A 144,179-nucleotide genomic window follows, 5' to 3' on the forward strand; every position below is an offset into this window, starting at 1 on the left:
TCTAGAAATGCTAGTTTTGAAAAGAAGCAATCAATAAATTATAGATTCAATAACATCTATCGAGATATGGAAGTAGTAGATTTGCCTTCCTAATCTAAATTTATTGGGTGTAAATGGGTATTCAAAAGAAAACATAATAGTAATAGTACTATACAATTTTTTAAATCTAAACTTGTAGCCAAAGTTTGATGCTTATGTTCTTATTGCTAGAATCATATCTACTAGAGTTTTAATAGCTTTGGCATCTATTTTTCATCTTTACACCCATCAAATAAATGTCAAAACTATATTTCTAAATGGTGACCTTAAAGAGAAGGTGTATGTAGAACAACCCATGAGTTTTGTTTTACATGGTAATGGAAAAAATGTATGTAAATTGATTAAATCTCTATATGACCTTAAGCAAGCACCAAAATAATAGCTTGCGAAATTTAATTCTATTACTTTTAAATGGCTTTGGTCATAATGATGCTTATAAATGCATATATGCTAAAATTGTTAGTGATTTTTATTGTTATCAGTCATTTATTTGTTGATATCTATTAATTTTCGGAACTAACATGCTTGTCTAAATGAAATGAAGAAGTAGTTATCTTCCATGTTTAAAAAATAAAAAACTTAGGAGAAGTAGGTAGGTAATGTATTAGGCATTAAAATTATGAAACATACTAGACGATATGCATTATGAAAATCATATTATATCGAAGAAATGCTTTCAAAATTAGAGAGACAATTACTCTCTATGATTCAAGTACTAAATTAGTTAAAAATTTTAGGTAGATTGATTGCTTAAATGAAGTATTTTACTAATATTGGTAGTTAAATATATATAGTGTATTGTACTAAATTAGATATTATTTTTGTAGTACATAAAACAAATAAATATATTTGTAATCTAATGATAATCATTGAAAGGATATTAATAAAGTCCTTGGATATCTTAAAAGAACTACCGAACTTGGATTATTTTATAATGAGTTTTGAGCTAGAATGATACATAGATGCTAGTTGGATTACGAGCGTAGAAATAGTAGTTTCACAAGTGATAAATTTTTATTTTGGGGGAGCATTTTGTATGAGGTGATTCACCTAAGATAAAAGTTGATGTGGGTGGAGGTGATGAGATCATCATATTTGATTACACCATGGTGATTCTACGTGACGGTGATTTTAAATCATCCATATTTCTCAAATCATCATCAAACGTGATGATAAAAAAAATCTACTCTTGAGGATGGATATCTAACATTATTGTATTACGGTAATCTTATATTAAAATATGTTAACCAAAATATCCTTATGATTGAGAGACTTTCGAGAAGAGAAAATTATTTTTTTTGCTACAATATTTTTTTCACGTGCATAGGGTGGGTAGTTGAGGCATCTTCTCCATACGTGTGGGTATTTGGGACATCATCTCTATGGAAGAGAAGGAAGTCTTTTCTTCTCTCGTCGTGCTGATTAGAAAGAGAAAAAATCTATTTGATTTTGTTCTAAGATTTTTTCTATCCTAATTCTCAATCCCAACTCCTAAACAAGTTGTTAGGGATATTTTTGATATTATATGATCTGTGAATTTGAATTTTCATAGCATACCAAATAAGTAGCTTATACATACCTAGGGATCTTTAATCATTACACTGTGGCAAACCAAACATAGTGATCTTAGATCACTAGAGATTAGATCACCCCAAGATTTGGTTCACCAGTGATCTTAGATCACCATGGTGATCCAAGTTGGGTCACCAAATGCCCCATAGGAGGTTGAGCAATTTCTTGGTCATCTAAGAAATAATTTCATATAGCAACACTTTAAAATATATTTACTATTTTGGTTATTGCTAGCAAAGAGATAGAATGGTTGAGATTTATTATTAGATAGTATTATGCCCTTAACCTATGCCATTTGCATATATTCATTGCTATACTACTACCATGTTGTCAAGAGCTTATATTAAAATGTATAATCTTAAGTCTAGCCATATGTCTAAGACATAATTGTATGAGATAATTAATTAAAGATGGAGTTGTTATAATAGCAAGTCTAGACATATAAGTCTAAGACATAATTATGTAAGATAATTAATCAAAGATGGAGTTATTATCATTATATATATGAAGTCGAGTAAAAGCTTGGTAGATCCTTTTACTAAAGGATACTTAAGAGAGTTTGTGAAAAAAGATATCAAATGAAATGGAATTAAAATCTGTGCTGCATAGCTATCGGTATTAGAAAACAAATCTATGGCTAAAAAATATTGAGTCCTTGGTTTAATATATAAAAATAAACTATTAATAAATGAGTAATATTGCATGAATATTTTTATACAAGTCTTATATAAAATTAATATATGCTAGCTATTATAGAAATGAGATTGAGCAATGCTCTCAATGAAGTTCAAATTTTAAAATTACACATAATAGGAATACAACATTTAGGACATCATCTATATGAATATAGAAGTGGTGATGCTTCTCATTAAAATTTAGGGTTTCATCTTGAGATCAAGTTAAAGTAGAATCTTCCCTAAAAGCTATTTGTATGTATTGTAAAAATTTATTAGATGAATGCTAGGGGTGGCAATACTTAGCTGTTTATTTTGTTGAACTTACTTCAACTTGTCATGGGGTGGCTTGGATGACCTATTTAATAAAATGGTTAGATTCGAGTTTGAACTTTTGATTCATTTAATAAATAGATTGGATTCAAGTTGATAAATTTTTGACTAATCCGACATTTGATCCAACTTGTATCTTATTCGATCTAATTACCTGATTGCCACTCTTAATTAATGCATGGATTTTTTTCGTTATCCTGGTCGCATAAAGTGTAGGGTATGGGTCACACATTGGCCATAGAGCCAAAAATGAGTATATGGGTATTATGAATGTTATCCAAGTGGACAAGATCTATAGGAAGGATTAGATGGATAGACTAAGTAGTCAAAATTTATTCACAATTATAGATAAATTTGGGCATTGCACCTGTAAGATTATAATGATATAAGATTGCAATGGTGAATGGTGCTGGCATGGAGCTCCTCCTTCACTAAAGTCAAATCTTATCCTAATACTCAGATGTACCATCATATTGAGTGATTAATACTAGAAATTCATCTCATAAAGTACTATCAAAGGTAGATGTGCAAACAAGATGTACGAGTTTACAGATAGTTCCTTCACTAGAAGGGTAGGACATCTTGTAGTAATCAAAGATATGATAAATTTATAGCCAAATGTACAGTCTACTATAATACCTCAAATATTGATCCTTGATAGGAGGCAGAGTGGTTTACTGAATTCAGATACGAGTGAGGATCAAGCTATCCTATATGGAAACTATCATAATAGCATAATGTCCATATTAGAACAAAGATACGATAAAAAATATAAGTCTTGGGGCTTAAACTGTATCTTCAAAATTTTTTTAAAAAATTACTTTACGAAATAATTCACATGAGTAGTTTTCACAAAAGATATCCAATATGATCTAAAATTTTAATTTGGCATAAAACTGTATGAATCAAAGTTTGATAGTACTATACTCAATGGTCAAATGGACGTAATAGAATGATGAGGATTTGAATAGCAATATATAGTTTATACCAGAATAAGAAAATTGACATATTTCATCTTACTTATCATGAGGTCCAATATTATATTATGAGCTTCATATCCATATGCTAAATTATGTAATTGATGTGTACTAAGCAAAGCTAAAAGGGTAAGTCTTTGATGAATGCGAACTTGAGTTAACCTATCTTAATTATAACATATCTAATATGTGCCATTTATCTTTAGTTTAACTAGGGTTGGATTCCAATTGACGTCACTATTATTATTTGGACCAAGCAAGATTTGGATTATATTGGATAAGAGATGTGTTGGAAATAAGCCTTAGGTACAAGGATAAGACTAGATTGGGTCTAGAAGAACTTGTTGCTAACTAGCTACTTGGATTGAACTGAAGAATAGATTGGGTCTAGAAGAACTTGTTGCTAACTAGCTACTTGGATTGAACTGAAGTAAAAATCAGTCATCAAGATGATGCCCCTCGAATATGGAGCATCTTATTAAGATGCACTTTATAAAAAAATATAGTAGCCAACTAAAGAGGCCACCAATCCTTCTCCCTCTCCATGTTATAGTCTACATGACACTTTCAAGAGGGATAGCAAACTAGGACGCTACCCTCTCCCTTTCCTCTTAAGGACATCGAGTCGGACTCTGTTAGGAGAGATATCTCTCCTTAAAAAGGAGGCATCCCGTCTCCTTGGGATGTGCAATACACGAGAGAGAGATAAAAAAGAAGAGAAAGAGAGAGAGACTCTAGGGGCCTTCTTCACGATCAAAAAGAGGGAGACAAAAAGAAAAAGAAAGCTCACAATATAAATTTTTCTAGAGGTTGTATACTTAGAAACTCAGAATATATTGGTGCTCTAAAAGATAGATGTGTGGATTGAAGCCACTGTGAAAAGTGATTCTCAAGGATTGTATGCTTTTGTTGCCTCTACATTTCTCAGGAATGCAAAAATCTACTTTGGATTGATCATCATGGGTGGGCATAATTTAATTTAACCCATATATATATATATATATACATACATACTACACACACACACACACACACACACACATATATACATACATACATACATACATACATACATACATACATACATACATATATACACATATATATATATATATATATATATATATATATATATATATATATATATATATATATATATATATATATATATATATATATATATATTATGTGGTAATATTATAAACAAGATCCTAATATTTCACTTCTAGTACTTTGATAATTCCTAAAGTTCTATTAGATATTTTATGAAATTAGGACAAGCACATGATTGTCAAAAATACTAAGTGAGATATGGATAATATTTTGATCCAACTTTAGTAAGTCTAGTAAAGAAATGGCAATATACTAAACTTTGAAATAAAATATCAATAAATCAGGATTAGAGCATCTGTTAGAAATTGGGATGTCAAGACCACTTAATTAAGAGAATTTTTATGAGATTAAAATCTTAAAAAAATTTAATAAGATTTTTATACGTATAAAATAACTAAAAGAAAATCTATAAAAATCTCTATTGAGAGAATCTATCTCATAAGAAATCTAAGGTAAAAAAGTCTACTTCTTTTTCTTTCTATCTAATTTTATGTCTTAATTTTCCTATATTAATCAAAAAAATAATCATAATATTCTAAGGATTTAAATATGTAAAAATCTGCATTCCTTGGTCTAAAAAAATATATGTATATGCATGCATCATACGTGCTTGCACGCATAGCCATGGAGGCTATGCATGTATGCACATACAAACTTTGATGGCCAACTCTATCAATAATTTAAACCAAATTATCATAATAACCTAAACTCCATAAACAAGAAAAAAAAATAATTACAACATAATACATTTCAGTCTATACATAATCTTGCTAAACAATTAAACATGGATCAATCAACATGTAATGGTGGAGATAATTACTGGTTATATGTCAAAATTTATGTTGACATTTAACCATATAAAGATAATAGATATTTAATGAATTTATAGTTTCACCACATGAGCCCCCTCAAAATAGAATAAAATAAAATCTATCCGTGTAGAAATTTAAAATAACAAAATCTAGTACTTTACATGACAAAATGATCTAAACCTCAAAGATACACATGCTATCAATAATAAGTTTTAGTAGTAGCTAATGTATAATTAGGTTTAGAAATGTATTTAGGTTGAATGCAATGGTAAAATCTAAGATACTTAAATTTACATCATTTTCACTCATTTGTTCATTTTCTAGAGGAGTGACATTTAGTTTTGTTCTAAAAATTGAGTTATACACATACACACACACAAAACAAGATACATAGTTAAATCATCTGAATTTAATTACTAATGTAGATCATTGAGTTCTATGATATTGGACTATGATTCAAAATATTAAGTTGCCTCCAAGAGCATCATCTCTTCGATGGTAAGCAGAACTGATTTTTAATTATTATTTTTTTGAAGAATTATGGATGAAATATGGCACCTGTATATATTTATCCATTAAAATTGATTATTAGATCCAAAAAAGTTAAATCTATTACCCCTTGAGTTTTTTATATTAGTATCCAAATAATGATACGATTAGAAATACTAACTAGTAGTGATTTTATAGAAGTTAACCTACCCATGATATTTTTTTTTGATAAATCCATCAATGATAATTTAAATTGACCTCTTCATCCATTAATTCTAGGCTAAAGCAATTATTTAGAATGGTTTAAATGCTAATTTAATGAGCTATACTTATAAGAAGATTTTAAATTCTATAGGATAAAACTATTTTAATTTCTCCATGGAATAGAATACCTTACTTTCTTACTCTATCTCAATAGCTATCCCTATCTAGTGTCTCAATAGAAATCTTCTATGTCTCTCCTCTTCTTTACTTTATTTCTTACTTTTTTTGTTTATTTCTTTTTCTTATTCTTTGCTTTTTTCCTTCTTTATTTTCTTCTTTCCTTTCTTTATATCTTTCTCTTCTACCATTTATTTCCTTCTTTCTTTCCTCTCTTCCTTCTTTCTTTTTTTTTCACTTTTTTTCCTTCTTTTCTTTTGTCATTTAAGTTTTCTTTTCTTCTTTTATTTCTTTCATCTTTCTTTTTCTTTCACCATGTAGATGGGTCATAGAATTCCACCCATATCCCAATTTTCATATTCTTATAAGAATAGGATGGGATGACTAGGATACTACCAGCCATCCCTCCTAGTTTAAAACTATAGAAAGGAGTATGATATAAAATAAATTTTTAATAATTTTTTAAACTATTATAAATCTTTTATAGAACTATGATTTTTTTTTAAAAGTCATTTGTATATTTAACCATAAGAATAGTAGAAAAATTATAGCTATCTTTTTCATATATAGTTATTTACAATGTATAATATATGTTATACATCATTCATAGAGATAGAAAAGAGTTTATGGGTGCTCCAGAGATTTATCCAATAGGCTGAGTATTTTCTATAAGGATGATTAAATATTTCTAAGTACTCAAAATACATTCATAGCTATAGATGAGGATGGGCATTACATCTATAAGGATGTTGAGATAGATAGTGACTTCATAGATTTTTCTTTTTATCAAGTTAGGAATTTGTATTGGCACTTGAATATGTGTTGATCTTAGGTTTGATTTTAATGAATAGTAAAATATTTGAGTATATGATTATTACTAATGAGTTGTTTAAGTATTTGAGGAGAGATTTTAAGAAGTTAAGATCATATTTCAAAGATGCTTAAGACTTCCACCTTAAAGACTCAAAGAAGCAAGATCGAAGAGGTCAAGTCATATAAATTTCAAGTGAAGAAGGTCTAGAGTCGACTCTTAAAGGTTCTAAATCGATTGTAATATATTTTTAGTCTTTGGTATAGGCCTCAGTTGACTCAAAATTTTTTAGAATCAATTCTGGTATGTAGGATTCAACTAGCACAGATCTCGAGTCGACTCTCTTAGGAAAGATAGAAAAATAATTTTTAGTGAATAGTTCTCAAGTCGACTCTTACAAATCTCAAGTTGACTCGAGAAGTCGACTCAAAGAAGGCTCGAGTCAACTCCAGGTCTGCTAAAGTCAACTTTATTGCCGCTGACAACTCCGATGACTAATTTTTCAAAAGCTACATAATTGCATAGAATTTCATCAATGGCTATTTTTTAACTTTTAATAGCTAGAAACTCATTTTTAGTAATATTAATAAGAATTTGTGGGTGTCTAAGCTATTATTGAAGTAAGAAAACTAAAGGGATCAAAAAAGAACATCTAAAAATTTCAAAAATTTTGTTGTATATTAAGTGAGCAATCAAAAAGAGAGCAACGATTCTAATCATTCACTTCTCATGCATTCAGAAGATTCTCAAGAGGAAGAAGAGTACTTTCATTGCAAGAGCTTTCTGACTTCTCAGATTGTGCTTCAACGATATTTTATTTGTTCTTTAAAGAGCTTAAGTTTATGTTAAATTTTTTGTATTCAATTTTTTTGTATGCAACAAGTTTCAATTGATATTAAAACTTGAAAAATAGGCTCATCCAAATCTAGAATTAGATTTGTACAAGCCTAGAAGTGGCTTGATGAAAAATGATTTTAGTTGGTAAACCCTCAAAACCAATTGGATGAAGATTGTAAATTCAAAAAATAATCTTGTTGTAATCTTGATGATTATAGTAGAATTTCTAAAAGAGTTGCTTGGAGAGTAGATATAGGTGTTGTGCTTAATACTGACCACTATAAACTTTATTGTTTGTGTGTGTGTGGACTTGTCATCTATTTATCTACTTTATTGCTTTATATTTCTGCTCATTCATTCATTACTTCCACAGTATTCACACTTAATTCAATTAAGTAGTGCACATATCTAATCTAAGTTTAAATTTTTTTAAAAAAATCTAATTGACCTCTCCTCTTAGGTTATATATCTGAGCAACAATATGCCATCACACTAAAAATCAATACTAGTAATCCACCTCACAATGCAATATCAAGGGTAGAGATATAAACGATATGTATAAGCTCATAAATGATCTCTTGATTTGAAAAATAGGATATCCTATTGTATTTTAGATGTCAGTAAATTTACAGCCTAATCCATGTATCACCAATAACATCCTAGACTATATCCTTGATAGAAAGCATAGTGATTTATTGAGTCCAGATGTGAATGAGGGTTATGCTGTGCAACATGTTAATCATCATAATTATATAGTGTCTATATTATGAAAGGACATGATTAGAAATCAAATCGTAACTTGAAAGATTTTGCAAATAATTATTTTCATAAGTTATTATATTTAATTATTAATTATTTTCAAAAAGATTTCATATGAATATTTTTTATTGAAGGATGTCCAATGCAATCTAGAATTCTAATAGGCTATGAAATTATATAACTCTAAGTTTGATTGTATGATACTCACTCATCATATAAGGATACTGAAATGATCAGGGACTGAATTGCTAGATGTAGCTTGTGCAGAAATAAAAAGATCAACTAGTTTCATTTTACTCACCAAAAGGTATAACCATTCATGATGGATTCCATAACCCCATGCTAGACCATATTTTTAATGTGTCATTAAGTGAATCTGAAGAGGTAGATTATTGGTGAGTGGGAACTTGAGTTAACCTATCCTAGTAATGCATATAATATATATTATCTATCTCTAAGTCAATTGAAATGAGATATTAAATTGGATAATTCTATTATAGAGTGGATCAAGAAAGACTTGAATTTTGTTGGAAAAGATGCTGGACTAAAAAAATAGTTTGAATATAGAAGTTGAGCTAGGTTGGGCAAAGTGAGACTAGATACTGGTCAACCCTAAGCTATTTGAATAGGATCCAAATAAGAGTTAACCAACCAGGATAGATGGGTAGTGCCCTTATCTAGTGAGCTTGATCTAGATAGTATATTTTTATCAAGAGTGTGAATATTTAGAAGATAGGGGCAGCTACCCTAGCAATCGGCCCCCCTTCCTTTCACACTTAAAGTCCAAGGAGGGTTCTAAAAGGACATCTAAGTAAGGATGCCACCTCCTCTTCCTTATCCTCTTTATTAGAGCCTGATTAGGACTCAAAACTCATAGTTTGGGCATTCGAGGAAGGCTTGATGCCTTCCTTCTCTATATAAAGAAGAGGCATCTTCTACGTGCTAGGCATCTTAATCTAATTCCGCACTATGGAGAGAGAGAGATGCACAAAAGGTAAGAGTTCTTCTCTCTCTAAAAGTTAGAAAGAGAAAGGCATGCTAAGAGCAAGAATTCTTCTTTCTCCAAGAGCTAGAGAGAGAAAGAGAGCTTACAATGCGTCCTATTAGTCTGCAATTGCTGGGGGCTTAAAGCTAGGCAAAGGTTTAGATAGACATATGGACTGAAATAGCTAAGGCTAGTAATTTCGACGAATCACATGCTTTGTAGTCTCAATGTTTTCTAACAAATATGCATTTCTCTCATTATATATGTAATTATGTATTTATGGTGATTTATTGAAAAAATAATTTGATCCCATGCTTATTATTTTGTTCCACTGCAAAACTTTCTATTAGACGACCCACATGTCCTTAAAAGTAGCAAGGGATCTAGGTGATGAGACATATATTTAACTATCATCTAGATGAATACATTTATGTATTCTCTTTAGATTTTCAAAGAACCAGTATGCACTTTTCATGCATATCAAATGATATATAACTTTTAAATTGTCATACTAAGTTAAATGTATCATGTGGTTCAAAGAACATAAACCTTCAAAATAGCTGACGTTCAAAAATCTCTAACATAATCATGGATCATCCAATACTCATGTAGCATGTAAATGATCCAAGCACATGCTTGACATGTTAAATTATCCCCCCTACAAAAAGGACTTATTAAATTATCAACTAAAATCAACATTAGATCTTTCATGAGATAGGCATAGAAATAATAGAGGGTTTGAAAAACATTCCATGATCATTCCTTGACAAGCGAGTGATGGATTTGTGTTCTTGCTCTAGAAATAAATATTTTTTTTCAATCAAATTAAAAAAATATATAAATTTTGAGGTGGATTCACAAGCAGGAACCCTCCTAAGAATTGAACATTTGTTAGCTTGATGATAGAAAGATAATAGACAGCCCTCTCTTAAGGGATGGTTCTTTTGTAGATAAAAGATTTATCTAAAAAACTGTATTTTTTTGAGTAAATATTTTTCAGACAACATTTAGATCGAAAAATAATTTATCTATGTTCTTTTGTGCATTGGAAAATAGCTTGAAAATCTGTTAGCCATATTCTTTTGTATTACTATTTTCCTAGGTAAGTTGCTACGATCTATTCATATTTTTCATAATATCTTTTATTATATAAATACTATTATATATAATAGTATAATATAATATAATATATCATATTATTATATATTATTATATTACTATTATAATATAGTATAATATAATATAATATATTAATATTTTATATTAATATAGCATCATATATTATATAATATTATTATATATAATAATATAGTATAATATAATATATTATATTGGTATATTTGATTATATATAAACATATTATATTATTACATTATATAATATTATTATATATAATAATATAGTATAATATATTATAGTATATTATATTATGTTATTTTAATATCTTATATTAATATAATATAATATTATTATAATAATATATTATTTTATTATTATAGTAAGATATTATTATGATGTATTATAATAATATATTATATTATATTATATTATATTATATTATAAGATTAAGAGTATATTAGGAATGAATTAGAAATGCTATTTTTTCGATTGATGGAAAAATAATTTAGACACCTTTTAGGTGGATCAAATTTTTTTTCATTTTATGAACAAATGCTATCTATAGAAAAATAATTTATTTATTTTAAAAAAATATAAAAATATAAATAAATAAAAATATAAATAAATTAATTAATAAAAAAATTAATTAATTTTTTTATAATATTTATTTTAAAAAATAAGTCTTAAATGACTTCAACACATTACTACGTTACAAAAGATATGACTTCCATGAGGCATGACTAGGAAGATCAAAGTGGGAATCCGCGAGCCAGAGTTCCACCCGATGTCCCACGTCATTTCTTTTCTTCCCATGTAAGCAAAACCTCAGTGCGTCTTGTGTGCATGCTTTATACTATTACATTGACGTTGACTCTGCCGTCGACTCGCATGCATCCTACGGTCATCTTAAAGCCTTCCTTTTATTTAATTATTACAAACAACTTACTTTATGGCATCCAAGTGCTACCTAAAAAAAGGAACATCAAATAAACACCACAAAATATCTGATCTCGGTGTTCTTGAGATACGAAAGCTGACATTTACTTAACTTATTGGGCCAGGGGCTTTTAGATTTGTCCCACTCTTTTCTATTCAAGATGGTGACCATAAGATCTTGTGGTCATATGCTTTTGATTCAGGAATAAGTCATGCCTCTTGAAATAGTTTGTACTCCTTTTTGGTTTTGACCTTAATCAGGAATATTTCTTATTCATTAGAAAAGGAGGAGATAGGCATAAATAATGGCTTCTTCTTCGTATACTAACTTGGCATTAGTATAAGCAAATTTGGATGATATAACGATTTCCAGTTCATATCTTCTTTACTTTGGATAATAGAAAGGAGGAACCACAATCTCCAATCATCTTGTTGACATCGGCTTCCTCGACAACTTCTACAAAAAACTATTCTATCACAAATAATATCTCCCAAGGAGGAGTGGCAATGCTTAACTATTTAACTTATTTAACTTATTACAATCCATTGTAAATCGATCTAAATTATCTACTTAATAAAATAGTCATGTTTTGATTTAGAATTTTAATCTGTTTAATAAACAAATTGAGTTCAGATTGATAGGTTTTTGATCTATTATCTTTCCGACTTGATCTCTATCTTTTTTCGAACTGATCCAGCTGCCGCCTCTTCTCTCACTTCAAGCTTTATACCTGCTTTATTCCCAATCAAATGCTGCCCAGATTTATGGATTAACGGCCTCACAAGTTGGCAAATCATGAAGAAGTTGAGTCCATTTGATCAATGATTGTAATCAATAAAAACTTCATATGGAACAATTTAGAACAATTGAACGTGGCCCAGAGCCCAGGCCCATCAGTAAGCCCATTTAGAAGAGTAGTTCATTTCCTTCTCTTCTACTTCATATGATATAAATATAAATAACCTTCTATTTTTCCCTTTGTATTTGTACTCTCCAACAAAACCCTTTCGAATCCTCGCTTCTCTCTGTCTTCCCCCACACTCGCTTCACCAACCTATTCGACCGTTTTTCCTCGCGATAGCGACGAGGGAGAAACCCTAATCTTTCCCGCAATTCGCGATTCTATCTCCTCGCAGGCTTCAGGTGAGTGATTGATCTCAAAACCCTCGAAATCGAGTTTGCCAATGCTTTAAAGTTGGGTTTTTTAAACTTTTTTTCGGGGATATTTTTTGAATCTTTGGCACTGTTTTGTTTTATTTTTTCTGGATTTGGGGATGGCAAAATCTAGGGTTATCTCTTCGGTTTTGATCGGTTGATGGGATCTTTTTTTTTATATTTTATATTATATATTTTTTGTTGTTTGAGATTGATTTTTGGTGTTCTAGGTCGGTTGAAGAAAGACGGATTTATGTCCTTCAATCAATCCAGGGTAGATAGGAGTGACGGCCAGCAGCTGAGGAAGAGCGGTCGTTCCGGCAGCTCCGGCCAGCACAGGGGATATTCCGGCGGCGGCGCGAAGGGCGGTGGCGGCTCCGCCCCTCCTCCCCAGCTCTCTTCTTCCTCCTCTTTCCCCCATGCTTCATCGAGCCACCCGCCGCTCTCAACGAATCGGAGGTAAAGAAAGACTTCATCTAGCTTGCGCCTGTGATGCCGACCTTTCTTGATGGAATCCCTCTTTTTTGTTGATTTGGGCAGATAGACATGCGAAAGTTAGGGTTTTTATTGGTTTTTTGTTGTTGCTTTTCTAGTTTCAAGAAGTCTGGAAATGGACAAGGAGGGCCATCCAGGGGGAATACATCGAGTTCGGGGCCGAGTTTTGCCGCTGCCGCTGCAGCTCCGGTTGCTCCACGGCCTGTGCAGAATGGTGCCCATGTCTAGCCATCCTTGCTTGGTTCTTGGAATATCTTCTTCATTTATGATTATCTTATATCTTGATATTTATCGATTTTGCTTGATTCTTCTGTTGGAAAAGGGAAAAAGTATCTATCCTTGTCTTTATGTTGCTCAGGATCAACTGATGCACCAGCACCAAGTACTGCAAAACCTGTGGATGCACCCATCCCGAGAAGTTCGCGAGCCCACCCAAGTGCTCCGATTCCTCGATCTGCTGCAGGAGCTTCAGATTCTGCGGCTCCTGTGACTCCGGCCAAAGGTAATTCTTGTGCATTTATTAACTTTATTATTTGAATGTTTTCTCTCCAGTGGGTTTTGTATGTTTAGATTCCTTTTCTCCTAATCTATTCTCCTTTCTATACTGACTGTTTTTTGGAGCATGGTTTGCTGCAAATAGTGATAACGTCTCTGCAGGACGTTATCTTCAAATGTGAAAACTATTTTTTTTAATTTATTGCGGTGAAAAAAGTTGTTGCAATTAGGCTTGTTTGTTAAATGTTTCTTTCCTTCAGGTGATGGACCATTTATTCTCCAGTTTGGGTCTATAAGTCCTGGTCTCATGGATGGAATGCAGGTAAGTTGTCTTGCTTTATGCTTCAAGTTGAATTTTTTGCTATTAGTTTTGGCTGTTGTTGATTTTATTTGATTTTATTTTATGCAATGTACCTTCTGATTTGGCAAATTGATGAATGTAGATTCCTGCTCGGACTACGTCAGCTCCACCTAATCTGGATGAGCAGAAGCAGGACCAGGTTTGTTGATACTGTACTGTTACTTTTCACACAAAAAAAAATTGGGCTGTATGTGAATTAATTTTGCTTTGATGATTGATGAACCAACATTATATATTCCTGTGGCTGTTCTTATTCCATATAACTTGTATCACTTGGCAGCTTTATAAGTTTGGATGAATCAGACACTTTGATTTTTGATGCATGTCAAACAGATGCATAACTGCTCTGGCTTGGGTCAGGTCATTTTATCCAAATGTTGAGTCTCCATTATGAGGAAGTTTTGATCACTGTCAAATGGACACATAATAGCCATTGTTGTTACCCTTCTTTCTTTCTTTTTTTTAAATTTCCTATTTTTATTATTTTATGATCTTGAATTCCATCATGCAGGCTCGCCATGGGTCATTCGGGATGATGCCGAAAGTGCCTGTACCCTCTAGATCACAGCATCCACAACTACCAAAGAAGGATACAAGTGGTCTTAACCAATCAAATACAGGAGAATCTCAACCTCCTCCCCATGTAAAGCAGGATGGGCACACACAAATTTCAGCTCCCCCTGCTGTACCACTACCGAAATCTTCTGTTCTTCCTATAGCTGGGTTACCTGTCCCGGTGGCCTTTCAACATCCACAAGTTCCCCTGCAATTTGGTGGCCCCAGCCCTCAGATGCAGTCACAGGGTGCTGCAGCCAGTTCACTGCAAATGCCAATGACATTACCTGTTGGAAGTATCCCCCAAGTACCACAACAGATGTTTCTCCATGGTCTCCAGTCTCATCCTCTGCAGCCTCAGGCCATAATGCACCAGGCACAAGGCTTGGGCTTTGCACCTCCAATGGGTCATCCGCTGCCTCCTCAGATAGGAAGCATGGGAATGGGCATTGCCACCCCACAATTTTCACAACATCAGCCTGGAAAATTTGGTGCTCCTCGCAAGACCACTGTAAAGATAACTCATCCAGAGACCCATGAGGAGCTGAGACTTGACAAAAGGACAGATTCATATGCAGATGGTGGTTCTGCAGGGCAAAGACCCCTTCCTAATGTAACATCTCAATCCCAACCAGTTGCATCACTTAGTCCCTCACATTACTATCCTCCATTGCAGCCTAATGCTTATAACTCATCACAGATGTTCTTCCCTAGCTCAACTTCTCTCCCTTTGACAAGCACCCAGTTGCCTTCTGGTTCACAGGTACCAAGATATAGCTATTCAGTTGGCCAGAGTGGCCAAGGCGTTCCATTTATGAATCCGTCTGTCCTTAAGCCCATGGCTGGCAGCAATTCTGGACTTTCTTTGCATAGTCTCTCTGAACCACTGAAAGTAGAAGCTGTGCCAGTCTCTGATCCAACATCTTCAGTTCAGGGGACGGTGAAGCCAGTTATTGGTTTGCATGGCAATAAGGTTGGGACAACTTTATTAACAGTCAGCATGCCCATAAGCAATGCTGAAGCACCTAGGATATTAAAGCTACCTGCAGAAGCCACTTCTTCTCATCCACAAAATGACATTAAAATCAGACCAGAATGTTCTGTTCAGCAGCCCAAATCATCTTCTCAGCCATTGGAAACCACAGAGGCTGCAGCCTCAACAGTTATTGTTGCTCCTCATGGAGATTCTGGATCTGTTGAGACAGGAACTGATGGCAGAAGAACAGAACCTATTCGAAGATCGGACTCATTGATGGATCACCTGAAAAAGCCCAGTAAGAAGGATCCCAGACACTTGCAACACTGGCAACAGGTGTGACAAATGTTTCTTATTTCTTTTTCTTATCTTCTCCCTCTCATTGTAATTTTTATGTGTAACTTTTGGACATGATTGGATGGTGCAGGCAGATACATCTGATTCTGCAGGTAGTGTGAACTTGTCTTCATTTAGCCAGGGTGATCCTGGAGATGTAGCAACTAGGCAAATGTCCAGAAATTCTGAGAAAGTTAAGGAATCTTCTGGAGCAGGTATGCCAAACATTACCTCTGGCTTGTCTTCACCTGGTTTAGAACAGAGTAGTTCCACTGAAGTCAGAATTTCGAAAGCTATTGGAAGCCAATTCGCACCTACCGAATCAGGATCAGGTGAAATTATTTGGGGGCAGGAAATACTACAAGATGTTTCTGGGAGAGCTGATAGCATAACTCTAGTTAAAAAGAAAGGTTCTTCTGAGACATCAACTTCTACTGGTCTTGAGATGGATGAAACTGCACTGGAGAATTTATATCCAACTTTTAGTCAGGAAAATTCTATCTTGTTGGATGTTGAACCAGGACAAGAAACAGTGGCAAAGAAGAAAAATGGTGAAACTGAAGTATTCGGTGATTCCTCAAGAGAGGCTGGCAATTCTGAAGAGTATCCAGTACCTGCTATTACTGAATGTGTTGAAGGTGGAAAGCCAGTTGAACTGGTTGAGCAAGACGGGGCTGGGGGAGAAAATTCAGAAAGTTCAACTGTCTGTGAGTCTCATGATGCTGAAAGGCAACAGTCTGGTTCCCACAATGAAGCAGTGGAGCAAAGCTCAGTGGTTGGGAAGACATCCGAGGAAATAGACATATCTGCTAGGACAACTTCAGACTTCACAGAAGCTGATGTGGTTCCTTCATGTCATCTTTCATCTGTAAATGTTGAAGAAGAAAAGCCTTCCTCTCCAGATGCCATCACAAATACAAGTAAAGCATTACACAGCCATGATGCTGGCTTGAGCGAACCTGATGCCTCACAACCAGAGGTAGCTGCTATTTCAGCCTCTGTTACTTCTAAAGTGACCGAAAAGCTGGAAGGAAAAGCTACAGAGCTGTCTAGTGAGGATCTGGTTTCTGCTTTGTCATCTGGACCCAAGGATAAGCCTTCTTTGGAGCCTCCCCGTGCTAGGCCTGCTTCTGGAAAAAGGAGGAAGAAGAGAGAAATTCTTTCAAAGGCTGAAGCGGCGGGAACTTCTGATCTTTACACTGCATACAAGTGTCCTGAAGAAAAACATGAAAATACTAATAGCTCAGAAAGTGTGGATAGTTCTGTGGTAGTGGATGGAAAACATGTGTCTGCAGATACTGATAACGACATTGTTGCTGTTGAGGGAGATGAGCAGAGCAAAGTTGAAGTGGATGATTGGGAAGATGCAGCTGATATCTCCACTCCAAAATTGAGAATATCAGAGGATGGACAGCAAGCAAGTCAAGCAAAGAATGATAACAGAAATGAGACTATGAGGAGGAAGTATTCCAGGGATTTTCTGTTAACCTTTTCTGAGCAATGTGCTGATCTTCCTGTAGGGTTTGAGATTAGATCTGATATAGCTGATGCTTTGATGAGTGTCTCAGTTGGTGCTTCCCGTATTGTTGATCGGGAACCCTACCCAAGTCCTGGAAGGATTACAGATAGATCTCCAGGGGCTTCCCGGGTGGATCGCCGTCTGGTTGGCATTGTGGATGATGATAAGTGGACAAAAGCATCTAGTTCTTTTGCTTCTGTACGTGATCTTCGGCCTGAGATGGCTCATGGATCATCTATTATGAACTTTCGTCTGGGACAAGGAGTTAATCAAGGAGTTTTGAGACATCCACGTGGGCAGTCATCTAGTCAGTTTGCTGGAGGGATTCCCTCTGGGCCGGTGCAGTCACTGGCAACTCAGGGAGGAATACCACGAAATGGTGCTGATGCAGACAGGTGGCAGCGTTCTGGCACTCAAAGAGGGTTAATTCCTTCTCCTCAAACACCTGCACAAGTAATGCACAAAGCTCAGAATAGATATTTAGTGGGTAAGGTGAATGACGATGAAGAGGCAAAGCAAAGGCAATTGAAGGGCATACTGAACAAGCTGACGCCTCAGAATTTTGAGAAGCTATTTCAGCAAGTCAAAGAGGTTAATATTGACAATGCTGGTACTCTTACTGGTGTTATTGCTCAGATTTTTGACAAAGCTTTGATGGAGCCAACTTTTTGTGAGATGTATGCTGATTTCTGTCATCATCTTGCTCGTGAATTACCTGATTTCACAGAGGGCAATGAAAAGATTACCTTTAAAAGATTGCTCTTAAACAAGTGCCAAGAGGAATTTGAAAGGGGGGAGAGAGAGCAAGCTGAGGCTAGTAAAGCTGAAGAGGAAGGTGAGACTGAACAATCTGAAGAGGAAAAGGAGGAGAAAAGAATCAAGGCACGGAGGCGTATGCTGGGAAATATCAGGTTAATTGGAGAATTGTACAAGAAAAGAATGTTGACAGAGAGAATTATGCATGAATGCATCCAGAAGTTGCTTGGGCAGTATCAGAATCCTGATGAGGAAGATATTGAAGCTTTGTGCAAGTTGATGAGTACAATAGGTGAGATGATAGACCACCCCAAGGCCAAGGAACACATGGATGCATATTTTGACATGATGGCAAAACTATCAATAAATCAGAAGCTATCATCTCGGGTTAGGTTCATGCTGAAGGATGCAATTGATCTGAGAAAGAATAAATGGCAACAAAGAAGGAAAATTGAAGGCCCAAAGAAAATTGAAGAGGTGCATAGAGATGCAGCTCAGGAGCGGCAGGCTCAAGCAAGCAGATCAGCTCGTGGTTCTGGTATTTCCATCTCAAGAAGAGGACCACCTGTTGATTATGGTCAAAGGGGGTCCACTATATTACCTTCTCCAAGCTCACAGATAGGTAGCGTACGCAATTTACCTCCTCAGGTCCGTGGGTATGGAGCTCAAGATGTTCGATTAGAGGATAGACATCCGTTTGAAAGTAGAACATTGTCAGTTCCCCTTCCTCAAAGACTTACTGATGATGATTCAATTACTCTGGGCCCACAAGGTGGTCTTGCTAGGGGTATGTCTGTTCGAGCACAGTCTTTGATGCCAGGTGCTACCATGGCTGATATTTCTCCAAATGTTGGTGACAATCGTAGAATGCCATCAGGTCCAAATGGCTACAGCCCGTCACCTGATCGGACACCTTATAGCTTAAAAGAAGAAATGGTGCCAAAATATATGCCAGATAGGCTCTCTGGAGCAACCCATGATCAGCTGAATCCTCAAGATCGTAATACTTATTTAGGAAGCGGGGACAAGCTTGCAGATCATTCTTTTGAACGATCTGCAGCAACTACCATTCCTGCTGGTCATGCGCAGGGATCTTTAAGTGGCAGTACAGGTGCATCTTCTGAAGCAAAACCATTGTCTGAAGAGGCTTTGCAAGAAAAGTCATTATCAGCGATAAGGGAATTCTATAGGTAACATATTTTTCTGTTTTACTATTTCTTTTCTGAGTACTGTTGGAAGATCTTTATGTTATCATGGAGATGCATGCCATGGTTTTTTTGCCTGATGGTAAAGATTACCATAGAAGTCAGATTAAACAGTAATAAGGTTACATGGCGGTTGTAGGTTTATTGCCTGTTTAGGAGCAACACATAATTTAGTTGATCTGATATAACTATTCCAACTATGTAGATAATTTCACATGGTTATGTGATATTAAAACACTCATTTGGCAGCTAAGCTCTCATCTTTCTGGAAGGGGATATTTACATATTTACTTTGTCTTTAACATGATTCAATTTGCCATGTATTTTGCTTGTCCTTATTGATTGCTTCGAACTATATGTAGTTTGCTTGTCTGTATAGATTGCTTCAAACTATATCATCCATGATATGCGTGCTTCTCATAAAGTGATATGTCTTGTTATTCTATTTCATAAATTCACATGGCTATGACTCTATGTTGGAAATTTTGCTTTGGGCTTGAAGCATTGATTAGTATGTGATTTCCTGACATTTTGGTTTATTTGTACTTAAACTAGCCAGTAATCTTGTCTGGAAATAAGAGTTCATGATCATTTTTTCTCGATGTTAATTTTTACCTGTTGAGGACATAAATCTGTATGTGGTCTTTATTTTTTTTTTTTTTGACCTTTTTCTTGTCTTTTATCTTAGTTCATAGTTTTCACTCTCTATCTGACAGATGACATTCTTCCATATTTTTGCACCATCAGAATAACACTTTCCAACCACTTCTCTTTTATTATCGTCTGCTAATCTTTTGGACATTCCCTTGTTTCATATTTAAACTGGCTGCTTGATTGCTTAAACAGTCATGTGAACAGCTATGCAATGCCTGTCAACCTATATGGTACCCATTTAAACATTCAAGGATCTGTTCAGTTTTTGTAGTCGTTTAACTGTTTTTGAATGTCTTATACTGACTAGACTATATCATCAGGCAGACTAGAAGATCAAATGTTCTATCAGCCATTTAGTTTGCATAGTTGTCCTAATCATTATCTAGCAGTTGGTATTGGAAAATTCTGTCCTAACTTATTAATCAGCTAGTCACAGTATAATATCTGATATACTTGTTAAATGATGCAATGTTTTAACCGCACAGTTATTTCATTTGATGTTGCTTATATTCAGGAAGTCAGAACATTACATAACTAGGAATATGTTATGCTGCAAGTTCATAAAAGTAGGCCAGACAGAGGAGAAACTTGTCTTTTGTCCTAAGTGCACTCACCAATTGATTTATCATCTATACCTGTTTGTGAAGCATGGAGATGGAATGAGATAAATTGATCAGGATATAGCATTATACGAACATGCTGCATGCCACAAATTTTGAAAAACAAGGGATAATGAGACAAGGATACTGCAACAAATAAACAAATATTTTTAAAATAAACCTAGTTATTACGCATTTATTTTTGTTATTTTTTCAATAACCCTAAACGTTGTAGATTATGACAATTAGTAAGAATTCCAGTATGTCTAATTCATCTTTCAATCAAAAAATGTCTGTCTATTCAAAAAAATCTATCAATAGCAAGGGCTAAAATTCACACAAGAAAATACATTTATAATCTAACATGTTTGAAGAACTAAGATAGCAGGCATCCAGTGGTTATAATGGTTGTCATGAAAATCAGCTCTATCGCTTAACAATAATTCCTTAATTTACTTGCTGCTGTGCACTTTTGACACGACAATCATTTTAGGATATCATTGGTGGATGGCTTTCTTCAATGTAATGCAACAAGTCAGCAAGTTATGGCAATATTTTGAAAGAGAATGAAACAGGAGGGGAAGGAGCTCTGGTGCTCAACGGTGGGACTATGAGCAGCCATCATACACTCTTTCCCTCCAAGATGCTCACATGCATAGAAGCAAAGGTTTCTAGTGGTGATAATAGGAAAAAGGAAATCAAATGACATGGAGGTGAGGTGGAATAGAAGGAAGAGGAAAGGAGGGGGAAGAGACAAACACCTACAAACACTTTACTATTGCCACTTGAAGCCCCTAGATCCCATGTCTGTTGAATACAGTTATTGTTGGTCCTCTCTCTCTCCCTCTCTCCCTCCCTCCCCATCTCTCTCTCTTTTGATGCATAATGGTGGGGTTTCTTGTTAGGTTTAATGGATTCACAAATATGACAAGCTGTATTACATTAAAGGGGGGCCATGGCCCCTTCTCAACTGTTCTAATGCCCCTTAGGTGCTCAATTCGTGTGCCCAGTGGCCCCACCAAGTTCCACTTTTGTCCTCCCCCTAAAAGCAGTCAAATCCTAATTATGGCCCCCTTCCCTCTTGGCCATGTTCCCCATTCATAGTCCATGCGATACCCATTAATGCTCAAATTAGGAATTCAAATAAACCAAAAAGAACTTTCCTCGCAATCACCTCTCCAGTCGGCACTTTCTAATCTATAAATTATACTAGGACCGTGTTTGGATGTTGGTTAAATGGTAGATAATATAAAGTTATCCAGCTGACCAGCCAAACACCACTTTTTAAGTGGTGAATAATCTTATTTGGCCAATGCGTGAAAATGGTACTTAACCAGTTTCTAGTTATTTCAAGGGAGAGAGGGCGAAATAACTTTAACCACCCATAACTCTCCTGCTCCCTCTTTGCTTTTTCCACTATGTTATCCCACTAACCATGGGAGCACCATCCAAATAGTGAATGAAGTTATTTGTTGTTTAGCTGATTAGGGGATGAGTACCAAAGTTTAAAGTTATGCAGGTGATGGTTAGCTATTCGGCATCTAAATGCAGCCTGGGGTGCAAAACATAGGAACATGAGAATGGCGTGTGAGGGTACACTTGGTATTAAACTGCTCAGGCTACCATGATACTAAATTTCTTGCAGATTAGGTCAGGGCTCTTTTCTCTTATAGAGTTCTTAGTTGCTATCATAGTAGTAAATGCTTTCAAAAAGGGCTCTCAACTAAATTAGAATAAATTTGAAGTTGCAAACAAATCTCCTTATCATAATCATGATGAATGATATCCCAACTTAATTCCCCTTTCTTTGTCTCTTTGTTCCTCCATCGATGGTAGTCAGTGACCAGATGCCTGGAAAGTGATAGAAATCTTTACCGCAGTTCACCAGCAATGCTTGCTTCGATTGTAACATCTTGCTATTTTGAATTTTTCTTTACTTACTAACAGCTGGCAGCATTTTTTTGCCGGTATGCTATTTTTCATTGTTTCCAATTATAATATTTTTAAAGTTTTAAAATTTAATTTAATTATAATTGTTTAAATATTTCAAAACATTTTTTTATCTTTATAATATATATTTAATGGTTTTTTATCTTCATTTAATTAATTTTTTTACAATTTTTAGTAGTGAGCCAATGTTAGCATAATCTCACAACGTAGCCCCCCCTACTCAGAAATCATGGCTCTATCCCTGAATATAATTCTTGACTTCCCCAGCCTGCTCAATCCAACCTGCAGCCTTTCTAGTCTTAGAAGTGGCAGTTGTATTTCCTATAATTGAAAAATACATCTTACTTGAAAGCAAGCTCATTGAAGGTGCTAGTAATTTGGTAATCCAAATCTAATCCAACTCTTCACCAACCTGTTCCTCATCAAAATCTGAGTTTGAGGATCAGGTGCAAGTCCTTGATTCAGCCCTAAGCCTCCTCTTAGGTCAAATGAAGTTTTGCAAAATTTTGTCCTTGAGATAGAATACATTGTATTCTAACTCAAACTTATAGACTGAAACTCACTCTCTATCTAAGTTGGACTTGCATGATTTGTTCCAAGTGGGTGGTTCCATGTCTAAATCTCAAATCCTATTTCTGATTAGGTTAACACTAGTTCTCATTAGACATGAGCTTGTTATCTCATTATCTTTTTCTTCTTACTGAACTGTTTCCCTGCATTGAAAGTTTACCAAGAACTTGTGGAGTTCTTCTCGGCTCTCGTTAAAACACTTAAATCAAAGTCCTTGAAAACCGCTATTATAGAAGTAGAAGAAACATCAAAAACACCCTAAGCAAAGTTTTAGGTTCATGATCCCTTAATGCATATATTTCCTAAGGGTTTGAAGTACACTTTTTTAAAGATAATCTGTTGTAAAAGAATTTTTCACATCTTAATCACCATATCTTTCGAAGTGTGCCAAAACTCAAGTAGACAACCAGAAAGAAACCATACAAATGCTCCATCTAGCAAACAAGTGCCTTTGCTTCCTTGTCAGACTCCCTGAATCTTTTCCCTCTCCTTGTACTTTCAAACACTACCTTCTCAAGACGGATGAAAAGGACATTTTAACTAGGTATTCAAATCAAAAATTAGTTTACCTAATGGTTCTTTTGAAAAGAGACTGCTTGCAACCCTTTGTTACTCTTAAGATACAAAAATTGGGATAACTTATATGGTCCAGATGTGATGAGATGCTTGCCACAAGTGCAGGTACGTCTTCCACTAATGGCACAGAAGCCTCTTTTTGGTTGTGGATTTGATGATAGAACTTATGCTTCATGGTCTTAGTTAAAGCCAAGGCTACCATAACCTTCTAGAAGGAAGAAGATAAGATTACCAAACCAATGTGGATCCAGTTTAAATATTGAATCCATTGGAGAGGCTAAATCTATGTTTTTGGATAAGATTTGATTTTCTGGATGCATCAGAATTACCTTTCCAATCTTTCTTGCTAAAAGAAAAAAGCCCGCAGGAAATTATATCCATTTATCCATGATTTGGGGTGAATTTCTGAGCCCAAAGAGAAAAAGAAGGAAATAGAAAATCATGAATATGTAATTTGTTTGGTTCATTATGTTGCTTTTTTACATTGTATCCTTCTTTTTATACCGTAAGAAAAATCCTAGTCTAGATCCAATAGGCCCTAGGACAAGTATATGATCCAAAAGGTGGAAATAAAGGAGAACAAAATTAGGAAAAGTGACGGAAAGGGTGGTGGATAGCCTATGTAACAATCTCCTTTTCTTTCATTTCTTTCCTTCTTTCCTCTCTTTTCCTTTTCCTCCCTCTCTCTCTTTTCCTGTCACACTTCTATTTTTTTAAATTTTCCTACAGTCCTTTTCATGTATCTAAGTGGAAATAGGCATCCCTTTATCTTGTCTACGAGATGATAGGGGTGCATGATGTCTGAAGCCTTCTTATGTGATATGGGCTTCATTAGGTTGGTTTCCCTTGTTTGGTGCCTGGGATGAGCCATTTGCTGAACTATGCTAAAATTTTGTATCAAATGTTGCATGCTGAAATTCCTAAAACTTTGAGAAACCCAGGTGCCTGCTTAGGTAATCCGGCAGGAACAACCAAATCAATCCCACTGGATTTGTGGATTGGACAGACCATCTGGGCATGACCCACATCAACCAACCCCTCTGGCCCATAACCTGCAAGGGAAAAGAAAAGATGCATGGTGGGGGAGGGTCAGGTTGATGTGGGCCGTACCCAAATGAGCTGTCCAATCCACGCCCAGCAGGATTACCCAGCTTTTCCTGATGGATTACCACTGTACAGGCCATAAGATTAGCCAAAAACTTTTAAATCTCATACAAAGTAGCAACTAACCAAAAATAAAACTTGTAAGATGTATAAATCAACCTACTCTGAATCTTAGATAACTACGACTACTAGGCTTGGGTCCATGCTATTGCATTAGCTAGGTCCAAACATATTCATATCAAATAATCTAACCTGGCTGTGGCAGACTTGGGGATTTTGGCTAAATCCTTATTTTTTCAGAGCCTAAGCCCAATTCTAGACTGATTGTTTGTCAGCATGTTTCTTCAATCCAAGCCTAACCTGCAGGTCTGGCTTTTGAGCTTGAGGCCCATGAAAATTGGGTTAGGCCTTCGTGCTGTTTGGGTTGGCCCAACCTATAAATGCCCCTATTGCCAAGGGAATTGTAAATCCTTGTTTCTGTTGTCTTCATCATGCCAAGTCTTCATAGAGAAAAATTTCCTCTCGTCACTGTGATAGAAGATGTTCTGATGCAGAGACAGGCACCTCTGGCAACCATGTTGTTCCCAGTCTGTTTATAGATCTAAGATCCAAATTGTTTGAAGCCATTTTAATCCAGATCATAAGATTCAGATTGTGGATTCTAGGATTTTAACAACAATGCTCTGCAACATTTCTTCCAATCAAGATCTTCTTACTGCACTGCTGAAGTAGTGTCTTTATTGGCTTATGGTTGACCAAACTTTAACAGAAACATTTCTTTCCCAGAAAATTTCTGGTAGTCTATTGATTTATGTTCTACATTAGGTAACTAGCCTTTTTTTTTTTGCATGGTGCTTGAACTTGATGCAAGATCCAATGATAGCACACCTCATGATTTCCTTGTTTTAAAAGTTCTTGACAAGGGACTATTGAGGTACTTGGTGTATGTACCCCATGGGATAGGACCCAGATTTTCATCCCATGAGATGATGCTTGACATCCCGAGAGAGAAAAATCCTTCAAGTTAGTAAGCCTAACCTATGTTCAAGTACACAAATGAAAAGGTCTCCTGGGAGGTGGTAGAGTGGTGTTGGGGCTTCGGTACTGGAGGGTGGGTAGCGATGATGAGAAGGGTGGAAGGGATGTTGGCCATACTTGGCCAGGATGTGTGGTGGCTAGGGACAAGGCTGTGCTTGTAAGGAGCCTATACCTTAGCTCTTTTCCGCAAGCTTTCTTATGAGTACTGCTTTCTGAGAAAAATTGCAGGAAAGAAAGAGGAGGTCAAGAGGTCTTTTCTCTATGAACTGTGGATCGGGCATGCCAGTTAGGCTTTGAACCTCATAATCAGGCATCCAATCACATGATGGGTTCAGTATGGGCCTTCTCTCCAAATCATGTTAAGATGCTCAATCCAGACTTGGGAGAAATGGCTTGCACTGGATCACATGATGTCTTAGCCTCAGTTTTTCTAGACTTCTAGTGCTATTTAAAATAGTAAATGATTGTGTGGTTTGAAGGAAACCTTATGTAGAAAGGTTCCCTAATCCCATGTCTATTTGTTAGAATCACAATTTTACTGCTTAATGTGAAGTTTTTTTCCCCCTGTTGGTAGTTTAAGTCACAAGAATGTTTAGGAATGATTTGCATGTCGATTTAGTTTATCCATTCATTATATTTTTTATTATCAAATGACCTGAACTTTACATCATGGAGTATTGACAGTCTTAACTGGACTCAAGTAAGCCTTAGTCCCAAACGTGTTGGGTCACCTACATGAATCCTTGTTCTCCATTCCACTCAGTTTAGGGCTATAATTTCTATGAGATTTTGAGATGATAGAATATTGACAGTCTGATTATCTAAATCAATATGACAGTTTTTCTACTTTGATTAGTGGAACTTATTTAGCATCCTTTCTGTTTGTTTGCTGTTTCTTTACCTATGCTTGTTTTAAGAAAATATCACTCATCAATCTTCATGCTAGGAACATTCCGTAGTGTCTTCTCATTTTTTTTTTTTTTGTTTTTGTAAAGGAGTGTAGATGCACAATCTTCCACCACCAAATGATATAATGTTCAACCTTTATGTGGTTCTCTTGGGTTTAGTCAAAATCTAAATCAGTTTCCATTACCTTTGATAATTTAGAGCTCACACCTTGGTGTCATGGTAGCCCCCTAATGCCTTAAAGGAATATCTTAGGAATCTTACTGGTTGACTCTTCGTTGACTTGGAAAAATAGGTTTTTTTGGTTATGGAACCATTCCATGGGATCCCCTTCTCTTCCTAGCCCTTGGATCTTAATTCTTTCTTGCCAACCTGCCATGGCAGCCCCCATAAATCTTCAGTACGCCACTTTGTCCATGGCACTTTTTTCTTTGCTGCTTGGAGATTTGATTCGATTTTTCTGTTTGGTTCTTTGTACCATCATCGATTGTTTTTGCTTGACTTATTTTATGATCTCTTTTGGACATTAGCTTCCTGCAACTTTAGGGTTTCTTAGAGTGTTTTCACTCAATTTGGTCCACACATCCCTACTTGAGCCCTTGCTTTCTCATTCTCTAATCAGCATATACATTATCTTTTTGTGCCATTTTTTTGCCTTCATTTACCTTTTTTCTTCTCATTGTTTATGCCCTTGACTTCTCTTGATTTTCCACCCTTGAGTTTGAAATTTTTCTTTCTTTAAGATGGTCTCAATATAGCTCTTATGCCTGTTTATTTGACTTTCATATGCTGACTTACCATCATCATGGCTAGGTCCATTGAATCCACTTATTGTCACCATACAATTTTGTTAACCCTCTGCACAAGACCACATAATAGATGAATACTTACATCAATAGCTATGTCTTAGCTGCAATATTACTTGGACACATGACACTACTGTCTGATGTTAGGTGTCCAAGTGTCCAAAAGAATGTGATATTGGAATCTTCAGAAAAACAAATATGGTAGCATGTCTATGTCTTATATATGTATGTGTGGATGTGTACTGATATATGCACATGCCCTAAGCTAGATCTACCCTCAATTTCATAAATTGTTGCTAACTAAAAACTTTGAAATAGAAGTGCTAAAACTAGAAATGTAATAATATATGGCATCATAAATTTGATGGTACGAAGCATCAAGGAGTGTCAAATTTTCCAACTCCCAAGTGTCCAACGTGTCAAGAGACCCAAATGTCTAGCATCTAGGTAACATGCTTGGGTGCTTATCTTGCATATATCTTGATAGAAGCTTCAACTATTCACCACTTGTGCTGCATGAGACTTATCTTTCTTCTTAGCTAAGTTTTTAGCATCTATTGCAGGCATATCTCTTGTTTGGTCATGCTACATGGGACTTTTTCGCCTCTTTTCCTTGCATTGACAATTATTGTCTGTCCTTAATGATCAAGAGAAAACCCCAGCACATTCTGGCATCTTCTGCATGTTAGGTTGTAGTGCCTTTATTAACCAGTCTAGACTAGTACCTGTTGACCTTGCCAGGCAATCAGCCAATTATGTTGCCGGTAGTGCTTTGTTAGCCGGCATCCCCTTTCTCGAGCCTATGATTCCAGACTTGTTTGCTTATGGTTCTCATTATTGAAGTCATCAGTTTGGCTTGTCTCTGGCAGAAGCACTGTGATGAGGAGAAAAGACACTTTGCTTTTATCTTATATGTTTTCCATCTTTTTAACATTAGTCATCCTATCATATAAATTAATTTAGATTTACACCAACAAGTAGAACATAGATTAATTCCATGGTTGGATCAACAAATTTCAAGGATGTTTACTCTGGTCTTTTAACCTTATTCCTAAACATATCTCTTCTCTTCTATGTTTTATAATATTTGGCACTCTATGTAGCATTCATGATTAGGGTGCAAGAGAAATTTGCAGCTGGTTGCCTCCTTTTTCTACCTTTTCCCCATCTCATTCATTATCTTCTGTTATATGGGGCTGTTTAATCTCTCCACTATTTGTTCAAATGCATGGGAAAATGACTTGATAGACTGCACCAGTCTGCCTTCCAGTTTTCGCTTCCTTTCCCATTGTTTGTACAACATGACCTTGGAGCTTTATTGTTGCTTTATTTCTTTATACTGTGATTGCATTCTTTTGCCTGTTGTCATGCTGGTTTATCTATATTTCATGATTAGGTATATAAATTTCCTTCTTTGATTACGTCAATATGCTTCAAGAATAACTAATCATTTAGCCTCCTTATTTCCCTATATCTCTTTCAGACTTTGTGAAATAAGTGTTTTTTTTTTTTTTTTAATTTTTGATGAGATGAGGGTTTTCCCATGTTTAAGTCTTTAAAATTATCATTTCCTTATTAAGTATATTTTGAGTTACTTGTGATTTTGATATATTTTCCGGAATTTATTAGTTTAAACATTGCTAACTTCACGTGGATTTTACCAAAGAGTTGAACTTGATGCATAAGCAACCATAGATTCCATTCCAACCTCACCCCTCTTTCCCTATGTTTTCCTCTTCTTTTGTCCCAAACCTAGTTCCTAAATCTCATACAGTCTATACAGAAGCAAACTCTAGTTTTTTGGTCGGAAATTTGTGATTACTACAGGCAAACTACAAGCAAGCTTGTGTTGTTATGTTGGTTATGAATTCTTCCACATTGATGCAGATATTGGAATACACTTCCTTGTTTTATGGTCTGGATGCAGAAGCTATGGTCTATTCATTCCCCATTGTTGGGGGCATGACTTTCCCCGAGTAATAGGGATTTGTGTGGAGGGCATGGTGGAAGGCTGAGAGCTATCTTCCCGAATGCATGCTTGTGTAGTGGATTCTTTGTTATGGATTTGTTTCCTTTTGTATTAGTTTCGTTTGATTTATGAGCTTGAGTATCTTCTTTTTAGAAATCCTGGGTCTATACTTTTTTTTACCCCTGAGTGAATTTTACTTCTCAAACCTTGTGTTTTGGCTTATGCTTCTCAAAGTCCCCTGGTGCATTGTGTATTACGTGCCATGCATGTTAAGTTGAAGTGGTGGGGTTGTATTTTCCTCTCTACTTTTTCCTAAATTGTTGTTCCTTTATTGGACTGTGGTTGCTGATAATTTTCCTTTTCCTCTTCATCTCATCAGTGCCAGGGACGAGAAGGAGGTATCTTTGTGCATCAAAGAGCTGAATTGTCCAAATTTTTATCCAGATATGATATCACTCTGGGTGACCGACTCCTTTGAGCGGAAAGACATGGAGAGGGATCTCTTGGCTAGACTTCTTGTCAACCTATGCAAATCTCGAGATAGTTTGTTTAGTGAAGTACAGCTTATCCAGGGGTATGAATGCCAGTCGTTAAAACCCAATAAAGTTACAAAAGGAACATCTACTTGTTTGTTTCAATGAAAGAAATCTTACAAACTTCAAAATTTTTGCCAGATTTGAATCTGTTCTCACCTTGCTGGAGGATGCTGTAAATGATGCTCCCAGAGCAGCAGAGTTTCTCGGCCGCATGTTCGCAATAGTAATATTGGAAAATGTGGTTCCACTCAGAGATGCAGGAAAATTAATCTATGAAGGTGGAGAGGAGCCCGGGCGCTTATTGGAAATTGGGCTTGCAGCTGAGGTCCTTGGCAGCATCCTGGAAGTAATCAAAATAGACAAAGGGGATACTTTTTTGAATGAATTATGTCTGAGCTCCAATCTTTGTTTGGAAAATTTCAGACCTCCGCATCCGATCAAGGCAAAGAAACTGGATGCATTTCTTTAGGTGAAGATGCTTTATATTTTGTTAGATTATCGTGTTAGGCCTTATAAGGTACTTCTGCGGAAATGCTTGTCCTTTAAGGTTCTTTATTATATATTATTTTTTATTTTCTAATATTCCAACACCTTCATAGAACATGTTTGTCGGCGGAAATAGGTCATTATTAGAGCAGCTTGGTAGAAAGCATCAACCGGCAATTGTCTATCAACTTTGCCCCGTGCTTTGTCTCAACATGAGTTCCCTTTTTTTGTTGTTACTTGTGATAGAAAGGGTTGAAGACCCATACCCATACTCTAGCATCTGCAACAAAAAGAAAAACAAAACCAGTAGCAAAGGAAGAATTAAATGGCAAGAGACTGGAGAAATGTTCCTTTAACTGGCTGTCTCTCTCTTTGATGAAAAGACATTGAGGAGACATGACTCTGTTCAAGGAGCTTTTAAAAAAGAAGAAGAAGAAAAAGGAGTTAAGGGGTTCCCGGACCCCATCCAATGTGTTGAGGTATTTAATGTAAATGGCACAGGCAAGACAACAAACTGTCACAAACTGAACCGCTTTGCACCCTCAATACGTCTGGATCCCTTTATATTCAAATGTGCATGGATATGTATGTAGATATTAACATTTGACTAATATCTACATTTGCATATATCAGAAAAAAATTGGAAATGCATGCGGATTCATGATACGCTAGTATCCTGTTTGCATCCTGATATCAAAATGTGTTTGCAATCCTTTTATTTTTTTTGTTAAAGTAACATCTTATGTAGCTCTTAAACTCTAAAATGGTATTAGTTTCATCATCAGTATGTCTTTATTTTTTTTTTTTTTCTTTAGTTACATTTTGATTTAATGGATTGTATACTTAATAATTAATTGAAAGTGTTCAACATGGCAGAAGGATGAGGATGTGTGAGAGAGGTGAGCCTTGGTGCAGCATTGAGGTTGCTTCATTATGATCTAAATGTCATGGTTTGAAATCCAAAAAAGCTCATGCATGTATGAGGATAAGACCTCAAAGTGATGGGATCGTCGTGCATTGTTCCACCTTTATTTTTTTTTTTAGTTAAACAGTCTGTTAATTAAGTCAAAATAGCTATACCTTTGTTGTTTCTGGTACCATTTTTTTGTTGTAAAAAAATGAGGATAATGAAAAGAGAGGGATGCTTACAATATTTATTTGAGTTGAAAAACATAAAATAATATTTACCTATAAAGTTTAATATACATTTTATATTTGCAATCGTATTCAATATCCTGTTTGCATTCTTATTTGTGTGAAGCAGATAAGAATGAATGAGTTATCCTCCATTGCCAGGGGTCTGGTTTAGTCATCCATAGTTGTTTGATGCATAGATAATGGTCAATGTTTGAAGCAGACCTTCTAGGAACACAAACCTAAAATCTCAACTTACACAGGATATCACTTCATCAAAGCAAGACCAGTTCCTCCAGAAGCATCATTAAAGTATGACCTATGCAAGATTTACTAATATGCTACTGAAAAAAGTGAAAATCTCACAAAATTTGATGGAAATTTGTGTAGCTCGACCGTTGCTTTACTATAATTTTATTTATTTATATGTAAAATTCTGTAGAAGAAGTGGTTCAGGGTTGTCCCATGAAAATTAGGAGTGGATTGTGAGTTGAGTGGTCGCCTCCTTCCCCAAGCAGCGGGTATGGTTCAAGTCCTGAGTGGTGTTATTCCTCAAGATTTCAACATAGAGTACTCTATTCCAGGATTTTCCGAAGTACAAATCCTTGTTTCATGTCTTAGACCAGCCCATGCACTTCCTCTTCTCCTATGGGTTGGGGTGATAATAGGTTGGTTCAAGTTGGGGTCAGCTTAAGGACTACAATATTTTAAAGACTTCTCAACCCATGCCCATTACAGGTCATTTCAGATAACCCATTTGATCACAGCCTAATTTATTTTGTAAGAATCAAATTATTAATAAACCTAACTCAACCTACTAAATTAAGTCTTTACGGTTCTGACAGAATAATTTCTAAAATGATTTAGATACCTAGTATCGAGAAAAGACTGATCACTCAATTCTTATCTAAAATTATGACTCAATCTTTTGTCAATTGTTCGACTCAAATAGAACTCTACCCTTATGACCATAGTTGGGTGAAAACTAGGACCGATATTTGATTCGGATCAGAAAACTTGACCCATACACAATACTACTTCAGACCTTTGTGCCAAACAAGACATAAATGGGACCAGGAGGTCTATTTTTGTCACCCCTACCTACAGATGGGACTTCCCTCCTAATCTCAGAGAACATGGGACCCAAAAAAAAAGAAGAAAACAAAGAAAGAAAGAAAACCGAGTCTCCATCAGACTTTCTGAGTCCCTATTTTTGGATTGCTTGTATCTAACATATCCAGTAATTTCTTTCTTAATACTTTGTTATACTATTTCACAAATCCCAACAAAAACAACAGAACAATCCCAATGTGTATTTCTGTACAAGAAATTTTTTTTTTAAAAAAAAATGCATTTGTCAAAAGTAAGTGCATGTCACGTTCTGATCTCTATGGAACTGGCCCACTTAACTCATTTAGAAAATGCTTTGGTCTGCCATTAGCGCATAGGAAAGTTCATTAGGTGGATTATTTTGCTAGTTTGGTAACTCAATTAGCACATAGCAAAAGTTCATTACTCAATTCATTCATTTTAACTAACTTCCTTTTTCAGTAAATATACATGCAATTTCTAGTATCTAATAAGTTTTGAAATAAAGAAATTTATAAACCAAATGAAAACATATATTTATTAATTTAACTCTAAACAAGCAAACTAAAAAAAAGCTCCCAGATAGTTACTGAAATCACTATTATTCATGAAATGCTCCTTTTGAATAAATGACAAGGCTAACACCCACATAGCACTGGTGAAGATAGCATGACAAAAGTTGCTTGGTACAGTTTGTGTTACAATAGGAGACTAGGATATTTAACATAAGCTAGGTGATTGGTGCTAGCTCCACAACTATTGAGGAGAAGCACCAATTTACAAGTTTGTGACAAGCTGACTCCATGAGCCTGTGAGGAGATTTTCATCAGACTATAGCTGTTTAAACACTTAGTGCACTCCAAGCACAGAGTTTAGTGTCTAGATGTCGTAGTCGAAGTCAAATTCAAACCCTTTTCCTACGTTCTAATGGAGCTAAATTTATACCTTAACTATTGAAAGGAATACAACTGAAGTTAATGGGATGGGCCAGTGAAAAGTTGTCCATGTAGAGGAGTTGCATCACAGAGCCACAGGCTTCAGAATAAGTCATTGTGAGTCCTGATCATATGATATTTTCTCTACCTTACTGAAATTGGAGCTTAAGTTAATAAATCGGTTATCTTTGAATTTGAAGTGGCTTAGATTAGCCACCTAACCTATGAATCAATGAATCCTAGTAGTTGTGTTTCAAAGAGAAGAATACTTTTTCCATGAAATCATTGTAAAGTCGGGAGGGAAAGGGATCCAAATTCCTCTAAATAAAGTGCTGTCCAATGATGACATATAATAGTAATGCTTGGTCCTTTACTCTTTTTGGTACGTTGACAATTCGTGGAGTTAGAGCTATGTTTTTCAGACTTTGTTTCTTGTTTGGAGGGAACAATTGATTGACCTTGGTCTGAGCCTTTTTGGTCTTGGAGAGAACGCTAAGACTTGTGCTTATCTGGCATCACTATAAGTGAGAGGATAGCTATTGTAATACTTTTATTTCATCATAGAAGTTTATATTTTCTTTCTCCAAATTTCTGATCTTCATGTATACTCTCTTCTTGCAAGTTTGCTTCTGTATCTCATTGGCGTTTGTTCATGTGGCTCTAGGCTTCGAATGGTCCTCTACGTAAGATTGTATGTTGAGAAAAATGTCTCAAATTCGATCCACAAAAAAACCACAGTGCAAAGAAGAGTCCATGGCCATGTTCACAGCACAGAACAACCCAGGAAGTAGCCCACGGTCAGGAGGGTCTGCAGCAGCTCGCGGCCCGACCCAGCCAGGCGTGCAGCCCAGCCAAGCGCGCAGCCCAGCATGCGGGCGCATGCAGGCGAGTGTGGCCCAACGTGCAGGCAGGCCCAGCACGGGCGCATGCGGCCGGCCATAGGCGTGGCCCAGCGGGCACGCGCGGGAGGCCCAGCGGGCGCACGGGCGAGGAGCCTGTTTCCCCAACGATTTGTGTGGTCCATTATGGACCAACGCCATTTCCTACTGCATTTATCACGGCTCACGATTGTTCTTGTGGACTAAATAGTGCACAGGTACGATTGAGCGTGATCTGACGGCCAAAACGCATTGTGGCTTTGATCAAATGACTGTCAGGGGTTTTAGAGTTATAATCGAAGTTTAGTCTCCGATCCAGACTCGATCTGAGGCCATTAAAAGATCTTGTGGGCAAGAGACCTGTGGCAGACGGTAGCAACAGAGAACCTGGTGGCATGGAGTTCGGCAGAGACCTGAACAGCAGCAGATCCTGGAGAGACACCAGCAGAGAGTAGAAGTAGGAACTTCAGGCAGATTGTCAGGCAGTGGACAGCGATCGTTTCAAGGGGTCTCCTAAAGAGAGCGCTTTGTGAGAAAGTACTTTTTATTGATAGAGAGAGATTGATGTACGAAGATTGAGGGTGTGATCTCTTCTTATAAATTTTTTCTTTTCTCATAATGAAGCTTGCATATCCCGTAGATGCGAGCCTTTGGCTGATCTATGTATTTGATTGTGTTTCTTATTTTGTTTCTTCTTTCTTTCTTTCTACCGCAATAAGATGGTATCATATCAACAATAATTGGTATCAGAGTCAAGTGGTACCAGGGTGCAGATTGTGGCAGTAGTGATCAAGATTGTAGAAGATGGAGAAATCTGGCTCAATCAAGATGGAGATTAACTGATATGAAGGAAAGAGCAATTTTTCTTTATGGCAAGCGAGGGTGAAGGATGTGCTCGTCCAACAGGAGTTGATCGATGCTCTCTTATACGAGAAAAAGTTGGCTATCATGAAAGTGACGGATTAGAGGTGGCTCCAGATGCAGAGGGTGAGTACGATCAGTTTGTACCTAGCGGATGATGTGGTGATCCATGTGCTTGATAAGACTTTTTCGAGGATGATATGGTCGAAGTTCTAGGAGATGTACATGACGAAGTCACTCATCAATGTGCTCTTCTTCTGAAAGTAGTTCTATCAGCTGTGGATGAGTGAGGGATAGAGCGTGTAGACGCATCTCAGTAACTTTCAGAAGATCCTCACCGATCTCTTCAATATTGGCAAGAAGGTTAAGGAGAAGACTAGGGCATTGGTCTTGCTTTCATCGCTTTTTCCTTCTTTTGAGTTTTTGGTAACTGTTCTTCTAGTGAAAAAGAGCACCATCAAGATGGAAGAGGTAACTTTTGCTCTACTTCAAAATGAGATTTTCAGACAGGAGAATCGAGCCTCGAGTTCAGGTGGCGGCTCGACTATAACGGTATTTTGAGGTGATCGTGGCAGAAGATAGAGCGACAGGAGATCGCAAGGTGGGCGGTCCAAGTCTAGGATGAGGAACTCGAGCAAAATTAGATGCTACCAGTGCGACGAGTTGGAGCATCATGTCAAAGATTGTCCATAACTTAGAGATCGGATAAAGGCTACTGTGGTGATGGTGAGTAGCAATACAGAAGATAGCAACGATGTTCTTCTGATGTCAGACGAAATCTACTTTTTTCCATTAGTGGATTATGGATTCTGCATATTCGCATCATGTATATTGCAGAGAGGAGCTGTTTGACTCTCTGAAGAATAGTAAGGGTACTGTTCACTTACTGGATGGATCGAGCTGTGCAATCGAAAGCACTGGGACCGTCAGCATGAAGGTACATGATGAAATGTCAAAAAATTAGATGAGGTCCGATATATATCCAGTTTCAGATGGAATCTGATCTCACTGAGTAGATTGGATTCGACAGACTACAAATGGAGAGCTAATGGAGGAATTGTAGCGAAAATTTAGTGTAGGGACAAAATGATAATTTTAAAACTTTTTCAAAATTACTATTTTACAGCGAAATTATTAATTAATCTCATTAATTAATACTAATTAACCCTACACTAGGATCTAAATATGATACAACAGCATGCATTTAAATTTGAAATTCAAATTTGAATCAGTAAACCTTTTACAGTACTGTGTTCAGAACACATCACCTTTTGCGGGTAGTCGATCATCGCAATCTGATCACCGTCGGGGGGCTCTGATCGTCACGTCACAGCCACACAAATATCTAGCCTCTGCAGATCGTCCACACGAAGCTCCCATCTGATCAGCTCCTCACGAATGCTAGTTCGTGATTTCACCCTTTTGATGGCAGATGTTGATCGAATCCTTCGATCAATATGTGCTGACTCCTCGGATGCTTCGGATCATTTGCACGGTTGCTTGAGAGGCTGATGGATCTCTCCCTAAAATTTGGTGGACTCACGACACTCGTGGCACACCAATCTCACTTCCCAAACCCTAGGTAGAAACCCTAGGGTACACACTAGAAACCCTGCGCTCAATTTTCTTTCTTTTCTTTCTTTTTCTTTCGAAAGGTTTTGGACCTTCACCTTGCGCACAAACTTTCCTCACGCTCCAAAGTTTCTCTCCTAAAATTTCTACGTACGTCCCACCTTTCTCCTCTTTTTAAAACAACGTCGAACGTGTCTTATTCGCGTGAGAGGATAAAGATAAGTGGTTGCACATTTGAATTCAAATCAAATTTGAATTCAAATGCAAAACCAACTCATCCCTATCCACTTGTGCATGAGAAGAGAAGGGGCGTGAGTCGATTTGTGTGTGGAGAGTTTACACGAGAAATATTTTCTCGTGTAAAATATGGGGCGCACAAGATAAGACCATGGCGCATAGATTAGTTGGTTGCTCATTCAAATTCAAACATTCTTTTGAATTTGAATGGCCAACCAACTTATTTTTATCCAGATATTTGGCGCACAAGGGTGGGTGTGGGATGGCTTCTGCGTGAAGAAAATTCATGAGAAGTTGCTTCTCGTGAATTTAAATATGCATAGAAGAAGTGAGGTGGCGCAGGGAGAAAAGTCAAGGTGGTTTGAACCTAATTGAGCCAACCTAATCTAAATAGGTTAAGCACAATTAGAATAAATTAAATCTAACTTAATTAGGCTTAATCAGGCTCAATAAAATCCTAATCAAATCAAGAATTAACTAAACCTAACCCCTGATCAAATCAGGGACTAAACCACCCTAGCGATTAGGTCAACATTTAACCTAATCGGGTCAATCCAAACTGAATCCAATTCAATTGGACTTGATCCAAAAATAATTACTCAATCAAATTGAGTTAATTAGCGATCAAATCACTAATTAAATCTCTCATAAATATTGAGTCCAAATCTGATGGGCAATCAGGCATCAGAGACCATCGATATTAAACCCTGATCAAAGAGTTCAAATTTCAAATTTAAAATTTAAAATTCAAAATTTTGACCCCGGTACCCAAAATGTGTGGAACTCATGATCAGAGAATCCTAATTCTCAATCATAGAGTCCCAGACACATAAGACTCATAATCAGCCATCTGATCAGAAAGGAACCACTAATGTGTGTGACCCTGCAGGTTCGAACCTAAGCCGGTAGCACAGGAATCAATTCCTATACTAATCGAAGTGACTATCTAGCAATGGTACCCGACGATCAGATAGGTCGAATAATCGCAATCACAACATTCAGAACCTACGTGAATATGGTTACCGTATAATTCATCCCTTTTGACCCCTGTGTTTAGGATGACTCAAGGTTAAACTGTCAACCCTGATGATATCATCCGAATCGTGCTCAACTCAATTAGTCCTGTGACTCCTCACTAAGACTACCCTGGCCAAGGTTTTGCTAAATTGAAACACGACTGTACACAGCTCCTAAACTGAAGTGGTCAATCCCATCTTGACACACGCACCGACAAGTCAAGTACTTGACTACACCCAGCAGCCTTCCGTCATTGAATTAGAAATTCAGGTAGTCCAGTGCCTAAGTGCAGTGAGTTGCTTGCAAGTCACCGTGGCGGTCTCAGGTCGGAGGGATATTTATACCCATATCCCATCGGAGCAAATCTTGACAGCAGAAATAGCTCCGAAGTTGGTCACGTTCAGTGTAGATGTACCATTACATCTCACCTGTATGCCATACCAATGTCTCCACACTCTTTGGTTATGAGGACAACCAACCCATATGGCACACAACGACCTATGCTCGATAAATGTTGTCGTCCTTGGTAACAACGTATCATTTGGTCGCGAACATGTTTAAGGACTAAGCGACAAATCCTCCTTTGTCGAGTCTAAATAGTCCTAAGGACTTCACCACAACACAGAAGTTCATTAGAAGATGAAACATTTGTGATGAAAAAATATCAAAATAACTTTTATTTATTTATAATTCATGTACTAATACAAAAGGAGCACAACCGTCAACAGGCTGACGATTGACTTTGGGATACTATTCCCAACAATCTCCCACTTGGCCTAAAGCCTATCGGTGAAGTATCTAATACCCATCTTGGACTTGTAGTCGTTGAACTCCTTCACCGCAATGGCTTTAGTGAATGGGTCGGTCAGGTTCTCCTTCTCGTCGATCTTCTGAAGGTTGACGTCACCTCGATCCACGATCTCCCGGATGAGATGGTAGCGGCGCAGAATATGCTTCGTCCGCTGGTGTGCCTTTGGTTCCTTTGCCTGAGCAATGGCTCCAGAGCTGTCGCAGTAGAGCAGAACTGGACCAACAAGGGAGGGTGCTACTCTGAGCTCGGTGATGAATTTTCTCAGCCACACCGCTTCTTTGGCAGCATCTGATGCAGCAATATACTCCGCCTCGCATACTGAATCAGCCACAGTGTGCTGCTTGGAACTCTTCCAGCAGACAGCCCCACCATTAAGGGTAAAAATAAATCCTGACACACTCTTGCTATCATCGCGATCAGACTGGAAACTAAAGTCTATAAATCCTATAAGTCTCAAGTCGATTCATCATATATAAGCCACTAGTCCTTAGTATTTCTTAAATACTTCAGGATGGTTTTAATAACCTTCCAGTGATTCTCTCCTGGATCAGATTGGTATCTACTCACTACCCCTAGTGAGTATGCCACATCTGGTCGTGTATATGTCATGGCGTACATGATAGATTCCACTGTCGAAGCATATGAAATCCTACCCATACGCTCTCTCTCTTGAGGTGTTGTCGGACAATCCCTCTTCGAGAGAGAAATTCCATGGCCTATCAGTAGATAGCCTTTCTTGGAATTTTCCATGCTGAACCTTTTCAGCATAGTATCAATGTACGTGGACTAGGATAAGCCAAGCAACATTTTGGATCTATCCCTATAGATCCTCATCCCTAGGATGTAGGAAGCTTCTCCCAGATCCTTTATGGAGAACTGTGACAATAGCCAAATCTTTATTCCCTGTAATGCAGGGACATCATTCCCGATTAAGAGAATGTGGTCCACATACAATACAAGAAATACTACTACTGGACCATTAGCCCACTTATAAATACAGGGCTCTTCTCCGTTCTTAACGAAGCCATACGTTTTGATCGTCCTATCAAAACGTATGTTCCAACTCCGAGATGCCTGCTTAAGTCCATAAATGGACCTCTGTAGCTTGCACACCTTAGACTCATCTGTGGATGTGAACCCTTCAGGTTGTATCATATACACCTCTTCGTCCAGCTCTCCGTTTAGGAAAGCTGTCTTCACATCCATCTGTCAGATTTCATAGTCCAGATGGGCAGCTATCGCAAGCATAATCCGAATGGATTTGAGCATTACCACAGGAGAAAACATCTCGTCATAGTCTATACCATAACGTTGACGATATCCCTTGGCAACCAGACGGACTTTATAGGTCTCCACCTTTCCGTCTGCGCCCCTCTTCCTTTTGAAGACCCACTTACACCCTATGGGTTTTACTCCTTCGGGTGGGTCAACCAATGTCCACACATCGTTGACCTTCATGGACTCCATTTCGGATTTCATGGCCTCTAGCCATTTCTCAGAGTCAGGTCTCTGCATTGCATCCATGTAGGTGATCGGATCCTCATCGTTTTCATCAAGTTCGACAGGATCACCATCCCGGACCAAGAAATCATAGTATCTGTCCGGTTGATGTGGTACTCTACCAGACCGCCTTAAGGGTGCATAATCAATGGGCTCCGGATCTGATCTAATCAAATTCGGTTCAGGTTCAGTAACATGTGTCGGTTTTTCCACCTGTCGAACTTCGTCAAGTTCGACCTTAGAGGTAACAGTTTTTTTCACTAAAGAACTCCTTTTCTAAAAAAATTGCCTTAAGGCTGACAAACACCTTTTGCTCATCAGCAAGGTAGAAATAATATCCTTTGGTCTCTTTTGGGTACCCAATAAAATTACACTTGTCAGATCTAGATCCAAGCTTGTCTGTAATTAAACGTTTAACATAAGCCGGACACCCCCAAACCCTAAGGTGCGAGAGTACTGGCTTATGTCCTATCCATATCTCATATGGCATTTTGGCTACAAACTTACTCGAAACTCTATTTAGAAGGTAACAAGCCGATTCGAGCGCATATCCCCAGAGGAAGATCGGCAGACCAGTAAACCCCATCATGGATCGAACCATGTCTAACAGGATCCGATTCCTCCTTTCAGACACACCATTATGCTGTGGTATTCCAGAAGGAGTCCACTGAGAGAGAATCCCATTCTCCCCTAGATACGTCAGAAACTCATTGGAAAGGTATTCACCTCCTCGATCAGATCGAAGAGTTTTAATACACTTCCCAGTTTGTTTTTCTACCTCATTTCGGAATAGTTTGAACATTTCAAATGATTCCGACTTATGCTTCATTAAATAGACATACCCATACCTAGATAGGTCGTCTGTGAAGGTTATGAAGTAGAAAAATCCACCTCTTGCACTTGAGCTCATGGGTCCACATACATCAGAATGTACCAGACCTAAGAGTTCACTGGCTCGCTCACCTTTTCCAGTAAAAGATGACTTGGTCATCTTCCCAAGAAGACAGGACTCACAGGTTGGAAGTGATTCACAATCACTAACTTCAAGAATTCCTTCTTGAGCCAACCTGTTTATCCTGTTCTTATTGATATGACCTAGCCTACAGTGCCAAAGGTAGACTTCTGACACATTATCTATTCTAGAGCGTTTACCGAAGTTTTGAACCACATTAACAGACTGTGATAGTAAGTAAATTTCATTATTTAATTGTCCAACAAATATTGTAACACCATTCAAAATGATATTGCAAATATTTTTTTTTATTAAAAAATCATAACCGTACATGGCCAAAAGGCCTACAGAAATAATATTTAATAAAAAACTTGGACAATAGTGACATTCACTCAGAATTACATTACGAGAATTGATTACAAGACTCATGATTTCTAAAGCTAGAACTGGAACTTTGCTTCCATCTCCAACGTTCAGGAACCTCTCGCCTTCATCAAATCTCCTACTGACCTGCAGACCCTGCATCGAATTACAAATATGATAAGGGCTTCCGGTATCCAATACCCAGGAAGTAGTATCACAAATCGAAAAGTTGCAAGAAGTTATCATATAATTACCTTGCTTCTTCTTTGGCTTGTTCGGGTCCAGGGAGGCAATGTATTGAGGACAGTTTCTCTTCCAATGCCCCTGCTTCTTGCAAAAGAAGCACTCCGCCTGGCTCTGGTCGTGCTTGCGCTTCTTGGTCTGACCCTGTGCTACTGTCCCAACATGAGATTGCACCTTCTTATTTTCCTTTTTCTTGTTCTTCTTTCCCTTCCCAAAGGGTTGACGACGAGAAGAAGACCCTCCCACTACATTCACCGACTCCTTATGGAGTTGGTGATCCTTCTCAAAGTTCTGCAGCAACCCCAACAATCCGTGGTAGTTTACTGCAGGCTTTGTCATTCAAAAATGAGTAAGGAATGGGAGGAAGGACTTGGGCAAGAAATTAAGGATCGCATCCTTACCGAGCTATTCGTGCAGAGGAAAGCCCAATTTGCTTAGGCGCTCAATCATCTCGATCATGTACAGTACATGATCAGTGACTGAGGCCCCATCCCTCATCCGAGCATTAAAAATGGCACAACTAGTTTTGTGCCTTTCAACATCGTCAGGCATGCCAAAGGAGTCGTTCAACATTTGAAGCATCTCCTGTGGCTGGGCGTTCTCAAACCTTCGACTGAACTCGTCATTCATTGCTACCAGCATAATACATCGAATAGTGGTGCGGTCATTGAGCCACTTCAAGTAAGTGTCTCAGATCACCTTACTAGCGTTCGGAGCTGGCTCCTCAGATACTGGATCCGTTACTACATAAAGGATCCGCTCATGCTCAAGGATGATTTTCAATTTTCGATACCAGCTATCGAAATTGGGTCCCATGAGCTTGTCATTATCTAATAATGACCGGAGCGACAGGGTAGTGGCCATAGCTGCATAAAGGAAAATGAGACCTCTATTAGTACATAAATTAATACTAAAGACTTGGACTTTAGTCTAAAGTTTTTCCTAATATTTTTACGAACTGGTAGCCTCATCCTCCAATTCGAGGAATTACTTTAATTCCTTAATGGATACTAGAATCCACACAGACTACACACGAGCCCAACTTTGGTTGATCAACCCATGTGCATCTATGGGTAGGTTCTTAACCGGTTGTTTCTCTAAACAACTTCTAGTAATTGATTTTGCCCCAGAACCTAATCAGTAGGCTTTGGCCTCCACTGAAAAGATCTGGTTAGGTCCAACCATTAACATGACTTAATTTAGTGAATCGGACCAATAAATGATCAGGCCCGACTTTGGCCGGCCAACCTAACCACCATCAGAAAGACTCAATCAAATTATCATATTATGAATAATAATTCCATTAGCCAATGAGCACCAGGCCTTTGGGCCTCCAATGATCATTGAACTAATGGACCCATTATCACTCACTTAATGGGAGGCTATGACTTAGTTACCATTATAACTTAATCATTTTAGGGACCTAATAATTTTGAGGATTTTATTAAAGAATAGTAGAGAAGAAATCATCCAGCCAATTTCAATCCTCCCACTGACTTCACCAAGTCAGATTAAAAAAGGATTTAATTAAAGCTGGCATTAGGAGCACCTAAATCAGTCACACTGATTTACCTAATGACATGGGTGAGCTCTAATCACCAAGTGATCTAATCAAAATCTAACTTACCAGATTGGCCAGGTAAGTGAGATCAATGGTGGGGATTTGCCATTAACTCGTCAATGATCGAATCAATGCGAGTAGCTCCCGCTTAAGAACCACTGGTCAAAACTGCCGAACTTATCTTAGACACCAACCGGTTCATTAGTTTTAATTTTGATCAACTTAGTAAATAGGGCTCCACCGCGTAGCCATGAATTAAGTCCATCTTGGTCTAGTTAAAGACATGGACCTATTCAACTACAACTATTGAAGTTGAGTCTAGAGTATCCTTGACCTAATCTAATTCAACTTTTGATTAGATTTGACCAATTACTCCATTTAGTCCATTTTTTAAGCTAACCTTAGGTCTAACCCAATTATGGACCTAATTCATCTAACCCATTGACCCACAAGTTTATGCAATTGTCTTAGGTCTTAATTCACAATTCTAGACCTACTAGACAACACTTAATTCTTTTAATTAAGTACTTGGGCTGATGGGTCAGGGTTTGGTATTTCGAAAATAATTTTCAAATTTTGAAAGATTTTAATTTTTGTTCACTAAATGTGTTGACTCATTTCACAAACGGATCAGCACAATTCATAAACAGCAATCCTATTGCTCATTTCATAACAAAAAATAACTCAAAATAAATCATAAATTTTCTTTTAGATCTAATCTAACACATTCATGATAAATTTTATAATTAAGTCCTTTCGCTGCTTCATCGGCATGGGATATAGTTGCATCGGCACCCCTACCGCCATAGGAGACCCCATCGAATAGGAAGAGAGGGCCTTTAAACCCTACTTTTCTCCTATGACCGGACGGTCATGGCAACCAACCCAATTAGATTACTTGCTACTTGGATCAAGTATATCTAAATATACCAATTTCAAAATTTAAATTTTGAATTTTAAATTTTAAATTTCAAATTTTAAATTTCAAATTTGAGATTTCAACCAAATTTCAAATTTCGAATTTTCAATCTTTGAATTTTAAATTTTAAATTTTGAATTTTAAATTTTAAATTTTGAATTTCAAATTTTAAATTTCAAATTTGAGATTTCAACCAAATTTTAAATTTCAAATTTTGAATTTCAAATTTGAAACTTCTAACAAATTTCAAATTTCAAATTTTTTTGAATTTTGAATTTTAAATTTTGAATTTTAAATTTAAACTTATAGATTACACCTTAATCTACGCATGCATATGTATATCATATTCTAGAACCATGCTCTGATACCATTTGTAGAGAAAATTTAGTGCAGGGGCAAAATGGTAATTTTAAAACTTTTTCAAAATTACTATTTTACAGTGAAATTATTAATTAATCTCATTAATTAATACTAATTAACCCTACACTAGGATCTAAATATGATACAACAGCATGTATTTAAATTTGAAATTCAAATTTGAATCAGTAAACCTTTTACAGTACTGTGTTCAGAACACATCATCTTTTGCGGGTAGTCGATCACAGCAATCTGATCACCGTTGGGGGGCTCTGATCATCACGTCGCAGCCACACAAATGTCTGACCTCTGCGGATCATCCACACGAAGCTCCCGTCTGATCAGCTCCTCACGAATGCTAGTTCGTGATTTCACCCTTTTGATGGCAGATGTTGATCGAACTCCTTCGATCAATGTGTGCCGACTCCTCGGATGTTCTGGATCATTTGCATGGTTGCTTGAGAGGCTGATGGATCTCTTCCTGAAATTTGGTGGACTCACGACACTCGTGGCATACCAATCTCACTTCCCAAACCCTAGGTAGAAACCCTAGGGTATACACTAGAAACCCTGTGCTTAATTTTCTTTCTTTTCTTTCTTTTTCTCTCGGAAGGTTTTGGACCTTCACCTTATGCACAAACTTTCCTCACGCCCCAAAGTTTCTCTCCTAAAATTTCTACGCATGTCCCACCTTTCTCCTCTTTTTAAAACAACGTCGAACGTGTCTTATCCGCGTGAGAGGATAAAGATAAGTGGTTGCACATTTGAATTCAAATCAAATTTGAATTCAAATGCAAAACAACTCATCCCTATCCACTTGTGCATGAGAAGAGAAGGGGCGTGAGTTGATTCGTGCATGGAGAGTTTACATGAGAAATATTTTTTTCGTGTAAAATATGGGGCGCACAAGATAAGACCATGGCACATGGAATAGTTGGTTGCTCATTCAAATTCAAACTTTCTTTTGAATTTGAATGGCCAACCAACTTATTTTTATCCAGATATTTGGCACACAAGGGTGGGCGTGGGATGGCTTCTGTGTGGAGAAAATTCACGAAAAGTTGCTTCTCGTGAATTTAAATATGCACAGAAGAAGTGAGGTGGTGCAGGGAGAAAAGTCAAGGTGGTTTGAACCTAATTGAGCCAACCTAATCTAAATAGGTTAAGCACAATTAGAATAAATTAAATCTGACTTAATTAGGCTTAATTAGGCTCAATAAAATCCTAATCAAATCAGAAATTAACTAAACCTAACCCCTGATCAAATCAGAGACTAAACCACCTTAGCAATTAGATCAACATTTAACCTAATCGGGTCAATCCAAACTGAATCCAATTCAATTGGACTTGATCCAAAAATAATTACTTAATCAAATTGAGTTAATTAGCGATCAAATCACTAATTAAATCTCTCATAAATATTGAGTCCAAATTCAATGGGCAATCAGGCATCAGAGACCATCGATATGAAACCCTGATCAAAGAGTTCAAATTTCAAATTCAAAATTTAAAATTCAAAATTTTGACCCCGGTACCCAAAATGTGTGGAACTCATGATCAGAGAATCCTAATTCTCAATCATAGAGTCCCAGACACATAAGACTCATAATCAGCCATCTGATCAGAAAGGAACCACTAATGTGTGTGACCCCGCAGGTTCGAACCTAAGCCGGTAGCACAGGAACCAATTCCTATACTAATCGAAGTGACCATCTAGCAATGGTACCCGACGACCGGATAGGTCGAATAATCGCAATCGCAACATTCAGAACCTACGTGAATATGGTTACCGTATAATTCATTTCTTTTGACCCCTGTGTTTAGGACGACTCAGGGTTAAACTGTCAACCCTGATGATATCATCCGAATCGTGCTCAACTCAATTAGTCCTGTGACTGCTCACTAGGACTACCCTGGCCAAGGTTTTGCTAAATTGAAACACGACTATACACAGCTCCTAAACTGGAGTGGTCAATCCCATCTTGACACATGCACCGACAAGTCAAGTACTTGACTACACCCAGCAGCCTTCCGTCATTGAATTAGAAATTCAGGTAGTCCAGTGCCTAAATGCAGTGAGTTGCTTGCAAGTCACCGTAGCGGTCTCAGGTCGGAGGGACATTTATACCCATATCCCATCGGAGCAAATCTTGACAGCAGAAATAGCTCCAGAGTTGGTCACGTTCGGTGCAGATGTACCGTTACATCTCACTTGTATGCCATACCAGTGTCTCCACACTCTTTGGTTATGAGGACAACCAACCCATATGGCACACAACGACCTATGCTCGATAAACATTGTCGTCCTTGGTAACAACGTATCATTTGGTCGCGAACATGTTTAAGGACTAAGCGACAAATCCTCCTTTGTCGAGTCTAAATAGTCCTAAGGACTTCACCACAACACAGGAGTTCATTAGAAGATGAAACATTTGTGATGAAAAAATATCAAAATAACTTTTATTTATTTATAATTCATGTACTAATACAAAAGGAGCACAACCGTCAACAGGCTGACGATTGGCTTTGGGACACTATTCCCAACAGGAATCCTAAAGGTCTTGCACGGTAGTATGATTGTCATGAGGGGAAGAAAGAATAGAGGACACTACCTCTTGGCAAGGAGCTCAGTGCGAGATGGACCTTCAGAAGCCAATGAAAGTTCAGTGCGAGGTAGAGCTCCAGGTGCAAGTGGATCAGATACGAGATGTGAGATTCGAAAGGACAACAGACAACGTCGCAAGGTGAAGTTTCTATTGCTACAGGAAGCTACCCTGAGTAGATCTCAGATCAGGAAGAGCACAGCATATGACAGAGATGTAATCGAACAGCCTCGCTCGACTCTCATATTTGTCCATATATGATCATTTGATGTTTGCCCCAGGATATGGAGGCTGAATGTCGAGTCGAGACAGAGAATTGTTAAGTACCTCGAATTCGATCCACAAAGAAACCACAGTGCAAAGAGGAGCCCCGTGGAGAGTTGAGAGTGCGATCTCCTCTTGTAAATTTTCTCTTTCTCATAGTGAAACTTGCATGCCCCGTGGAGATGTCTTTAGCTGATCTATGTATTTGATTATATTTCTTGTTTTATTTCTTCTTTCTTTCTTTCTGCTGTAACGAGATGGTACCATATCAACATTATTGTACCAGCAAAATGGTGTGCAGCTTCTTCTGAATTTGTTTGAAGCACAATTGTTCAGAGAAAAAGTCTTTGTAGTTCTGCATGATTCCAGAGCTTCCAGTAATTCATCGCGCCAATGTGCATGGACTTTTTTTGTTTTTCAGTATGTGCCCCAGAGACTTCTAATATGTTGCAACATGTCAAGTGATGATTGAAGATAAAAGCTATCTCGTATTTCAATGTTATCTCTAAACTCACTATATTCATCTGGAAGAAAAAGAGAGGGACTTGGACCAGTTCACGAGCAGACTATGAATGCTAAGCAGATCATTGAATCTGCAAATCAGTTGTCATTCAAATTAAAATTCAGCCTATTATTCCTGGACAAAAGAAATTGAAAAGATTCACAATGGGATGGTATCGGGATGGACAAACATAAACAATTTGCTGGAGATATAATAGGCATTTGTCTCTAACTTCTTCTAAATCAATAGCAGTTCCCAATTAATCTGAAGCATGCACATAGATAAGGGCATTATGTTAGCAAATGCTCTTGGTGAACCTGTTAATGGACATGGTTTGGCACGGTTTTGGCTGATTTGGGTCGGTTCGTAAGCAAACCGATCGGTACTATAGGATGGAGTGGGAAGCGTTACTTCTCTATCTCTTCATTTATTTATTTTTAAATAAAATTTAAAAAAAAATATCTCAAATCACTAAATTCTTTATGATTTTATCAAAAAATTAAGATATTTCAAACGAATTTGAGATAACCCAATTTTTTCTTTTTTTTTGTATTTTTTTAATCAAAAATTGGTAGTAAATAAAAAAATAAGAAGAAATCATATCAAAATTTTTTATTTTAATATGATTTCATTATATGTTGTATATCTTTAGATGATCTATATGATGACGCTAAAATCATTAATTTTTATTAACTATATATTTTTAAAATTAAAAATATTTTTTTGAAATAAAAAATTATTTAAAAAATTAAAATTTAAAAGTAGCTGTAAAATCAAAATATTGTTTAAGATGATTCAAATGACTTTCAATATAAAATTGATATTTATTTGTAAAGATTTTGATACATGATACACATAGTAATCTAGGCTTAATTTTGAAATAAGTTAAAAAATAAATAGCATTTAATGCATGTTCATAGACTTAGAAAAATATATGTAATATCTATGATATATTTCTACTTGGATCTGAGATCAAATAAAATTTTAAAATTAAAAAATATTTTTAATTAATTAAATAATAAAAAATATAATTAATTTAAAAATATATAAAATTAGTAGTATATTTTAGCTAATTCAAAAATATTATTTGAAGTATATAATATATTTGAAGTATAATTAAACTTATAAAAATGAATCTATCGAGAAAGAATGAAACAAAGCATGATATTGGTTGGGATCATGACGAGATGCTCTCGACTCATCATCACTGGAGATACAAATTATGCAATATAGAGTTCAAAGGAGGAGGGATGATTAAGTTGAAGTAGCACTTGACTGGTGGTTATCCTGATATAGCCATATACCGAAAATATCCACAGAATGTCTGACAGCTGATGAAGAAGCATTTTATTAATTTCAAAGTAGCGAAGAAGAGGACAAAGCAAAGAGGATGGAGGTGGACCATCGAGCCATAGAGCCACCTTTGTATCACTCCAAAGAGTCAGAGAAGGCCTCTGCTCTAAATGATGGAGGGATAGGATGAGCCTATCATTCAAGCGAGTCTGATGTTATTACCAGCGAAAGGAGATAGCCAAGTATAGAGAATGATTTGGGCCATCAAACTATGAATCAAGGTCCGACTATACAATCACTGGGGGAGGGTCTGAGTGCAGAAGGATCTCTTCAATGTGGGAGACAGTCAGTAGAGGCAGGCACGGTATTTTATTTATGCTGAGGGCTTTTGACAATAGGAGAAAGTCTTCCAGAGATATTCTGATGGGACCCACGATCTATGACTTGAATCCACAGGCTTTCTTCAACAAAATTGATAGTATGCTGAAGAAGAATAAGAAGAATCATATGTGGCGAGCTATTAGATCATAATTTTATTTCAGCCATATTTTAGTGAATGCAGCAGGCAACATATATTGTCACTGCTATTTTAGCCATACAGGCTGTTGATCTGGATATAGATCCTTCAAGATCTAGGAGCATCTACAGTGGACTTTTTGACACTAACAAAGAGGATCTACATAGATGGATTTCTTCTTATAAAAATAAATAGCCCACATATGAATGGATGGTGATGAATAAATTGTGATGATTGGATCGGTTCTACTAGACAGAGCATCATCAACTTCTTGACATATTATGATGAAAAATATTTTTTTCATAAGTCAATTAATGCTTCAGATAAAGTGCACGAGGCCATGTACATCCTCGGACTGATGGAAGAGGTGATTGATGTAGTAGGAGAGCAAAATATCATACAGATCATCATAAATAATAGGCTGCAGTATAAGATCATTAGGAAGTTGCTGATGGGGTAGCGACCACATATTTATTGGACCATATGTACTACACATTGCATCGATCTCATATTGATGGATATTAGGAAGCTTCGTAAGATACAGCAAATAGTGGACTCATACATGGGTCATGTCACTAATGCGGACATACACTATGGAGAGATCTTGAGACCGGATGTCACATAATTTGCTATAAACTATATAGCACTTGATAGCCTTTTGGACAAAAAGCAGTCTTGCATCAGATGTTTGTCAATACCGAATGATAGAAAAATAGATACACGAGGACCATCACTGAGGAAAGTCATGTGGAGAATTTGATGATTAGTCAGTTATTCTAGTAATGAGTCGATAAAATAGTGAAGGCTATCAAGCTATCATACAAGGTGTTTCGGATCGTGGATAATGAAAGATATCTTCAGATAGGCTTTCTGTATTACATGATAGAAAGAACAAAAAAACAGATCAATGAGATAGATTTGAAACATGCTCAAGAATACATCAGCATCATCGAGTGACGATGGGCTACCAAATGGGTAGAGACTTGCATATAGCAAGTAAGCATGAAATCAAAAATACTTTGAAAATTTTTTTGCTCTTATACTTGGATAAGTTTACTAAATTATTTATGAACTTTATCTACAGCTTACTATCTAAATCCGATATTCTAATACACCATATCTGAGATGAATATGGATAATGAGCTTTTGAGTACTTTTCGTAATGTGATATATAAGGTGATGCCCGATCCAGAAATCACAGCTATATATCTGCAAGAGATATATTAGTTGAACTAAGATATGAGCATTTAACTGAACCTGATTTTTAATTAATAACATATTTATTAACTTAACAAATATATTTTTTACAGATGAAATAGTTTAGAGAGAGCACAAATAGTTTTGGACTCCCAGTGGCTATTATAAGCAAACAAAGAATGAATCAAGATAAACTAGATATCAATAATATCGAAACTTTGTTGACATGACATTTTACTAATTTCATGCAATCTGAGATAATTTTTTTAATATTTTTGCAGTTGAATGGTGGATTCATTTTGGATAGTCCGTAAATAATTAGAAAGATGTGGCTATCCATATTCTTTTCTAGACAGTCTCCTCTAGTGGCTATAAGTATAATTGGTCAATTTTCGTTCTCATCCACAACAAGCAAAGAAACCATTTTACATAGAAATGCTTGAATGATCTTATATATATTTACTACAATCTGAGATAGAGACTAAAATGCATCTACAAAGAAGTACAACTAAAGTATACGGATTCGATGATAGATGATTATGCTCTTGATGATGAGGATTCAATGATCAGATGGCTTGTAGGCCAGCAGTAAGAGCTGAAGCTTGATGAGCCGAAATCTCCTCTACGACCAGCCAGTTTGATAGCTAAGAAAATTAAGGTGGATTTAGGATAATGGATAAATAGAAATATTTCGCATAAGATTCCAACTGATTAACCATAGTCTAAGAAACTATAGGGAAGATATTCATCACGTGACTCCATATCTAAGACATCCTCCTAGATATTTGAGTAAGAAATTTTTAGACAAAGCTGGTCATCTCGATCAAAAAAAAGCTATCCATCCTCCTAAGTACAATAAAGTCAATCATAAAGGGGCATAAGGGGAGGCCTAGCAACTGCTTAGTGAAAAGACAGAAAAAAGAAAGACTGTTGCAACCCCGATAAAAAGAGCAGAGTCAGCTCACTTAGATTCAAAGACTAGGGAGAGTGACGGCAATCTAATGATCACGAATCTGGTAGCTATGGAGGGAGTATAGGACAAGAGACTATAGTTCATAAGATGCAGCCACAAGATGTCTTCGATTCATCGATGAATCCCAGCATATACATGCCACACAGAATAAGGACTACAGTGCATGAACAGATAGAATCCATGAGGATACGATTTTATATAGGTGACGAGCTCCTAGAGGTCGTTCAGTATATGATGTAGCTATAAATGATCTCGCATATGAAGTAGGATCCATGGATGTATCAGGTTTATTCTCACATTATGGATCCTATTATCCATAAGCAGCTTGTGATCCATATGGATATGGATATGAATATGGTGCATCCGAAACATCGTTTTTCAATAGCTACTACCTTATATAGCCCGAAGTATCTTACATGTCAGATTTTGCTGTTGATATATTTGGATGGATCCCTCTATAGTCATACCATCAATCCGATGATACCTCTCAGAACTAGAGCTTGAACGAGAGATCTAAGATGTCCTATGATCCAGAGCATATGCCTTATGAAATGAGCATTCATGACTACAATACTGCTTGGCTAAAAGGATGGGTTAATGTTCCTCCTGATTATGTAAATAATTCAGATATCGACGAGCGTTATTGATACTCGACGAGAAACTATTTCAGTAGAGATCTTAAAGTTAGTACATTATACTTTGTAATTTGTATTTCAAATATATTTAATGAGTTATTTTAGATTTCTTTTATTTATTTTAGAATGATAGAAATATTATATAATATAAATAAATATTAATTTGAATCTAAAATCATTCAAAAAAAATTAATTGGATTGAAAAAAAATTGAAAAAGAAGAAATATGCCAGTGCAGAACTGACATGTTTTACCATACTGAGTATCAGTACGATACTGCACCGATCAAGAACCGGTATAGATCCGGATACCGATTCCAAAAATCTTGACCCCAAAGTTTATACTGTATAGATGTGATTATGATACACATCTAACACATGCCAACCATTTATCAAGCCGAGTTGGTTAAGGCTCCCGGTAAAGAAGCCATCATGCATTCAGCTTCCTGATGTAACCCCAGGAAATTTGAACTAGGATATAAAACTAGATAGACGTAGGACAATGTGAGGTTCAATTAACACCGAATTAACACCGAATTGGGTCGATGACGGGGTATGCAATTTATCAGCCTCTGGGACTCTTCATCCTAGGTTTGGAGCATTTGTAGGGGGCTAAAATACAGTAGGGGAAGAGAGGAGATAGACCAATGCTACCCTAGTCGAACAAAATACCAGATATGAATAGCATTGAAGATATACTATTAAATCTTGACGTTCCAACCAGCACAGACTGATGATGTGAGCAAGCTCAGTGGCCACTGCCGTGCCTTTCAGCAGCTGACCGCAATTTTTTTTTGGTTATATTCATCTTGTTTGCAGCTCCTGCCTAAATAGCATGGCTTTCCATAGTTAACTGAAAGGGTGAGAAGTCCCTCACTTCACCAGCATTACTTTAAAAAATAAAAAAGCTTGCAGCTCCGCATTTAATCTGAATGGTTGAACCAAAACCAACTAAAGTTCTGATGGAGAGAAGAAACGAATGAAACCTATAATATCAATATCCATAGTACTTATCAACAGCCAGCATATGATGTCTGCTGCCATCGTAGGTGCTCTAGATGCTAGCAACGAGCACAAGCAGGAGAGCGTGCCACAATAATAATGCTGATTGACATATCTTGCTTTTTTTTTTTTTTTGAGGGGGTGAGTAGAGAGAGAGAGGGAGAGAGATTATGTATGCAAACATGCATCCAATCAATTATGGGCAGTACAGACGGTTACAACAATGAAGGCATGAAAATATTTCTCAAACCATGAAAATTTAAGAAGCCACTTTAGTTGCAGCTAATATCGATTAGAGCAATAGCTTCATTATAGCATGGTGAATAGGTCAGCACATTTCAGATGTTTCCTCAATATATAAAACTGGTAATTAGTTCGATCTTGCACTCTAATCACCTTGCAGCTTTGTACTTGCCAGAGTAACTCCTCTACAAAGTAGAATGATGAAGCTTATGAGCTGTTTATGATACAACATTCCACCTCCAACTTCACGGTTTGTGAATTTTAAAGCCAAATACTCTTGGGACATAACGCTGTGCTGGCTTTTGTGGCTTCAGGTGTCCATACGTCATCAGGAACAGATGAGGGAATGTGGTGCCAAAGTAAGCTCCATCAACATCTATACAATGTCAAGAAAAAAAATCCCATAAAAAAAGATAGCAAAAAAAGCAGCCTGATTTTCACTATTCACAAAGGGAAAAAAAAAAAAAAAGAAAGACCGTGAAAACTTTCCAGGACACAGGTATCTGTTGCAGAAACCTACAAATGATGAAATGGTTTAAAATGTCAAAACAAGGCCAAATGTTCTATCCATGGCTTCCTTAACATAGGGCTCACATCCATGCATTTAGGCAGCCCGTTATGCTAACCACTACATCTAACTTGGATCCTCAAGAATATCTAATGTGTGTGTGTGGGGGTGGGGGGGGGAGGGGCACAGAGAAAAGGAAGAGAGGGACGATTGAAATGATAAAAGTCTGGATTCCAACAGTGCAAAATCAACAATATGCAATCAAACTAGAGAATTTATACCACTGGTCAGAGCCTAAAACATTTAAATAGCAAGCACATGTTTTGTATATCTGCTACTTGTGCATCGACAGAAAGAAAACGTGGTTAGAATGGCAAGATAAAAAGTTTTGATTTGACTTTCAGCTTAGAAGCATCAATATACAAATCACAACCATGTGATTTAACACAGCAATCCATGGTCAACAGAAAGGAATGCCAATTAATATGGTCAACCAAGCACACAAACTTTACTCATACCATCCAAGTTGTATCTAAAGTCACAAGTTCAGAATTTGAAAACAATTAGGCTAGGGTCAAAGATTCAGATTTAAAAAAAAAAAAAAAAAATCAAACTAACTTGTCGAAAGTCTGAAATGAGTTCAGAATCTTCAGATAGATGGACACTCAAAAAGAATTAAGGGGAGAAAACTACAGAAATTTTTAAAATGTAGCATGGATGAGGCAAGAACTATAATGATAGCAAAAATACCATTACCAATAACAATACATAGCATCATTGCATTGTAATCCATAAATATATAGCATGAATTGTTCATGTATAAAATGAAAAATCCATTTATAACTTAAGAATCATTGAATAATGCTCGAATAGTTCGATTAAACAAAAACCATTAAGAGACTCATTTGGCTAACAGAAAATCAAGAATAATTTTATAATTTTCCAACAAATCAGAGAATATTGTTACTCTTTTTATGCCCTTGATGCATAGGTATGAGACAACAAGGAAGTTATTTTTTTCCTAAAAGCATCTTAAGCAATTAAATCAGAAGAGATGATGTGGATCCTCAATGTAAATGGCTTATCTTTGATTTTACGTTGATAGGTTTCTTATCCGACAAATTCAGATTCTAAGTGCATGTGCGTGTAGAGACAGATTTATTTATTTCTTAATGCAGAAGTTAAAGGTTTGAAAAATATTGATAAATTGAAAGGATACTGCCTTGGTACTTAGATCTTGGGTAGTATATGTCTTCACACTTTGGACAGTAGATCTTCACAGTACTAGATCGAGGAATGTCTGATTGCCCAACTGGAAGGCAGGGCTGACCGCAGCAATAAACTCTAGGGCATCTTCCAAAATCATAATTCTTGTATTTTTCTAACTGTAAAAGTAGCCAGTCAAAGTAGTCATTTTCAAGCCAACTAGGACTATCAAATGCAACGAGTAGACTAAGCCAAACAGTACATCAAAGCCAAGTGAGACCCTACCATTGCAGCCATTCCTTTACTGGTCAGTATGTATCTTACATGAATCAGACCATATAACATCTCTGCTGCTGATTCAACCAACTCATTTTGTTCCTCAGTAAACATATCCCCTGCCCATTTGCATTACCAAAACCAATTGTAATTATTAGACTGTAAAGTTACATAGAAACACACACATACAAACACACAGTCCTGGCATTTGCTTATCATATTAAACAAAGTGTCATATACTACATTTTGACAACAAATAAGGTACAACCAGGTCTGCCCTGTTAGTGGGCGTGGCATGTGTTATTTTTTAATAGTTAAAAATGCCATAGCTGTTTACTTGCAAATCTTAAAAGGTTGTCATCAATGAGTTGAACAGTCTATGACAGAGGAAACTGTTCATATAACTGACCCTAAAAAATGTTAAACAGCCATGAATGTAAAAATTTGAACACAGCCCTGTGCTGGGAAAGCAAATAAAAGACCTAGAACAAACCATTGATGTAAGACAAGCGATTCTAGAATACATACAAGACCAATTAATTGATAGAAATCATTTAATAACAATAATAACAATAATGATGATGATGAAGATGACGATAATGATTTAACTCTAGCATTTGTAAGTTCCAAGAGACACTGCATTAAACAAAATTTATTTGGTCACTGGCATGCGTAACAATTTCAAGAGAGACTAAAATGAAAAAGAGTTTAAATGAAGAAATATGATCATTTGTTTAAGGCTCTTGTAAAAGAAAAAATGCCTAGAGGAAACAGCATATAATTCTACAAGCTGTGAAGCTTAAATATTTTTGTTAGTAAAAGCCACAATAAATGGAATCATAACCTGAAATATAGTGTCTGCAATGCAACTGTATGATAAGATATAGACCAAGTTGCAATGTTTTAACTAGCAAAATAATCTACTGGCACATGGATGTTATGAAAGATACATGCAGTCCATGCAATCACACCAAACAACTATAGCTTAATGGGTGCATAAAAAGTCAAATATGAAGGCTTTGACATAAGAGAGGCACACTACAACAAAAAATGCCATGATGAAAATAATATGCATAACGTAATTACAGTCATCAAACCTTGTCCCAGATATTTGCATTAGCTTCATGGATCCTCATTCACCAAGCATTCTTGTTTGCACCACCCCAAATACAATTTCAAGCTTTCCATATGCTTTTCACAACTTCCAATTCTATTACCTACGGTCTTTCACTCATTTCTAATACACCCTTCAATAGTCAACACATTGACGGCGGAACCATCTCGAACCATCCAGTCCGGAGTGTGCTGAACCATACCAACAGCAGACCGAAATGGTTCCAGCATTTGAAACGAGACACTGGTGAGGATAGAAGGATGGAGAAGGAAAGAGAGAAAAAGAGAGGGGGGAAGGAAGGAGAAAGGAAGGCCGAGGAGGCCACTTGAGGGCTGCAGAGGGCCCCAGATGATCGAAGGTGCAGGGGAGAGGAAGAATTAGAGAGAGGGAGAAAGAGGGGGCGAGGGAGGGAGAAAGAGGGGGGGGGACAGGTGGTGGCCACTGGAGGGCCACGGAGGCCCTTGGAGGACCTCCTCCAAATGGAAACAAGGGTGATGTCCCTGTTTCAATCGTATTTTATTTTTTTGGCTGACTCATAATGGAGACGGCAATAAGCCACCCTTGTTTCAATCTTTTTTTTTTTTTGCTAACTCATAGTGAAGATGATAACCCTGTTGCCAGCTTTACTTTGGCAACAAGATTCCTGACATCATTGTAAGTCAACAGAAAATAAAATACGAACAAAACAGGGGTGAGTTGCCTTTATTTTAATTCGGACGAGGTCATCCAAGGGCCTCCCTGGCCCTCTAGTGGACATTACCAGCCTCCCCACCCTCTTTCTCTCTGACTCTCCCTCTCCCCACTCCTCCGATCATTTGGGGGCCTCTATAGCCACCGTCAGCCTCCCCACCCTCTCCCTCTCCTGCTATCTCTCTCTCTTTTTCTCTCTCCAATTCTCCCTCTCTTCCACTCTGTTTGCTATGTTCGTTCAGGCTAAACAAGGAAAGGCACGGAGGTATACCAAACCATGCTGCTGGCCAACCGATACGAACCACAGTACCGGCACAGCCAACCTTGCCTCAACACATAGTTAAGTAATCTTGCTTACTAAAACCCCCTCATATCTTTGTTGTACATGCCCATTATCATCTTAATCAGTTCTCCATTACTTTACCCTTAATTTCTGCATCTCTTGTGGCTCCTTCAATTCTTGTTTTTCACTAAATGCATCATAGATTTACAACATATCCATCTCAAAATTACAATACTACTACATCTAACTTGTTTCCTTACGCTGTCTTAGCCAACATTCTAAGAGATATAATATTGCCAAACTTACTGCCGTTGCATAATTATTTTCTATACGCCTCAGGCAAACCAGGAAGTAATCAAACAACACTATCTCGGAACTATTCTAGGAAGTAATCAGCTAACATTTTTCCTATTATAGGAAAATGCTGCTTGGAATTCTAAAGATCAATACCTATACTCATGCCTTCTAGGCCTCAAGATCAAACTTTCACCGAAGATGGCAGCACCACTCAACACTAGGCAAGTTAAGCTAAGTTGTCATCTTTCTGCTTTGCTAACAGCTCAAGGATCAATCTTAAGATGGTCATTGCAATACAAGTAATAAGAACTCAAAAGCCTATCATTTTGTCCAATTTTAGTTGGAATTCACTACTTGTAATATGAAATCCTGGTGAGTCAACATGTCCTTGATCTTGTTGATGTTGATAGAAGAATCTGCCACTTGGTCCTATCCTAAGAAGTACATAAGCTCAGGATTTTGGTCTCAAATTTTCTGAACATCCTGAATCATTGATGTGCCACATATCCTACAAGGGATCTGACACTAATCAATATCTATTAAAAAAGGTATGAAATAGGAAGGTAGATGTCCTGCAACCCTACAGCCACATCAACCATATACTCTTCACTGCCATGGTTAAATAATTTCTGCCAAAACATATGATCAATGTGAGTTGATTATAAGCATCAAGAGTTGAAGAAGAGTAAGCATCATAGAAGTGGTCCTTGAGCAAAGTTGCTAGAAGATGTGGAGAACCAAAGAAGGCCTCACTCTTTGCTACATCAGTAAAGCCCTCATACAAATAAGCTAATATTCATTGAACCAAAATAGATTTCGAACTTATGCATCAAATGTCCCCCAATCATGAAAAGATGAATAACCTAACTCACGGCTAATTCCTTAATCAAAAACATCTATGGTGAACACTAAAACCAAAGATATTAAGCAAAAACTGAAGGAGATCTTGAAGGTCAATAGGGTTACGTGTTACATATATGTGGCTTAATCTATTCTCAAATGGGTGCATCATCCTCTCCTTGTAGTATGTGCAATTGATTTATTGCCACCTCCAAAACAAATGGAGGCCTCTAGTTCCACCAATCTTAGCTTATTTGTACAAGACCCTTACTACTGCCGCACAAGGATTTTTTGGTTGTCCACATCTTCTAGCAACTTAGCTCAAGTACAACTTCTCCATAGCTCATCCTTCTGTGACTTCAGATGCCCTTAATCAATTTTCTTGTAACCATACTGTATGGCAAAAATTCTTTGACCACATAAGCGAGTACATGGTTGATGTGGCTCCAGTGTTGAGGGATGTCTACATCCCCATTTTAGACGACTCTAAGTGCATACTGATTGGTGCAAAATCCTTTCTAACATACATGACATAGCTGATGTTTCAAGACAATCAGAATTTTTTAGACCAAATGCCCTAAAGCTCACATACTTACCTAGAACCCCATGTGGTGGATTCTTCTTTTGATGTTTGCAGGTTCAAGGATGTGTTCACTCACTAGGAATTTCACGTGGTAGAGTAGCAGACCACAACTAATATCGAACTCATTACAAGCTATCAAGATCTTATTACTTACAGCTGCATTGTCATGACCATCTAAAGCTGATCCTCCAGCCATTAGCATAGGAGAAACAAAACAACCTAGACTTCACGCATCTAACTTCCACAAGTGCCATCACAGTGAAGATTCAATATTGAGGGCCAGAAGGTGTCAAAACAAGCCTCGACCTAAAAAACTTCTAAGCATGTGTTTTCTTAGCTAGAAAACATCAGTCAACAAATTCCTAGATCAGTTCCTAGAAAGTGTACGTGATCAATGTTAGTTGACTATTTCCTAGTTTGCCTTAGTTAAGCATTAAAAAAATGGATATATAGTTATGCAGGGTTTAAAAGTTCGCTTGCATAAATAGAACAATAAGACTTAATAACACAACATCATATCCAAAAGTATGAACACTAATATTTGTGTCATCTTTTTTTTGCACAAAAGCTGTTTTCATGTTTTTGATAGCAAAAATCCTAGCATCCAACAATTCAGTTGGTCTCCTAACTTCCACTCAAATCTGGTGGTTAATGTGCCCCCTCGTGATGATGTCACCTAGGTTCCTAGAGGTTTTGAATTTAGATAGCAGTAGCTCTACCATCCAAAGATTTTGGTACCGGGCTTCTTCCCATCTAAATTGGATGGTTTAAACCACTGTACCTCTCCTAATCTTCCTCACTTTCTTCCTCCTCCACTTTACCCCTCTTCTTCCTCTTTTTCCTTCTTCAATTTTCTCTTGTTCTCTCCTTTTTCTTCTTCCTTTCTTCTTCTCTTCTCACCAAAGACCTCCTCCCCTTTCTTCCTCACTTTCTTCCTCAACTTTACCCCCCTTCTTCCTCCTTTTTCTTCTTCCATTTTCTCTTGCTCTTCTTTTTCTTCTTCCTTTCTTCTTCTCTTCCCACCAAAAACCTCCTAGCAGGACATCCACAAGACACTGCAACGAGATACCATCCGACGTGTCAGGACAAGGCCATCCTACCATTGTCACAGCATCCTAATCAGCACGTCCTAAGACTAGGACATTCTCCATCCCAAGTGTCTCGACGGGGCAGAACAGTGGTGTGTCCTGCTCCATGCGCAAATCAGGACAGCTCCGTCCCATAGAATCTAAAACCTTGATACAAGGATGAGCCATTGAAGCCAAGTTGCCAAAGGATGTAAAGGGATCAAAGAAGGCCTCACAAACTAGGATCACTTGGGAATAAATTGATTGCATAGGTTATCAAGAATGCATGAAGTGCCCATTCAGCAAAAAAGAGGCTAACAAGGTTCGCCGTCTCGACACTGGGCCCCATACTGGTGCCAATTTATTACGGTGTTGGTATAGGGCCAGTTTGCCATACCGAATGTCGGTATGCCCTCCCCACCATGTATCGATACCAAACCAATATGATATGGTACGCAACATGCCGTCCGATTAGGTACAGTATGGCTAACCTTGCGCTAGCATACATGTAGCATGTAACCCTACTTACCTTCAAAATCCCCTTCCACTCATTCCTCAACATCTTTGGTTTTAATGATCAGCATAGATGCTTGAGATTTAGCAATCAGCCACAAATCAATTCTCCATTTTTCTACAACTGGGGAAATTTTTTATAACACAATCCAAATCAAAAGATGTCATAAGATAAGCTGTTTGATACTTCATCAGATTCAAGCCATTCCTAGAGTAAACAAAGATGTCTAACATTGGTGAAGCATCCTTTATAAGCACAATCATCTCCCAGATGCCAAAGAAGATTTTTGTCCTTGGGTTCCACCTCTTTATTGTAATTGTTATTAATAGCCAGTTCCCAACCACCGTAACACTCTTCCTTGGCTCCACCATGAGTCCACCATCCAAATAAATTGACTTCTATGCATGCTTCGACCAAAATCAACCACCTAATCCAAAAGGCTTAAGTGGTTGTCGCCGTGCATCATAAAAAGAGTCTCAAAGAAGAATATTTAGGAAAAAAGTAATAACACCATTCATCATTCAATACCTGAAAATCAATATGATTATCCAGATCCCCCAGGATTACAGGGGCTCTTGTCATGGGAACCGCCATGCATGAGAGAGCAACTCATCTCTCATCTACCCAGGAGTCAAAACCTCTCAAAGGGATGACCTAAGAACCAAGGACCAAAAGTACTAGAAACAATTGTTGAAGAATCACTCGTTGTAACTCCAAGACCGAGTTGTGAGAAGAGCCCACAGACCTTAAGCCTATTCAGCCAATTTCACTTACAAATAAACTTCATTTACAGCATGAACTAACCTATGAAAGAAATTTGCAGAAATAAATTATATGGCCGGCACTTGGCCATCCAAAATTTCAGGCTGGCTGGGAACCAAGAAGATTTCGACTCTGATGCTGATTCTAGGTCCAAGTTTTCAAAAAAGTGGGGTTCTAAAGAATGTATCAAACATACAACAACCTTTTGAGCTTCGGATGATGGCTCAAACAAATTGAGTTTTTTAAGGATTTCCAAAACAACACAAAACAAAGATGAAAAAAGAAAAAGGAATAAAGAAAAAACAGGGAAAAGCAGACAATAAAGATGACTTCTATTTAGAAATTAAACCTATCTCAAGCCCATAAGAGAGAAGTTTCGCTTACAAAAAAATCATCTCCTAAGGAATGCCACTTCAAGGGTCTAGAGTTGAACGACCATTTCCAAAACATGCATAATTCTTTGAGTTCCAGATTCTTTTTTGATTTTCAAGTTCTTAGCATATAACATGCACTTTTGTTTCCCAATTCTCAACATTCAGCACCAAGGCATGCCTTAATGACATGGTACTCAAGAACATATCTCTCCACTTCATCCAATTGGCTTTAATCCTAGACGTATATCTTCATCCATCTCTCCATTCTACTAGGTCACATCTTCAATTCTATTTTTGCCAAGGATGTAAGCATCAATGTCATTGTCTGGCATAGCATGTGCAATTCCATGCCTATAGACAAGTCACATTGCACCAAAATGAAAAATGGACTTCTTGCCCTTTTTTTTTTTTTTTTTTTTTTTGAAAACTAATTTGGAGATTCCATGCCAAACTATGATAAGATTCAATAGTGATCCAACAAGGTAATTGCTAACTGACATGGACCAACACTTTAAATGCACCATTTATGCACATTTCTTCAAACCCATTAAATTACCTTTCTTGAAACCCTTTCTCAAAGTTAATAAAGACCCTATATAGGCCTTTTTCAATTTTTTATATTTTTATATCTATTGGATATGTAGGAAAATAACCTCCATTATTAACCTCTTTGACATAAAACTGTATTGGTTCTTTCAGACTATCATCATGTTTTCTAAACTTTTTACTCTTTTCAATAAGTTTCATTTTTTTAATGAATATAATACCTATAGTTGGAGAAAGATATTGAGGTAGGGACATGATAGTAAAGTCTTTAGAGGCTTGTATCTTGGATAACATTGCTGCCAAAACCCTGCCCAGAAGACAGAAACACTTACTTCAAATTAACACTTGCTCTAAATAGTGTATCTAAAACACAATCCTAGTAACATATTTCATGCATAGTGGCTCCTTGATTTGATTTTATAAATAAAAGAAAATAATATGCCAATAAATACCAAGTGCCTAAGTCTGCTCATCATTAATATAGAAAGCTCCTAGTCTACTTATGGAACCAAATAATCCTATCAAGAAGAAAATAAATTCTGATAGGAGTTTAAGGTATAAAAGAAATGTTTAAAAAAATAAAATTGTGTCACTAAATGAGGCAACATGAGGCAAGAGAGCAGCCCGCCAAGCAACCAAGAAGCCTAGGAATAGACTTGTAGTATAAGCTCATGAAACTATATGGTAACCCTGTAGAGCACCTCTTGGACCTGGAAAGAATCTGAAGGAAAGGTGAACAATGTCTGTCATGAACTATGTTCGTCTCTAAGGCATAACACTAAAACAAAACAGAGATGCCCCTCTTTCTTTTGCAGTTCATCTTAGCCTGGATGAGGAAGTGGAGTCAATTTCATTTAAGACATTTAATTATAGTTATATTTCAAGGCATGTGGATAGATTGACTTAGTCTAGATTCTGCAGTAACAGAAATGTAATATCATGCATCAACAGAAGTTCAATGACACTTAATAAGCCAACTGCATTGTCAGAAAACTCTTCAACCACACGAGACTGGCAAGAGCCACTGCTTAGTGAAGTTATTGTCACCAAATACACTAGGATGACCAAACCACTCTCTAAAGTTTTTTCCCTATTTGTCATGCACTAGTTTTAATGAAAAATTTATCAAACTATTCATGATTTTGATTGGTTGAACAATTTGCTGATTCAATAAACCAGGCAAATACAATAACACTCATAATTAGTTTCAACTAGTTATAGGCCAAATTGGCCAAAACTACCAAAAATGCACCAAAATCATTTCAATGAACCGGCCAAACTAATGTAAATATAGTTTCAGATTTTCAGGGATCCATTACATGGAAATGGATTTGTTTTGGTCAACACTTCAAATCTCATCCATAAGATTTGGTAGGGAGCTTAGAGATTTGAATCGTTTATTCTAGAAGATGCGACCAAATCTAAGCCATTAATTGCCTATTAATAGCAAAAACAAATTACATGTTTATATGAAGTGTATATCTGCCTTATTATCCAACAAGAAATTAGTGGACATTGTTCATGGGCATCTTTTGAAGTTTCAGCCAGAACTCCAAATCTGAAACTAGAAAATCTTGGTTTCAACCAAAATTGCCAAAAAAACTAAAATGTCATTTTAAAATACTTTAAAATGATCTAATTTATTTGTATAATTTTAGTTCTCTTAAATGTTCTTCTAGCTAATTGTCATTGACACTTTTTGGAGTCCTATAATATCTCATAGAAGATATCAAAACTACAGCATCACTACAACCATGTAAACTTCCAAAAGCAAAACATAGTTTTGTTACCTGGAAATTTGCATCCAGCTCCTAGAATCCATGTCAGACAGTTGTGCAAATTGAATATGCATTGGACCGTTGGATGGTTATCATTTTTTTTTTGGCCGCAGCCTTTAGAAATAAGCAGAGAGGTGGAATCTTGAAAACATGAGTTGAATTGGCTATGATCATGTTAAATATGAGTTTTGTACTTTTCAGAGATTGGAAGATTAGTTATTAGAATACCTTCTCAAAATTTCAGTTTTCTAAAATCCTTAAGCTAATGTGGAAGCTCAGATGAGAAACATATATTGGAAGACCTTAATAGGTAATATCTTTAAATATCATCTTTCACAAAATATTCATTATACATATTAGTTAAAATTATTTTTTTCGACACATTCCTGTATCTCCCTTATTTCCTCTTGTTGAGTCTTGGACACGTCCAAATCCACTTGTTTGTGTCCATCCAACAGTTACTTAGACTTCAAAAGGGAAAAGCAAAACCAAGTTTTCAAACCTTGTGTCAAAGTACTTGAGCCATAAGTGCACGATTGGTCTCCAACCTACGAGAAAAGAAGGCATTATAGGCTGTAACATATAATTTATTCAATTTTCCACTCATATAGTTATAGGCAAGGTCTGAGAGTTGCTTTTTATTTTCTTAAGGTTTCCTCTAGTGGAGGGCTGCCTTGATATATGTGCATATATGCACATGCATAATGTTATGAACAAGGTTTTAGACTTTACCCTTTTACTTTTTAGGATTCCTTTGGTGGTAGGCTGTCTTGATGTACAATAATCCATCCAGTCAGTCTGTCCGTTTATCAATTAGGCATGGATTCTCATTCAATGAACTATATTGCTTTTACTTTCTGATAACTTTTTGATGGTTCTAAAAAATGAAACCCAGAGCAAGCTAGGAAACCAACAACTATATATCCCGAGTTAATGTCAACGCCTGAAGAAATGCAGTCTAGAAATTGTAGGTGGGATCTACTGATAATGAAATGCAAGCGAAGAAACAGTTTATGTATTAAAACAACAATGATGATGAAAATGATAACAACAAGCAATTAAAAGTCAACATACATGCAAATCAAAATGCTTAAAGAATTTAAAAAATGCTCTCAAGGAACCAGAGTCTATGAAGCTGCAAGCACTCAAGAGTTTCATGCTGTAAGAGCGATATAATGTCCCATTATGTTAAAATTACAGATAGAATCCTTCATAAATTAAAATCCTATGTAAAGACTAAGGACACATTTATGCATACCGTGAGAGGATTCCACATCCAAAATCAGATCGAGAGCATAGTCATAGTAAGGAACCTGGCTGCTTAGCCCACAAAGATTGAAGTCATCTTGTATGTACTCATCATCAACTTCACAAAAGAACTCATTCCCTCTTAGGTTACAGAACCATGATATCCAAGATGTGTCCTCGCCATCAGAACCACTAACATCTGACTCTTCACTTTCTGTTTCAGATTCTTCTGACGAAAAGGAAACAGAAAAAAATAAATAAATAAATAAATGGATTATAAGAAAGCTCTGAATGACAGCATGGCCACATTTTAGGGCACAAAGCTTGAACACATCATGCACATTATTGAGATGTGACTTGATTTTCTGAACTCTTATTTTTGAATTGTCAAAATCTCTCACCGGTCATCAAAGTAGACATCAATTTGTAACATGGTCAAAACCAAAGTTTTACATCCCAGCGGGATGGGGGGTGTTCCGTCCCGTTCCTATGAGAAAACAGAGCTCAGGACTCTAAAACCCACTCATGCAGGGAGAGAAGAAAAAAAGAGGAAAGAAGGAAATGAAGGAAAGATAAAGAAAAAGAAAAAAAATGAAAGGAAAGAAGAAGAAAAATGAAAAAAAAAAAGGAAGAAAGATGAAAAAGAAAGAAAAAAGAGACAAAAAAAAAAGATAGAGAAAAAAAAAGAAAAGAAGGAAAAAAAAAGAAAGAAAAAAAAAGGAGAGAAAGATGGAGGATATCCACTAGGATGCATGACTAGGATGGTTGTCGGGACGGGACAAGACAGCGAGACGACCCATTCCATGGAGAAACTGGGACACCTTTGTCCCATGGGATTAAAAACTTTGGTCAGAACAATGTTGTGGCAGCTTCAAAAGTAATATCTATGTGTTATAAATTATGCATGTAACTGAAAAATAAGCACACTTGAATTATCACAGACAATAGAAAGAAATGTCTTGGTAAATCATGGGCATCCAAAACTTATAAATTCATTCTGCTGCACAAATCTTCTATAACAAATAAACCAAAAAAAGTGTTTTTTCTCTATTTATTCTTCTTTACATTTTTCTCATAAATTACACTAAAAGCAATCTAAATTTATGCAACAAGTGAAGTTCTGATCCTCGTCTTTGATGAACCTAAATTATGCCCAGATCCTGAAAGATATTCTTAAAAAACAGAAGGCATTCAAGTTTGCGTTAATGGATAAGAATATTAACCTTGAAGAAGTTCTTGTTTGTGAACTACATTAAAAATTTATGACCTAGACTTCTTCCTTGCACTATACAATACAATGTACGGCAGCCAAATAAATCAGAAATTAGCACGAGAATATATGTTACTCTCACTTGTGTGGAGAAACCATCCAATCAAACTGTAAATAGGGAAGAACTTCATCTAGAGGCCCCTTTTGGCTGATACACAAATTATTTTCTTTTAAAGTTCCAATTTTTCTGTCTGAAAGCCTCGCATGCATAAATATGGATTAAAATCAAAAGATCTCCAGGAGACTAGAGGGAAAATAAGGCAACCATTGGAAAGAGGGGCAGAGCGCTGGTTCCTGTGGTGGTCCGGCTGCTTTCCCGCAGAGGTGGACGGCACGGAAAGCCTCTCCTTCTCCCTCCCGTTCAAACCCCTGGAAGTCGACGGCGACGATTTCTCCAGGTTCTTGTCTAGGGCATCATTGATCCGCTTCCGGTCGAGGGTCCCAACCTCCAGCTTCGACCCACTCACTCCTCGGTCCCTGTACATATTTTCCCCCCCTTTCAGTCCTCGCTACCCTTCGTCGAACCTCAATCCCCTCGCTCCGCCATGCTATTAAATCGAAACAAAATCAAAAAATTTGGAACCTTAGGTCACTTAAGCAGCCGATTCAAAAGAAAGAGAGCAAAATATGCTCAGAAAAAAGAGAAAAACGAAGAAAATCACCGAATCGATGGCAGAATCCCCTAGATTTGGGGAAAAGTGGAAAATCGAGGTAGAAACCCTAGATTTTGGTATAGACGGAGGAGGAGGGGGCAAGAAGGATTAGGGTTTTAGAATCGTGAGGGAAGCAGATGAGAAGGGGAGGAGAGGGGAAGAGAGCCGAGCCTCGTGGACGGCTGGAATGGCCGGAATTGCCGCGTGGAGGAGAGCACGAGAAGAAAGAGGGGAAGCAGGGAGGAAATGGTTAATATGGAAATGGTGAGGGCTGTTATTGTTAAAGAGGCGTCACGCAAGCCCATGATATTATCTTTTTGTTGCGGTGAATGGCTTTAGTAGCTGTGCAGGGTAAACACAAGGTTTGATTGGTTTGTAAAGCACAAGGTTTTCTTGGCTTGTTTGTTTCAAATATGTTGAACGATCGGTTGCTTCTCCAAGGAATAGATAACAAAAAGGTGATAGGTGATAAATTAAAAATTCTTATATACGTATATATAATTTTTATTATATAGGAGCATTTATAGTATATTGATTTTGGGCATATAAAATCTATGATTTTTTTTGTGAATTAATATTTTAAATATTTTTTATCAAATGCAACGACTTAAATTTATAATTTTAAAATCCAATATTTAAATTCCTCAAGTAGATATGAACTACTTTTTCTCTATATATTTTAACTACAAACAAATATACATATGTGTTGTGACGTAGGAGGGAAGACATCATTAATCTATAATGATTGTAAGTCAGAGGAGACTCTAACTTATATAGAAAGGGATTATCCACCCCATATGAAGTATTTTTTGGATTAGAATTTAGAAGAAAAAAATGATGAGGTCCATGATTTAAAGCGGACAATACCTCACATACCGAATCATGAATCCTTCGCTACAACAATGACGCACCAGGAAAAAGATTACTTTTGCGACAGTGGGGTCACACAGACTCCTCCTTAACTTCGCTACAACAGTGATGCACTAGAAAAGAGACCACTTTTGCAACTATGGGATCACATAGACTCCCCTTAACTAGGAGGCTACGGTAAAAATAAGAGCTTGTTCTTTTAAGGATAAAAAATTTATCTAAAAATCTATATTTTTCTAGATAAATATTTTTTAAGTAATATTTAGACAGAAAAATAATTTATCCATAATCTTTTATATATTGAAAAATGACTTAAGAATTTATTACTCATATTTTTTTACATTACTAATTTTCTGGATAAGTTGTTAAGATCTATCTATATTTTTCATAATACTCTTTATTATATAAATATTATTATATATAATAGTATATATATGATATATTATATTATAATATATCATATTATAATATTATTATTATATATTATAATATATTATATTTTCATATTATTATATTATAATATATCACAATATATTAATATTTTATTTTATTATTATATATTTATACAATATTATTATATATAATAATATAATATATTATATTATTATATATATTATTATAATATTATCTTATTATTATATTATTATATAGATATTATTATATATAATAATATAATATATTATTATATTATTATATATTATTATTATAATATATTATAGTATATTATAATATATTATGTTAAGATCTTATATTAATATAATATAATATATATTATTATATAATAATATAATATAATATATATTATTATATAATAATATAATATATTATATTATATTATATAATGATATATTATATTATAATATATCATTATATTATATTATTATTATAAAGTCAAGGATATATTAGGAATGAATTAAAAAGATTATTTTTTTGGTTTATGAAAAAATGATTTAGCAATCCCCTAGATGGCTAATATTTTTTTTCATTTCATGGCTAAATACTATCCATGATAAAGTAACTTATCCATCTTAAAAAGTACGAGAACATGAGTAAATTGGCTAATGAGAAAGTTGACCAACTTTTTTATGATATTTATCCACAAAAGAATAGACCCTAAAGAGGATGAGCAAGACGGACAATATCTCATATACAGAGCCATAAGTCCTTGATCGAACAATATATAGGATGGTACTAATTGCTACATTCATGAATAAACATATTTTGTAAAATGAAATATATAGGCAGAACTTAACCATCAAATTTAATCTAAAATATTAAAATTTAAATCAAATTATTATTTACTCAATATAGCTAATGTCAATTTATCTCTCCACTAAACATGGCCCCTCCTCTTGGCGCCCTCCCCCCACCCTCTCTCTCTCTCTCTCTCTCTCTCACACACACACACATGCATACGTGCGGGCACGCACACACACAATTCCCCACTGTCTACTTAATCTATCACCATCAATCCTTAACATCCATCTCTCCTCCATCTTCCCATACATTTTTTAATATTTTAAATATATTTAAATTTTGATTGAAATTTAATTTTTTTAGTTGATTACTTCATTTGCTATAAATATTTTATCATAAAATTTCTTTAATAGAACAAAGGGGTTCCCAAGACCCCCTTGGAATAAGAACAACCAATAGCATTCACTGAAGCCAGATCTACAAGAATAGGAGGAAAATATACATACCTAGTATACATAGGTCATTGCAATGCACCCTCTCCTACTAGCTAATATGCATATTTTTATTGGACTTTGGACGAGTAGGAGATGATTTGCCAGATAAGGACAAGATCTGTTGAGCCTGTTCATTTAAAGACTCTTATGATTCTTATATACTCTTGAGCCTGTTCATTTAAATGCCTGGGTTTTTAGATACAAATATCAAATAATAAATATTTTTTTGATAAAAAACAAATAATAACTATTTGATGCAATTTAGTATGGAAGAGAAAAATCCAAGAATCAATAGTAGTTGATTCCCGTGAAGTGTGATTCTTGAGCATTGGTAATTGGGAGAAACACATTGCCTTCATTCCCACACCCCTCTAAGCTCAGCAACAAGAGAGAGAGCATATGAAGGGGAGTAATTCCAGCAGCAATATTTCCACCAAAATAATTATTAATAATAATATTAGCAGCAAAACGCATATATAAATACTTAAGTTGGAGTGGGGGAGGGGGAGCACTCATCTAACAAGAATAGGGAATAAATATTAGAGCTCGTGGTCGTGGAGACACCACAGGTTTGGCAAGGAGTTGCAATGGGCACTACTGGTAGTATACTCTTTACTATAGCTAAGCGAATGACTCGGCATAGGGAACAAGGAAGCTCTGAAAAAGTTGAATGTTTTTCACCTTTTGAATCGTCCCAGCCATATAACAAAAAAAAGATCTCCTAAATTGTTAGGATTTGATGTCTCAAGATTCGATCCACACTGAGCCCACAATGAGATCCGCGACGACGAACGGAGTCCAACGAGTCCAAGATCAGTCTAAATGGAGATTGGATGAAGGAGATACGTTTGATAGAAGATGACACGACTTACGGAGCGATGGAGACCGGTGGTAGACTGGTGAAGCGAGCGAGCGCGGCGGCGTGCAGGACAGTTGCAAGCATGCGGCCCAGTGCGCAAACACACGGGCACGTGCGGTGCTCGGCCCAGGCTTGGGCGCACGCGCGCGTGGGCACGGACCAGGCCCAGGTGCAGCCCATGTGATTTTCCCATGCGGTCCATGCACGGTGCGTGGACTGGCGATCCATGGGGACCTGTGTAGACCGAACGAGCATTTTTCCTTTGTTTCATATGGTCCACCATGGATCGAAGGGTATTTTGGACTGGTTTCTCACAGTTTACAGCTATTTTCGTGGATCAGAGACTCATGTTGCATGATCAGATAGTTAAGATGGGAACTGATCTTGATTTGACTGCTAGAGAGGCAGTTTGACGTAAATAGGAGTCAGTTTCTGATCCGATTTGGGTTTCGAGATCTATAAACTCACTCTGTGGCAACAAAGACTGGTGGCTTTGGTTGTTCGATAGAGGACCGCAGCAGCAGATCGAGATGCACCGACAAAGAGCAGAAGCAAGGTGCTTCAAGCAAACTATCAGACAGCGGTCGCTTCAGAGGTTCAAGAGGGTCTTTCTAAAGAGAGTTTTTGTGTGTGAGAGTTTCTTGTGAGGGAGAGATTGGGTGTACAACAGTTGAGGATGTGATCTTCTCTTATAATTTTTTTTTTCATAGTGAAACTTGCATGTCCCGTGGAGATGAATTTTTTGGCTGATCCACGTATTTGATTGTTTCTATTTTTTTTTTCTTTCTGTAGAGATGGTGTTCTGGCCAGATATCTCCAATAAGTGGTATCAGAGCAAGGTGATACCAGGACGCAGATTGCGGCGGCGGTGAGCAAGATTGAAAATAGAGAAAACAAGCTAAATCAAGATGAAAATCAACAGAGTTGATGGAGAGAGCAATTTCTCCTTGTGGCGAGCAAGGCTAAAGGATGTGCTCATCCAGCAAGGATTGATCGATACTCTCTTGTGCAAGGAGAAGCTGACTATCATGAAGGTGCAAGATTAGAGGCGATTCCAGATGCAGACAGTAAGTACAATCTGTTTGTACCTAACGGATGAAGTGGTGAACCACGTACTTAGCAAGATTTCTCCAACGGTGCTGTGATCGAAGCTCGAGGAGTTGTATATGGTGAAGTCTCTCACCAATACCCTCTTTCTCTGGAGGCAGTTCTACCAGCTGCGGATGACTGAGGGACAGCATGCAGGAGCATCTCAATCACTTTCAGAAGATCATCATCGACCTCCTCAGCATTGACGAGAAAATTGAGGAGAAGACCAGAGTGCTGGTCTTGCTAGCATCGCTTTCTCCTTCGTATGAGTCTTTGGTGACTGCTCTTCTAGTGAAAAAGAGCACCATCAAGATAGACAAGGTCATTGTGGTGATTCTTCAGAACAAGATTCTCAGGTGGGAGAACCCAGCTTCGAGCTCAGATAGCAGCTCAGTTTTAGTGATTTTGAAAGGAGTAGGAGGTGATAGACGGAGCGATAGGAGATTGCGACGAGGGCGGTCCAAGTTCAGAATGAGGGACTTGAGTAAGATCAGATGTTATCGGTGTGATGAGTTGGGGCATCTAGCCAAAGATTGCTCTCAACTCAGAGATCAGATGAGGGCTACTACAGCAACGACCAGTAGCAAGTTAGAGGGTAATGTCTTGAAGATATCTGATGAGGTATCTATTTTTTTTCAACAGTGGATTTTAGATTCTGCATGCATCTATCATGTATGTTGTAGAGAGCAGTTCGACTCTCTGGAGAGCAGTGAGAGTATTGTTTGTCTGTCGGATGGATCGAACTGTGCGATCAGAGGCATCGAGACGGTCAGCTGGAGGATACATGATGGTGCAGTGAGAAAATTAAGGGAGGTCCGATACATATCCGATTTCAGACAGAATCCAATCTCACTGAGCAGACTGAATTCAAGAGGCTACGGGATGGTAGCTGGTGGAGAAATCCTGAAAGTATTGCGTGGTGATAGGATTATTCTGGAGAGAAAGAAGAGGACGAAAGGATATTACTATCTGCTGGAGAGCCCAGTGCGAGGTGGAGCTCCAAGTGAAGGTGGATCGAATACGAGATGCGAGACTCGAGAGGATAAGAGGCGACATCGCAAGGTGAAATTTCTATTGCCGCAGGATAATACCCCGAGTAGGTCTCAGGTCAGGAGGAGCACAGCATACGATGGAGATGGGATCGAGCGATCTGGCTCGACTCCCATGTCTGTCCATCCATGATCAGCAGGTGATGGCCCCAAGACATGGGGACAAGGAGATTCAGAAGCTCTCAGAGTTAGGATGAGGTCAAATATCGAGTTAAAATGAAGATTGTTAAGATTTGATGTCTCGAGATTCGATCCATACTGAACCCACAGTGAGATCCACGATGACGAACGGAGTCCAACAAGTCTAAAATCAGTCCAAATAGAGATTGAATAAAAGAGACATGCTCGATAGAAGATGGCACGACTTACAGAGTGATGGAGGCTAGCGGTGACCGATGATAGGCCAACGGAGCAGGCACACACGGTGGCACATAGCCCAGCGCACAGACGTGCGGGTGTGTGCGGTGCATGGCCCAAGCCCAGGCAGGTGCGCATGCGGGCGCAGCCCAGGCACAGGCGAGCCCGTGCGCAGGCGCGGCCCGCACGATTTTCCCATGCAGTCCACGCACAGTGCATGGATCGAAGGTCTATGGGGACCCATGTGGATTAGGCAGGCATTTTCCCTTGGTTTCATGCGGTCCACCATGGACCGAGGGGCATTTCGAGCTGATTTCTCATGGTCTATAGAGATTTTCATGGACCGCGAACTCATGTTGAGCGATCAGATGGTTAAGACGGGAGCCGGTCTTGATCTGGCGGCTGGAGAGGCAATTTGATGCAAACAAAAGTCGGTTTCCGATCTGATTTGGGTTCTGAGGCCTATAAACTCACCCTGTGGCAATAGAAACTAGTGGCTTTGGTTCTTCGATAGAGGACCGCAGCAGTAGACTGAGAGGCGCCAACAGAGAGCAGGAGCAGGATGCTTCAGGTAGACTATCAAGCAGCGAACAGCGGTCGCTTTAGGAGTTCCAGAAGATCTTTCTAGAGAGAGAGTTTTTGTGAGAGAAAACTTCTTGTGAGGGAGAGATTGGGTGTACAAGGATTGAGAGTGTGATCTCCTCTTATAATTTTTTCTTTTTCATAGTGAAGCTTGTATGTCCCATGGAGGCGAACCTTTTGGCTGATCCATGTATTTGATTGTTTCTGTTTTATTTCTTCTTTCTTCCTGTTACGACGCGTGGTATTGAAAAGGTCCTGTGAAGATAATATCCTGATCAGACATCCCCATTAAAATTAACATCAATCAAGAAAATCTCTAAAGACTCTTGGTTATAAGAGGTAGACAAAAGTTCATTTACAAGACCTCATACTTATTTGGAATGGGGGTAGGCAATGAAGAAATGATGAGCATCATCCAACACTCCAGTAAGTCTTTGCCCGAGGAGCTTGACTTAAAAATTTCTCCCATACTTTCAATTATTATGTTTTTATTTTTTGCATTCCCTTCAACTTTTGGTATTTAATTTACCACAATGACTAATAATTTTATGTTCTTGTTTCTTATTAGCTCATTCTTGTGCATGCATTACACGTGCATGTCTTATAATCTTATATTTTTTAATTCATTTTCTCTATTTTCATTATTTTAATCTGAGTTGCTTTTGTTCTTTAATTCAATTTCTTATTTAATTTTTCAAGAAATTATGCTATCTATTTTTTTGTAGCTAATTTACTTTTAAATTTACTTTATATATTCAATTTATTTTATTCCTCATTCTTTTATTTTTATTTGATATATTTCAATTATTTATAATATTTTTATTTTGTTTACTAATTCTTCTTTGATCATGCATTACTAGGCCCAACTATTGTATTTACTTTTTTATATTTTAATATCTAATTTACTATATTGTTTCTCTTTTTTCTATTTTTTCAGGGATTTCATAAAAAATTGTACTCTTATTTTCTAATTACCCATTTTCAAATGATGCTTGTTTATGCCACCTATTTGATCCATTAACCGTAGTTTTGTTTTACAATTTTTTTCTATTTTTATTTTCTACTTTATCACAAATTATTATTTATCTATATTGCATGAAATTTATCAATTCATTGGCTCATGATTGGGTTCCTATTTTATTTTTATTTTTTTTGTAGAGATGAACTGCATGTGCTAAATTGTTAGTAAAATTTTAAAAAAGACAATTAAGTGAAGTTGGAATTAATTAACCTTCTATTTTTTGATTTGGTTCAAATATAGATTACATTTGAGATGCAATTCCTAATCCAATTTAGAGTTGCTTGTACCCTTCGCTATTTTCTTTTTGTCTCAATAAATAATTTAGAGTTAGTCATAATATCTATCTCAATGACAGGCTAGAGAGAGTGAACAAGATCTCACAAGCATATGAATTTCATCTCTTCCCGAGCGTCATTTAAGAAATTGATGCAATACATAAGGCACCCCAACATCGCTGTAAAATATTGTTACAATTGTAGTAGATTTTACCCATTACCTAACTATAAACTAGTTTTCTTATTTATGTTAACATCAAGGGTTCTGCAAGCCTAAGACATGATAAACATTTTGTTTACTCAAAATTAAAATCAACTTAGGATAATAATACAATTGGTAATCAATAGCAATGCTATATCACCTAATAGATTATGGCCTAAGATACAAGTAATTTTGTATATTGGAGTCATTGTGAATATTCAGGTATGGATTACTTTTCTTTCTTAACTAAATATGATTTCTTTCTTAACTAAATATGATGTCCATCTATGTTAGTTATATTAAGTCCTAGGTTCAATAGAATAAAAATTGAGTGGAATAGTTTTCATCTTCCAGTGGAGAGAGGATAATTATATATAAAGTTGAGGTGATTTACTTGGTCTGGAATAAGAACAAAAGTTTTTTTTTTGTCTTGTTAGGTGTGTTTTTTTTTTTTGGTAAAGTGGACTGGAGATTATATTAGAGTAAAAGAAACAAGGCCTAAATATGGATTTACAAACAAAGCCAAAAGGAGCATCATGTCATATGAACGATCTGGATGTGAGTAAACTATTATAAAATAATGAGAGGGAAACAGTAAGGAAAGGTATAATTTATAGAGCCCCAAACTAGCTGATTTGTAATTGTTTGAAACCTTTGTGGCTACCTACTTTGAAATCTTTGCATAAGCACCAGCGAGAGAAGTGAAACAGTAAATTCTCCTTAAGCATATATACCAGTTGAGTTCTGAAGGACCTTCGGTAATCTGCTCAGCTTTGGATAGTATAGAATATGAGGTCTGAAACTTGGCCAGAGAGATATTTGCTATCTTTTCCTGCGGGCAAAAGCTTATAGAGATAGATGGAATGACAATGTGGAGAACAGTAAATAGTCTGGCAGAATTTGATATTTTGATATAGCACTATGCCATTGAGGGTATCTAAGGAGAAATCAAGCATCTTGACAAACAAGCTGCTGAACTTGTAACAGTTGAATATGGATGTAGTGCTGCAGCAATGGTCCTGAGAGACCTGTTTTAAGATATAAATACTAGAAGGGCAAAGAAAAAGAGGTTGAGTTAGTAGTATATTAAGCTGATTCCACTAGAAAACCAAGACATGAAGAGGAGGTTGCATCATTATCATTGAATCTGTCTTGAAATGGCTGAGCGAAGAGTATTTACTTGATGACTATTTGTCTTGAAAGAAAATAACAGTAATTTTAATGATAAGCTGGAAGAAAGGCAAGTTAATTCTTATCTTTTCATGCATGAGTGTAACAATAGAGGAATAATCACAGCTGGGTGAATCTTGAAAGAGTAAGAGCCTCCTAGTCATCATAATATAGAAATTATAGATCGTTGAGCATAACGATCTTCCCAGTAAATGATAAGTCATGAAGATACTTTGAGTGAAAATAGAATATAATGTCAATATTATCCGATTAAAGACCCAAGGATGGCCATTGCCAACCCCATTATGGTGTGCCATATTGCGTACCATGATACAAACCTACTTTTTGAAGAGAACAACTTATCTACAGGTAAAAAGGTGCATGTTTATAGTCCTATAAGATGAAATGAACATTTTGAAGTTTATCATGTTGTGAAATTTGTGCCAAATGAGATGGTATCAAATCTCCCAAGGCCAAGCAAAAACCACTAGCTAGAGCATATTTAGAAAGCCAGTCTGCAGCTTGGTTTTGTTCTTTTTTGATATGAGAAATGGAACAAGCTGGGAGAATATTTTTTAGGGCTATAATGTCCTTAAAAATTGGGAGATCAGTAATCTTATATGAAGAAAAGTGGGTAATCCAGTGAATTACCGTTAAAAAATCTCCTTTCAATAAGAATTTCTTGTTTGAGAAAAAATGAGTGGCAGTTTTTATGCCCATCCAAGCTGCCAAGAATTCAGCATGGGGCACAAAGTGGTAAGAGAGACATTCGCATTGAGCAAGTAAGAGGAAGCCATAAGCATCTCTTACAATAAACACAATCCCAATTTTATCATGTTGCATAGAAGCATCGATGTTTAATAGGAGCTTGCCAGAAGCAGGGAGCAGTCGATCGAGAGGTTTAAGGAGGAGCAGTCCAAGATTTTAGCTGAGAGTTTAAAACAAAAACTTCATCGATGCTCATGAAATAAGAATGTAATTGCCTGACTAATTGGTTAGGAGTGTCTTGTTAGGTGTTTGTCTAACGGTCAAATAAAGAGAGCGTTGCTGGAAAACTTTGGTTGTGTGGCTTCTTTGAAATATGGAGCATATAAGTTATTTTTATGGAGAGAGGGAGGCCTTTGGTGAAGACACCACAAAAAGGGAGAGATGTTCTTATTTGTTTAAGAGCAAGAGCCAAGTACGGCTGCTGACTTTTAATATTTTTTGAATGATTTTGTTTTAATGCTCTCCTAAATTTTTGTTCTAGTATCTCTTCCTTGTTATTATATGTTTTTGTGTTTGTTCTAGATCCATATTTGTTCTGGATCCTTGTTTTAGCAAGAGCCAATACTCAACTACTGGATCAAGAGGCAACAATATCCTAAAACTTTATCCCAAGATTATTACATGGGATGATCTTAGATATCCATCCTTAAGGATGGATTTCTTATCATTGAGTTGGATTGTGCTTTAAGAAGCAAGATTGATCTAGGATCACTATCACATTTGATCATTAGGATGCAACCAAATACTGTGAGCTCATCACCTTCATCTAAATCACCCTTGATCTTAGATAGATTATCTTATACTAAGCACTCCCTAAATGATATAACCATAAAGAATGGGATGCAATCTACTATCAAGATTGCACACAATGCATAATAATTAGGTAATGACCTAAGGTGCAGTTTTTAAACTTGCACAGATATCGACTTGGCCAAGGATCTAAATCGTTGATTTAATTAGATTTCATACTAAAATTATAAATTATTTAAAATAAAATATATAGTATAGAATATTAAATAGTTATATACTAAATACCATTGATAACTTTTTAGTCACAGCATAAATAAAAAAAATACTTATTATATTTGGAAAAACTTGTAAGAAATAAAATTATATTCAAACATAGGATATGTTAAATTTGCTTATATTTTCAAATATCTTAATAAAATGATTTTGAAAATATCATACAAAAGAAATGAAGTTATTCATATTTGTTTTTTATCAAAAGAAAAAATATTGAACTTTATGAAAGGAAATAATTATTAAAATTTGACATATCATAATACATTTCAAATGCGTATACTTTATAACATGAACAAATTTTGAAAAGTATAATAAATGTTGATTATTTAACAAAGTAAATTATTGTCGGTTATTGTTAGCCAACTGAGGTGTCATAAGAAAAACTAAAAATCCAAATCCAAATCCAAAATGGTTGAATAATATCCACTCTATTTTCAGCCCTATTATCATTTCTAGGTAGTGCCGATAAATGATCACATCCCAAAAGATAAAATATAGCAAATAATTAACTAACAACTTAAGAAAATATGATAGAAAAATTGATTAACTTTGACCAGTTAACTTTGGGTTTGGGTTGTACCTTTCAAATGATTCTTTCATGACATCAACGCCGCTTTTGGATCTATGCAAAAGGATGAAAGAAAAATTCAAAGTGCTTGGAGATCTGTGAGAGACATGATCTAGTTGACGTCGTGAAAGAAGATCCATAATTCTTTCATATGAAAAATATAATATGAACCCATTAGCTTTAACTAGTTAATTAGTTAACAAAATAGCACCGAAAGATGGTCAGCACTTACATGATGATTGTTGGAATTTTGGCACCTCGAATTCGATCTACTATAGCGAAGCCTCGACATAGAGAAGTCCACAAATGTAGACCCAAGACGGACAAGCCCGACAAACGCAAAGGTCCGTAGTGCACAGGTCCACGGCGTGCAGGCCTGCAGCGAGCGCGTGCAGCCCAAGTGCGGGATGCATGACCCAGGCGCGCCCATGTGGTCCACCACGCGGTCTACCACATGGTGCAAAGAGGCTAGGCGCATGGACCATGCACGATCCACGTGTGGTGCATGGACCGACTGCACGGTTCATGCGTGGTCCAAGGATGTTTTTGCACAATGGAACGGTCAGGATCATATGCGGGCTTGGTCGAAATCGTTGTGTATTTTGGATGAGGTTTAGGACTTTTGTTCGCGGCATTTTTGGTCTTTAAAAGGGCCTGAGGGCTTGTGGAGGTGGAGCATCTGAGAGTAGAGGATCTGTGGTCGAGAGCATTGCAAGAAGCATCCAAGGATGTCAAAGGACCCTAATACGGCAAGCCTTTGAGAGAGTCTCCTTGAAAGATTTTGTGAGAGCTTTTGTAAGGAGTTATGCTTCTTCTTAAGAGAAATTGATGTATGAGAGTTTAGAGAGTGTGATCTCCTCCTATACTTATTTTTTTCATAGTGAAACTTGCACGTTCTGTGGAGATAAGCTTTAGGCTGATCTATATATTTGATTATATTCTTTTTTTATTTCTTCTTTCTTCCTATCGCGATATCGACATCGTCACTAGGGCTAACAATCTTGAGCGAAAAATCCATATTCTGCACTCATAAGGGATCCTTTCCAATAAGTGGTATCAGAGCACGTGGTTATCTAAGTTGTGGCAATATTGATCGAGGTTAAAGAAGATGAAGAAAACAGGCTCAATCAAGGTGGAGATCAATCGGTATGATGGGAAGAGTAATTTTTCTCTACGACAACGAAGGTGAAGGATGTGCTCATCCAATAAGGATAGATTGATGCTCTCTTATATGAAGAGAATTCGACTATCATGGAGGAGAAAGATTGGAGGTAGCTCCTGATGCAGGTGGTAAGTATAATCCATTTGTACTTGATAAATGATGTGGTGATTCATATGCTTAGCAAAATTTTCTTGACCGTAATATGGACGAAGCTTGAGGAGATGTACATGGCGAAGTCACTCACCAACACTCTATTCCTTTGAAAGCAGTTCTACCAGCTGTGGATGAGCGAGGGCCAGAGCGTGCAGGAGCATCTCAACAACTTTCAGAAGATTCTCATTGATCTCCTCAGCATTGATGAGAAGGTTGAGAAGAAGATCAGGGTGTTGGTCTTGCTATCATCGCTTTCTCCTTCTTTTGAGTCCTTGGTGACTGCTTTTCTAGTAGGAAAGAGCACCATCAAGATGGATGAGTTACTTCTGTACTTCTCCAGAACGAAGTTCTCAGATGGAAGAACTGTGCCTTGAGTTCAGGTGGTAATTTGGCTCTGATGGTGACTGGAGATGGTGGCGGCAGAAGACGAAGAGACAAAAAATCGTAAGATGGATGGTCCAAGTCCGAGCCAAGGGACTATAGCAAGAACAGGTATTACCAATGTGATGAGTTAGGATATCAAGTCAAAAATTATCCACAGCTCAGAGATCGAATGAGGCTATTGCGGTGGCGGTCCATAGTAGCGACAGTGATGAGACCGATAATGTGCTTATGGTCTCAGATGAGATATCTACTTTTTTCCTTCAGTGAATTTTAGATTCGGCATGTTCACATCATGTATGTTACAGAGAAGAGATGTTTGACTCTCTAGAGAGTAGTGAGAACACTATTTATTTGCTGGATGAATCGAGCTGTGCGATCAAACATATTGGGACGGTCAGCTTGTAGACACATGATGGAGCAGTGAGAAAGTTAGGTGAGGCTCGATATATACCCAGCTTCAAGAATAATCTAATTCTACTGAGCAGACTAGATCCAAGCAGCTATAGGTGGAGAACTGATGATGGAATTTTGAAGATTCTACATGGTAGTAGGATTGTGATGAATAGGAAGAGGTATGGAGGACATTATCTTTTGGCAGGGAGCTCAGCGTGAGGTGGAGCTTCAGGAGCCAGTAGGAGCTCAGAGCAAGATGGAGCTTTAGGTGTAGGTAGATTGGGTATGAGACGAGAGACTCAAGAAGATGACAGATGACGTCGCAGGGTGGAGTTCCTATTGTCGCAGGAGGCTACCCCGAGCAGGTCTCAGGTCAGACAGGTCATAGCACATGAAGGAGATGGGATCATGTGATCTAGTTCGACTCTCATGTTTGCACATCCTTGAGCAGCCAGATGTTTGTCTCAAAATATGGGGAAGAGATCATCCAAAAAGCTCTTAAAGTTAGATGGAGGTCGAATGTCGAGTCGAGGTGGACATTGTTGAGATTTTAGTACCTTGAATTCGACCTACTATAGCGAAGCCCAGACACAGAGAAGCCTATGGATGTAGGTCCAAGACGAATAAGCTCGACAGACATGAAGGCCCGCATTGCGCAGGCCCGCAGGCATGCGCACGTGGCCCAGGCGTGCCCGTGCAGTCTACCGCATGGTGCAGGGAGGCTAGGCATGCGGACCACATGTGGTCCACGTGCAGTCCACGCACGATGCATGGATCGATCGTGCGGTTCACGCACAGTCTAGGAATGTTTTTGTGTGATCGAATGGTCAGGATCATATGCGAGCTTGATCGGACGGTCAAGAATGTTTCAGAGTTCTGGCAAAAGTCTTTGTGCATTTTGGATGAGGTTTAGGACTATTGTATGCGGCATTTTTGGTCTTTAAAAGGGCCTGATGGCTTATAGAGGTGGAGTACTCGAGAGTAGAGAATCTATGGTCGAGAGCATCGTAGGAAGCATCCAGAGATATCAGAGGATTCTGATACGGTAGATCTGTGAAAGAGTCTTCTTGGAGGATTTTGTGAGAGCTTTTGCAAGGCGTTATGCTTCTTATTGAGAGAAATTGATGTATGAAAGTTGAGAGGATGTGATCTCCTCCTTTACTTATTTTTTTTCATAGTAAAGCTTGCATGTCCTATAAAAATAAATCTTAGGCTGATCCACATATTTGATTATATCTTTTTTTTATTTTTTTTTTTTATCTATTGCGGTATCGATATCGTCACTTGGGTTAGTGATCTTAGGTGGGGGATCCGTATTCCGCACTCGTAAGGGATCCTTCCCAATAATGATGTAATTTATACCAGGATAAAAAGATAGGAGAAAATTAACTTGCTTAATCTGGACTAACCTATCCACAACTAGCATGTAGAGATGGCAATTTATGACTGAGCCACTAACACATCCTGCAATGTTGGTATGGTCCCTCCTTATGTAAGACCCACCACTTTAAATAAAAATAGGTTTCATGTAGCCTTTCTTGTAGCGTGTGAAATCCAAGAGGTACGTGGAGACTGGGTAGTGCGTGGAAACATGCAGAGAAGAAAAAAAAGGTCAGTAATGCATAGAAGGCTTTGTGGTGTTATAAAAACTAGTGACATGTGGAATCCTTTTGTGACTTGGAAAAATATAGACACAAAAAATGAGTCCAAAATGGACTCTAACTTTTGTGCTATAAAAAGGTGAGTCTGTAGATGTCAAAATGTGACCACAGAAAAAAAGAAAGACATTGTGAGTGATCAAAAGGAGATAGAGAGAGAAGAAGAGAGGCTTGGAGGATGCTTCGCTCAAGTAAAGAAGATTGGAGAACGTCGATCAGAGGAGTTCGCTCCATCTCGGATTAGAGTTATTCCATCGAAGGTTCTACTGAAGGTTTGTTTAATCTTAGATTTTTTTTTCTTGTATTAGAAGCGGTGTTCTCGGTGTGGTGTCCAAAAAAATTTTTTGTACTCTAAACTATTATTATAGTGGAAGCTCCTTCTTACTTTAGTCCCTGTGTAGACGTAGGCTTCAATTGAACCGCATTAAATTCTGATATTCTTACGATTGTTGTGATTTCTCTATGCCTTGAATCTCAATAAGTGGTATTAGAGCCAGATTCTATCGAATTCAGAGTATTGAAGAAGGAATTGAGATGCTAATAGATGGAGGATCAATCTTTGTCGGGCACTATGATCAAGCTGACGTCAACCAACTACTCGATTTGGAAGTCTCGCATGGAAGACCTCCTTTACTACAAAGATTTTCATGATACAATTAAGAGAGTTATTGCTCAGTCTGATAAAATGTCAGACAAAGAATGAAAGAGATTAAATCACAAAACTATTGGGCTCATCTGGTAATAGATTGATGATAGCATCTTCCATCATATTTCAATGGAGGTTAATGCCCATAGCCTCTAGTTGAAACTAAAAAGCCTATACAAGAGAAAGACGGTGCGAACAAGATATTTTTAATTCACAAACTGGTAAACATGAAATATAAAGAGGGAGCTTCCATGGTGGAGCATCTAAGCAACTTTCAAAATATGGTGAACCAACTCACCATGATGAAGATGGTGTTAAATGAGGAGCTCCAAGCCCTACTGTTGTTGAGTTCTTTGCCCAATAGTTGGGAGGCTCTGACGGTGTCTCTAAGCAATTCTTCACTGGAGGATTCGATAGCCTTGGCAATAGTGAAAGACTATATGCTTAACGAGGAGGCTAGGAGGAAGGAGCAAGGGGTCTTGAGCTATAATAAGGCTCTCGTCACGGAAAGAAAAGGAAGAAGCAAGCATAGGGACTCTCAATCTAACTTGGATGATAGCCACACTAAATCACGAGGAAGATCCAAGTCTCAAAGTAGCAGATGTTACAACTACAGCAAAGGGATCATTTTAAGAAAGACTACCAATTACTGAAGAAGAAAAAATCAAAAAATAAATCATGCAATGACTTTAGGTCGGATAATGAGACAATAGCCGTATCTATGGGTGGAGAGATGATCATTATCTGTGGTACAATAGATGATGATCTTGTGGGTACTACTAGCCAAAACTCTACATGGATGATCGATTCAGCCACTTCATATCATGTTACAACGAGACTGGAATTATTCTCATCTTATCTTTCTGATGGTTTTGGGACGGTAAGATAAAGAATAATGGAGAATCAAAAATCATTGGCGTCAAAGACATTATGTTGATTACGAGCTTGGGGTATAGGCTAGTATTGAAGAATATTCGATATATACCAAATATCCGTCTGAATCTGTTATCGATAGGGGTATTAGACGAAGAGAGCTACTATAACATGTTTGGAGATGGCAAGTAGAAGCTAATCAAGAAATTGCTAGTAGCAGCCAGAGGTATCAAGCAAGACTCTCTCTATATCATGCAAGCCAAGCTTGATAAGGAGAAGGTGAATGCAGTAGAAGAACCTTCTACCTCAGAATTATGGCATCGGTTTGATTGGGATATATGAGCCAAAAAGAGATGTCAATTTTGGCCAAGAAGAATGCTCTTCATATTGATAGTTCTGGATTGAAGACATGCAAAAGCTGCTTGATGGATAAGAAAATCTGAGTTTCTTTTCGAAATTTTTTCTTTAAAAAAAAATTGATGCATTAGATCTTGTTAATAGTGATATTTGTTCTATGAGTGATAAAACCCTTGGTAGATGCTCTTACTTCATGATTTTTATTGATGATCACTTGCAGAAAGTTTGGACATATGCTTTGAAAATGAAGGACTAGGTGCATGATATATAAGTAATTTCATATTTCTATTGAAAGAGAGACTAAACGAAAGCTGAAATGCATAAGGACGGACAACGGAGGTGAATATAGGGGTCCTTTCGAGAAATACTATCAATAAAATGATATCAAATTGGAGAAGACGGTGCCTAAGATGCTACAATAGAATGAGATTGCTGAGAGGATGAATAAGATAATCTACGAAAGGATCAGGAGCATGCTCTCTCATGCCAAACTACCGAAGATATTTTGGGGAAAGGAATTAATGACTACGGTCCACATCATTAATCTTTTTTCTTTCTATGCTCTTGAGGGTGATACGCTGCAGAGAGTATTATTAGGAAAAGATGTTTCTTACAATTATTTAAAAATATTTGGATGTAGAGCATTCGTGCATATTTTCAAGGATGAGAGGTCCAAACTAGATGACAAGGTGAAGCAATGCATATTTCTGCGCTACGGTGAGGATGGAGAGTTCGGCTATCAGTTGTAGGATCTTATGGAGCAGAAGATCATATGCAGTCATGATGTTATTTTCTTAGAGGATCAAACGATCGACATCTTTGAGAAATCTAATAAGTTGAAGTCGACCTCGAGCAGCCCTGTAGACTTGTGCCCTGATACTTTTCTGAGGAGTCTTGATGATGGGGGAGCAACTGCAGATGATGTATACATGACAGTCATGAGGCTGAAGAAAGTATGGGTGGTGTTCAGACTGAGCCACAAATTGAACCATCTGTACAAGAGGTCTGAAGATCTACAAGAGAGTAGAGGTCATCCATAAGATACCCACCATAGGATTACATGCTATTGACAGATGCAAGGGAGCCTGAGTCCTACTCCAAAGCCATGGAGCAATAGCATAGTAACGAGTGGATGAAGGCAATGAAGGAGAAGATGAATTCATTACAGAAAAATAATATATATGTGCTGGTGAAGATGCCTAAGAGAAAGCAAGCACTCAAAAATAAATAGGTGTTTATGTTCAAGCCATAAGAGAATAGTTCACAATCAAGGTACAAGATGAGGTTAGTTGTAAAAGACTTTGGTCATAGGAAGGGCATCGATTTTAAAAAAATTTCTTATTCGTCGTAAAGCTCACATCTATTCAAGTTGTCTTTGATCTTGCTGTCTGTTTAGACCTTAAGATGGAATAACTTGATGTAAAGATGATGTTCCTTCGTAGTGACTTGGAGGAAATATATATAGAGCAATCAGAAGGGTTCAAAATTAAAGACAAAAAAAATCTGATGTGCCGCTTGAGAAAAAGTCTTTATGGGCTGAAGCACTGCGATAGGTACAAAAAGTTCAATTCCTTCGTAATGGAGAACAAGTATAAAAGAACAAGTTTCGATAATTGTGTATTCATGAAGAAATTTTCTGACAATAATTTAATCATACTTTTGTTATATGTTGATGACATGCTGATTGTGGGATACGACATTACCAAAATCAATGATCTGAAGGTGAAGTTGGGTCAGATGTTCACGATGAAAAAGACTTGAGACAGGACAAAACGATTTTGGAGATGAGAATCGTCTGAGATAGGAGATCTAAGAAGCTGTGGCTGTCATAAAAGGCCTATGTTGAGAAGATGCTGCATCAATTCGATATGAGCAGAGTGAAGCCGGTGGTGAGTCTACTTGCAGGATACTTTGAGTTGACTAAAGAGTAAAGTCCAAAAAGTGAGAAGATCAAGTGGAGATAAGTTAGATTCTGTGTAACTCTGCCGTAGGGAGTCTTATATATGCTATGGTATGCACCAGGCCTGACATTACTTATGCCATTGGTGTGGTTAGTTGATTTTTTTCAAACTTTGGGCAGGAGCATTGGGAAGCAGAGAAGTAGATAATGAGGTATCTTAAAGGAATATTCGGGACATGTTTATGCTATGGCAGTGGAGATCTTGTGCTGCAGGTTTACACAGATACGGATATGGTGAGAAATGTAGACATATAAAAATCTACGTCAGGTTATCTAATGATATTCTCAAGAAGAGCAGTGTCGTGGTAATTGAATTTATAAAAGTGTGACACACAGTCATCGACGGAGGCGGAATACATCGTCATAATGGAGACCGGCAAAGAAATACTGTGGCTAAAGAAGTTATTGGGGGAGCTTGGTGGGGAGTAAGAGATGTACGTCGTCTACAATGATAGCTAAAGTGTGATCCATCTCAGTAAAAATTTGGCATTTCATTCAAGGACAAAACACATCGATATCAGATATCATTGGATTCGGGATGCACTGAAGATGAAGTAGTTCAAGCTTAAAAAAGTGGGCACTGAAGAAAATAGTTCTGATATGTTAACGAATTCAGTTTCAAAAATAAAACTGATAAAGTGCAAGGGCATTGCAGGTTTGATGGAACCCTCTATATGAGTTGGAAGGAGAAGATTTGTTAGTGTGGTCCCTCCTCATATGAGACCCAACACTTTAAATGAAAAAAAAAGACGTCACATAGCCTTTTATGTGGCGTGTGAAAGCTTGGAGGTGCGTGGAGCCTGGGTAGCATGCGAAAACATACGGAAAAGAAAAAAAAGAAGGCCAGTGATGCATTGAAGACTTTTGTGGTGTTGCGAAAACCAGCGACGCACGAAATTCTTTTGTGGTTTGAAAAAATGTAGATGCAGAAAATGAGTCCAAACCGGACTTTAACTTTTATGCTATAAAAAGAGATGTCCATGGATGTAAAAATGTGGCCACAAAAAGAGAGAGAGAGAGAGAGAGATCATGGAGGATGTTTTGTTAAGGTAAAGAAGATTGAAGAACGTCGATTGGAGAAATTTGCTTAACCTCAGATTAGAATTATTTCATCGAGAATTTTACTAGAGGATTGTTTAATCTTGAATTTTTCTTTCTTGTATTAAAAGGAGTGTTCCCGATATGATGTTCGAAAAGATTTTTTGTACTCTAAACTATTATTACTGTAAAAATTTCTTCTTACTCTTATCCCTATGTAGATATAGACTTCGGCCAAATCATATTAAATTCTTGTATTTTTACGATTGCTGTAATTTTTCTATATCTCTGATACTATCGTTAGTAAGATTTTTGCTTTCACTTTGTCTATCATCTTTCAATACTTGAATCCCAACATAAAACATATGCAACATAAGTGGATTTTCGTTTGGCATAAATGATTCCTAATTATAACATGTCCAGTGGACCTAACCAGATTATTAAATGGGCCACTTCTCAAGTTTAGATTCCTAATTTATCTATTCCAATTTGATCGGTTTAAATATTGGGTTATGATGACAGGGGTACAAAACCTATTTGAAAAATTTATAACCTATTTAATCTGTTTAAGACCCAGTTATCCTATGTAACATGATTGAACTGAACCGACCTGTCTATTAAATGGATTATGCGGGTCGTCTTGGGTCATCAGTTAAATAGAAAGAGCATGTTCTGCCTTGGGTATCAGTTTAATAAACAGAGCGTGTTCGGTTATCAGTTTAATAGAAAGAACATGTTCTGTCTTGGGCATCAGTTTAACAAACAGAGCGTGTTCGGTTTTAGATTTCTGACTAGGTTAGGTTCAGGTTGATAGCTTTTTCATAATACCTGTCTCAACTCTCGACCCAAGCGACCCAAACCCAATCCGTTGGCAGACACAAGCACCGCCAAATTTTATATTAATTGGTTGGATCAAGCCTTATTGGTTGCCGGTAATCGCTACCAACCGAATCTCAAGAATCACTGGTCAGCGGTAGCTATCAACCGAATCGCAAAGAAGTATACTCTCATCAGTTACTCGAATGTTTTTACTGTGTTTCTTACTCTCATTGAACAGTTCAATAAGTAGGAACCATATCCACAGGCATCTCATTCCTGACTGACCATCTCAACAAACTGGAGTACCAAGCTGAACCTCAAGAGTTTCAGTATGCAATATAAAAGTATCTAAAAAAATAATCCAGGCACTACCTTTTTTCCCCCTTCCGAAGGAAGCCACAGATTTTAATCAATGACATTGGCATTCGCAGAGACCTGCAACAAAAGTAAAAGTGGCATTTATCAACAACCAAGATATGATGTCACAACGTGATAGGCATTCCAGGGGACAGCAGATCACCATTTGCCATAAGGCTGCTGTTTCAACAAGCATTGGCATGGATGAGACAGAGAGAGAAAGAGAGAGATTCGCATGGAGCAATGCACGCAAGCATTTATCAGACAGTGAAATACAATAACTGAGGCAAGATAAATAATTCACAAACCATGACAAACTTCCTTAGGCTCTTTAGTTACAGCTAAAATAAAATAAAACAATAGCTTCATTATAGCCTGATGAATAGATCAGCACAGTTCAGATGTTCTCTTAATATATAAAATCAGGAAATATTTCGATGTTGCACTCTTGCTACTGCAGCTTCGCACTTGCCAAAGCATCACCCTCCCATAAGAACAGTATGACAAACCCCTAGAGCTGTTACATGATATGAGATGCCACCTATAACATTAAGGTTTGTGAATTTTAAAGCCAAAGACTCTTGGAACATATTTCTGTGATGTCTTTTGTGGCTTCAGGTGTCCATATGTCATCAGGAACAGATGTGGAAATGTGGTGCCAAAATATGCTCCATCAACATCTACACAATGTCAAGAAAAATCTCACAAAGGATTAAAACTAGAAGAGTAGCTCTGGTGTATCAAGTTATATTAAGGCTCTTGGTAATCAGAAAATAAGACTCATCCAAAGCAGCCGAACACACGCGCCTTCATCTTACATTATTGAAAGTTAAAAAGCATGAATGCGTTGCCTGCACAAAACAAGTGTTTGGATATCTGCAATTGCAACTGGAGGCTGCAGTTCAATTTGCGAAAAGGAGGCCCAAAACTTATATATTGGAATTGCAACCAAAATTGGTCGCAGTTCCATTTACAAGAATCCTTTGCAATTGAGAAAGCACTGATAAATGAGTGCTCCAAGTTATAATATGCTTATTATTACTACTACTACTATTATTTTATTATCATTATTACTACCACCACCACTACTATTACATATATTATTATATAATATATCATATATATATATATATATATATATATATATATATATATATATATATATATATATATATATATATTAACATATATAATATTATAATCTAAAATTAATATTATAACATATTATTACCATATCATTTGATATTGTAATATTTAATATTATATACAAGATTATAATATTAGGTTATATGACTCATTAATATTATAATACCATTAAATATTTTTGATATTTAAATTTTATATGTAATTATGTATAAAATATTGAATATTAAACAATATTATGATTATACATTATAAAAATTCATAGTATCATAAAACTATAATTGATATATATAAAATAATCATCTAATTATAATAATTTAATCTATATAAGTTATGTACATTTAATTATTATTATTATTTATAACTATTCTTATAATAATCCAAATAATATTATAATATTAATTGTATTATATAGTAAATAATATATAATAATTATTAGTTAATACAACACATATTACAAAAATATATTTACAATTACAATAATATATCTAGCTATTATTATATCAGATTATTTTACATCAATTATTATACTAATCCAATGATAATTAAATAGCAATATTATTTTTATATTAATCATAAAAATTATACAACAAATATTACATTGCAATATAAAATGTAAATAGTTCATTGTTTGTCAAGGGAGACTTACTGGCTCATTACAAGGTAACTATATCTCTTTCACATCAAACAACCAAATAGCTGTAATTGTTTCAGCAAGTTTTCACTTTCCAAACAACCAAGCAAAGCCTGTTTCTACAACTACAATTCCAACTGCAGGTAATTGAATTGCAGGGATACTAACATCCCCTTACTGGTTTAAAATGCAAAATATAACAGGCTTTTTGTGTGTAAGTGCGTGTATTTGAGAGCAAGGAAGTGCGTGCGCGCACAGAGAGAGGGAGGAAGGGAGGGAGCTAGAATACTATTGGTAGGATTAAAGTCTTAATTCTACTAGCTCAAAATCAATGATGTGCAATTTGACATGAGAACTCATACCGTGATCTCCACAATTTAACAGAACAATCATATACTCCAACTATCTCCTACTTAGGTATCAAGCAGATGAAAAAAGGGTAGTTAACGACCCTACTTAACGACCTGGTATGTTGATATCTTTTGATGTCGAAGCATTCAGCCTGAAATTTCACACAGTTTAAATGTCTATATTATGGTGTATACAAAACAGTATAATGTTCACCGGTAACCATTTATGTTTTATTCACTCTGATTCAAAGATAAGATACAGAGAAAAAACATTTCTGTTTTTAAAAAATCAAAAATGTTGCAAATCATAATTAGTGATGTGGATCATCAATCCAGATGCCCTATCATTAATTTCACATTGATAGAGGTCCAATCCTCCTACAAGGATTCAAGCTTTGTGTGCATGGGTGAGTGTATTAGTATGTGCACGCGTAAGGACACATTCATTTGTTAGTGCAGACTCGAAGGCTCAAAAAGAGTTGCTAAACTGAAAGGATACTGCCTTGGTACTTGGATCGTGGGTAGTATATATCTTCACATTTTGGACAATAAATTTTCACAGTGCTGGATCGAGGAATATCTGATTGCCCAACTGGAAGGCATGGTTGACCACAGCAATACAATCTAGGACATCTTCCAAAGTCATAATTCTTGTACTTATCCAACTGCAAAGAATATCCATTTAAATAACAATTTTCAAGCCAAAAACTTTCAACCAAAAAATTGAACCATGGTAAACAGCATGCTCATCAAAGCCAAGAGAGAACTTACCATTGCCGCCATCCCTTTACTTGTTAAAATGTATCTTACATGAATCAGACCATATAACATCTCTGCTGCCGATTCAATCAACTCATTTTGTTCCTCAGTAAACATATCACCTGTGCATTTCCATGACCACAACCAAGCAATGTTACTAGACTGCAAACTATCCTGATGAAAAAAGAACATGCAATCCAGCAAACCTAAAGTGTCTGCTTGATTTTCATAAGAATTAACTATCTTAAACACATAGTGAATCACAAAGACAAGGTCAAGGAAACAGCAACATGGTCAAAAAAGTAGTCCAGAAGAAGTATTTAAAGACCAGCAATGCACCAATTAAGAAACATAGATAGATGGATGAGAATATAAAAGACTTATGATTAGCATGCTAAACCATATATCACATATTAGAGACTACATACAAGGTTAACAAATTGATCATTTTTCAATATTACGTGTCTATGCACATGCTTGCATGCATGTGCAAATGCATACACACATACACATGTGTCTATGTGTAGATAAATGCATATATATGTCTGTCTCTGCATGTGTAGATATAATTTGCACGCTAATTGCAAATAAGTGGGTGTTAGACAAGAAAAATGCAGTCTTCACATTCACACTCAACAATGCAGCTAAAGGTATGCATGAAAAACCAGTTCTCAGAGCTTCAAAATAAAAGGGAACGCTACATGAACGACCAATGGAGAGAATAACTTACTGGGATAGGGACATAACACTAGAGTCTGCAGTGGCTTAAACCATGAAAAGAGCATTATTACCAGGAAAAACTCCTTACAGAACAAATATGCATTTCTTATTACTAGTATCATTCTGAACAGTGTTTTCAAAATACTTTGTTCCACAAAAAAGAAGAAGAAGAAGAAGAAATTGTAAAAACATTCCTGTAAAATGAATATATAATTATATGAACTAGGCATTGCACATGTAAAGGATGAATACTTACTCCTTTCATTATGTAGTGTTAATTTTTAACAAACTAATTGTCACCCAAGCTATCTTTCTAGAAGAATAGGTGTGTGTTCATCAATCATGCATCTAGCATCCTTTGCATGTCATACACAACAAGCACAACAATAACATACTGGTTTTCTTGTCTTGGACATCATGCACCTCATATCAAGGCCTCATATATTGAAAATTGTAAGCATGATATGAAAGAGATCACCCCATGTAACAATTATTACATAGTGCATAAAGCTAGTACAATAGTTTATCAATTATTCCAGATAGAAACTAGAAATAAGGATTATGACAGCGCAGCTTAACCATACAATATATGCTAAAGAGTTTCTTCATTAATTAAAGTTCTACATGTGATGATACCTGACACGTTCCTAAGCACCTGAAAAAAACAAACAAACAAAAAAAAAATATGCTCACCAAAATCATGAAATTGTGCACATCATATCACGAGGAACCTAAATTTTGTATTCTATATTAATGGAAAACACATAGCGAAGCCAACTTTCTTCAACAGCAACCCATCTAAAATGGAACACAAAAACCTTCAGCAGTGGTGGTCCGCACCCCCCCCACCATACCATATAATGTGGATGTCAGGTGTTGCCCAAGGAATCTAACAAGAAGGCACCATAGCAATAAAATAACCATGCAAATAGTGGTACAACCAATAGGCAAGGTACAGCAACAAATATGGCTCTAGGTGACCTAAAATATGTTCTCCACTATGCACATCACATGATGTGGTACCTCAAAAATAGAATAGTGCAATTACTAAATGACCAACACAAGATGGAGGAGGGTCTATAAACCTTGCTTATGGTAATAGCACAACCTGTCTTCACGAACAATCATCTTATATCGCGATAACAAATTATCAAAACCTATTTTAATTAATACATCTACTGCACAACTCACAACAAGACCTGCTCTGGATAACGTTCCCATCTATTTTACAACCTAAGGTACTAGATGTTGCTGCAGCTTATGATATTATCCTTAGAAGTGAAAATGGGTGATACTATTTCATGCCTCGCCCCATCCCAACACTTAGAATAAGGGATGTCCCTAGAAATGCTGATCAGGATGCTGCGACAATGTAGGACAGCCCCATCCCGACAACTAGGACAGTACCTCATTCTGAAATCCCATGAGACCTCCCATTGGGGTTTAAAACCATAAGAAAAAGTGAGATGAGAGGCAGTTAAAGTGCAGAAGACAACATGATAAATCTTAAACATGAATCCACCTCAGTTTTCTCTTCAATCCAATTCATTCTTTTCTTAACCCTTATATGAATCACCTTAATGACCCAAACCAAGCCTTCACTAAATTACGGTCCACCACACTATCACCGCTATCCTAGGGACCTAGGACTACATTTTAAGAGTTCGTCCAACCCATGATGACCCATCAGATCCGGAGGTGATACCCGAAACTGACTAATGTATAATCAAGTTGGTCTTAAATAATCCAAACCCAACCCAATTGTAAAAAATCCTTACCCAAATCCAGTTATTTCAAGTGGGTTAGTGCGTCCAGGTCAAAAATTGTCACTTGATTCTGCTAAAGGCTTGCAACAATTATACTATAGCACCTTCCATCTTCCTACTCTAATTCTATATTTGTCCCTATCCCCATTCTTCAATATTATAGAGTGATCACCTAATTGTGTCTCTCAGCAATTAAATCATTGATTACAGCCATATTTCTGTCTCTGTTATCATCAAAACAGCATTCTACACACCATAAAACCTTGATTGAAAACTTTATATTATAGAACTTCCTCTTTTGATGACTTGTAATTATGGTCCATGTTATGGTTATCCAGTATTTTCATAATTACTGTAAGATAGGGTAACTACAAAGTATACTAATTACCATCTACCATTATTGCCACCTTGCACATTTTGTAAGCAGTTTCCAAATGATTTAGAACAAAATCATTTGTTTTGAACAAAATCAAGGCTAAGCAAATATCATACCCGATTTAGCATATAAATTCCACAGTATAGGCCAAGCATTCACTTCCCTTTCATTTACCTATGCTAACATTTTTGTCTCTTTCTAGAGTAGATCATCTGTTCTAGAAAAACTAAAGCTGAAATAAGACCAAAATGAACAAATAATTTCAAAGGTGAAGGACAAATTTCACTTCCTTTTCATTTATCTGGACTATTTAGAACACACCCCCCCCCCAACCCCAACCAAAAAAAAAAAAAAATCCTCCCCCTTGCCTGCATACTACTATATAATTGCTTCTCCTACTGGAGTGTAAAAGGATGCCTTGGCCTTATTTGAACTATTGAACAACAAAAGGATGTGAACGTTAAGCTAAATTAGTTCTTGCATACTTTGATTTAATAAACTAACCATCCTTTATAACATGTTTGTTACTACCAATGACTTGTTTCATACTCATTAAATTTCAAGTACTGCAGATCTGCAGCCTAGTCTAAATACTAAACCAAGAAATTTTTTTTAAAAAAATGAGGCAAATCAAATCTTTGGCACTCAGCTAATGCTCATTCCATTACAATTCCATTAAGTTCCAATAGTATTATCACAGGGATGCCAGCATGATAGGTTAAGCACAGTGCTTTTCTTGAGCGCACGTTAAAGAAAGGATCCTTCACTTAAGGGGGTTACGTAAAGTTACAAGATTATAGCGACTTGCTCGGACAATATCAAAATTCCAGAGGTATACACAGGGAAATCAGATCAAGTAACAATGCATAGGAAATAAGCATTGCAAAATATAGAATTTGATCGTTAAATTATAGTAGTCACATAACAATCTAGTATGCATGGTAACTTAATTAAAAGCATCAATGGGGTGATACCTATCAACCTTGTAGGATGTCAAAAAGTTTATTGTTATCCATGATGTCTGCATATTAACTACTCTCACAAAACAATTGTTTTTAAGTGTTCCATTAGGTCCAAAAAGTGAGTAATCAATGCATAAGTTGGTCATAATGATTAAGCTATTCTTGGAGATCATTATTCACAAGGTTGGAAATCAATTTCGTAATTGAGCTAAAATACCTGACACGGGAGCCCAAAAGCTTGACAAGTAAATAGCCCATATTTGCCGTTATGCAGCCAAACAGGAATACGTTGACATTGTTCCTTCTTGCAATAAGCAAGAATGGCTTGTTCATTCTCATCTCATATCAACAAACCAACTCCAACATATTGCATTTGGCACATACCTATTTGCATATAGTTAAAAGTCATTCATGACATGGAGCTTTTCATTTAGTAGGTTTTGTCATGTCATGCACAGCCAGAATGTGTATTACCAATTTTGACTCTATGCCCATCATATGCTGCACTTTATCAAACAGAAGCATTTAAAAAATTACTACCTTAAGAATACAATACGCCATTGTTGAACTAACATCTAATTACCAATGGACTTTCATTCTTGGTCATGAAATCACAGAAAGTATGCCTTGCAAAAGAGAAAGTATGCCCAAAAATCTTGCATCAAAGTTGATCAGAAGAAAGCTGAAGACAATATTATAAAAGAAGAAATAGTATTTCTACATGCATTGAAGAGCTTCTAGTAAGTGTGATGACAAGTAGAACATTTTTAATCCTTTCTCAAATTTTAAATGCATTTTCGCGAACACTGTTAAAGACAATAGGAAATTGACCAAGTCAAGCTTTCCTCACACTACCTAACTACTACTATTGTGGAATATGGGCAACTTCTCATATGATAAACTTGGACATTGAAAAAAGTGAATCATCAAATTCAATTGAAGGACTCTTGAGAATGTGCTCATGCTATTATTTAAGAAAATAAGTCTTCAATACACTCAAGACAAGATTCAAATGACAAACTCGCACCAATAAAGTTGACCACCTCTTTGAAGTCCAAGCCTTCTTACCCTAAGATTCAAGGGTTCAATACTTGATATTGACAGCCATCCTAGTTTGTCCTAAGTCGATAAAGTTCCAAGATGGTAGCATCCCAAATCTTGGAATGTTCCCTTTTGGTTTTCTATTTTCATATTTTTAACTTTGTTCGTTTTAAATGAATGTAATGACACTTTATTTGTGTTCAGGTCCTTAAATATGGTTTCTGAGTCAATGGAGGGTTGAATGGTTCCAGTATTTGTAATGTCATGCTTCCTCTCCTTCCTCTCTTCCTCTAATTAAGCCCCTACTATGACAAACAAAAAACAACAAGAGAGTAATAGGGCTCTCTTTTTCAAACCAAGAAGACACGATTGTGTCCCAGATAGCACCAGCCAAACCTCCATAGCAGTCTATCTCGACCAGCATTGATGATCTTAATTCTCTTAGTAAGAAAATGGGCTGATATTTCTAACCTCCATCCTTTCTCTGACTTCACCTATGACAGAGAGGCACATCAACCGGTCTATGAGATATCATAGCAGACTTGATGGTATCGTGCTGTGCCACATGTTGGGACATCTCGCTTATTGCGGTCGTTGCTGCTCAAGATGACAGCTACGAAGGCCAATTTGGCTAACACGAGCTGGAACACAACCATATTTTCTTGGTTGGAAAAGAGAGCCCTATTACTCTCATTTTGTTTTTTGTCTATCAAGATGGTAGCATCCCAAATCTTAAAATGTTCTTTTTTGGTTTTCTCTTTTCAGTTTTTAACTTTTATTGTTTTAAATGAGCGTAATGAAATTTTATTTGTTTTTGGGTCCTTAAATATGGTTTCTGGATCAATGGAAGGTCGAATGGTGCCAGTGTTTGTAACATCATGCTTCCTCTCCTTCCTCTCTTCCTGTAAGTAAGCCCCTACTATGACAAACAAAAAACAAAAAGAGACTAACACCAATCTCTTTTTCAAACAGGAAGACACAGTTGTGTCCCAGCTAGTACCAGCCAAACTGGCCTCCATAGTAGTCTATCTCGACTAGCACCAAGCGAGAGAGGTGAGATGTCCCAGTTCAAACCTAAACTAGCATTCTGCACCAGTCTCATCTCTCATTTTCCATGTGGCACAACACAATACCATCAAGTGCACTAAGATATCTCACAGACCCATTGATGTGCCTCTCTCTCATGGATGAAGTTAGAGAAAGGATGGAGGTTACGAATATCTGCCCATCTTCTTACTAAGAGAATCAAGATCATCAACAATTTTTGTGTAGCCTCCAAATATTATGGTCTACTGCATTTTACCTGCCTAGAAGCATTCACAATAATCTTGAAAACATAATAGTAAGATATCCATGGAGTTATCTATATTAACGTAAATCAAAACAAGAAGTACCAGTATTAGATTATTATTATTGGAAATCAGCTACCAAATCTTTAACCACTTGGGACATGTTTAACAAAAAAGCACATACTAATGGGATAAATGGGATAGAAAGTAAATACCTTTTTGCAACATTCTCATAACATTAAAGGGCCGATTCATCATCATTAGAGCCCAGAAATCAATCACAAATAACATTAAAAATCCACATCTTACAATGCCCAAAACTAAGATAGCAAAAGTTATTGACAATTCATAATTGTGCATCAAATAGTCCAAAAATAGACAACTCAAATGGCATGATATATTATTCTGATTTGATATATGGTTTTCAAAGAATCTAAATCAATTTAATTTTGCTATAATGTTTTTTTTAAGTTATCTAATCAAGATTTGCAGTTTCAATTCTGGAGAGAATCTATAAAATATTTGAGCACACAAATTCTATTCGTTCTATCTATTTTGTTTACATAATGCATAGGTAAAATGCCTCCAAAACATATGATTTTCTTACTTTTTGATGTTTTAAACAGAATGAATTGTAATTAAAAATATTGATTGTCAGTTTAAATTGCACATTGTTTATTTTGCATTGGAAAGATTGAAACCTCAATCAATCCTCTCTCTACATCCCATTTCTTTTTTCTACTTCACTTTAAACCGCTTGCCATCACCAGAGCTTCAACAAGCAGCATGACATCCTGCATGGGCACCACTATTGCTATCCTCTACATGAGAAGGAAATGCAAACACTCTCTTGCTTATCCTCTCTCTCATGCCCCCTTCCAAACATACTATTACCACTACCACCTGTTCTTTTGAGACTACCACCGCTACTAATCTTCCATAGCACACATCTTGCTATCCCCGGCATCTCCTGCCCACTCTAGGTACAAGGCTTGCACTTAATCCATTATTGCCTGCATAGTTGTGGCAATTGTTGATCCTTAGCCACCACTACAATTATGCTCCTTGCCACAGCCATGAAACTATAGTCACTATCCTACAAATAAGACAAGTTTGTTTCTACAAGGAGATTAATACCACAAGATATTGATCCATAATCCTAGTTTTGCACCTTAGGTTCTTTTTTTTTTAAATTTCCATGCATACTGGCATGAAATTTATTGTTTTAGTTCAAGCACATTGGGCTCTCGTTCATCTCAATGCAAAATCACTCAAAAGATACAACCAAAGGTCCTATATAGACAATAATATCATATGTTCTAAAATGATTCCTGTTTGTTTTCTTGACCTATGTTCTCTACTTTTGTTGCCTCTTTGTAATTGTGATTATATCTATATCTTTTTTATCATTTTTAACCAAAATTGAAGCCAAAATTATCAGTACTACCAAAATAAAGATCCATTTAGTTTGACCAAATCTCTAACCCAAATTGAGTTTTTGGACTTTGAAAGCCACCATCCAATACATGGGTCATGTAAAATGATCAAAGGTAGAATGGAGAAAAACTTGTTCAAACAAAAGGGTAATGGTCTAACAAGTAACATAATGGTGGCATTGTGAACATCCATTAAGCTGGTATGCGAGTACTTAGACAAGTTAGTATATTGTATTGAGTACAACCACAAGCTCACAAAACCCAATTTAAATTGTTAGAAAAATTCTTCCTTGCATTATTTATTGGGAAGCCTAGTGAGAAAGAAACAGAAAAATATTTGCGTCAAGGAAGTTACCAACATTAGTTCTAGATGCTTTCATTTTCTGGTTTCAATATATTTTTGTTGTTTCCAAGATTAACAATGGCCCTACAAATGATTTTGATATGTAAGTGCTTGTTGAACTTGGTATCTCTAATCTAAATCCTATGAAATGCACTTTAACTAAATCAACAAAAAAAAAAAAAACCCTCTTTGTTTTGTGAGATTGAATCGTAATGATGCATCCTGAGGTAATCCTAGTTTGTCAAGTGATGTTAGTGTCACAAGGAAAGACAAAGGCATAGTTATTTTAGGTTTTACTTCCTTTTGTGGGGTTGAATTCTGATGCCATTGCCAAAATGCAGATGCTTCTTGATGGATTGAAACTTTGCAAATGAAGAGGCTTCTCTTAAGTAACTGTGGAAAACTTAGTATGAAGTATCTTCTCTAATAAATGGAATGAAGTATCTTCTCTAATAAAACTTAGTATGAATTCTGACTTCTGAGGATGCATGGTAGCAATGAAACATTCCCAAAGCAATTTAGAGAATTTGTCTCTAAGTTCAGAGCTTTTTGTTCAATACATAAATTATAAATATATTTTAATTGCTTCAAAACATAGCCATTGTAACAATGCAGCCAATGCTTATAGATATTATGATAATCTTTAGAATTGTACCTAATTTATTGTTTTGCAATTTCTTATATTTCCTTATTGCTTTGCTCATTCTAATTCCAAACGGACACATTATATTTTTTAATAACATAACTGAAGCTGCCAAACTAGAATTGAAGCCACAAAAACTGCTTGCAAGGAAAACCAATACCAAGTTTTCAAACCTTGTGCTCCAAGAATGCAATGAAGGCATTGTGAGCCATGGTACATGGAAATTTTATCTATTTTTTCCACTTGTACTCTTATAAGCAAGGTTCAAGAATTGCTTGCTTCTATTCTTTTTCTTCTTTTGGGATTGTGGGATTTGGGTGGGGGATCAGGTTTCTACTGGTGAGAGCTGCCTTGATTCAAAGAAAGCTCTGAACCAAAAAAACCTATATATCCTGAATGGGTCAGAATATTAAAAGGACTAAAGATTAAAAATATAAATAGGACTGAGCAGTAGTAAAACATGAAGCAAGAAAGTATTCAACTACTAAAATTTAAATATGATGATGATATAGGCAAAATAAAAGTTATTAGACACACAAATCAAACTTCTTCAAGAAGTACCAAATAAGCTCAAGGAATCATGAGCTACTAAGTAACAAGAATCCAGTAAACATTCATGTTTCATGTTATATGAACAATACTATACCATTGTGTTAAGATTACAATACATAAGAACAAAACCCTTCATAAAGACTATATATAAAGTTATGCTTACCATGAGAGGATTCAACATCCAAAATCAGATCGAGAGCATAATCATAATAAGGAACTTGGCTGCTTAACCCACAAAGATTGAAGTCATCTTGTATGTATTCATCATCAACTTCACAAAAGAACTCATTCCCTCTTAGATTACAGAACCATGAAATCCAAGATGTGTCTTCACCATCAGAACCACTAACATCAGACTCTTCACTGTCTGTTTCAGATTCTTCTGAAGAAAAGAGAATGAAAAATGCAGAAGCATGTTTCAAAAGGATCTCAAGACAGCTAAAGAGTAACACGATAGAGACATTTTAGACAACATAGCTTGAACACATCATGCACATTGTCAAGATGCAACTCAAATGCTCTGAACAGTTAATCTTGAATAGCCAAGTCTCTGAACATATGGAACAGATGCAAATAAACATTTATAGATATATATGTCCAGGTATAAAGAAGGAAAAGGAAATTAAAGAACTTGAGCATGAGAAAGCACACATCAATTAGTATAACATTCGGAAAAAAATCATCAAATCTTCAAAAGAATACTGATATTTGTAAATCATAAATGTGACTAGAAAATAAGATCACATGGATTATTGCAGACCATAGAAAACAATTCATGGTTAGCCATTGGCCTCCAAACTCTCACATAAAAATGCCAAGCTTTTACCTCTTCATCATTTAAGTGATTTTCCACAAATAAATCAAGCAGAATTTATGTTTTTGCTGTTAAGCAAATCAATAGTTATATAAATTAATGCAATAAATGAAGTTCTCCTCCTCATTTTGATGAAGCTGGATCATCTTTAGTTTGCACTCCCAGTACAAAAGTTCTGACAAATATTCTCAGCATATGGTACAGTTCGAGTTTACCAGTTACATAGATAAACATCAATAAAAAGAATGCCCACAGATTCCGGCAAAAACTAATCAGATCTATAACTAGACTTCTTTGCTGAACTGCTATGTCATCTCCTCATAAGCTAATCAATGCACACGACGTAGTGCTTTTTGGCAATTCGAAGCAACCACATATGTCAGAAATTAACAAAATTAACATAGAGCACTCCCAATTGCATGGAATAGGCATTTAACTAAACTAAAATGTGAAATAACCAAAGAATAACATTATTTTAAAAAAAAAAATCCAGCCCAAGTCAACAGATATCCATATGATTTCCTTTCAAAATTTCCCGTGTTATCTGTCCCAAAACATTATAATCACATGAAAACTTAAAGAGAAGTTAAATAAATCGTCTGCGGTGCAATATCAACCATTACTGCAAAATTAATCGTAAAAGTAGAATGAAAAGAATTCCAAAATGATAGACGATGGAGATTTAAAACAAATGATAAAAAAAAGGGAAAACAAATACTTACCATCAGAGCATTTGTTCTTGGAAAGAGGGGCAGACCGCTGGTCCCGGTGGTGGTCCGGCTGCTTCCCGGCAGAGGTGGACAGCACGGAGAGCCGCTCCTTCTCCCTCCCGTTCAGCCCCCTGGAAGTCGACGGCGAGGACTTCTCCAGGTGCTTGTCTAGGGCATCATTGATCCGCTTCCGATCGAGGGGGCCGATCTCCGACTTTGACCCTCTCGCTCCTCGATCCCTGTACATATCTTCCGCCCCTCTCTACCTTCTCAACCCTTCTGCCGAGCTCAATCAACTCGCACCAACATCCTAAACAAAAACAAAATCAAAAATCTCGAACCCTAGACCGCCGAGGACACCAGTTAGAGAGCAAACGGAAACCAGGCTTGGAATGGAGAGAAAAACGAGAAAAATCACGGATTTGATGACTGAGAACCCTAGACTCAGATAGACGGAGAGGGAATCGAGGTAGAAACCCGAGATTCTTGGGGACACGGAAGTGGATGGGGGTAGAGAGAGCACGGGAAGTGAGGGAAGGATGGGGGAAGAGGGGGTAATATGGAAACTTGATGGGTGTTATTGGAGGGGCGTCGCGGGCCCCACTATATTTTTGTATTTGTTTTTTACCTCAGAGGTGCCGAATACTGTTCTTGTTTCTTAAGATACGAGTGCCGAGTGTCTTCAATAAAATGGCAGGCCAAACCACTAGGTATTGGCTTCTGCCCGAAGTTCGGATCAGCCTAGGAAAACCTTGGGTATTTTTTTTTAATGTTGTTAGTTGGACCCAGCTGAGGGAATGAAAGAAAATAAGTCATTAGTTTTGCAATGAAATTTTAAGTCTCAAAAAAGAAAAAAAGAAATTAAAATTTGACCGCCCCTTTGCTAGGATGTGTTTGCTTTCAGGGATGTACATGCCAGCCAATCAGTTGTCTGCTTGTGCTCCTTATAGCTGTGGATAGCTTTGAAGGCCCAGATATCTCTCTTTATTTGTAAAATGTCTTTCACCAAATGATTAATTTGGTGTTTGTGACCATGAGACCCATTAAGCCAAGAGATGATAGTAAATAAGTCACCTTCTAACTAAACCTAAGCATATTTAAATTTAAAAACTACCAAGCACAATCCTTCCTAAGCTGTAGCTAATTCAGCAAAGATGACTAAACAATTAATAGTTTCTTGTCACTAGCTTGAATAAGATGACTTTGATGGTCTTCAAGGATATGCACAGCACCAGCCGCATTGTCCCTTCAAATCCATCAAAATTCACCTTCAACACACCAAGAGGATGGGATTTACTGGGTCACAATTATTTGAGTCAAAGGAGAATGGGGTTCCTTATGATGGTTACTTCGATATCTTATGGAAGTATTGAATGGCCTTGCAAAAGGTCTACATACAAGTGAGCACGACTAATCACATCTCTTGTTAAAGCAAATAGTATATATGGCGGTGTTCTAGTCATTGAAAACATTTAAAGTATTCATTTATTAGCTTTTATGAAAATTCTCCCAATGTTGCATGACCTAGTTACGAGGGTCTACATAATTTCTTGAGCTAGATGTTGATCGAGAGTGGCATGAAGGACCAGGTTAGATGTAGGTATAATGTTGTTGGGATATACCGACCGATCCTCCCACGCCGACTAACTGTCGGGCCCGCCTGACCAGCGCCCGACTCTGCCGATCGACGACTGCCGACGCCGTCCGACCGAACCTATGTCGGCCGGGCCGACTCTCCCTCCCCCCGACTAGCCGGACTGGAGAACCCAATATCCGACTCTTGTAAGTCTCCCGACTGACCATCGGAGGGTCCCTGGGGGTTCGCCCGACATCCCTCAACCAGGCACCGACATACAGTCGGTCGGCTCCTTCAAACACCGTACGACTGCTGGAGACTGTCGATCCTGACAACGGCATGCGGCACAGCCGCCTTGGGGCATTATCCCACCTAAGGCATGGGTCAACCCTAGCAACGATTTGACAACCTCACGGTGACTCTGACAGTCCTCGGTGATTTGATAATTCTTTCATTGTCTGCACCATTAATGAGGCGCTATGTCGCGTTCTACTACAAATCGGGGAAGGCAACAGTGCTGAGGAGGTCTTTTCGAAACCCTTGAACTCTTCCTCTCTAGCTCTCGCTCTCACCCTCCCTCGTTGAGCTCCTTGATTCTTTTCTACTGTTGCCTAGTCTCCTCTCTGACTTGACCGTCGGAGGGTCTCCGCCGGAGTCACCTCCGGTCAGTGCGGACTTCTTTTGCAGGCGCTCGTTCCCGACGATCAGACGATGAGGGGATTGGCCGCAACAGGTTTTGGCACGTCAGGTAGGGAAGGACCACAGCACCAGGGATTACAACCCCCACGGAACTCGAAACATCTGTCAAGATGACAAGAACAAGAGCTCAGCGGTCGAGGGTCACCGGATCGGCGAGATGCTCTTTCCACCAGGAAGAGGCTTCTCCTCCACCCTCCATGGCAGAACCCAGCTCTCCGCATCCCGTGGTGACCACGGAGGCACAGATCGCGGCGATCGTGCGGCAGATGACCGTGTTGACGGACGCAGTCAAGGGCCTTCAACAATAACCGATCCGGTTGCCGCCCTCACCGGCGGGATAACCGGTGGTACACCCGATGCCCTCCAGGAGTAGCCACCGACGCCCGCGTCGGTCTCCGTCACCTCCTCGGGAGCACCTCTCACAGCGCTCCCATTGAGAGGAGGAGAGGCGGCCACGGCATGATGCCCGTCAGTCCCGATGACCGTCTCCTTCCCAGTTGGAGCGAGCAAGGAAGGAGAAGCGACCGCGAACACCGTCCGCCTCCCTCTCGGATTCATCAGGAGACTCCACCCCCGGGGTCTCTCAGCACCGACGGGTTGATGACTACGAACGCAAATTCGAAGAAATCGACCGTCGGCTTGTCCAGCTGCAGGTGGACGGACAGAAGTCCTCGAACGATATTGACTTCCAGACCGCCCAACCTCTCTTCCGACTCATCCTCGACGAACCGATCTCCAGTCGGTTCAAAATGCCACATGTGGAGCCTTACAACGGCTCCACCAATCCAGTCGACCACTTGGAGAGCTACAAGGCTCTCATGACGATCCAAGGGGCGACCGATGCTCTTCTTTGCATCGGCTTCCCCGCCACGCTCCGCAAAGCTGCCAGAGCCTGGTACTTCGATCTTCGATCAGAAAGTATCCACTCTTTTGAGCAGCTCGAGCACTCTTTCGTGGTCCACTTCAGTACCAGTCGGAAGCCATCGCGAACCTCGGACAGCCTTTTCTCCCTCAAACAGGGAGAAAACGAGACACTCTGACACTTCGTGGCATGATTTAACGCGGCCATGCTTGAGGTCCAGGACCTCAATGAAGACATGGCCATCTCGGCCATGAAGCGGGGGTTGAGGGCATCCCGATTCACATACTCCTTGGACAAGATCCTCCCCCGGACGTATGCCGAACTGCTGGAGCACGCGTACAAATACATGTGCGCGGACGAAGGAGCTTCCGACCGATGCCTGACCGAATCCAAGGGCCCGAAGGAGAAGCGAAGGAAGGGTCGGGCCCCTATCGAGCCTAGCAGGCCCCCGACCGATAGTCGGGTCTCACCCCCACGATGGAACCAGAAGTCACCCCGACGATGGAGTCCGAGACCGATGCATCCCAGGTATGACTCCTATACTCCTTTCTCTGCTCCTCGTGCGTAGATTTTGATGGAGATCGAAGGGGAAGAATATCTGCGACGGCCTCCGCCTCTGAAGGCAAAGAGCCTCGACCGACGAAAGTACTGTCGATTTCATCGGGACCACGGCCACAACACTGAGCAGTGTATCCAACTCAAGGATGAGATCGAGGCCCTCATACGTCGGGGATATCTCAGCAAATTTTGGAGGAACCCGCCGACCCGGCCCGTCACCGACCGACGACCCCAGCCGACTGAAGAAGCAACGACTAACCAACCTACGACCGGGGTCATCAATATGATCTCCAAACGACTGGGCCCAGGGACGTCTGCTGGAGGGGAGTCGATGAAGAAGCTGCACCCAGATGGCGAAATTACTTTTACAGATGAAGATGTTCGGGGTATACAAACTCTCCATGATGACGCTGTTGTTGTCTCGGCAACAATAGCAAATTATGATGTAAAAAAAATCTTTGTAGATAATGGAAGTTCAACGAACATTTTGTTTTACTCGACTTTCTCCCGGATGCGACTGTCGGCCGATCGACTCAAGAGAGTCTCTACACCCCTGATAAGCTTTGCTGGAGATGCTGTCATGGTGGAAGGAGAAGTTACTTTGCCCGTAATGGCTGGAACCGAATCCCGATAGAGCACAGTCCACTTGATCTTTGCGGTCGTCCAAGTGCCCTCGGCCTACAATGCCATACTTGGAAGATCCAGACTAAACACCCTCAGGGCGATAGTTTCGATGTATCATCTCCTGGTTCGATTTCCGACCAAAAATGGAGTTGGGAAGATGCGCGGGGATCAACAGCTCGCTTGACGATGCTTCCAGATCTCCGCTCAAAGCAACGAGTTGAAGGGCTCCCTGACGGTCGACAAGTTGGACCAACGGGAGGAGGAAGAACGAAGCGAACCGACCGAACAGCTTGTTCCCATCTCGATAACGGGGAATCCAGAACGAATGGTATGGGTCGGATCTCAATTACCTAATCCCGAGTGACGACAGTTGGTGGAGCTACTGAAGGCCAATGTCGACGTGTTCGCTTGGTCGGCAGCGGATATGCCGGGCATTCCCCCGGAGATAATAACACACCGACTCAACATCGACCCAGCGAGGAGGCCGGTGAGGCAGAAAAAATGATCTTTTGCCCCTGAAAGACAGAAGGCCATCGACGAAGAAGTGGACAAGCTACTCGAAGCAGGCTTCATCAGAGAAACTACATATCCCGATTGGCTCGCCAATATCGTCATGGTGAAAAAGGCCAACGGAAGTTAGAGGATTTGCATCGACTATACCGACCTAAATCGTGTCTGCCCGAAGGACAGCTTTCCACTCTCAAAAATCGACCAGCTGGTAGACGCGACGTCCGGCCACCGACTGCTCAGCTTCATGGACGCTTTCATCGGATACAATCAAATCCGGATGGCGTCCGAAGATGAGGAGCACACCGCCTTCGTGACCGCAAAGGACCTCTACTGCTATAGAGTAATGCCCTTCGGACTGAAGAATGTCGGAGCCACCTACCAGCGATTCGTCAATAAGGTCTTCAAAGACCAAATTGGGTGCAATATGGAAGTGTATGTGGACGACATGCTGGTAAAGAGTGCGCAGACTACAGATCACGTTCGAGATCTCGAAGAAGCTTTTTGCACTCTACGATGACACCAGATGAAGCTGAATCCGACTAAGTGCGCCTTTGGAGTGACTTCGGGGAAGTTCCTCGGGTTCCTCATTTCTCAACGAGGAATCGAGGCCAACCCTGAGAAAATAAAGGCAATCATCGACATGCGGCACCCAGACACCAAGAAGGAGGTCCAGCAGATGAACGAAAAAATCATCGCCCTCAGCCGATTCATCTCTCGGTCGGCTGAGAGATGCCTCCCGTTCTTCAAGACCCTGAGGCAGGTGAGGGGCTTCTCTTGGTCGGATGAGTGCCAACGAGCCTTCGAGGATCTGAAAAAGTACCTAGCTTCCCCACCGCTGCTGATGAAGCCGAAAGTCGGAGAGACGCTGTATCTCTATTTGGCCACTTTTCCTGAGGCGGTTAGCTCGATGCTCGTCCGAGAGAATGAGAGCCGAATTCATCAACCTATATACTACACCAGCAAAGTGCTCCACGGTGCTGAAACTCGGTACACGGAGACGGAGAAGATGATATTCACCCTGATCGTGTCTGCACAATGACTCCGTCCATACTTCCAAGCGCATGCCATTGTGGTCCTCACCAACCAGCCTCTGAGGATGATATTGCACCGACCCGACACATCAGGACGACTGGCGAAATGGACGATGAAGCTCAGTGAGTTCGACATATAGTACCGACCACGACCCGCCCTGAAGGCCCAGGTCTTGGCCGACTTTATTGCAGAGTTTCCGACAACCGACCAAGGGTCGGAAGGCGGGAAGCCCGGAGGAGCTGTAATCCCCGAGCCTGACCCCGGGTCCACCTGGATACTGCACATCGACGGAGCTTCAAATGCTCGGGGGAGCGGGGTCGGACTCCTACTCACCAACTCGAAAGGGATGGTCACTGAGTACGCCCTCCGATTTGACTTTAAAGCTTCCAACAATCAAGCTGAATATGAAGCGCTCCTCGCTGGCTTGAGGATGGCGAAGGAGCTTGGGATCGACAGCCTCCGGGTCTTCTCCGATTCTCAGCTGATCGTGGGCCAGGTCAAGGGTGAATTCGAGGTGCGAGACCCGGCTATGGCAAGATATCTCCAGAAGGTGAAAGATCTTATGGCACGCATCGGATATTTCGAGATCTTCCATATCCCTAGGTCGGAGAACGCTCGGGCCGATGCACTCTCCAGGTTAGCGACTTCAGCCTACGACGCTTTGGGCCGGACGTTCGTGGAGAATCTCAAGCAACCGAGCATCGATAAGGCCGAGGAGGTGCTGCAACTGACGGTCGAACCAAACTGGATGGATCCAATTGTTCGGTACCTGACTGACGGGATCAGCCCTGAAGATCCCACGGAGGCCAGACGGCTCCGATGGTCGGCCTCCCAATACGTGATAATGGATGGCTGACTCTACAAAAGGTCTTTCTCTCTTCCCTTGCTCAGATGCTTGGGACCGACCGATGCAGACTACGCACTCAGAGAAGTACATGAAGGGATCTGCAGAAATCACTTGGGGGGCAAATCCTTGGCCTACAAAGTCCTACGACAGGATTACTACTGGCCCACTATGAGGAAGGATGCAGCTGAGTTGGTTTGGAAGTGTGAGCCATGTCAGAGGTATGCTAACATACAACACCGACCAGCCAGCCAAATCACCCCTATTGTCACCCCGTGGCCCTTCGCCCAGTGGGGGGTCGACATACTCGGTCCCTTCCCACCAGCGTCTGGCCAAAGAAAGTTCATAGTCGTCGCCATCGACTACTTCACTAAGTGGGTGGAAGCCGAGCCCCTAGTGCAAATTATCGAGCGAAAGATGGAAGACTTCATCCAAAAATCCATCATCTTTAGGTTTAGATTGCCGCACACCATTATCACCGACAACGGAAAACAATTCGACAACTAGGACTTCAGAGACTTCTGTGCGAGGTTTCACATCACGCACCGACTGACCTCGGTCGGGCATCCACAATCCAATGGTGAGGTCGAGGTGACCAACCGGACCATTCTGCATGGACTAAAAATCCGACTGAATGAAGCCAAAGGCCTTTGGGTCGAGGAGTTGAACTCCGTCCTATGGGCGTACCGGACGATACCCCGTGTCTCCACCGGGGAGTCACCTTTCAGTTTGGCCTATGGGATGGAAGCGATGATACCGCTCGAGATCGGGCTACTGTCGACTAGAGTCGAGCAGTATCGAGAGCCGAACAACTCTGAGTGTCAGAGGGCCGACCTAGACCTCCTCCCCGAGCTTCGGAGTGAGGCCCATCTCCGCATGGCTTCTTACTGACAGAAAGTAGTCCGATATTACAACGCCAAGGTCAAACCAAAGCTTTTCAGGCCTGGAGACCTAGTCCTAAGAAAGGCAGAAGTCTCGAAGCCTCTAGACCAGAGAAAGTTGGCTCCGAACTAAGAAGGACCCTACAAGGTAGCGGACACCTATGGGCCGAGAGCTTACCGACTGGAGACTCTGGAGGGAAATGTCGTTCCCCGGACCTGGAATACCGACAACCTAAAGTTGTACTACCAATGAACTCTGTATCTCCTCACTCGGAATACGAATTCGGTTTCAAACTTCAGAGTCTAGAATCTCGACTCTTTGACTGTGGGTCGGCGCTCGCCAAGAAGTGCGAGCCCCGACGTCCTGACTTGAACCTAACATTCCACTGGGGACCAACGGTCCGATCGTCGATGATGCATCGGATGCTTACAAGGGTCGATACATCCACGACGATGGGAGTTACACTCCTTCTACAGTCAAACTCCTAGGCAAAACGGTCAGCTGACTCACCGACTTAGCCCCGGCCAAGAAAGGCAAAATGCCAACGCGATCAATGTCGCGTTCACGACTTACCGACCAGGTCACGACCGGTCGAAGGATATTCGACTCACCATCGTTTATCACACGGTGCAACGTAAGTACCCGACCTAAGTCTGGGTAATGGGAATTCGATTTGTCATCATTTCCTCAACTAAATGCGTCGGATGCCATTCGACTGAACGCATCGAACGACATTTGACTACCAGACCCTATGAAATGATCCAGCCATCGAGTCATGCCCGGAGGTCGGTCGACTTTCGACTCGACGAACACGCCCGACTCACGACCGGGCGACAGATGTTCGACTTAAGCCCCCGATCGTCGGGTTATATGACAATCGGGAGGCTGATCAAAAGTCAGGATTCGCTCTGCCTTTGCAGCGGCGCGCGTTACTGACTACCTCGAATCATTATCTGGGATCCTACCGAACGTCCTAACTAGTGCACTGGGTCTACGACCTATGCGTTCAAAAAGTGCTTCGACGAATCACACAAAACACATCCCACGACATACAAAGGAGAAGAGTTCAAGTTGAAAAGACTAACTTCGATTTCATTAAAGATTCGGGCCAAGTTTACAAAACTAGGCCGAAGCCCGAATACAAGTATGATAAACAGAAGTAAAGAAAAATAAAAGACCGACTAGTCCTCAGAATCGGCTTCTTCCACAGGGTGAAGATTGGGGACGGTCGGCGAATCTACTCGGGCTTCGGGAGTCGGAGCCGCTTGACCTTCGGTGGCCTGCTCCGCGTCTGCTTCGGCTTCCGCTGTGGTGGTGCGACCTCCCGACGATGGGTCAGCCATCTCCTCCGCAGTTGGGGCCTCCGACTCTGACGGAATGATGCTGCCGAGGTCGAGCTCCGGGTGCAAGCTCCGGATGGCTTTTCGAGCATCCTCGTACCCCACTCGGTACGAGAGGAAGCCGCTCTCCAGAAGTTCCTCCCGATACTCTTCAAAGTCTCGAAAGTCTTCTACAGCCCGACCCATGGCTTCCTTCGCCGACTCCACTTCCGCCCTTGCGATGTCTGCGTCGGCCTGAGCAATGGACAGACTTTCTTCGGCCTTAGTGAAGTTTCTGAGACTTGCTCGGAGCTGCTCGCGTTCGGACTTGAGCTCCTTTGCGAAGCTGTCCCTCTCGTGATGCAGCCGACGGACGGTTCGGGACTTCCGCTTGGCATCGTCCCGGGCCGACTGCAGCTCGGTCCCCGAAGTCACCAAGGTGCTTGTGAGTCGAAAAACCTCCTCGTTGAGATGGGAGATCTCCCCCTCAAGCCGGGCCTCCTGATCGACCGACTGCTGCAGCTGGTCGCAGCGAAAATTTAGTGCAGGGGCAAAATGGTAATTTTAAAAATTTTTCAAAATTACTATTTTACAGTGGAATTATTAATTAATCTCATTAATTAATACTAATTAACCCTACACTAGGATCTAAATATGATACAACAGCATGCATTTAAATTTGAAATTCAAATTTGAATCAGTAAACCTTTTACAGTACTGTATTCAGAACACATCACCTTTTGTGGGTAGTCGATCACCGTAATCTGATCACCGTCGGGGAGCTCTGATCGTCATATCGCAATCACACAAATATCTGGCCTCTGCGGATCATCCACACGAAGCTCCCGTCTGATCAGCTCCTCACGAATGCTAGTTCGTGATTTCACCCTTTTAATGGCAGATGTTGATCGAACTCCTTCGATCAATGTGTGCCGACTCCTCGGATGCTCCGGATTGTTTGCACGATTGCTTGAGAGGTTGATGGATCTCTCTCTGAAATTTGATGGACTCACAATACTCGTGGCACACCAATCTCACTTCCCAAACCCTAGGTAGAAACCCTAGGGTACACACTAGAAACCCTGCGCTCAATTTTTTTTCTTTTCTTTCTTTTTCTCTTGGAAGGTTTTGGACCTTCACCTTGTGCACAAACTTTCCTCACACCCCAATGTTTCTCTCCTAAAATTTTTATGTACGTCCCACCTTTCTCCTCCTTTTAAAACAACATCGAACGTGTCTTATCCGCGTGAGAGGATAAAGATAAGTGGTTGCATATTTGAATTCAAATCAAATTTGAATTCAAATGCAAAACCAACTCATCCCTATCCACTTGTGCTTGAGAAGAGAAGGGGTGTGAGTTGATTTGTGCATGGAGAGTTTACACGAGAAACATTTTCTCATGTAAAATATGGGGCGCACAAGATAAGACCATGGCGCATGGATTAGTTGGTTGCTCATTCAAATTCAAACTTTCTTTTGAATTTGAATGGCCAACCAACTTATTTTTATCCAGATATTTGGCACACAAGGGTGGGCGTGGGATGGCTTCTGTGTGGAGAAAATTCATGAGAAGTTGCTTCTCGTGAATTTAAATATGCACAGAAGAAGTGAGGTGGTTCAGGGAGAAAAGTCAAGGTGGTTTGAACCTAATTGAGCCAACCTAATCTAAATAGGTTAAGCACAATTAGAATAAATTAAATCCAACTTAATTAGGATTAATTAGGCTCAATAAAATCCTAATCAAATCAAGAATTAACTAAACCTAACCTCTGATCAAATCAGGGACTAAACCACCTTAGCGATTAGGTCAACATTTAACCTAATCGGGTCAATCCAAACTGAATCCAATTCAATTAGACTTGATCCAAAAATAATTACTCAATCAAATTGAGTTAATTAGTGATCAAATCATTAATTAAACCTCTCATAAATATTGAGTCCAAATTCGATAGGCAATCAGGCATCAGAGACCATCGATATGAAACCCTGATCAAAGAGTTCAAATTTCAAATTCAAAATTTAAAATTCAAAATTTTGACCCCGGTACCCAAAATGTATGGAACTCATGATCAGAGAATCTTAATTCTCAATCATAGAGTTTTAGACACATAAGACTCATAATCAGCCATCTGATCAGAAAGGAACCACTAATGTGTGTGACCCCGCAGGTTCGAACCTAAGCCGGTAGCACAGGAACCAATTCCTGTACTAATCGAAGTGACCATCTAGCAATGGTACCCGACGACCGGATAGGTCGAATAATCGCAATCGCAACATTCAAAACCTACATGAATATGGTTACCGTATAATTCATCCCTTTTGACCCCTGTGTTTAGGACGACTCAGGGTTAAACTGTCAACCCTGATGATATCATCTGAATCGTGCTCAACTCAATTAGTCCTGTGACTCCTCATTAGGACTACCCTGGCCAAGGTTTTGCTAAATTGAAACACGACTGTACATAGCTCCTAAACTGGAGTGGTCAATCCCATCTTGACACACGCACCGACAAGTCAAGTACTTGACTACACCCAGCAGCCTTCCGTCATTGAATTAGAAATTCAGATAGTCCAGTGCCTAAGTGCAGTGAGTTGCTTGCAAGTCATCGTGGTGGTCTCAGGTCGGAGGGATATTTATACCCATATCCCATCGGAGCAAATCTTGACAGCAGAAATAGCTCCGGAGTTGGTCACGTTCAGTGCAGATGTACCATTACATCTCACCTGTATGCCATAGGAGTGTCTCCACACTCTTTGGTTATGAGGACAACCAACCCATATGGCACACAACGACCTATGCTCGATAAACATTGTCGTCCTTGGTAACAACGTATCATTTGGTCGCGAACATGTTTAAGGACTAAGCGACAAATCCTCCTTTGTCGAGTCTAAATAGTCCGAAGGACTTCACCACAACACAGGAGTTCATTAGAAGATGAAATATTTATGATGAAAAAATACCAAAATAATTTTTATTTATTTATAATTCATGTACTAATACAAAAGGAGCACAACCGTCAACAGGCTGACGATTGGCTTTGGGACACTATTCCCAACAATCTCCCACTTGGCCTAAAGCCTATCGGTGCAGTATCTAATACCCATCTTTGACTTGTAGTCGTTGAACTCCTTCACCGCAATGGCTTTAGTGAATGGGTCGGCCAGGTTCTCCTTCCCGTCGATCTTCTGAAGGTCGACGTCACCTCGATCCACGATCTCCCGGACGAGATGGTAGCGACGCAGAATATGCTTCGTCCGCTGGTGTGCCTTTGGTTCCTTCGTCTGAGCAATGGCTCCAGAGCTATCGCAGTAGAGCAGAACTGGACCAACAAGGGAGGGTGCTACTCCGAGCTCGGTGATGAATTTCTTCAGCCACACCGCTTCTTTGACAGCATCTGATGCAGCAATATACTCCGCCTCGCATACTGAATCAGCCACAGTGTGCTGCTTGGAACTCTTCCAGCAGACAGTCCCACCATTAAGGATAAAAATAAATTCTGATACACTCTTGCTATCATCGCGATCAGACTGAGAACTAGAGTCTGTAAACCCTATAAGTCTCAAGTTCGATTCACCATATATAAGCCACTGGTCCTTAGTATTTTCTAAATACTTCAGGATGGTTTTAACAACCTTCCAGTGATTCTCTCCTGGATCAGATTGGTATCTACTCACTATCCCTAGTGAGTATGCCACATCTGGTCGTGTACATGTCATGGCGTACATGATAGATCCCACTGCCGAAGCATATGGAATCCTACCCATACGCTCTCTCTTTTGAGGTGTTGTCGGACAATCCCTCTTCGAGAGAGAATTTCCATGGCCTATCGGTAGATAGCTTTTCTTGAAATTTTCCATGCTGAACCTTTTCAGCATAGTATCAATGTACGTGGACTGGGATAAGCCAAGCAACTTTTTGGATCTATCCCTATAGATCCTCATCCCTAGGATGTAGGAAGCTTCTCTCAGATCCTTCATGGAGAACTGTGACGATAGCCAAATCTTTATTCCCTATAATGCAGGGACATCATTCTCGATTAAGAGAATGTCATCCACATACAATACAAGAAATACTACTACTGGACCATTAGCCCACTTATAAATGTCGGGCTCTTCTTCGTTCTTAACGAAGCCATACGTTTTGATCGTCCTATCAAAACGTATGTTCTAACTCCGAGATGCCTGCTTAAGTCCATAAATGGACCTCTGTAGCTTGTGAACCTTTCAGGTTGTATCATATACACTTCTTCGTCCAGCTCTACGTTTAGGAAAGCTGTCTTCACATCCATCTGCCAGATTTCATAGTCCAGATGGATAGCTATCGCAAGCATTATCCGAATGGATTTGAGCATTGCCACAGGAGAAAACGTCTCGTCATAGTCTATACCATAACGTTGACGATATCCCTTGGCAACCAGATGGGCTTTATAGGTCTCCACCTTTCCGTCTGTGCCCCTCTTCCTTTTGAAGACCCACTTACATCCTATGGATTTTACTCCTTCGGGTGGGTCAACCAATGTCCACACATCGTTGACCTTCATGGACTCCATTTCGAATTTCATGGCCTCTAGTCATTTCTCAGAGTCAGGTCTCTGCATTGCATCCATGTAGGTGATCGGATCCTCATCATTTTCATCAAGTTCGACAGGATCACCATCCCAAACCAAGAAACCATAGTATCTGTCCGGTTGATGTGGTACTCTACCAGACCGCCTTAAGGATGCATAATCAATGGGCTCCGGATCTGATCTAATCAAATCCGGTTCAAGTTCAGTAACATGTGTCGGTTTTTTCACCTGTCGAACTTCGTCAAGTTCGACCTTAGAGGCAACAGTTTTTTAGTTAAGAAACTCCTTTTCAAAAAAAATTGTCTTAAGGCTGACAAACACCTTTTGCTCATCAGCAAGGTAGAAATAATACCCTTTGGTCTCTTTTGGGTACCCAATAAAATTACACTTGTCAGACCTAGGTCCAAGCTTGTCTGTAATTAAACGTTTAACATAAGCCGGACACCCCCAAACCCTAAGGTGCGAGAGTACTGGCTTACGTCCTATCCATATCTCATATGGCGTTTTGGCTACAGACTTACTCGGAACTCTATTTAGAAGGTAACAAGCCGATTCGAGCGCATATCCCCAGAGGAAGATCGGCAGACCAACAAACCCCATCATGGATCGAACCATGTCTAACAGGGTCCGATTCCTCCTTTCAGACACACCATTATGCTGTGTGTTCCAGGAGGAGTCCACTGAGAGAGAATCTCATTCTCTCCTAGATACGTCAGAAACTCATTGGAAAGGTATTCACCTCCTCGATCAGATCGAAGAGTTTTAATACACTTCCCAGTTTATTTTTCTACCTCATTTCGGAATAGTTTGAATATTTCAAATGATTCCGACTTATGCTTCATTAAATAGACATACCCATACCTAGATAGGTCGTCTGTGAAGGTTATGAAGTAGAAAAATCCACCTCTTGCACTTGAGCTCATGGGTCCACATACATCAGAATGTACCAGACCTAAGAGTTCACTGGCTCGCTCACCTTTTCCAGTAAAAGGTGACTTGGTCATCTTCTCAAGAAGACAGGACTCACAGGTTGGAAGTGATTCACAATCACTAACTTCAAGAATTTCTTCTTGAGCCAACCTGTTTATCCTGTTCTTATTGATATGACCTAGCCTACAGTGCCAAAGGTAGACTTCTGACACATTATCTATTCTAGAGCGTTTACCAAAGTTTTGAACCACATTAACAGACTGTGATAGTAAGTAAATTCTATTATTTAATTATCCAACAAATATTGTAACACCATTCAAAATGATATTGCAAATATTTTCTTTTATTAAAAAATCATAACCGTACATGGCCAAAAGGCCTACAGAAATAATATTTAATAAAAAACTTGGATAATAGTGACATTCACTCAGAATTACATTACGAGAATTGATTACAAGACTCATGATTCCTAAAGCTAGAACTGAAACTTTGCTTCCATCTCCAACGTTCAGGAACCTCTCGCCTTCATCAAATCTCCTACTAACCTGCAGACCTTGTATCGAATTACAAATATGATAAGGGCTTCCGGTATCCAATACCCAGGCAGTAGTATCACAAATCGAAAAGTTGCAAGGAGTTATCATATAATTACCTTGCTTCTTCTTTGGCTTGTTCGGGTCCAGGGAGGCAATGTATTGAGGACAGTTCCTCTTCCAATACCCCTGCTTCTTGCAAAAGAAGCACTCCGTCTGGCTCTGGTCGTGCTTGCGCTTCTTGGTCTGACCCTGTGCTACTATCCCAGCATGAGATTGCACCTTTTTATTTTTCTTCTTCTTGTTCTTCTTCCCCTTCCCAAAGGGTTGACGACGAGAAGAAGACCCTCCCACTACATTCACCGACTCCTTATGGAGTTGGTGATCCTTCTCAAAGTTCTGCAGCAACCCCAACAATCCGTGGTAGTTTATTGCAGGCTTTGTCATTCGAAAATGAGTAAGGAATAGGAGGAAGGACTTGGGTAAGGAATTAAGGATCGCATCCTTACCGAGCTGCTCGTGCAGAGGAAAGCCTAATTTGCTTAGGCGCTCAATCATCTCGATCATGTACAGTACATGATCAATGACTGAGGCCCCATCCCTCATCCGAGTATTGAAAATGGCACAACTAGTTTTGTGCCTTTCAATGTCGTCAGGCATGCCAAAAGAGTCGTTCAACATTTGAAGCATCTCCTGTGGCTGGGCGTTCTCAAACCTTCAGCTGAACTCATCATTCATTGCTGCCAGCATAATACATCGAACGGTGGTGCGGTCATTGAGCCACTTCAAGTAAGTGTCTCGGATCGCCTTACTAGTGTTCGGAGCTGGCTCCTCAGGTGTTGGATCCGTTACTATATAAAGGATCCGCTCATGCTCAAGGATAATTTTCAATTTTCGATACCAGCTATCAAAATTGGGTCCCATGAGCTTGTCATTATCTAATAATGACCGGAGCGACAGGGTAGTGGCCATAGTTGTATAAAGGAAAACGAGATCTCTATTAGTACATAAATTAATACTAAAGACTTGGACTTTAGTCTAAAGTTTTTTCTAATATTTTTACGAACTGGTAGCCTCATCCTCCAATTTGAGGAATTACTTTAATTCCTTAATGGGTACTAGAATCCACACAGACTACACACAAGCCCAACTTTGGTTGGTTAACCCATGTGCATCTATGGGTAGGTTCTTAACCAGTTGTTTCTCTAAACAACTTCTAGTAATTGATTTTGCCCCAGAACCTAATCAGTAGGCTTTGGCCTCCACTGAAAAGATCTGGTTATGTCCAACCATTAACATGACTTAATTTAGTGAATCAGACCAATAAATTATCAGGCCCGACTTTGGCCGACCAACCTAACCACCATCAGAAAGACTCAATCAAATTATCATATTATGAATAATAATTCCATTAGCCAATGAGCACCAGGCCTTTGGGCCTTCAATGATCATTGAACTAATGGACTCATTATCACTCACTTAATGGGAGGCTATGACTTAGTTATCATTATAACTTAATCATTTTAGGAACCTAATAATTTTGAGGATTTTATTAAAGAATAGTAGAGAAGAAATCATTCAGCTAATTTCAATCTTCCCACTGACTTCACCAAGTCAGATTAAAAAAAAAAAAAATTAATTAAAGCTGGCATTAGGAGCACCTAAATCAGTCACACTGATTTACCTAATGACATGGGTGAGCTCTAATCACCAAGTGATCTAATCAAAATCTAACTTACCAGATTGGCCAGGTAAGTGAGATCAGTGGTGGGGATTTGCCATTAACTCGTCAATGATTGAATCAATGCGAGTAGCTCCCGCTTAAGAACCACTGGTCAAAACTGCCGAACTTACCTTAGACACCAACCGGTTCATTAGTTTTAATTTTGATCAACTTAGTAAATAGGGCTCCACCGCGTAGCCATGAATTAAGTCCATCTTGGTCTAGTTAAAGACATGGACCCATTCAACTACAACTATTGAAGTTGAGTCTATAGTATCCTTGACCTAATCTAATTCAACTTTTGATTAGATTTGACCAATTACTCCATTTAGTCCATTTTTTAAGCTAACCTTAGGTCTAACCCAATTATGGACCTAATTCATCTAACCCATTGACCCACAAGTTTATGCAATTGTCTTAGATCTTAATTCACAATTCTAGACCTACTAGATAATATTTAATTCTTTTAATTAAGTACTTGGGCTGATGGGTCAGGGTTTGGTATTTTGAAAATAATTTTTAAATTTTGAAAGATTTTATTTTTTGTTCACCAAATGTGTTGACTTATTTCACAAACGGGTCAGCACAATTCATAAACAGCAATCCTATTGCTCATTTCATAACAGAAAATAACTCAAAATAAATCATAATTTTTTTTTAGATCTAATCTAACACATTCATGATAAATTTTATAATTAAGTCCTTTCGCTGCTTCATCGGCATGGGATATAATTACATCGGCACCCCTACCGTCATAGGAGACCCCATCGAATGGGAAGAGAGGGCCTTTAAACCCTACTTTTCTCCTATGACCGGACGACCATGGCAACCAACCCAATTAGATTACTTGCTACTTAGATCAAGTATATCTAAATATACCAATTTCAAAATTTAAATTTTGAATTTCAAATTTCAAATTTCAAATTTTAAATTTCAAATTTAAGATTTCAACCAAATTTTAAATTTCGAATTTCCAATCTTTAAATTTTAAATTTTTGAATTTTGAATTTCAAATTTCAAATTTCGAATTTCAAATTTCAAATTTCAAATTTGAGATTTCAACCAAATTTTAAATTTTGAATTTTGAATTTTAAAATTGAAACTTCTAACAAATTTCAAATTTTAAATTTCAAATTTTTTTGAATTTCAAATTTTAAATTTTGAATTTTAAATTTAAACTTATAGATTACACTTTAATCTACGTATACATATGTATATCATATTCTAGAACCATGCTCTGATACCATTTGTAGCGAAAATTTAGTGCAGGGGCAAAATGGTAATTTTAAAATTTTTTCAAAATTATTATTTTATAGTGGAATTATTAATTAATCTTGTTGGGTATAAATTACCCGCAGCCGAAATCGACAGCAGAACGGCACCGCCCGGACTCCTACGGGAGCCGGGCTCCTCCATCAACAGCAGAACGGCTCCGTCCGGACTCCTACGGGAGCCGGGCTCCTCCATCAACAGCAGAATGGCTCCGCCCGGACTCTTACGGGAGCCGGGCTCCCCCTTAAACAGCAGAACGGCTCCGCCCGGACTCCTACGGGAGTCGGGCTCCTCCATCAACAGCAGAACGGCTCCGCCCAGACTCCTACGGGAGCCGGGCTCCTCCTTCGACAGCAGAACGGCTCCGTCCGGACTCCTACGGGAGCCGGGCTCCTCCTTCAACAGCAGAACGGCTTTGCCCGGACTCCTACGGGAGCCGGACTCCTCCTTCAACAGCAGAACGGCTCCGTCCGGACTCCTACGGGAGCCGGGCTCCTCCATCAACAGCAGAACGGCTCCGCCCGGACTCCTACGGGAGCCGGGCTCCTCCTTCAACAGCAGAACGGCTCCGCCCGGACTCCTACGGGAGCCGGGCTCCTCCATCAACAGCAGAACGGCTCCGCCCGGACTCCTACGGGAGCCGGGCTCCTCCTTCGACAGCAGAACGGCTCCGCCCGGACTCCTACGGGAGCGGGCTCCTCCTTCGACAGCAGAACGGCTCCGCCCGGACTCCTACGGGAGCCGGGCTCCTCCTTCAACAGCAGAACGGCTCTGCCCGGACTCCTACGGGAGCCGGGCTCCTCCATCAACAGCAGAACGGCTCCGCCCGAACTCCTACGGGAGCCGGGCTCCTCCATCAACAGCAGAACGGCTCCGCCCGGACTCCTACGGGAGCCGGGCTCCTCCTTCAACAGCAGAACGGCTCCGCCCGGACTCCTACGGGAGCCGGGCTCCTCCATCAACAGCAGAACGGCTCCGCCCGGACTCCTACAGGAGCCGGGCTCCTCCTTCGACAGCAGAATGGCTCCGCCCGGACTCCTACGGGAGTCGGGCTCCTCCTTCAACAGCAGAACGGCTCCGCCCGGACTCCTACGGGAGCCGGGCTCCTCCATCAACAGCAGAACGGCTCCGCCCGGACTCCTACGGGAGCCGAGCTCCTCCTTCGACAGCAGAACGGCTCCGCCCAGACTCCTACGGGAGCCGGGCTCCTCCATCAACAGCAGAACGGCTCCGCCCGGACTCCTACGGGAGCCGGGCTCCTCCTTCGACAGCAGAACGGCTCCGCCCGGACTCCTACGGGAGTCGGGCTCCTCCATCAACAGTAGAACGGCTCCGCCCGGACTCCTACGGGAGCCGGGCTCTGCCATCGACAGCAGGGTGGCTCCGTCCGGATCCATATGGGAGCCAAGCTCCGTCCTCAGTCTCCGACCTCAGTATCAGCTGCTGGAGTCGGACTCCACCCACGACCTCGATCGAAAGGGGGACTCCTCCCGGACTCCTACAAAGGCCGAACTCCGACCACTGCCGAGCCTTGATCAACAGATCCGTGTCCCTTGGCAGATAACAATAACTGCCATGATCCTGTTCCACTTCCTGTAGTGGATTCCACGCGGCTCCACCTCCCCCTGCGACAGGTGCTGCACGATCCCACCACTCTCTGACAGGCTGTGTCAATAGCTATGATGCTGCTCCGCTCCCTGCGGCAGGTGCTGCACGATCCCACTACTCGCTGACAACTAGCTGTAACGGACGCCGCTCCACTACCTGCAACAGGCCCTATGTGGCGGGCCATGGTGATGGCCACGTGTCTGCTCCATTATCTTTCGCAATAAATTCTCCTGACCATGGGCGGCCCACTACCAGGCGGTTACAAACGTCGCCATCAGTCCGTTGCCTCCCCCGCCTATAAAAGGGGGACTCAGATACGTTATTCTTTAAGCTCTTTAGCCTTATCTCAAAACTCTGCTAAACTCTTCGTTCGAGCACTCCATTCTTGTTGAGGCAGAGAACTGACTTGAGCGTCGGAGGGTCTTGCCGGAGCAACCCCACCTCCGGTTTAGACTTCCCTTGCAGGTCCCGGCGGCGACCGCGGCTTCCTCAACTCCAGCTTCTCCGACACAGACGGATTTTTGCACCAACAAATCTCATTAATTAATACTAATTAACCCTACACTAGGATCTAAATATGATACAAGAGCATGCATTTAAATTTAAAATTCAAATTTGAATTAGTAAACCTTTTACAGTACTGTGTTCAGAACACATCACCTTTTGTGGGTAGTCGATCACCGCAATCTGATCACCGTCGGGGGACTCTGATCATCACATTGTAGCCACACAAATATCTGACCTCTGTGGATCATCCACACGAAGCTCCCGTCTGATCAGCTCCTCACGAATGCTAGTTCGTGATTTCACCCTTTTGATGGCAGATATTGATCGAACTCCTTCGATCAATGTGTGCCGACTTCTCGGATGCTCTGGATCATTTGTATGATTGCTTGAGAGGCTGATGGATCTCTCTCTAAAATTTGGTGGACTCATGACACTCGTGGTACACCAATCTCACTTCTCAAACCCTAGGTAGAAACCCTAGGGTACACACTAGAAACCCTGCGCTCAATTTTTTTTCTTTTCTTTCTTTTTCTCTCGGAAGGTTTTGGACCTTCACCTTATGCACAAATTTTCCTCACACCCCAATGTTTCTCTCCTAAAATTTTTACGCACGTCCCACCTTTCTCCTCTTTTTAAAACAACGTCGAACGTGTCTTATCCGCGTGAGAGGATAAAGATAAGTGGTTGCATATTTTAATTCAAATCAAATTTGAATTCAAATGCAAAACCAACTCATCCCTATCCACTTGTGCGTGAGAAGAGAAGGGGTGTGAGTTGATTTGTGCATGGAGAGTTTACACGAGAAATATATTTTCTCGTGTAAAATATGGGGCGCACAAGATAAGACCATGGTGCATGGATTAGTTGGTTGCTCATTCAAATTCAAACTTTCTTTTGAATTTGAATGGCCAACCAACTTATTTTTATCCAGATATTTGGCGCACAAGGGTGGGCATGGGATGGCTTCTGCGTGGAGAAAATTCACGAGAAGTTGCTTCTCGTGAATTTAAATATGCACAGAAGAAGTGAGGTGGTTCAGGGAGAAAAGTCAAGGTGGTTTGAACCTAATTGAGCCAACCTAATCTAAATAGGTTAAGCACAATTAGAATAAATTAAATCTAACTTAATTAAGCTTAATTAGGCTCAATAAAATCCTAATCAAATCAAAAATTAACTAAACCTAATCCCTGATCAAATCAGGGACTAAACCACCTTAGCGATTAGGTCAACATTGAACCTAATCGGGTCAATCCAAACTGAATCTAATTCAATTAGACTTGATCCAAAAATAATTACTCAATCAAATTGAGTTAATTAGCGATCAAATTACTAATTAAATCTCTCATAAATATTGAGTCCAAATCCGATGGGCAATCAGGCATCAAAGACCATCGATATGAAACCCTGATCAAAGAGTTCAAATTTTAAATTCAAAATTTAAAATTCAAAATTTTGACCCCGGTACCCAAAATATATGGAACTCATGATCAGAGAATCCTAATTCCCAATCATAGAGTCTCAGACACATAAGACTCATAATCAGCCATCTGATCAGAAAGGAACCACTAATGTGTGTGACCCCGCAGGTTCGAACCTAGCCGGTAGCACAGGAACCAATTTCTGTACTAATTGAATTGACCATCTAGCAATGGTACCCGACGACCGGATAGGTCAAATAATCGCAATCGCAACATTCAGAACCTACGTGAATATGGTTACCGTATAATTCATCCCTTTTGACCTCTGTGTTTAGGATGACTCAGGGTTAAACTGTCAACCCTGATGATATCATCCGAATCGTGCTCAACTCAATTAGTCCTGTGACTCCTCACTAGGATTATCTTGATCAAAGTTTTGCTAAATTGAAACACGACTGTACACAGCTCCTAAACTGGAGTGGTCAATCCCATCTTGACACACGCACCGACAAGTCAAGTACTTGACTACACCCAGCAGCCTTCCGTCATTGAATTAAAAATTCAGGTAGTCCAGTGCCTAAGTGCAGTGAGTTGCTTGCAAGTCTCTGTGGCGGTCTCAGGTCGGAGGGATATTTATACCCATATCCCATCGGAGCAAATCTTGACAGCAGAAATAGCTCCGGAGTTGATCACGTTTAGTGCAGATGTACCATTACATCTCACCTGTATGCCATAGGAGTGTCTCCACACTCTTTGATTATGAGGATAACCAACCCATATGGCACACAATGACCTATGCTCGATAAACGTTGTCGTCCTTGGTAACAACGTATCATTTGGTCGCGAACATGTTTAAGGACTAAGCGACAAATCCTCCTTTGTCGAGTCTAAATAGTCCTAAGGACTTCACCACAACACAGGAGTTCATTAGAAGATGAAACATTTGTGATGAAAAAATACCAAAATAACTTTTATTTATTTATAATTCATGTACTAATACAAAAGGAGCACAACCGTCAACAGGCTGACGATTGTCTTTGGGACACTATTCCCAATAGTATGACCTTATCGACTTCGACGGCCGCGGCCTTGTCTTTCCAGGCCACGCGCATGTCACCGAATCTTTGATATCCGGTCTCCAGCTCGGATATGTTATAAATCAGCTGCACAAAACGAAGCCGACCGTCAGAAGACCGAACTTACAACAAACAGTAGTGAGAACGGAAAGAAAGAAGACTTACCCGGATCATAGTCGGGTAGAACGAAGACAGCATATCAGAGACATGCTGATTCTTTATGGCCTCGACGTCGGCTGGGAAAAGGAGCACCTGGCATGGCCTCCTGGCCAAGTCGTGGTTGGCCAGGGCCGACGCTCCGTCGGGCAGTGGAGAGTCGGTCGACGCCCCACCACCGACCGACCTTCCTTCATCGTCGGGCGCCATCGGGGCCTTCCCCCGTGCGGATACCCAGGCCTTGATATCGGAGAAGGAGGGCACGCTTGAGCCTGACTGAGTCCCTCTCGAAGGTGCGGCAGCAGCAGATGCAGGTTGCTCGGGCTCGCGTGCCTCCTCCCGAACCTCCTCTGCCGGCTGAGCAGCCGGCACGTCCTCGATCGATTCCTCGGCCGCCCGTCCCTCAGGCGAGGTTGCTCCCTCGGCCGATGGTCCCTCGAACGCGACTTCGACAGGCACCATCGGCGTCGACAGTGCGATGACAGGCTCTGCCTCCACCCTAGCCAGCTCACTCGGTGGAGCTACTTGAGGCCTCTTGGGAGGCCGCGATGGTCCGGCCCCTTGCACCGGCCTCTTCCGCACAGCGTACTGTCGGACGTCGGCCGCCGTCAATCTCGTCCTCGGTGGCATATCTGCAAATGGCGACAGATGATCAGCATCAAAAAAGAAAGGAAAGAAGAAAGAAGGAGGAAGACGGAAAACGAACCTAAGCGAGGGATCGGGCTGAGACCGGCGTCGTACAGGGCCTGCTCGGTGATGAGCTTCCTCTGCTTCGGCACCGAGATATCTTTCAGGTGGTGGAAGTCTTCCCGGTCCCCGGCTTCCACCCAACTGTTCTCGTTTGGCTGGGTTCGGGGATTCCCCCAACGGGCAGGGAACCCCCATGGAATAGAAGAAGAGGCAAAAAAGAACTGGTTCTTCCATCCATGAATCGACGATGGAAGATCGGTGATGAAAGAGAGCCTCTTCCGAGGATTGAAGTACCACCACCCTCGGGCTTTAGGGTGGGGTCGGAGGACAAAAAAGGCTCGGAAGAGTGAAATCCGAGGGATAGTTGGCAAAAGCCGACACAACAGGGCAAAACTGACTATTAGTCGAACCGAGTTCGGTGCGAGTTGCGTCGGACGTAGCCCGTAATAGTCTAACACGTTCTGGACGAACTCCGATACCGGAAATCGAAGATCGGCCCGGAGGTCCTCGACGTAAAAGGCCACCTGGCCCTCAGGCGGGTCGTTGACCCGACCGTTGGCCCCAGGGGCGAACAGCCGAAATTGCTCCGGGATGCAATACTGCTCCCGGAGCCGATAGACGTTCGGCCCCGAAAGTGAAGAGACCTCCACCTCTGGAGTCGATCGAGGGTCGTCAGTCGGGTTCTCCGACCGACCTCCTCTTGGAGATGTTCTAGCCATGAACCAGAACAGAAGACAGAAGATAAGGAGAAGAGGGAAGAGAACGGTGAGGAGGCAAGGAGGGAGACGGCCAACGGAGAAGGCTCCTAGAGGGAAAGAGATACTCCTAAGAAGAGGAAAAACGGAGACAATTACCTGGGGCAGGGGACCACACGGACAGAGTTTCGACAGCAAATGGAGAAAGTGGAAATCTGGATGCAGGCCACCCTGTATATATAGTGCCCCCCCGACGGTCGAGATGAAAGCATGACCGATGAGGATCTCCCAGATCGTGACACATGGCGACATCCGGGCCATCCTTCGGCCCGACGGTTCGACGCACTCATCCTCAGATCGAGCCACGTCACCCCCATCCGCTCAAACGGACCCGGCCCAATGGCCACCTGCCACGTGGTGAAAAGGCCGTGACGTTTCGCATCCCCGAAGAGACGACGGGAACGACGGTTTTCATTCCCAACGAGATGGGACGTCTGACACCGACGGGATAGGACGTCCGACCCCGACGTCCGACACTCACAAGATGCCTGACACCGGGCCGGCCAATGGTACGATCGTCAGAGTGAGAATTTAATACGATGGATATCCACTCCTCTCGCCTGACGATGCCGCCCATGCAAGGACGCTGGCCGGCACACCATCCGATTCAGGAGTGGAGGGGGGCAACTGTTGGGATATACCGACTGGTCCTCTCATGCCGACTAACTGTCGGGCCCGCCTGACCAGCGTCCGACTCTGCCGACCGACGACTGCCGACGCCGCCCGATCGAACCTATGTCGGTCGGGCCGGCTCTCTCTCCTTCCGACTAGCCAGACTGGGAAACCCAATATCCGACTCTTGTAAGGTGCCCGACTGACCATCGGAGAGTCCCTGGGGGTTCGCCCGACATCCCTCAACCAGGCACCGACATACAGTCGGTCGGCTCCTTCAAATGTCGTACGACTGCTAGAGACTGTCGATCCTGACAACGGCATGCGGCACAGCCGCCTTGGGATATTATCCCACCTAAGGCATGGGTCAACCCTAGTGATTTGACAGCCCCACGATGATTTGACAACCTCACGGTGACTCTGACAGTCCTCGGTGATTTGACAATTCTTCCATTATCTGCACCATTAATGACGGCGCCATGCCGCACTCTACTATAAATCGGGGAAGGCAATAGTGCTGAGGAGGTCTTTTCGAAATTCTTGAACTTTTTCTCTCTAGCTCTCGCTCTCACCCTCCCTCGTTGAGCTCCTTGATTCTTTTCTACTGTTGCCTAGTCTCCTCTCTGACTTGACCGTCGGAGGGTCCCCGCCGGAGTCACCTCCGGTCAGTGCGGACTTCTTTTGCAGGCGCTCGTTCCCGGCGATCAGGCGACGAGGGGATTGGCCGCAACAAATGTATATACATTTTTTTTTAGTATAAAAATCTAGAAATTTAACAAATAGATGATACCATTGTATACCAATAAATTACACATTAGATCTCAAAGATGTAATATGACAATATAAATGATAAGAAGAAAAAATATCCAACTTTGTGGACAATATTATCTCAAATAGCATATAAGAATTGTTTTATCCAAGATCCAAAGTTTCAATATTGGATAATATATCAATACCTTATTGGTATGATATAGTATTGAATCGCACTATGCCAATACTCGATAAGTCAATTTGTACATACTAGTATAGATAGCATGGATACAATACTTTTTTTATTTTCTTAATTTATTATTTTGAGTATTATTTTAAAGTTTATGGATGTATAAAAGCACTATAGTATATTTAAAGTACTTCAAAATACCAAATTAAGGTTTCCGAATGTTCAAAATACTTTTACATAGTAACACTAATTATTTAGTTTTTGCTTGACCTACGATATACAAATATTTATCTAATTAGGAAAATTTGCCCATAGACACTTGTTTAGAGTCATATTGAGTGATTCAAAATATATTATATATTATTCTAGGATTCATAGAGATATGCGGGATTGGTTTCATTATGAATATTTCTCTTTTTATTTACTCATCAACAAAATCTCTACCATTCCTCATTTTTTATTATAAATTAAATGATCAATTTGTAGTTAGTGCATCCGTGATGTTTCTTTTCTGCATATGATAAAACTAAACCACCATCCTAGATCCATCATCAATATATTCCAAAAACAGTCTCTAATTTTGCCTCTGTTTTTTTTCTACATGAAGTATTTCTATTCTTTAATGGATCCCTCACTTAAGAGTGAAGTGGAGCATAATTAATAATATGCTTTCTCTATATAAGAAAATAATATAGACTTTTTGAATATTATTCCATGTATAAAGCACTCATCCATGTAGGAAAAGAAGAAAAAAATGAAGAAAGAAAGGAAGGAAAGAAGAACAAAAAGAAAGGAAAAAAAAGGAAAGAAAAAAAGAAATAAATGAAAGAAAAAAAAGAAACCAAAGAAGAAAGGGAAAAAAAGAAAAATGGAAGAAAGAAAGAAAGGAAAGGAGAATAAAAATAAAGAAAAAAAAGGAAAGAAAAAAGAATAAGAAAAGAAAACAACAAATAAGAAAGGGAGAAGAAACAAAGGAAGGAATGATGGAATAAAATGAAAAAGGAGATAAAGAAGGGAAAATGGAAGGAAAAAATGGTAGGGACTCAAATCTCTCCAAGTTGGGTGGAATCGAATCGTTCTTTTGGTTTGGACAGTTTTGTCTTGATTATCCTTTACTGAGCTAAAATCCTAAACTGACCAAGTACCAAAGCTGGTTTAGGTTAGTATATCTCGAACTCATGGATTATTTTGTCAAGATATTAAGTAGGTAAAAAAAAAAGGATATCGTATCACTGATACGTTCAAAGCTATCATTAAAATCCATAAGTTTACCTTTGATCATCATCAAAGCTACTTCCATCTTTTGTTAGATTGATACAAAAATTCTTTGACATGTTTGCTAGAGAACGACCTATCTTTGCTTGCCATAATGTCCACTTTGCTGGTTGCTGTTGCACTACTAGTATAACATTTAATCGATTGATCATTGAGTTTCTCCTATATCACACATGCAACAAGAGATCTTTTATGTAGCACCAATCAACCAACTTACACTTCAATAAAGACCTTTGGAGTCCAATTGGCATAATTTCTACTCGGAGTCCAACTGGCATTACTTTTGCAATAGCCTTTAGATATGTGATGCTTGTGAGCGGTTCAAGATAGAGGATTCACTGGATGGTTATGCATGCATGAAATGAAAATATGATTAAGCCTTCTCTATTTGTGATAAGGCCTTTTCTTTTAATAATCAGATCCTTTTGGTTTGTGAATTATTAGTTAATAGATATAATGCACATGATTGATTAAATATACAAGATTATTTAGTAGATGGTTGCAATCCCTATAGCAATAAATTTTTCAGAATAAAAGCTACTTCATCATCACTTTTTATCAGTTAACACAAACATGCAAAAGACTTGATTGGTCCAAGAGGGACAAATTGATGGATGGTTGTCATCTCATCAACCAATGAATGTTGGGATCATAATGTCTTGCCATCATTTTTCTAAAATCGATTTGTTGAAGTAAATTTGAAGTATAATTCAAGAAAGGCATAAAATCAAGAGGGTTGTATTAATTAAAAATGGGCAAGTCAGGTCTACCATTTGCATCTGTAGTCTTCATACTATTTTACGCCATAGCCTCATATTCTTCCATCATTTACAATACAAAATCTAAGGCAGCAAAAAAAAAAATATGCACTGTAGGCTGCTCCAATTGTATAAGGGCAAGAACACTTGAAATAACTACAAAATTCTCCAGTGTTGCATGTTCTATACAACTAGACACAGAAAAGAATGTGCTACAAAAGGTTGTCCATATTTCATCCGCACATAAGACAAAAAGGCAAAAGTGTTACATTTAATATAGAAAATGTTATGAGTTAATCTTCTTCAAAGTATTTCTTCTCAGCATCATAGTTTGCCTTCTTGAGCCCATGATCATCCAATCTCTCATCATTGTCTATTTTAGAATAGTCCAAATGCTTAATGTCTTCTCTTGTCAGAAACTTCTGATGCATCATATGAGTGAACTATTTCAGCTGATCCTGCATCGCCTCTATCGATAGTGTCTGCTTATAAGGCTTCGCATTTGCATCCAAAGCATCGCAACTAGACTTACGGTCCGCATACATCTGCGCTCAGGAGGAAGCAGTTAAGAATGATAGGCATTCTCAAATGGATCTAGCATCAACTGATAAAAACTATATTTTTAGTAATTATAAATATTGATTCCAATACTAAACAAAAGATAACAAAAAGTAATAATATGACAAACATTGTTGAGAAATCCTAAACTTTCCCTTCAGAAAGAAGCATCACATGTTGTGATGCCCACCTGTCAAAGTAGGGATGATGATTCTTTCGGAAAGGGGATAGTTTTAAGGGATTCTTTTAACAAAGTCCATTATCATATCACTGCTTAGAGAAATAATGATGACAGCAATCAAACCAATGATAGAACAAAACCTAATGTTGTTATAAAAATAGTACAACCCATGAAGTGAAGGCAATGTTCCGGTACAAAGAAGATTGCACTAACAATATATTACAACCTGCTAATGTATGCCAACTTTTAGTAATGGTAGTACCATATTGGGTACTGACTAAAAAATTTATCATTAATAATTAATTTTCACTGCTAATAATTATTAGTGACGAAATTATCGTTGCTAATATTTAATCACAAATAATGACGTCGTTAATAATTTTTTACGATAAAAAAAAATTTTCATCGCTAATAATGGATATTATCGATCAAAAGTTTTCATCGTTAAATCTTTTTTTTCGAAAACTATTTACGATGAAAAATTTTAGTCATAAAAAAAATAATTTATAATAAAATATTATATCACTAATAAAAAAATAATTATTTACAATGAATCATATTCGTTGCTATTAATTTAAGTAAAACATTTTATGAAAATAAAAAAATATTGGTGACATAAATTTTTCATCGTAAATATATTAATTTCTGATGTAAATTTTCATCACTAATAAATTATCTATTATTTATGATGATAATATTTTTATTGCTATTGATTTAATTAAAAATTTTATGAAAATCAAATTAAAAAAAATATGAGTGACATAAATTTTTCATCGTAAATATGATAATTTCTTATGTATATTTTCATCGCTAATAAATATCAATTATTTATGAAAAAATATTTTCATCACTATTAATTTAATTAAAAATTTTTATAAAAATTAAATTTTAAAAAAAATATTAGCAATGTAAATTTTTCATCACAAATATGATAATTTTCAATGGATATTTTTGTTGCTAACAAATTATCAATTATTTACGATAAAAATATTTTTATCATTATTAATTTAATTAATAATTTTTATAAAAATCAAATTTAAAAAAATATTAGTGACGTACATTTTACATCGTAAATAATATAATTTCCAATGTAAATTTTTATAGCTAATAAATTTTTAATTATTTATGATAAAAATAATTTCATCGTTATTAATTTAATATAAAATTTTGATATTTTTAAATTTATTAAAAAATTTATTTATGATTAAGTTTTCATCGCTAATATTTTTTTGGCGACTAAAATTTCATCGAAAATAATTCCATCACTAATAATTTACACATATTTTTTAAAAAATAATTTATGCATATATATATTTAACATATATTTATAATATTTTTTATAAATAAAAAAAAATAAAAAATTTACATAATAAATTTATAATAAATTTTATTATTTTATTATATTAAATTAAAATTATAAGAGATCTAAAATAAAAATAAAAAGCTACATAAATAAGCTGTCAAGTGTCGGCATATGTGGAAAGAGAACAGACTGAAGAAGGAGAGTACTCGAAAGAGCTCGGACTGGCCAGCTGCTACCTCATCAGCTGTATCATCTCTATGCTATTCACTCCATCATTTGGATCTGGAGCCGCTGGTACTCGTCGACACATGTTATCAACTCATCAGCTGGCTGCTTAACCTGCCTCTGCACCTCCGTTAGTCGAGCATTGCAAGCAATATGGATGTCAGTCCTGGACGAGCGTAAGGATGAGGGAGCACTGATCCCATGCCCTAGACTCCTAACATAACAGGATCTCGTACCAAGTATCTAATCACAGATCTCATCATCTGTGGGTGTTGCCCAGCTATGCAACTCAAGAGGGGGGGTGAATTGGGTTTCTAAAAATTTTAAGCTTAACTTATGACTTATGAAAAATATTTGACAAAAGCTAAATAAATAGGGAGAGTAAAATTAATTCAAGGCTAATGGCTAAAAGCTAGAATGCAAGAGATTAATAAAGAGTTAAAGAAGAGCAATTAGGCACACCACAAACAAAAAGATTTATAGTGGTTCGGTGCCAACCTTGCACCTACATCCACTCCCCAAGCTCCTACTTGGAAATTTCAATCCACTAATCTTGTATTCAACCCGAATACAAACGTCAGAAACTCTGACTCTAGCTATCCCAAGCTAGTCCACTTATTTTTCGGGTACAAGCCAATCCTATACACTCCGATTCAAGGTTCGGATCAACCTTCCCTTGTTTTGGAACCCTTCCAAAACAAAAACAATAACACAAACAAAGTATAACAATGAATAGCACAAATAAGCACAAAAAAAGCTCCTTTAATGAGCGTATGAGACTTTAAATACTCTTTACTCAAGAAGAAGAAGACCCTTTTTTATTTTCTCAAGGTGGTTGGAGACTAGAATGTGCACTTGAGGAGTTGGTGAGCTTGAATCAAAGGCTTCTTGAATGCTTTGAGTGAGCTTTTGCTTAGGACTGAAAAGTTTGCTTGGAATCCCTTTTTCAAAATCTCTCTTCTTGATTCTTGTTTTTGATTTCCATCTTTTTGTCCCTTTTATAGCTTCAGGAAATAGTGGAAAACATTCTAGGCTGAAATAGAGCCGTTAGATCACAATAAATGAGCATTAAAAGCACTTAAAATGGGTTAAAAACTAGCCGTTGTGGAAAAATCCCGTCACAGGGGTCGACTCATGCCTGGGGGTCGACTCATGGGTCGATCTCTGTGGAAAAATATCAGAGAATCGAATGGGATGCAAGGTTCTGTAAAATTGGCTTAAAACCTGTAGAGGTCGACTCATGGGTCGACTCATGCCTTGGGGGTCGACTCATGGGTCGACTCACAGGGTGTGCCAAGTCTGTGTCAGTCAGAAATTTCAGCATGCCAGTCATCTCATGTGCCATGAGTCAACTCATGGGTCGACTCATGATTTTCAATCATGCATATCTTTCAAAATACAAGTCCAAAATCAATAAAATTTTCACCAGTGGATCACAAATCTTTTGTTCTATCATTTGATACTTTCAAATCAGAATTTTGGTAAAATTACAATTTTGCTCCTGAAGAGCAATAAGTCTTTTTCAAGTGAGAAACATTAGTACCCTTTCAACTGCTTTGTAATCATCAAAATCAATCTAAGGAGCAACAATCTCCCCCTTTTTGATGATGACAAAATACTTGAACAAAAGCGTTTATATGAATCAATACGCATGAATTTCAAAGGAATGAAATGCATTATAGGTAGTTTGAAGATAAATAGAAAATTTACTACCAACTTATAAGTGCATTTGCTTGAAAAGAAGATTGATTCTTTTGGCATGTGATACATGTTCCCATTTGCATAAATAATTTGCCTATTGCTTAATGATTTGAAAATTTGCTCATTTGATTATGTGATTTTGGTATCAGAGCAGAAAATTTATTTTTGTTATCAGAGCAAAGCAGAATTTACCTTAGAATTTGAAAATTGCGTATTTGAAAATATCTCATTTGCTTGTTTTTCAATTTCTTAACATCTTGAAAGTTCGCTCATTCTCATTTGATTATTTAATTTTGGTATCAGAGCATGTTTAAATATTAAGTGTATCAATGCATGTCTAAGAATTAATTTTAAAGTATATTAGAGTATGTCAAATTTTAAGTGTATCAGAGCATGTCTAAGAATTAATTTTAAAGTATATCAGAGCATGTCAAATTTTAAGTGTATCAGAGCATGTCTAAGAAGTAATTTTAAAGTTTGATACTTTTCTTTAATTTCTCCCAATCCACTCATTTTATTTTTAAGTCTTTTATCAATCTTGCTTTTGATATTTTTCTTTAATTTCTCCCCCTTTTTGACATCATCAAACATTGTTAACTCCCCCTCTTTTTTTTGAATACATTTTCTCTCTCTCTTTTTATTTCTTCAAACTTCTTGTGCTAATCATTAATTTTACTGACATTAATGTTTACTCCCCCTGAATACAGCAATCATAAAACAAAATATGCCATTGAGTACCATAGATATGAAATAGCAATATATTAAAAGTCAAAGAATAGATATATAATCAAAAGGTGATTAGTACCATAGCTGTTCCAATACATATTCCATAATATAAAAGTCAACCAGTTAATATCATTACATGGCCCAAAAGATAGATCCTAGAAAGAACAACAAACAAGGCTAGCTACAAGGATCTAGTGGAGCTCATGACTAGATGGATCAGAATCAGATGTATCAGAGATGGGGTGGGGAGATGATGGATCACGACCAAGGACTCGTCCTCTACCCCGTCTGCCTCTGCCACGAGTGGAGGTGCTGGCACGAGTAGGTGGGCGAGATGATCCTGAAGGCTGAGAAGCCATAGACTAGACTGCAAGAGAGAGCCTGATGGTGTCAAGAAGGTTCAGAGCTCTCGAAACAGACTGAAGCAGTGCAGTGAACTGTGTAGAAGCATGCTCACTAGAGCCTCTGATCTCTCTCCTCAAGAAATCAAATCCACCCTCCAATACACCTCTAAGTCTGCCAGCCTCCGCAGTTAGGTCTGAGACCTCAATAGTGCACTCCTGTGGCTGTGGATGGGCCAGAGCTAACACTTGCCCCTGCAAGTCAAGTACTCTCCCAGTCAGTCTCAAAATGTAACCCTCGAGCTGCTGAATCCGAACTGACTGATCTGAGATCATCTGAAAAATAGTGGAGATGTGGGAGATCAAGGTCTGATCAGATGCATCTAATGATGTGGATCCCGGTGCAAAGGCTGAAGTGCTCCACTGACGAGAAAGCAAGGAAGCCACACGCTGAGAAATCAGCTCAATCTGATCATCAGCCAATCTGAACTCTGAGGGAGGTGCTCTGCTGTCTGGCTGCTGAACTGGTGTGTGCCTCCTGGTGGACTCTGAAGGGCCAGCCTCTGGATCTGAAACAAACTGGATGTCTGGAGATGCTGCCCTGAAGTCATGGAGAGGTGATGAGGGATCTTCTTCCTCAGTTCTGTCCTCAACTCTGTCCTCACTCTCTCCTCAGCTCTTTCTTCTGTACCCTTGATCCAACCACCATCAATCCTAGTGAATCCCATGCGGTGCAGAGTGTGTTGGTTGATGGTGTCAGAGTGCGAGAGCCTAGCAGATGCCTCCCCCTCAAAACTAACTCCAAACCTCCTGAATACCAGTGTGAGAGCCATACCAAAAGGCAGATGTGCCTTGGATCTATTCAGTGTTTCTCTCATGGCCTCAATCATTAAAGCAGGGAGGTTTAAGGGGGTTTGGGTGATCACATGAAACATTATGCATATGTCTCGGCCAGAAAGGAGGTCATGTCTGCCACTTCTCGGGAAAAAAAGCTTTGTTACTAATTGATGTAGAATTCTCATTTCAATTGACAAGATCTTGGCTTCTAATTTATTTAGACTTTCCGAGTAAGTTCTTCCTAAAATCACATTGATCCCTTCTTCCTTCACTGGGAGTTCCATGTTTGAATATCCCTCACAGGGCAAATGTAGAATCTCTCTCAAAATAATAGGATCTAAGCAGATATCAATTCTCTTAACAGTAGAAGTTACTGTTCCATTGCCATAGCACAGATTCAAATAAAACTCTCTAACCAAATCTATATATGTAACTTCTTTGAGAGAACAGTAAAATTTCCAACCTTGGTTTTTGATCTTTGAACCAAAGGAGAAACCTTCTTTTTCAAAGAATCTGAAGTCCACATTCTTGCCGGTTTCTACCTTTCTGTCAGAGAGTGAAATTTTGCTAGGGCTGAGAGGAGATTGAGAGGAACCTGGTGCAGATGCTGAAGTAGGAATGAGAGCAGAGGAGGTTTGAGAAGCTTGCCTTTGCCTGCGCACGTCTTCTTCCAGCTCACGGACTGATTTTCTTCTTTGAGGGAGTTTCATTTTTGGGGCCATTCTCACCATAAGAGCAGGCAAGGAGACTCGAAAGATCAAATGGGTGAGGAGAAGGAGGGTTATTAGAGGATGGAAAGAGATTTTTGGCGGAGAGAAATTTCGATTTGGAGAAGAATGGTGGAAGCTAGGGCATGCTCCAACCACTTCAATTAAGAGAGAAAAATGCGAAAAGCTCCTTTCCCAAGGGGCGAATTGAGGTGGAGAGGTGATGGGAGAAGGATCTTGGGCTAAAACTTTGGATTTGGAGAGAACGAAGATGAGGACGACGAGTTTTGGAGGGAGGAAGATGAAGAAGGAGGGGTCGGCTCATGAACGGGCTTTAAGTTAAAAAGAAATGAACCCGTGGGATGTTGGCCAAAAATTTCAAGTATGCCATTGGGTCAACCCTAGGGGGTCGACTCAAGATTCACAAAATTTCAGAAAAAATATGAATAAATTCTGAAAAAATTCAGAATTTTGGGAGAAGAATTTTTGCTCAATGACAAGTTGTGAGAGGTATAATCTTGAGTGTTTAGGTCTAAGAGAGATGATGGAAATTGAGCTCAAAGAAATTTTGACATCGATTCCTTGGAATTGGAGAAATATTTAGGCAAAAAGATCAAGAATTCCTAGATTTCTCCTAATTTTACAGAATCTATCCTCACTTAGGGCCTTTGTAAAGATATCGGCTAGTTGATTTTCAGTGCAAACATAGTCAAGAATTATATCTTTATTTTCAACATGTTCTCTTATAAAATGATGTCTTATTTCAATATGTTTAGACCTTGAATGTTGAATTGAATTTTTAGTAAGATTTATGGTACTAGTGTTATCACATCTTATGGGTGTTTCATTAAGTTTGATACCAAAGTCTTCGAGTTGTTGCTTAATCCACAAGATTTGAGCACAACAACTTCCAGCTGCAATGTATTCGACCTCAGCCATAGACAGTGCTACCGAATTTTATTTCTTGCTAAATCAGGAGATTAGGTTAACTTCAAGAAATTGGCAAGTTCCACTGGTACTTTTTTTATCTAATCTACATCCAGCAAAATCAGCATCTGAATATCCTAATAAATCAATTAGTGAGTCCTTAGAGTACCATAATCCTAGAGTTTGAGTACCATTTAAATATCTAAGGATTCTTTTAATAGCATTCAAGTGAGACTCTTTAGGATTAGATTGAAATCTAGTACACAGACAAACACTAAACATGATATCAGACCTACTTGCAGTCAAATATAATAGAGAGCCAATCATACCTCTATAATATTTTAAGTCTGCACATTTACCTTCTTCATCCTTGTCAAGCTTACATGAGGGGCTTATGGGTGTGCCAATTGCTTTGGAGTTCTCCATTCCAAATCTTTTGAGTAATTCCTTGGTGTACTTGCTTTGGGTGATGGAGATTCCTTCCTTTGTTTGTTTGATTTAAAGTCCGAGGAAGAATGTAAGTTCTCCCATCATGCTCATCTCGAACTCCCCCTGCATGAGCTTAGCAAAGTCTTGACAAAGAGATTCATTAGTAGACCCAAAAATAATATCATCAACATATATTTGTATAATTAACATATCATTTTGATTTCTTTTAATGAAGAGGGTTGTGTCTACATTACCTCTTGAAAAACCATTATTTAGTAAAAATTTGCTTAGCCTATCATACCAAGCCCTAGGTGCTTGTTTTAAACCATATAGAGCTTTATTTAATTTAAAAACATGATTAGGAAAAGCATGATTTTCAAAACCTGGGGGTTGTTCTACATAGACTTCTTCAGTAATATATCCATTCAAAAATATACTTTTGACATCTATTTAAAATAATTTAAATTTTATAAAGCAAGCATATGCAAGTAGAAGTCTAATGGCCTCTTAATCTAGCAACAGGTGCAAAGATCTCATCAAAATCAATTCCTTCTTCTTGATTATAGCCTTTAGCAACCAATCTTGCTTTATTTCTTATTACATTTTTATGTTCATCTAATTTATTCTTAAAGACCCATTTTGTGTCAATTATTGAATGATTTTTAGGTCTTGATACTAAAATCCATACATTATTTCTTTCAAATTGATTAAGTTTCTCTTGCATTGCATTAATCCAATTATAATCATTTTCAGCTTCTTCAATAGTTTTTGGTTCAAGATGAAAGACAAAAGCACAATGATTAAATACATCTTTAAGTGAAGAACGAGTTTTTACCCCATGCATAGGATCACCAATAATTAGCTCCTTAGGGTGATTGTGAACATACCTCTATTCTTTGGGTAGGTCATTTGTACCTTGAGGTTGTTCTTGATGTTCTTCACCTCCCTCATCCTGTTTGTCTTCATGTTCCTTATTATCTTGAATTGTTGAATCTTTCAGAGTGATTTTCTTCATTCCTTCTATAAGAGGATCTGCATCATCAACACCTTCATTCTTCCTTGAAGGAAGATCGTTAGATTCATCAAAGACAATATGTATCGACTCCTCTACTACTAAAGTTCTTTTGTTAAAAACTCTAAAAGCTTTACTAGTGGAGGAGTAACCAAGAAAGATTCTTCATCTGATTTTATATCAAATTTTCCAAGTCTTTCTTTACCATTATTTAATACAAAACATCGACAACCAAAAATATGAAAATATGCAATATTAGGTTTTCTTTCTTTCCAAAGCTCATAGGGGGTTTTCTTTAAAATTTGTCTAATCAAAGTACGATTTAAAATATAACATGCTGTGTTAATTACTTCCGCCCAAAAATATCTTGGAAGGTTGCTTTCACATAGCATGGTACGGGCCATTTCTTCTAAGGTTCTATTTTTTCTTTCTACTACCCCATTTTGTTGGGGTGTCCTAGGTGCAGAGAAGTTATGGCCTATTCTTTTTTCATCATAAAAGTTTTCAAAGTCTTGATTTTCAAATTCAGTTCCATGATCACTTCGAAAATTTTGAATTGAAAATCCTTTCTCATTAGTGACTTTTCGATAAAATTTAGTGAAAACATGAAAAGTTTCATCTTTGTGTGCCAAAAAGAAAATCCAAGTAAAACGAGAGTAATCATCTATAATTACAAAACCATATCATTTTTCTCCTAGACTAGTGGTTCTAGTAGGTCCAAATAAGTCCATATGCAAAAGCTCTAAGGGTCAAGAGGTTGAAACAATATTTTTGGATTTAAATGAAACTCTTGTTTGTTTACCTAGTTGGCATGCATCACAAATTCTATCCTTTTCAAAATTTAATTTTGGCAAACCAAGAACTAATTCTTTCTTAATTAATTTTGAAAGAGAATGCATGCTAATGTGTGCAAGTCTGCGATGCCAAAGCCAACTAATCTCATTAATTTTAGCATTCAAGGATACTAGGCATTGCATATTTATTTTGGCTAAATCATTTAAATCTACCATATAAATATTACCATGTCTATGTCCAATAAATTTAATACCATCATTAATAGGACTAGTTACAATGCAAACAGACGATTCAAAAATAACTTTATATCCTTTATCACAAAATTGACTAATGCTTAGTAAATTATGCTTTAAACCATCTACTAACAAAATATTTTTAATGTATTTGGAGAGAGTGATACCAATGTTACCTATACCGATGATCTTTCCTTTGTCATTGTCTCCAAAGGTGACCATCCCTCCATTCTTAGCATCAAGAGTGATGAATTGGGATTCATCACCAGTCATGTGTCTCGAGCATCCACTGTCAAGATACCATTTCCTGTTTCCTCCTTGGGATGCTAGACACACCTGCAAGCAAAAGTCAAATTTTTATTTTAGGTACCCAAGCTTTCTTGGATCCTTTTTGGTTAGTTATAATGGTTCCTTTTGGAACCCATATTTTCTTTATATTTGAATTTGCAGACTTGTTAGAGAAGCAAGTGTATGACTTATGTCCTACTCTACCACATTTGAAGCAAGTAATATTAGAAGACTTGTTACTTAAAGAGTTTACATAAATATTTTTCAGATATTTTTGTTTCTTCAAGGGGTTATAGCCAAGTCCAGCCTTATCATACACGGCCTTTTGATTTTCAAGAATCATATTAAGTTTATTTGAACTCAAGGTGAATTTTTCAACTAATGGTTTTAACTTGGCAATTTTATTCTTTAAACTTTGATTTTCTTGAAGCAGGATGGATTTTTCAATTGAAATATTTTTATTTTGTTTCAATAAAGATTGATTTTTCAATTTTAGATCTCTGTTCTTCATTCCTAGTTTCTTTAATTCATCAACTAAATCATAAAAAACTTCATGTAATTCTTCAAATGTAAAGTCACTAGGAGTTTCGAAAATTACCTCATTTTTGTGTGCCATAAGGCACAGGTTGGCTTGTTCGGTTGAGTTTTCCTCTTCGAAGCTTGAGTCATCACTCTCACTCCAAGTGGCCATCATGGCCTTCTTCTTGTACTTCTTGGGACCCTTCTTCAGTTGTGGGCATTCGGACTTGAAGTGTCCCGACTTCTTGCATTCGAGCAGATAAGGGGTTGGTCTTTCTCTTTTTCTTTGCTCTGTTCTCCTTTTATGAATGGCCTCTTCCTCATCCCTTGTTTTCTTTTTCTCAAAAATTTTTTGAATCTTCAGGTAATGAGTGCCATTTCTTCATCCTGTTCTTCATCTTCAGTGTCATCAGTTTCTTCATCTGGTGGAGCTATGGATTTGAGGGCAATTGTTCTTTTCTTTTTGACTTCTTCCTCTTGATGTTGCTTCATGCTTAGCTCATGAGTCATCAATGATCCAAGAAGCTCTTCCAAGGGTAGAATGTTCAAGTCCTTGGCTTCTTGGATGGCGGTCACTTTGGCTTCCCAAGTTCTTGGTAAGGACCTGAGAATCTTTCTTACAAGCTCACTGTTAGTATAGGACTTACCAAGACTCTTTAAACCATTTATAATATTAGTAAAGAGAGTAAACATTTCAGTTATGGACTCATCATGCTCCATTTTAAACAATTCATATTTATGCACAAGCATGTTGATTTTAGACTCCTTTACTTGATTGGTTCCTTCATGGGTTACTTCTAACCTATCCCATATTTCTTTAGCAGATGAGCAAGTAGAGATGCGATTAAATTCGTTAGCATCAAGAGCACAATAAAGAACATTCATTGCTTTAGCATTTAATTGGGTCATTTTCTTATCAACCTCAACCCATTCTTTCTCGGGTTTGGTTGATTCCACACCATCTATAATTTTAGTGGGTGTGTGAGGATCGTTCACTATGATACTCCACATATCATAGTCGAGTGCTTGAATGAATATTTTCATCTGAGCTTTCTAATAGGTGTAATTAGACCCATTGAAAAGTGAAGGTCGGTTGGTAGATTGCCCCTCGGCTAGAGAAGTGCCGACTTGAGTTGCCATAGATCTTTGGCTCTTTGATTGTTTAGATCAAAGTAGGGCTAGAGCACCGGACTCTGATACCACTTGTTGCCCAGCTATGCAACCCAAGAGGGGGGGTGAATTGGGTTTCTAAAAATTTTAAGCTTAACTTATGACTTATGAAAAATGTTTGACAAAAGCTAAATAAATAGGGAGAGTAAAATTAATTCAAGGCTAATGGCTAAAAGCTAGAATGCAAGAGAATAATGAAGAGTTAAAGAAGAGCAATTAGGCACACCACAAACAAAAGAATTTATAGTAGTTCGGTGCTAACCTTGCACCTACATCCACTCCCCAAGCTCCTACTTGGAAATTCTAATCCACTAATCTTGTATTCAACCCGAATACAAACATTGGAAACTCCGACTCTAGCTATCCCAAGCTAGTCCACTTATTTTCTGAGTACAAGCCAACCCTATACACTCCGATTCAAGGTTCGGATCAACCTTCCCTTATTTTGGAACCCTTCCAAAATAAAAACAATAACACAAACAAAGTATAACAATGAATAGCACAAGTAAGTACAAAGAAAGCTCCTTTAATGAGCGTATGAGACTTTAAATACTCTTTACTCAAGAAGAAGAAGACCCTTTTTGATTTTCTCAAGGTGGTTGGAGACTAGAATGTGCACTTGAGGAGTTGGTGAGCTTGGATCAAAAGCTTCTTGAATACTTTGAGTGAGCTTTTGCTTAGGACTGAAAAGTTTGCTTGAAATTTCTTTTTCAAAATCTCTCTTCTTGATTCTTGTTTTTGATTTCTACCTTTTTGTCCCTTTTATAGCTTCAGAAAATAGTGAAAAATATTCTAGATTGAAATAGAGCCGTTAGACCACAATAAATGAGCATTAAAAGTACTTAAAATGGGTTAAAAACTAGCCGTTGTGGAAAAATTTCGTCACAGGGGTCGACTCATGGGTCGACTCATGCCTGGGAGTCGACTCATGGGTCGACCTCTGTGGAAAAATACCAGAGAATCGAACGGGATGCAAGGTTCTGTAAAATTAGCTTAAAACCCGCAGAGGTCGACTCATGGGTCGACTCATGCCTTGGGGGTCGACTCATGGGTCGACTCATAGGGTGTGCCAAGTCTGTGTCAGTCAG

At 38.5% G+C, this 144,179-nt stretch overlaps 3 protein-coding genes and 1 pseudogene across 10 annotated transcripts; 1 reads left to right on the forward strand and 3 right to left on the reverse strand.

Moving 5' to 3' along the window:
• The first annotated feature begins 12,821 nt into the window (after positions 1 to 12,821).
• On the forward strand, positions 12,822 to 32,040 carry LOC105054642 (eukaryotic translation initiation factor 4G). 4 transcript variants are annotated; one of them, XM_019854067.3, is made up of 11 exons: positions 12,822 to 12,981; positions 13,224 to 13,452; positions 13,587 to 13,702; positions 13,847 to 13,990; positions 14,244 to 14,305; positions 14,427 to 14,483; positions 14,856 to 16,211; positions 16,303 to 19,676; positions 30,243 to 30,437; positions 30,538 to 30,868; positions 31,762 to 32,040. In XM_019854067.3, the coding sequence occupies exons 2-10, from the start codon at positions 13,247 to 13,249 to the stop codon at positions 30,866 to 30,868; spliced, it is 5,841 nt and encodes a 1,946-aa protein (XP_019709626.1). In that variant the 5' UTR covers positions 12,822 to 12,981; positions 13,224 to 13,246; the 3' UTR covers positions 31,762 to 32,040. The 4 variants fall into 4 exon arrangements, with proteins under 4 accessions (XP_019709626.1, XP_073102797.1, XP_010934513.1 ...); XM_073246696.1 differs by having other exon boundaries at positions 31,765 to 32,040; XM_010936211.4 differs by lacking the exon at positions 31,762 to 32,040 and having other exon boundaries at positions 14,856 to 15,512; positions 15,663 to 16,211; positions 30,538 to 30,979.
• A 22,516-nt stretch (positions 32,041 to 54,556) lies between these two features.
• LOC105054641 (casein kinase II subunit beta-1) lies at positions 54,557 to 68,836 on the reverse strand. 3 transcript variants are annotated; one of them, XM_010936207.4, is made up of 6 exons: positions 68,560 to 68,836; positions 68,163 to 68,445; positions 66,638 to 66,853; positions 56,541 to 56,650; positions 56,269 to 56,434; positions 54,557 to 54,917 (listed from the first exon to the last, which is right to left on the reverse strand). In XM_010936207.4, the coding sequence occupies exons 2-6, from the start codon at positions 68,380 to 68,382 to the stop codon at positions 54,787 to 54,789; spliced, it is 843 nt and encodes a 280-aa protein (XP_010934509.1). In that variant the 5' UTR covers positions 68,383 to 68,445; positions 68,560 to 68,836; the 3' UTR covers positions 54,557 to 54,786. The 3 variants fall into 3 exon arrangements, with proteins under 3 accessions (XP_010934509.1, XP_010934510.1, XP_010934508.1); XM_010936208.4 differs by having other exon boundaries at positions 56,272 to 56,434; positions 66,638 to 66,856; positions 68,560 to 68,834; XM_010936206.4 differs by having other exon boundaries at positions 66,638 to 66,856; positions 68,560 to 68,834.
• A 21,274-nt stretch (positions 68,837 to 90,110) lies between these two features.
• Positions 90,111 to 104,026, reverse strand: LOC105054640 (casein kinase II subunit beta-1). Of its 3 annotated transcripts, XM_073246271.1 has the most exons (6): positions 103,890 to 104,026; positions 103,425 to 103,722; positions 102,052 to 102,270; positions 92,773 to 92,882; positions 92,501 to 92,666; positions 90,111 to 90,554 (listed from the first exon to the last, which is right to left on the reverse strand). In XM_073246271.1, the coding sequence occupies exons 2-6, from the start codon at positions 103,657 to 103,659 to the stop codon at positions 90,424 to 90,426; spliced, it is 861 nt and encodes a 286-aa protein (XP_073102372.1). In that variant the 5' UTR covers positions 103,660 to 103,722; positions 103,890 to 104,026; the 3' UTR covers positions 90,111 to 90,423. The 3 variants fall into 3 exon arrangements, with proteins under 3 accessions (XP_073102372.1, XP_029123292.1, XP_073102373.1); XM_029267459.2 differs by having other exon boundaries at positions 103,425 to 103,967; XM_073246272.1 differs by lacking the exon at positions 92,501 to 92,666 and having other exon boundaries at positions 103,425 to 103,969.
• Positions 104,027 to 131,432: 27,406 nt separating this feature from the next.
• LOC105054639 (uncharacterized) overlaps positions 131,433 to 144,179 on the reverse strand; it is a 66,314-nt pseudogene continuing 53,567 nt past the window's right edge.

The sequence above is a fragment of the Elaeis guineensis genome, chromosome 12 (genome assembly GCF_000442705.2).
Source record: "Elaeis guineensis isolate ETL-2024a chromosome 12, EG11, whole genome shotgun sequence".
Taxonomy (NCBI): domain Eukaryota; kingdom Viridiplantae; phylum Streptophyta; class Magnoliopsida; order Arecales; family Arecaceae; genus Elaeis; species Elaeis guineensis.

Coding starts and splice junctions, on each gene's coding strand:
- LOC105054642 (XM_019854067.3), top strand. CDS start 13,247: ATGTCCTTCAATCAATCCAGGGTAGATAGGAGTGACGGCCAGCAGCTG. Junction 16,212..16,302: donor ACTTGCAACACTGGCAACAG/GTGTGACAAATG, acceptor TGGATGGTGCAG/GCAGATACATCTGATTCTGC. Junction 19,677..30,242: donor GCGATAAGGGAATTCTATAG/GTAACATATTTT, acceptor TCATCTCATCAG/TGCCAGGGACGAGAAGGAGG.
- LOC105054641 (XM_010936206.4), bottom strand. CDS start 68,382: ATGTACAGGGACCGAGGAGTGAGTGGGTCGAAGCTGGAGGTTGGGACC. Junction 66,857..68,162: donor CTCTGCCCCTCTTTCCAATG/GTTGCCTTATTT, acceptor CCTTTTCGTCAG/AAGAATCTGAAACAGAAAGT. Junction 54,918..56,268: donor AAGATCTAAGTACCAAGGCA/GTATCCTTTCAA, acceptor GACATTGTATAG/ATGTTGATGGAGCTTACTTT.
- LOC105054640 (XM_073246271.1), bottom strand. CDS start 103,659: ATGTACAGGGATCGAGGAGCGAGAGGGTCAAAGTCGGAGATCGGCCCC. Junction 102,271..103,424: donor CAAGAACAAATGCTCTGATG/GTAAGTATTTGT, acceptor TCTTTTCTTCAG/AAGAATCTGAAACAGACAGT. Junction 92,883..102,051: donor GGATGTTGAATCCTCTCATG/GTAAGCATAACT, acceptor GGAAATGCACAG/GTGATATGTTTACTGAGGAA.